The following is a 120337-nucleotide window of genomic DNA, read 5'->3' as shown; positions in this document are numbered from 1 at the left end:
TGAATTTTAGTATTAGAAAGAACTTAGGATTCATCTAGTTCAGTATAATATGCCAAATTGTAATATGAATTTTTTATTCAATGTTACTGATAGGTAGCTGTATGGCCTCTGAAAATTTTCAGTGATGAAGCACTCTACCTAACAAGGCAGTCCATTTCTTTTTCTTTCTTTCATTCTCTCTCTCTCTCTCCTCTCTCTCTCTCTCTCTCTCTCTCTCTCTCTCTTCTTTCTTTCTTTCTTTCTTTCTTTCTGGTGCAGCTTTAATTACTAGAAAGTTCTTCTTTGTATTAAGCTCAAATACCTACATGTAACTTTCAACAATTGTTGCTAATTCTAACCTGTGGAATAAGTTTGCAAGTAGGCTAAACTAGTTAATTTCTAAAATTCTTTCAGACTTTGACATTCTATAACTTCTATGGTGGTTTTTAAAAAAATAATGAATTTATTTTTAGTTTTCAACATTCATTTCCACAAGATTTTGAGTTCCAAATTTTTTCTCCACCTCACCCTTCCCCCCATCCTGAGATGGCATGCATTCTGAATACCCTTTCCCCTAATCTGCCCTCCCTTCTATCACCCTCTCCCTTCTCTTATCCCCTTTCCCTTCTATTTTCCTGTAGGACAGGATAGATTTCTATACCCCATTGCCTGTATATGTTATTCCCCAGTTGCATGTAAAAACAATTTTTAACATTTGTTTTTAAAGCTTTGGGTTCCCAATTCTCTCCCTTCCTCCCTCATTGAGATGGCAAGCAATTTGATACAGGTTATAAGTATATTGTCATCCAAAACATTTCTATAGTAGTCATGTTGTGAAAAACTATATTTCCCTTCATCCTATTCTCCTCCCACCCTCACCTCCACCCTGTTTATTCTATTCTCCCTTTTGACCCCGTCCCTCTTTAGAAGTGTTTGCTTCTGATTACCCCTTCCCCCAATCTGTCCTCCCTTCTGTCATCCTCCTCTGTCTTATCCTCTTCCCCTCTATTTTCCTGTAGGGTAAGATAGATTTCTGTACCCAATTGAGTGTGTATGTTATGCTCTCCTTAAGCCAAATCCAATGAGAATAACATTCACTCATTCCCTCTCACCTTCCCCCACTTCACCTCCTTCTATGGTGTTTTCAAAAGAACACACTGGTAGCTATATGCAAGATGAAGCATTGTTAACTTGTAACTTAGATATATCTACTCTGTATTACATCTTTAATGAAAAATTAAGATGGCTTTAAAGGACAGAACAAAGGTAAAAACTGGACTCTTTTTCATTCTTTTCTTTTCTTGACTTTTGTACAATCTCCCTGCAGGTCTGCAGTATAATTCTTTTTAGCTGAGCATGTTGAATTGCTCCCTGCTATAGATATTTATATCTCCTGTATCTCATTCTCTTTAGGTCTTGATTTCTGAGGATGAATAATCTGTTGCACTGATTCATATTTAAGTGGTAATGAGTATTATTGATAATGATTTTTATAACCTATATCTCTATATTCTAGAGATATAATGCCTCAACTCAAAAGATAGATCCTAATGATGGTGTATCAAAATTATGTCAGTACAATAGGGCAACTTGTGATGACCTCAAACTATACTACTTTAAAAACCTCCCCACAAAAAGGGCTATTCTACATTCCACTAATTAGGCTTCTTCTCTTCTAGGGGTCTGGAAGAAGGGTGTATGTGTATGTATGTGTGTGTGTTAGGGAGGAGGACAGGTGAATCTAGGTTATAAGTAAAACCAAAAGGCCTGTACTGCTCTGGCCACATAATAATCAGGCTAGCAATCAAAATTTACACTCAGAACATACGCAATACTTTTCCTCCAAAAGTAGCCTTTAGAAAACTTTGAAGTTCAATATGAATGAAGAATTTTGTGAAAACAACCAAAATTATTTTCAGCTATAATAAGGAAAGAAAAGGAAGTAGTTATCAGATGATAATGTGTATTTTGAAAACAATGCATTATGTCATTTGGATTTTAAATAGCTAAAAAAGATCAACACACTTTCCATCTTTAAGGTTTTGCATTACTATCCACGTTAGTAGCTGTTATTTTGACTGTGTATAATGAAACTATGCTGACTCAAGGTGAAACTGCTGATCACTAAAATACTCAGATCTCTTAGACAGAACTTTTATCCAGCCATAAGTCCTTTGTCCTAAACTTGTAAGGCAATTTTTTCCAAGTATAAAACTTCACATTTCAGTTAAATGCCACCTTATTAGATTCAGTCTAGTAGTTCTAACTTATAAATATCTTTTTGGATCTGAACTCTTTTTATTCCTTTCGGCTATCCCTCCTGATATCCTATGCCCACAAAATCTCTATCTGTAAAAGTCTCACATACATTCATAGATTGTTACTATATGGACTAGAAAGATATAATACTAATCATTTCCCAATTGGTTGAAAAGAAATTTTTCCCCCTAAGTCACCTTTTAATATCAGATACTTAGAAATGAGAATTTATGTCTCCAATTATGTTTCGCTAAAAGACTTTGTTTTCCTCAAACAACAGTATTACCTGTCTTATTTTTCTCAGAAAAATACAAAGGACTAACTGTGAAAAACTTCATGTATAGCATGTATGTATCATGCTCTTGGCCAGGATTCTGGGCACTGGTTTAAAAGACATAATTTGTCCTGTACATGTTTGGGAAAGAAATATTCCCAAGGGAAGCCTTACTATTTTGAGTAGCCTTACTACATTGATAGGTTTTGTGGCTATCTTGCATAGTTATATTCTTTAAATATGTATAGTGTAAGATTTTTATGATTGAAAGTTAAAATCATGGACTTCTAGGTATTTTGGAATTTCTTTCAAAAGAAGAAGGTCTTTTCATATAGAGTGAAATCAATGTTACTTGGCCTCAGTTTTTACCTAGTCTCCTTTACTCTGAAACACACACACACACACACACACACACACACACACACACACACACACACACAAACTATGATGTAGTAGAAAAACACTGATTTTAAAGTTAGAAGGCCTGGGTTCAAATGCCAATTCTGCTACTCCTCATCTGTGTGACCTTAGACAAGTTATTTATTCTCTCCAAAACCGTTACCTTATAGGCTAAAAAAAATTTTTTCAGGCAACTGAACAAGATAATTTTTAAAGTTCTATCTAGCTCAAAAGTCTATGACCTATTGGGCCATGATAGCATGACCTCCTATTTGTGGCCCCCTCACTAAGTAGCTAGATGGTTCAAGAAAGTTCTCACTTGGCTCTGGACAAACAATGGCACAGAATGCACATGCAAGGCATTTATGACAGCCACTGGGAAGGAGCTATCTCTGGTCCTGAATTTGCTTTTTTTTTTTTCAGTCGAAGCAGTTAATTAATTGAGAGCTCCATGAATCAAAGAGAATTTGTAAACAGCTGTCTTCATATGGCAACTGGAGGCACTTTAGGAAAAGCATAGCTCCTCTCATCCAACAGCAGACTCTCATAGGCATACATGTAAAGGTCAGTAGGAAGCCAATCAAATCCAACAAGCATTTATTATATGCAAGGCATTGTTAGGTGCTAGAGATAAGTAGACAAAACACAGTTCCTGCCCACAAGGATTTTAATTTCTATTGGGGAACTTGGGGGTGGGGTGCTGGTGGCAAGATATATAAATAGGGAAGAAAGAGAGAGAGAGAGAGAGAGAAGAAGAGAGAGAGAGAGAGAGAGAGAGAGAGAGAGAGAGAGAGAGAGTGAGAGAGAGAGAGAGAGTAATTTGAGGAGGAGGAAGAGAGAATACTAAGTACTGAAGGGATCAATGAATCAGGAAAGGCTTCCTGTAAGAAATCATGCCTGAGTGGAGCTTTGAAGGAAGGTTGTGATTCTGAGAAGTGGAGGCAATGAGATAGTGCATTCTATGGAGGCAGAGCAGCCTATGATGACTCACAGAGGCAGATGGTGCATTCTAGGGTTGGCAGTAGCCTGTGCAGACCCACAGAAGCAGGAGATAGAATATCAAGTAGACCACTTTGGCTTTAAGGTAGAGTATATGCTAAGGGGAATAGAATGCAATAAGCCTAGGCAGGTAGGCTGGAGTCATATTGTGGAATGCTTTAAATAACAAGTGGAAGAGTTTGTATGTTACCCTAGAGGTACTAGAAAACTATAAAAGGTTCTCAGGCATAGAAGTGATGTAATCAGTCTTGTTCTTTAGGAAGATTACTTTGACATACTTTTTTTGGAGGATGGATTGGAAAAGGGGAAAACTAGAAGCTGGGAATCCAATTAGGAAGCTCTTGCAATAGTCCAGGTGAGAGGTAACAAGAGTCAGAACTAGGATGGTGAAAAGTGGATAGAAGGTGACAAATGTGAGAAATTTCATGCAAGTAGAATCAACAGTACTTGGCAACCTATTGAATATGGGGAGTATGAGAGAGAGTGAAAAACTAAGGTTGATTTTGAAGGTACAAGGCTGAGAAACTAGAAGGATGGTAGTACCTTCAACATAGTTTGAAGGAGAGAAGACAAATTCAACTTGCTGGTCATTCCTTAAGCCAGCTAAGTAGTTTCTTTTAGAATTGTGAATGGAATGTGACCAAGGTTCTGGCCACTTTTTCAGGAGACATATCTCATCCTGTGTATACTTAGCAAATAATAATTTCCATATGAGGTTCCACTAATTACAGAGAATCTATATGAGATTAGTGAGATTTGTAGTTTAGTTCTAAACTAGCCAATATATTTAGGTCAAAATTTAATGATGAGAGTTGGTCACAGTGTATCTTTTCTTTAGGCTAGAGCCTGAGTATCATGTTTTGGAGGACCCACCTATGTTGAAAGATATAGCCCAGAGGCAGAACCTTTTTAAAAAGATGAAAAACACCCCCCCTCCCCATCCAAGGCAGGCTATGTTAAGACTGGACTCTCCCGGGAAGCTGAGTGGACAGAGGGAGTCATGAGGAACCCTGTGAGCAGCCAATATAGCTCTTTCCTTTTCTGGAGGATGCCCATTCCTGAACTGGACCTGTCCAAGTTGGAGGGCCTGGGACTGCTGGACATGTCCACTTATAAGACCCGAGGCAACAACAGCAGAAAAATGTCTGAAGAGGAGCCAAGTGAAGCTGGGCAGAAGAACTGTCCTGAAGGTGATGCCCTACTTGAGTACAGCACCTTCAACTTCTGGAGAGCCCCTATTGCAGGCATCCACTCCTTTGAGTTGGACTTGATTTAAGGCTAAAACCTCTCTCCCTATCACCATTTCTGTACTTTCTTTTTCTTTGGCCCCTTCCTCCCTACACTTCTTTTTAGACCTGCTTTTCCCCTTCATTGTGTTGAGGTGGTGCTAAAAGAATCTGCCATGGAATGGCTATTTATTTATTGTTATTTATTTTCCTCTATTTTGTACCCCCACAGGCACTTCTCCTTCCCTACCAAGTCCTTCAAATCACTTCAGAAGAGGTATGGTTCTTCAAACAAAAGGTCCTAGTACCCAAATTCCTTTCTCTCCTGAGACTAGCTTTAGAAAACATGTCTGACTGGGGGGCAGGCACAAACCAACCGACCTCAGAGTCAAAGAGGAGCAATACAGTAGTGAGAGCTGTGGTAAATTGGTTCTTGACCCCATTGTTACCAGCTTTATAGACAGTTTACCAGCCTTTCCATCTCTACCCCTAGGTCAGTTAGCATGGGTGGCTTTCTCATGAATCATTGAAAATTCTGGGATTTCTTTTTGGGATTGTCTGCTATAAAAAGGTAAAGCCTGTTCCAAACAATAAAGTAGCCAAGTGTCTTTCCGGACCAAGAAGTAAGGGATGAAGACTTAAGCCCTGAGGCAACAGATGTTGAAAAATGGAGCTAAGTGAAAATACTTAAGCAAATTCTGAAATAATTGAAGCCCTTCCCTCCCTTCTATGGAGCTATGTTCTTTCCTCCTCAAGACTTCTCTCTTCCTCAGCTTTGTTCTTAACTGAAGAACATGGGTAGGGATACAGAAAGTTTACTAAGAAAAAAACACAAATCTCAAACTTTTAACATGTTATTTTGCTGTTTATGACAGTCCCATGGTGTTGGGAGCAGGTCCTTACAGCCTGTTTTGTTCTTAGCTCCATCCTGTAACCTACAATCTCAAAGGACCTCAGCTTCAACCCCTTTAGAAATTACCAGCCCAGCCATCTCTAATGGTTCAGGTACCTTGAGGGCATAAAATGAGATGATCAATACCTTCTTCACATCCTGAGACTCTTTACTACACTATCTTTGAGAGTTCTCCACTCTTTCCCCGTTATTTGTGCTGACAATTCCTCACACTCATCTAATAAAGCTGTTTAATCCCCCCCCAAAAAAAGATGAAAAACAGGAATCTTTCAATTTAGTCTGTGAATTTCTGAAATGTCTTATGAAAAATTTCCAGGTAAACAAGACCAATTACTTATATGTAGACATTCACAGCTTTCTCCAGGATGCCACATAGCTTATTGAGTGCCCACAAATGTCAAATCCTGTTACCATTCATTAGGAGGAAAGGGTCAATCAACATTCACTGTTGCCTGGGCTGAATAAGAGCCAGTATGTAGATAGCTTGTTACCTCTCACCAGGATGCTAAAGCAAGGGAGCAGTCAGAAGCTGATATCAAGAAATAAAGTTTGTCAGAGGAAGAGAATCAGAGCAGCAAAAGGCAGAGATAGGATGACATAGAGGAATCAGGATAGAAGCCTCTCTCATACATGATGGGAGTAAGGGGACAGTAAATGTAGGAGTTTTCAGGAATGAAGACAGATTGCTATAACTGACATGTACTTTTCTGTGGTTTCTTTTTTGACTGAGATTTTTGACTGGACATGGTAGTCATACCCATCCTTGTATTCTTACATCCCTGATGGGATTCAGGGATTGGATAATCACTATAACTTTTTGTTCATTTAAAGAAAAGTAAAATGTGACAAAACAAGGCACACCAGGGATGGTCACAGGGTCATTGATCATAAATTTTAAGCTGGAAAGGAACTCAGAGTCCATCTAATTCAACCTCCTCATTTTAGGGATAAGGAAACTGAGGCCTACGATAGTTAATTGGCTTGCTCAACGTCATGCAGCTGGTAAACATCAGTGGCAATATTGGCAGCCACTTCCTCTGACTCCAGAACCAGTTCTCATTTGAGTATACTACAGTCTTCCTTTAAATAGACTACCACATGAAAGAACCATTTACCTGGCATCCTCTGGGAAATATTTCAGTGAGTGATTTTTCCATATAATTGGTTTGCTCCTTTAAGATTCTAAACTTTTTTACTATATTATTTTAATGGAAATGTTTCTATATCACATGCATAATTGCTTCTTAAAAATAAGATATTCAATATAATTTAACCTTTCCTTGATGACTCAAGGTCATCATTATAAATATTAATTATCCTACCATACTATAATTCACTGTTTTCTTCAAGGATGCTGGATTTCGTAGGCATTCTTTCCCTATAGTAAGTGATCTTGGGTTGCTGTGACTTTATAGTTTTGTCCTTATCTAAGCTCTGCTATCAGTTGTCACTTCTCCTATAGTAATCTTTCTACCTCTAAATTGTAAATTTAGTTACCCACAGTTGTTTGTGAGGCTGGAACTAGATGGCCTTTGGGGTAATTTCCAACTATGAAATTCCATGGTTCAAGAGATCAATAGAATGAGAGTAATAGGCTGAAATCTTCTTAGTTGAGAATGGGGAAAATCTGGAAATGGGTTATTTCCATCTACATAGCCTATTCTTAGGCTTGGTCTATTCTTTAAACTAATTGATTAATTAATTTTACAAGCATTTATTATCTCTACTTTCCTCTGCCTTCCTACTGAACAACAATAAAAGAAAAAGAAATTCCTCAAAATAAATGTGCATAGTTTAGCGAAACAAATTTCTGCATTGGTCATGACCAAAAATGTATATTTTATTCTCCATGTTAAGTTCATTAGCTTTCTGGCAGGAGGTGAATGATGTGTTTTTATCTTTAGTTTTCTGGATTTATGATTATTCTTTGCACTGATTAGAGTTCTAAGTATTTTAAAGTTGTGTTTACTTATAATATTGTCATGGAATAAATTGTTCTAATTCTTCTCAATTCACTCTGCATTAGTTCTCAGGGGTCTTCCTAGTTTTTTCAGAAATTGTTCATTTTATTATTTCTTATGACACAAAGATATTCTATCATATTCATAAATATTATCCAATAGATGGGCACCCTCCACCTTGTTTAAAATTTTTTACTGTGAAAAGAGCTGCTAAGGGGCAGCTAGGTGGCACAGTGGATACAGCACCAGCCCTGGATTCAAGAGGACCTGAGTTCAAATCCGGCCTCAGACACATAATAACACTTACTAGCTGTGTGACCCTTCGCAAGTCACTTAACCCCATTGCCTAACCAAAAAAAAAAAAAGAGCTACTAAAATGTTTTAGAACATATGGGTCCTTTTCTTCTTTCTTCGATCTATTTAGTGTATAAAACTTGGTCTGTTTTTGAGAACCCTTCTTCCAACTTTGTTGGAAACATAGAATTTACAGTTATGCTGATATGTAACTCAGGTAAGGAAAGGAGAAAGCTCATAGTAAGAAGCCTTAAAATCCAGGATTAAGATGAAGATAGGAACAAGTAAACTCCCTGTAGTAGCTTTTCCCAAACTGTGTTTTGTAGAAACCTAGTATTCTGGAGGATGTAGGTATGAATGGAGGTTCTGTGAGAAAATTTTTATGGTAGTGCTTACCCCCTCTAAAATTTTGACTGCTAAATAACCCATCAAAAATGCTTGTGTGACAATTTTTTGGCATGAAAACAATTTCCTTTAATTCATTCCAAATTTTCCTCAGTTCTCCCTTTCCTCTCCGTTATTTTATGCCTCCAGGGTCCCCAGATCAGAAATAATTGGTTCTGTCAATGTATTTAAATACTAAAAGTACTCCATGACCAAATCGGTTTGGAAAATGCTAACATAGATTCACTACATAATTCTGAGAAGTTATATGAATGAAAAATAGATGGTAGAGCATAAGCTTCCTGAGAGCAGAGAACTTTTTTTTCTTTGCCTCTCCAGTGACTTGCACATTGCACATATACAACAATTGGCATATGGCAATTCTCAATAAGTATTTATTTTATTGATCTGAATCCTTGAGGAAGGTGATTCTTATTGCTACTATGAAAGTAATGAACTGCTTGCTGAGTGGGGAGGCCACAGTTAAGGGAGCCTTTTCAATCTCATTTTCAACTCCCTTTTGTGCATTGTCTTCCCCCATGTAAGCTTCTTGTGGGAAGAGACTTTTTCTTTTTGCTTGGGGATTTGCATCCCTAGCACTTACTTAGCACAGAGCCTGGAAGTATTCTTCCTCCCATCCTTTTTTCCTTTCTTCCTTCATTCCTTCCTTCTTTCCTTCCTCTTTTTGGAATATACACTTAGCAATGGAATCTCTAGGTTAAAGTATTTGAATATTTTAGTTACTCTGCATAATTCTAAATTGCTTTCTGGAATGGTTTTACCAATTCATAGCACCACTCAAAATGCATTAGTGTGCTCATGTTTCTACAACTTCATTAACTATTTCTTAAAGTCTCACTCTAATTTCTTATGCAAATGATCCTGGGTTCTTAAAAGTTATTCTGCTGGAGCAGAAGCTCTGGCTGTACTTTCTGTGCTGGAAAGAACTGACATTTCAGTGGCCAACTGTATGCCTATGGTCTGAGAGGCAAGGTGATGAATTTTCTGCCACAACTGTCATTTACTAAGGTTATGGTCTGCATTACATACTGAAAATATAGGAAATCCAGATGATGCTTTTTCATAGACAATTAGAAAAAAATTACTTCTGGAAGCCTAAAATCACTTTTCTGGCTTATTTTTCTAGAGTGCCAAAGGGAATTCATTAGCTTTAGTAAGCTTTCGTTCTCATTTGAAAAATTCACCCTTTAGGCACAAAAGATGTTAAGTCAATCCAAAGTGTTAATATTTAAAAACTCTTGTATTGGGTATGTGTATAAACATTCTAAGTCAATGAAATAGTAAGCATTTCATTCCACAAATACCCTTTTCCCTGCCTATGCACAGTCACTGGATGTATGCTATTCTTTTTGGAGTTAGTTTGCTTGGTTAGGCGATAATGAGAACTTTTCCCAGTCTGAAATGGATCATAGCCAAGGTACCAAGTGCAAATCTCCTAATATGATATCTTAGTAGCTGCATACTCTGCTGACATAGCCCTTCATAGAAAGCCACTTTATAGCATATTTTGTAATAGGTTTTTCCTGTCCTAGGGAGAATTAATAAGTAGTACAAACACATTCTTTGCCATTCTAATTTTGTGGCTCAGTTTTTACAAGGGAGCTGGGTAGGTTACTGCATACAATAATGTTTGTGTTGAAACTGAGACTTCTTGCTTCAGAGGGTGAGCTATTAGGATCAAGATAGAAATTTTCTACCCACAAATAACTCTTCTCACATAACTAGGTTTCATTTCAAGATCTTTCAGGTTGTGGTAAATCCTATAGCAATACCCAATTGCATAATATCAGAGGGGACATCTAGGATTTCTTTACATGGTAAGCCAATATTTTTTAAACTCAACATAAGTTTATACATAATTTTCTATTCACTTCGATTGACATAGTTTAAAACAGAACACAGGACAAAACAATGGTTTCTAAAGCAATGAAAAGCCTTTTATGTTGTCTGCCCAACCTCAATTCTTAGTCCAGCTTGTCCCTCTCAAAGCCCCAGAAAAATGAGAACTTCATCTCATGGTGAAGAATCTCAAGTGCCTGCTTCAGCTAGATAATGATTCAAATAATTCCTTCAGTTGTTAAATATCAGAAAGGAGTAGTTCATTTATGATGTTCCATTAGGAGGTAAATAAAAATCAATCTTTCAACCACATCAGCCTTGTTTTTATGACTGTAAATAAACATAGGCCTAAATATTTTAAAGACTATTGGAGTAATTGCTCCACAAAAATGTAAACATGATAGGAAAATTTCTTCTTGTTCAACCTTCCTTTTATAAAATGGATCAGTACCTCCCCCATAAACAACCAGCAGTACTTTGAAGGAAGAAGGGAGACAACAAAATGAGGTCATGCTTGCTTTTTTTGTATCTATTCTATATTGACAAGGCAAGGCTTCCTACTTTTCCCTATTTTCTCTCTTTTTAAATAATGTTTTTGCCTCGGACCAAAAAAGACACTCTAAGAGAATTTTGTTTTATTTGTAGTTTTGGTACCTGCAATCAGGCATTAAGCAAATGGCCCAGGACCTAACAGACTCAGCCAGAGAATCTTTTTTGTTTCGTGATTATTTTCACACAAAGAAACTGGCTCTAAAGTGACCAATGCTAGAGGAGGATCTAGCATTTTAGGGAGCTTCCCCTCAAGAAGGGAAGACTCTGTTAGAAAGAAATAGTCATAGATGGGAAAATATTTCCCTGACAGCTGCCTGGAATACAGACTTCAGCATATGTCAAAACCATCAGTTTGCATATGGGAAGCCTATTTTCTTGGCATTGTTCCCAGAAGTGCCCAAGTCTAGTCCGGCTTAAAGCCTAACTTCGAGCATGTTTCCTCTGCCTGGCCTTCAAACTCCCTGTTGAATCTTTTCCCTAAAATTAAACCATTTAAAAGCCAGCTGCACATTCTGCTCTAAAAGATGTCTCTGTGATAGAATATATGCATAGGTGTGTTTCCCTGTTTTGTTTTCAAGGAGAATATAATTCTATAAAAATCGTCTTGAAATAAGAGGAGGAAGGGTTCTTTTGCCGTTCAAAATCAGCTTCTAGTTTCCATGGTGACCAAACCTCAGACTCTTGATAACTGATTAACCAAGGAGCTAAGCAAGCTTTCTATTTCTCCTTTCATTCTATTTTAATAGAGAATCAGTTGTAGACAGAATACAAGTAATTGGCATGCTATGATTTGTAGTGAGATCCTAGGACAAATTATGGCCAACAGTCTTATTCCTAGTCAGTGCCTATTGGTCATGGAAACAAAAATGTGTTTTCTACATTTTACTATTATTTTTTGAAATTTACATAGAATTGATAGTTTGCTTGGTTTAAAAAATATATCTTTTAGATTAATTTCACAAAGATACTGATTGAATCCTAGTAAAGTTGCCCCCAGCCCCGATATTCTAACTTATGGGCCTCACTGAATAGCAGGCACATCCTGATTTGAACACACAATCTGGCTTTAACCACACCACAGACCCCCAACCCCAATCTAGCCGCTGCCCCCCTCCCCCAGACCCAATGTCCTCATATTCTAGCAGATGTGGCGATGTACTCAACCACAACCACATTCATCTAGTCTCAGATAGGACCACAATAGCCAGCCAATCAGAAAGGAGGACCACCAGGATGCCTGAGCAGGATATGGACCCCAAAACAATAGAAGGGACCCTAAGTAGGTGCCTATGCAGTAATACCAAAAGCTGTTCTTTAGCTGAACTTATGACATAGAGAGGTTTATTATGTTATTATCATACATACACTACCCCCCCAGTGGATTTTTCTATATGCATTATGGGAAATTGTATGCGCAGTTATACCAAGGCTGGGACTCCACCCCATTGCCTAATTCCTTGACAAACCCCTCCTGCCTTTTTAATATTCATATTTTCTGTTGTATAATCAACATCATATATACTCTATAAAATTGCCTTACTGAAATTGCTAGTTCCTTCTTGGAACTGAGCCCACTTCCTGATAGATGTAGTTCTTAATAAATGCCTTTGCTTGGATTGGAGAAAAGGTCTGAGTCTGTGAATTCTTTCCCACAACACACTATGAAACTGCAACATTTTTGTTGTCCCTTCTCTAGTATATGATCAAAAGAATAAAGTAAGGGTTAGCATTTAGTAGTGTTTTAAGATTTGAAAAGTGATTAGTTTGTATCCCATCTGTGTCTGGTACCAAGAAAATTCTTAATAAAATGTTTGTTGAATCAGTACTAGATGTCCAGTGACCATTTATGCAGTATCAATCATACAGCTCTTGGGTGCAGTGGTTTTAACCTGGGGTCCATAGGTAGTTTTTAGGGGGTCTGTGTACTTGGATAGGAAAGAATTACATCTTTATTTTTGCTAACCTCTAAATGAAAAATTTAGAATTTTCTTCAAATATTTTAAAACATTTTCCTGACAAAGGGTCCACAAGACTTCACCAGACTATCAGAGGGAGCCAGGACACAAAAAAAAGGTTAAGAAGCTCTGAGCTAGGGTGATGGCTTCAGTTGTGCATTTGAAGGTTCTGAAACTGCAGGCAAATTTTAGAAAATATGGATTCTTTGTCAAAACCACCACAACAAAATAAAATGTCTTCTTTGCCTGAAATTTTGAGAATGCCAACATCCTATCTAGCATTTGGTGACAATAGTAACTCATTCCCCTTTTGATCAAGTTTTAAGATCCTCATTTTCATTTGATCTCACATTTAGTCTCTACCAATGAGGCCTATTAAGAACACTTACTTGAATGTAGCATTCTCCAGAGGCCACATGGTAGAGTGGAAAGAAAACTGAAATTAGATTTATAGATCCTGGGTTCAAATCCCAGCTTTTCTGCATACCATTTCCATGACCTTAGGGAATTCACTTCACCTATCTGACCAGTTTCTTCATTGTAAAATGAGGGTGTTGCCCTAGATTTCTTTGGAAATGTGCAGCCTATAGAAAAAAGACTTAGCAGGAACGTGATAGCTGTCTGTATTTGAAATGCTTCCAGGTGGAAAAAAGAATTAGACTTGGCCCCCTTAGATCCAAGGATAGGGATAAAGACAATGGGTGGATGTTACAAGGCTTGCTGCCTTCAAAGATAATGGGTTTCCCCTCACTGGCAGACTTTACAGAAAAGCAGGATGATTAAGTTTCAGAGGGGACTCATGGGGCACAGGTTAGACTAGGTAGCCTTTGCAGTCCCCTCCAACTCTGAGAATCTGTGATCCTTTCCTTTCTAGTTCTAAATCTTTTCTAAAACCCATGCTGGGTATCTTAAATGTCTTCCCTCACCCAGCCAGCTCTCTCCTATCACTTAGTCAGCTCCTCAAAGTCTGCTTCCTCTACAGAGCCTTCCTGAATGAATCAGAGGTGCTATTTATTCTCTTTCCCTGACTGGTTTGGACCTGGATTTCCTACATTCTCTGATTACCACAATTATGTGCTAACACTTGCCTTCAGCCACTAAAAAACACTTGATCAGTATGTTATATAAATATCTTGCTATCTTTTTATGTACAGTATTAATTTAATGCTTCTATTCTGCTTTGACCTTCACATGGATTTTCATCTATGTCTCCGGCTTAGATGGTATACTCTTAGAGGGTCCAAACTAATGCATTTCTTTTTAAATGGTGCTTAGCAACATGCCATGCATAATTAGGTGTTTAATAAAATTTTAATAACATATTTAAAAATACTAATATATTCCCCTAAGGAAGAGTATAAAAGAGTTGCATGGGCCTGGCAGGATACCCCACATTTATTACAACATTGCCCTCATTCAAACCCTACTTTCTTGCTAGAAATCCATTAGACGCTTACATTGAAAAAAAAAGAAGGGTGAGAAAGGATAGGAAACAGAGTATCAATAAAACCTGAAAGGCAGCATATATTGAGGAATACACAAGAAGACTCTCAATAAAATTTATTTATAAGATATCAAAGACCTCATCCGCTTCACCCCCTTTTGTCTCATAATCCTTTTCCAGTGTCCAACCTATTTTGGATCAATAAACAATATTCATCCTGTCGATTTTTCCTTAGAAATATCTTAGATGTTTATTCCTTTCTATTCTCACAGACATCATCTTGTTTTAGGCCCTCTTGATGTCATGCCTTAGCTATTGAAATAGCTTCCTATCTGGTCTCCTGGTCTCCATTCTCTTTTTCCAATTTATCTTATACACTACTGCCGAATCAATATTCTTTTTTTTTTTAATTTTTAGGCAATTGGGGTTAAGTGACTTGCCCAGGGTCACACAGCTAGTAAGTGTCAAGTGTTTGGTCTGAGGCTGGCTTTGAATCCAAATCAATATTCTTGAAACAAAATCTTGATGTTTATTTCTCCTGTTCAAAAGCCTCCATTGCCACCCTATTGTCCCTATTAGTGTTACAGAAACCTTTTCAATCTGGGAGCTTACTACCACATGACAATTTTTCATATTGGAAGTATCCTCCACCCTGCAGCTTCTCCTTCTGATTGGCTGGTTTCTCTCAGAACCTCCATTTTAAGGAAGATGCTCAGGTCTACAATGTGTTCCTTCCTCTCCAGGCTGCATACCTTACTCTCCAGACTTCCTCTACCACACCCCAAAGCTGGGTACCTTCCTTTCTCCCCTGCCACCCCATTTTCAGCTTCCTTTCATTTGTTGTCTTCTCCAACTAGAATGTATGCTACCTGAGAACAAGACGGACTTTATGTTGGAATTTTTATTCCAGTGCTTAGCACAATGCCTAGAACATAGTAAACAATTACTATATTCTGAATCCAGGGCTGGTGCTGTATCCACTGTGCCACCTAGTTGCCCCCTAGACCTGACACTTTGAATCAGCACTAGACACAGGTAGTAAAAAGAAGAGACAATCTTGGCCTGGAGACTGGCTGGCTGGCTACCTGCCCTTAGTTGGGTATAAGGGCCTCAGATATGGATGAAAAGAACTTAGGCTTCCCTTGTCAAGGACAGACTTCCCAGTTAGCACATCTTAGATAGGAAGAGAAAGACAGATGACGACTCCAAAGACCTGAAGCCTAAAAGAGGGTGTCAGAGAGGTCAGTGTTAGGACCTATTGAGACACCCAGAAAACAATTTATAAAGATCAAATAGTTAATACAGAGCAGAGAAATGGTGCTTATAGAAAGGACATACATCAACAGAGGATGTTGGCAGCCCTGCAGCATTATGTACGTCCTGCCCACACGTATGTCCTGGTGAAATGTCTCCTCCACATGGCAATGTAGGTTTCTGATATGTACTCCTTTATCTTTTACATAAAATATGGCACATATCTGCCATTCATATCTGTTTCTTGGCCACATGTTTTCCATGTACAAGTCTTTCCTCCACCTGTAGGAGAGATGCACCAGTGTGTGCATGAAGATCTTTTTTTTTTCTCTTTACTTTCTTGTTGGATTAAATGTACTGTTCTGAATTTTGTCCATTAGTAAAAGAGTATACATCAGTGGAGTTATGGCTCTGAGTAGATGCTGACCCACACTCAAACTGAGGGTAGCTTTTCTAGGGGTTCACACACAAAAGGGGGAGTCCCAGGAGCTACACTGCTTTGAAATTGTAATTTAAAGAATCTTAAATATTTACTTTAAGGAGCATTCTGGTGCTGTTAAGTTGTATTCCATATTTAATTCTTTCATATGAACCCCATAAGAAGATAATTAAATGAACAATTACTGCACATTGTCTGTACCAAAGTTAATTTCTAAGTCATTAAGAATTCTTACAAACTTTCTACAACTCAATATTTAAAGCAGGTAGACAAGGTGGACCATTTTTCTTAAGGAAATAATCGTTTAGGTATTTATAAGTGTGAGAAGGTCTGATTTATACTGAGGTGTTATTTTTCCTTTAAATAAAATTCTAGCCCTTCCTCTGCTATCAGTAAGTCCTAAAATAACCCTCCTTTGACTGTGCTACCCTATGGCATTACTATTCTTTCTTTCTCTTTCCCTTTGCTGACTTAACTTTACTATCTACCATTTTTTGGATCAGAACTCTGATTTCATTGGTATAGGGAAGATTGTTTATGGCACTAGAGGTTAAATATAAGTGGGGCTTCAACTTATGTCATTTTGACTCCAAAGGTCACTCTATTCCATTTACTCCTTAATATTAAGCCCTTGAAGGCTAGTTTCTACCCTATCATTTTAAACTACTCATGAACGTTAGTAATCACCAAATCAAAGAATCTCAGTATCAGCAGGTAATTTGGTCCAAATCCTATGCCAAAAATGAATTTTCTCCACAATACTCCCAACAATGGTCATCAGCACCCTGCTTAAACACCTCTAATAGTGGCCTAAATAATTTAACACTGTAATAATTTAGCCCTTCTCAAAGCAGCCTATTTTGCTTTTAGATAGTTGTAGAAGAAGATTTTCCCTTCAATAGCTCAAATTTCCCAAACTCTTACCCATTGATCCTAGTCTTAACCTCTAAGGACAAGTAGCCTAACTCTAATCATTCTTTCTCATGACAGCCTTTTAAGTATTTCAAGATAGCATGCATCTTCTTTGCCCTCCTCTGGATATGTTCAGCTTACCAATGTTTCTTCTAAGATGTAGTGCCTGGAACCGCAAGCGATATTCCAGACATGGTCTGACAAAGGTAGAAGTACAGCAGGTCCATCATCTCTCTCCTTCTGGACACTACACTTCCCTGATTTGGGTCTAATAAATGATCAAGAACTGGAAGAAAACTTAGTGATTATTCCAGTCAAACTTGCTCATCTGAGAGGTGAAGAAATTAAGGCAAATGGAAGTTAACTTGCTTATCCAAGATTGCATAGGTTGAAAGTAGCAGAATTTTTATCAAACCAGGCACTTTGACCTTTAATCAAGTATTCCCCCCCCACACACACATCTTAACATTAGATGATTTTTGGAAGCCACACTTGACTCTACTTATTTTATCTCCCCTAATGGACTGTTAAGTTTCTGGAGAAAAGGAATTGTGTTTTACTCATTTACTCATTTGTAACATCTAATTAATAAATGTTTATTTAATGTAGAGTTAATCCTGATGACTAATGGATAACCACCTTTATGCTGCTCCAATGAACATCCATCACCCTCCTATTTCTCTACCATACTACTCCCCACTGCCTGACCAAGACTACTGAAAAACTGCTAAAAAGTCAAATGCCAAGCATACAAATTGGATTACTTCCTTTGCTTTTTAAGATTCCTAAAGTCATGTACATGGGGAATATCCTTACAGCATCCTTTTAAAAAGCATGCTTTTAAAAAATAATCTAACTACAAAGACATGCTGGTAAATACAAGTCAGTGTACTGAATACTTTTCTCAGTACTTATTTATATACTTCTCGTTCCTCATAATAATAATAATTTAAAAAAATAATGTATTATTAAACTTTTATTCCAATACTGTAATGCAGTAGGTGGTATTATAATTAACATCATGCAAATGGCACAGCTCAAAACTGATGCCTGGAAGAAAAAGACCAGGAAGTATTCTGGTCAAAAGGAGTTTCATGAGTTGTAAAGAATAAAAATGATATAACCTGGTTCCATTGCATAGACATATATTAGTCACTATGTCAGACAGAGATCTGATAAGTTACAGGAAAGCTAAACGCAGACTGAATAGGTACCGTTTCTTTTTTGTACCAGATACCCTGATCCAAGTCTAGTGTCTTGTCAGTGAGATGAAGCAATAGTTACAAACAGAAAAAAATATTAGACCCTAAAGACTACAGCTCTACTTTCTTTTATTAGAAAGATCATCACACATTTTTCATTGTTTAAAGAAAATTATTGTTTAATAACAACTTTTCATTTTATACAAAAACATTGCCATTCTTCTCATGGCTAGAGGCTTACAGGCCTATTTGCTGGGATGACATTTTTAACTTGAAGCAGTAGAATTCATTACACTGAAATCCCATTATGACAAAATAATGTGTACCCACCATTAAAGCTCACAGTAATGACACTGGCTTGTTGAATTAGAGTTGAAATAATGAATGGGTATAAATTTTCTCCATTAAGAGCAGCTGTAGAGAAACATGGGGACAAGAAAGCAGGAGACATTTTGGGAGTTCATAGAAGTCACATTTTGGCCATATTTTTCCTGTTCATAGACGTCAACCTTAGATTGTTCACCTTGCTTCACTCTGAAGAGAACTGAAACTCCCTAACAAATGTTTTAATAGCAAGAAGTGTCACATGCAATCCTATGTTACATGGCAGGAACCAGGAGCTAGGAGTAGGATATCCCAACAAAGCTTCCCTGAAAAGCCTACAATACTTCATTCTGAAAGCTGATGGCTTTCAGGACTGAATGTATATTGCAAAACTATTTTTGTACTCATCAATAAATTTCACATGCTAGGAGGAAAGTCTCTTTTCTCCGTAAGCATACATCATTTGCAGATGTTTGTTGATTCCGTAATTTTAAGTTTTCTCCAAAAAAAGTTAGATAACATAAGTATTAAAATTAGGTTATTTTTAAAATCTTTTTTTAAATTTCTCAAATGAAAAGCTAGTAAAATAAATTTACTCTATAGTGCTTCATAATGAAGGGATTCTTATTCACTAGAGGTGCTAGGTTATTTTAGTATGAAGCTCAAACTGAATATTTTCTTTAGCAATAACAAATATACTACATACCAGGAACAGAAATACTTTAGTAAAATTAAAAGAAAACTCCTTTCAATTTCTTCATTTCAACATTTGGATTTAGGGGAAAGAGACAAAAACAAGAAAATCAAAGCAGCACTGAGCTTTGGCATAAGAACGAGCAAGAGGCATTTGCCACCTGGCTAATCATTTCACATAAGGTATAATGAAATACAAAAATGAACACATTTGAAATTACAAATATAATAATCAAAGGCGAAAGAAACACATTTCTCAGTTAATGTCTTATTTTAGGCTAGAGAGAGTCTCTGAATTGCTAAATCTAGAAAAACCAGTACCTCAGGATTTCACATAGGCATGAATTGTACTGATTTTCAACAAGGTATGAAGGTATGTTACTCCCAAGATGGTCACAGGTTTTTTATATTACTTAGGGTCCAGGGGTGGGGAACCCCTGACCTAGGCTAATTGAACCCTTCTGCTACACTAATTATATAGGAATGTTAGAAGTGGAAGGAATCTTCTAGGAGCAAACATAAGGCATCTTATATTGTCTATGGATAAGGAATAGTGATGCATGACGCAATTTAAGCAGTTACAATGTTTATGTTCAATAATCCTAGGTCTGCCAATGCTCCAGCTATCTATGTTACTATTCTTAGCACCTCATCAATAGTCTCAAGTCTACATGGCTTTTGAATTTGTATAACTCCTCCTCCAATCAGTTAAATCTACCCCCCTCCCCTATTTTTTTTTTTAAAGAACCATGGCTTAGCTTGTACAGGCCACCATTTTTAAAATTTGTCTTGGAGTTATCTGGAAGAAGCATATCATACTGAGAAGTAGAAGTGGCTGAAGATGAGTGTGGAAAAGATGCAGCAAGCACACCTCTGTGATTGCCTTCTGGTACGTGAAGCACTAGGGTCTTTCCAAGAGTAATACAATCCAAATCTCTCAGAATCCAGTTCTTAGGTGCTGATTTCAGGAGTGCTGTTTGGGTTGTTCCTCATCAATTTTTGAAACATGACTGTTATTAAATTACTCCATGCTTACCAAAGAGCCTGGAGTTCAAGAAGGCTCCCTTAACATGCCCAAGATTGGTGCTACAGAGAGGAAAAACAAAATCATTTAATCCTTGTTATGCCAGTCGTCTATCACACACACACACACACACACACACACACACACACACACCCCTTGAAATTCACAGAAAGCAAAGTATATATCATTTAAAAAATGTATTATTTAGGGACATTAAAGATAAATACTAAAATACAATTCAGGAGAAACAATTATTTTGATGCATTCTTAGAAAAATGCCTATGAAAACAAAGAATTTACAGTTTACCAATGAAAGGAGAAATAATAAATGGTTCATACTGCAAAAACTAAGGTATGCTTAGTGTGTTTTTCCCCAGAATTATATTTAACTACTTTTTTTTCACAGCTTAATTTTTTAAACTACATTTCATAAGATTATTCAAGAAGTATATCTCACTTCTCATTTTACAAATGGGGAGACTGAAGCTAAGAAAGGCAAAAGGATTTTCTGAAGGTCACAGGTTTGGGAAACAACAGGGCTATTTTTTGAGCCAAGTCCTCTGACTACAATCCCAGTAATTTTTCTACTCTAATACGTTGTCTTCTATACTGATATTCACTAATCATAGTTTATTTATTAGCAATTCTTTGCATTCTAAACACCATTTAGCAACATCATTGATCCAATATGTTATTGCCTATTTTGCAAGGACTTCCCAATTGTTTTCTTAAGCTTTTTCTCTTATTCTCTTGCGAAAAAAATCAGCATTTTCTCAATTCTACATACATTTAAATTAAGCAATATCTTGGTTAAATTAGAGTGATGAGATTTCTTTATTTGTGTAGGATAGCCAGGTTTGAGTCTACTTCAAACACTAGAGCAGTTACCCTGAGAAATGTTCTCCTTCTATCAGATAACGGGTTAGTAATTTGATGACTGTGTAGAGTCTGTGCAGCCCCTAGAGGATTAGAAATCATTGTGATATGCTGGAAAGGAAACTGAAGTAGAGTCAGAAGATCTAAGTTTGTATCAAGTCCTGCCAGTTTTAATTGTATAAATGTGAGTGAGTTAATTAACCTCTCTGAGCCTCAGTTTTCTACTTTGATGAGACTGGAAAAAAATAATCTGTAAGGTCCCTTTTTCAGCCCTAGAATTTGATTGGTCCTGTTCAGAGAATGGAAACCCAAATTTAGCTAAAATGTGGTGGAAGTGCTACTGGTAGATAAATGAAAAGAGCAGCATTAGACAAGTCTGCCAATGAAAGGGAAATGTAGCACCATTGTATACATGTGGTGATGAAACAGGGGTCCTCTGGAGAGAATATAGAGGTGACTCAAGAAAAAACTTATTCTAGATTGGGTCTCTTCTCATCCAATCACAAAAACCAAATGGCAAGTTCAAGCTCATATGGCACAGCCATATTTAGATTCACTACTCTTGAATTTCAAAAGTCCATTGCTTAATTAGTCCATGTTGCCTATTTATTTTAATATGAAGACCATGTCCCTTGATTTCATATCATCTGACAGATTCTAGTCTAGAAGGAACAAGAGAAGTCATGTAGCATAATCCCCCCATTTTACAGAACTGAGGCTGGGTATTAAGTAAATTTAGAAGGCAGCCCATCCATTGTTCCACAGTGCATCTTTTGAGATAATTGAAAACGTAAAGCAAAATCATGATGTAGTGGAAAGAGCATCAAACTTATAACAAAACCATTTAGTTTTGAGTTCTGGCTCTGAAACAAGCTATGTGACCAAAAGCCAGTCTCAACTTCTCTGAACCTGTTTCTTCACATTTACTTCAAGATTTCCATCATGTAACTGTTTTAAGTCAGGCTCCACATCATACAGTTCAATCAAGGTAAGCATGTTATGAGACATAAAGTACTATATATGTAATCTTTCATTATGTCAAATCTACTGGCAAGCTAGGGAGAATCAGGTCTGGTTTATTTCTCTAATTAATAATGAAGTCACAACCAAAAAACTTACCAGGCATTTGTGATGTTGTGAATGGTTCTGACCCAAAGCAGAGCTGTAGTAGTGAGAAGGAAATCTTGAGACTTTTGGCAAAACAGATGAAAAATTAATTGAAAAACTCTGATTTGTTAAGGCAGCGGCTTCATAAGAAGGAACAACTTTGGCATAATATCTGACAGACTGATCAGGATGTAAAGAATTAAGAGAAAGCATTTCAGTGGGAATAATCTTATACATATCACCAGCAGCATTTTGTGAGGTGGAGCTAGAATGACCTTTAATAGAAAAGAAAAAAAATAACTCGTTAATGTAAACAACTAAAACTCTAACCTTTTCTATTAAAAAAAATTATGGTTCATTTTCTTTATATTATGCCTCACATTTTTCCCATTGGTACATTTAAATACCAATGCTACTCAAAAGGAATAAAGGGCATTAGAGAGATCTCTCTGCCTCTCTAGAAATCTTATGAACCTTAGGAGGGAAGCCTTCATTGGAATAAAGATTAAAGAAAGGAAAAAAATGCTATGGTAGGGGGAGTATACTACAGACATCCATGTGAGCAATGGGAAGTAGATGATAAGCTCATGACACAGTTCACAGAACTGCCATGGAGGCAGGATATAGTTGTGATGGGAGGCTTTGACTCTCTGGACATCTTCTTAAAAATTCTTTAACTTGTTTTGCTGATGGGTTCATATTTCAGAAATTAGAGGAAGTCATTCTATTATTGCTATTGTATAACTTGATTCTAATCAGTTAAATGGGGCTTCAGAATGAAGGGCAAATGATCAGAACCTTGGGAAGCAATGACTATACAATACTCAACTTTGACAGATAAGAAGGGAAATGCTGGTAGAGTCAGAAGTTGTACCTTTGACTTTAGAAGAGGAGATTTTTTTCAGATTTCAGTGACATAATAGGTAGGGTAAAAGTTACCTCAAGAATGGTGGGAGGCTCTCAAGAATGAAATTATTGCAACACCATTACAATTTACTTTGATGATGGTGAAAAAGTGGGGGTGTTTAAAAAGATGTAAAGGAATGGACCTTCACCTGAAGAGGTTTCTAATGGAATAACTAAAAGCTCTGTTGTATTAACATTTTTAATCAATGATTTTTACAAAGGAATAAATGGTATAGAGGGGAGGCACAATGGTGTAGTGGAAAGAGCACTAGCTCTAGAGTCAGAATACCTGGATTTGAATCCTACATCTGACACTTATTATATGTTTGACTTCGGACAAGCCATTTAACCCTCTCTAGGCTTTAGCTTGCTTGTTTATAAAAACAGGGAGTTGTGCTAGATGGTTTATATATCCCCTAAATCTATCATTTAACTGTAAGCTTTGCTGAAGCTGGGGGCAGCTAACATTGTATAATAGAGTCAGAACACAAAAAGATCTGGAGCTGTTCCAACAAAGTCTAATGGGTAAACATTATAAGGCATCAGGAAAAGCTTCCAATTAGTGTTATACAAAAATGGAATGGGCTGCATCAATGGAATAGTGAATTTTCTCTAATTTTAGGTATTCAGAGACCAGAAGACCATTTATTTTTAATAACTGAGCAAGCATTTATGAAGCATTTCACTATGTGCTAGACACTTAAGTAAAAAGAATCAAAAGGTCCCTCAAAGTTCTTCAAGGAGCTTACATTTTAATGGGCAAGACAACACATAAAAGACACAGGCAAAAACAATATAAAGTATTACAAGGGCTAGCTTTACATGGAATGTGGTGCTTGCACTGAGTTTTGAAGAAAAAAAGGGATTTTGAGTAATAGAAGTGAGGAAGAAGTACATTCTAGATATAAGATATGGTAATAGGAAATGGAATGTCATGAGGAACAGCAAGAGGTCCAGATTGACTGGCCTATAAAATACTGGAAGGGAAGTAGAAGCTGTATAGTTAGTTAGTTAGTTAGTTTTGTCCTTCTTTTTCGAAGAGGACCGAAATGACATCACTATGCTAGAGCCAAGTCTTAGTGTGTCTGACTGTGGCTGATCAGACCAATACAAGCTCAGAATGCTCTGCCACAGGTCAGAAACAAATAGTCTGTGTAAACCTTTGGGGGATTCTCTAAGTTTGTGTATCTTGTGTGTCTCTTGAGCTACTTCAATTCTGCTTTGCTCATAGAGCACAGCACCTTCTCTGATGTGGGCATGCCATGCTGTGTGGTCCTGTGCCAGTGTCTCCCATGTCACACAATCAATTCCAAAGTTCTTGAGACCTCGAGAGTGTCCTTGTATGGCTTCTTCTGACCACCATGTGAACGCTTGCCCTGTGTGAGTTCTTCATAAAATAGCCTTTCTGGCAAGCATATGTTTTGCATTTGAACAACATGGCCAGCCCATTAGAGTTGAGCTCTCTGAAGCAGAGTTTCAATGCTTGGCAGTTTAGTTCGAGAAAGGACTTCAGTGTCTAGTATCTTATCCTGCCAGGTGATCTTCAGAATCTTCCTAAGACAATTCAAATGGAAGTGATTAAATTTCCTCGCATGGCGCTGGTAATCCTGTCCAGGTTTCACAGGCATACAACAATGAGATATAGGTTTCAGAGAGGTAGTGAAGGGCTTCAAGAGCCAAAGAGTTCATATTCAATTTTAGTGAGCAAGAATTGTTTCATTTTTTGTATTTGTGTTGCTAGTGTCTAGCATAGTGCCTAACACATAGCCGCTGGATAATAAATGCTTGTTGACTGAATCTAAAGGCAAAAGGAAGCCCACTTAAGTTTATTGACTAGAGGAATGACATGCTCATGCATAAGCTGCTGGAAAATAATTTTGGCAATTATTATGGAGGCTGAATTGTAGTGGGGAGAGATTTCAGGTAGGGAGACGAATGAGGTTATTGCAATAGCCTAAATAAGAAGTGCTAAGGGCCAGAACTAGGATGGTAGCCAAGGGAGTAGAGAGAAAGAAACAGAAGGGGGAAAAGATGTGGAGGTAGAAATGCCAAGATTTAGCAACTAGTTGGATTTGTGGAGGGAGAGATGATAAAGGGTTGTGGATAATACCATGGTTACAGTCCTTAGTGACTAGAAGAATGGTTTGTCCTCAGCAGAAACAGGGAAGTTCAGAAGATGATGAGTTCTATTTCAGACATAGTACATTTGCATTGTATATTAAATATTCAATTAGAAGTATCTAATAGGAAGGTGGAAATGCATAATAGCAGCTCTGGCAAGAGACTGGAGCTAGATATATAGACTTGAGAATTATTTGCAGAGAGGTCATAATTAAAAACATACAAGCTGATGAAATCACTAAGTGTATATATGTGTGTGTGTGTGTGTGTGTGTGTGTGTGTGTGTGTGTGTGTGGAGAGACAGAGAGAGAGAAGAGACTTGGAGTACATCTACAATTAGGAGGTATATGAATGATGAACCGGAAAAGGAAACAAAGAAGGAAGGATCAGGGAAGTAGGAGGAGAAAAAAATCAAAAATAGTGTTTATGCAAATCCAGAGAAGAAAGCATATACAGGATGAGAGGTAGTCAATGTATCCAGTGCTACAGAGTAGTTGAGAAAGATAAGAATGGAGAAAAGGTCATCAGATTTGCAATTAATAAACCATTAGGAACCCTGGCAGAGAGCAGTTTCGAAGAACATTGAAGTCTGAAGGGACCACAGAGATCATCTAAATCCAGCTCTTTATTTTATAACTGATCAAACTGAAGCTTCAAGAGGAGAAGTGACTTGGCTAGAGTTTTACCTGATATTATAAGATCAAGATTGTAGAGAGATCATCTTGTTCGATACCCTCATTTTTCAGATAATGAATAAAAGGCCGAGCAATGATGAGTCACATAATAGTAATAAAGTTAAATTTAGAACCCAAGTCTTTTGACTTCAAATCCAATACTCTTTTCACTATCAATCTTTCAGGGATACTATGGTTTGACTTCATATTTGGAGCATTGATTTGACTAGAAAGCCTTTGAGGCTCTATCAAACTCAATGATTCTGAGCAAAATATACACCATTAAGGAACTCCACTTACTAGCTATGCGATCTAAGTGAAAGCACTTGACCTCTTGGAATACCATTTTTAGCTCTGTAAAAACAGGGCAGATATTTACACTGACTTTTGTAGGGCTTCTATAAGGATCAAGTGACAATGAATCTGTGTTTATTTAACATCAATGTGCCTGAAAGTTAAACCTGAGATGACATTAATAGGAGAAATGAAGAGAAGGGATTGATCCTCTGCATCTTTGGACCTTTATACATTCTCAAAAGTAGAGAAAATAAAGGCTGGGGATAATCTAGAATCTCAGGCATCATCTACTTAAACATGTACCTGAGTAGGAATTCCCTCTACAAGATCCCTGGCAAGTGGTCACAGTCTCTGATAAAAAAACTTCCAGTAATGAGTAAACCACCACCTGTTGAAGCAGACCTTGCCACTTTTGGCCAGGTCAGATTGTGTGGAAGTTTTCCTTTACATCAAGCCTTAATCTGCCTTTTTGCAAATTCCAGCCATTGCCTATAGTCCTGCTCCCTTGGGTCATGTAGGACAAGTTCAATTATTCTTCCTCATGACACCCCTGTAAACAGTTCAAGACAGTTATCATTTCTCCCCGAAGCCTTCTCTATACTAAATCTGTTCCTTCAACTTAATTCTCCTTTCACATAGTTTTCAGTTCCTACACCACCCTAGTTACCCTCCTCTAAATGAGTGCTGGCTTGATAATGTCCTTCACAAAATGTGGCACCTAAAACTGAACATGCTATTCCCCATGTCATCTGACCAAGATAAAGTCTAGCTGGACTATCACCCCTTTTACACTGGAAACTATTCTTATCAGTACAGCCTAAGATGGAATTTACTCTTTTAGAATCTACTGATTGATAACATTTGTATCAAATCTTTCAGATCTTTTTTCCATCTTGATTGCTGTCTGGCTGTGTAAGTCCATCCTGGACTTTCACAGTGGACTCTCTGAACTCAACTATAGGACTTTTGTGCTTATCTCCGTAACATTTCATTTGATTAGATTTGACTCGTTTTAGCCTGTCAAAGTCTTTTTTGTGTCATTATCTCACCTGAGTCATTGATAAAAAATGTTGAAAACTGAGCCCTGGTCAGATTCTTTGGGACATTCTACAAGAGTTTTCCCTCCATTGCCAAGCTGACACCAGCACTACCCCTTGGCTCAAGTCTTTGAACACCAATTTCAAAACTACACTCATTGCTCTATCTTTTCCAAAAAGATAGGAAAAATTTTGTGAAATGTTTTGCTAAAATATGTGTATGATAAATCTATGGAATTATCAGTCAAAATGGAAATTCACTTGGTTTGACTTAGCGTATTTTTAATGAAATCATAGCAGCTCTGATTGTAACCTATATAGCTTTCTAAATAATCACAAACCATTCCCTTAATGATAAGTTCTAGAATTTTTCTAGAATTTAGTCAAAGTTAAGCTCATTGATCTATAATTTGAAGAGTATAAATGACCTCCCTCTTTTGAAGAAGTCTCCATTTTGAAATAGGGACAATATTTGTACTTCCTTAGTCTTGTGACATCTCTCTAACTCTCCACAATTTTTTGGAAGATTACTAACAGAACTTCAACAATTATACCCATTGAAACACCCCATGTTATTTGTCTGGAAGTGGGGCTTGGACTCAGAAAAAGCATAGTTAGGTGGTCTCTTGCCATCTTCTTATTTATTTTGGAATTCACTTTCCTGTTAACCATTTTTTTGTGTTATCCTTTGTGTCCAAAAATCATTCTCTTTGGCAAAGAAAAGAGAAGCAAAATAAAAATTGGGTAGTTCTGTTCTCTTACTGTCATCATCATCATCATCATCATCACTGACCCATCTATATCAATAAACAGTTCCATTCTTCTTTGAGTCTCCTCTTGGTCCTAATATAGCTAAAACATTTTTTGCTATTATTGTCCTTGGCATTTATCGCTAGCTTTGAAAGTTTTGAGTCTAGAACTCCTGATATTTTTTATTTATATTTAAAACAATGATCCATTTTGTTTTGACAATGAATACTTCTAGTACCCAAATAACCCCCCTTTAAAAGTATATTCCTTTGTCCCTCAATTATTATTAACAGAAAGACTTTCCTTCAACTTTGACAGTGAAGGTATCAATATTGACCATTGCATTTGACCAGGATCTGTTTTCTTTTCATGTTAACTTTATTTACATAGTTGAAGTCATTGTGTGTATCATGCTTTTGGTTTAGTTCTCTTCATTCATCATCACTTCAAACAAATCTTTCCATTTTTCTTTCAATTCTTCATATTTGTCATTCCTTACCATGAAGTAATATTATATTATATTCATATATCCTACTTTGTCCATCTATTCCCCAACAGTAGGGTACATATTTTGCTTCTTTTTGAAAAAGAAATAATGCTGCTGTGAATATACATGGGTCTTTTTCTTGCTCATTATATAGTCCAAGTAGTGGGATCTCTGAGTCAAACTTTATGAAAAATTTAGCAATGTTTCTTGCACAATTCCAAATGCTTTCCAGAACATTTAATCCACCTCACAACTCCACTTGAAGTTAATGAGTATATTATCTTCCCACAGCCCTTCCAACAATGAGTTTTGCCATATTTTAATATCTTCATTAGCTTATGGTATTCAGCAATAATTCTGGATTCCTTAAATTTCCATTTTCTCTGATTATTAGTGATTTTAAACAATTTTAAGGAGGTGATAAAATGTCTTCTTTTGAAAAATTTGTTCATATCTTTTGACCACTTATCTACTGGGAATGGATCTGAATCCTAACATATTTGTTTCCTGAAACTATTCTTAACAGATGTTATGACACTCATATTCATTATCAGTTACCTGCCCTTCTTCCATTTATGCCTTTTAAAAATGATGGCTTCCTTTTGCAGCTACATCATTCTCTTTAGACGGTACCTTTTTTTCTTCCACACGGAACCGATATAGTTAGAATTTTATTCTTGGGAGCTTCCTATCCCTGGTGGACCAACTTTGGCTATTGAATTTTACATCATGAGATATTACCTGTTCTTTATCTGAACTCTGAAGGCTACTCTCCCCTAACCTAAGGTGTATGTCAGACTATGGCTATATTTCCTCTCATTTTCTATCACTAATTCTAAGATGAAATGGTTACTTGCCTACTAGGTTTTCATCATTTCTGCTTCAGCTACCAGTTTCTTCTTGTGGGTTAGAATTAGGTCTTGAACAGCAGCTTTACTCATTGCTTCAACTACCTTATAAAGATTTTCTTTGTCCTAGACCTGTAATTTTATCAGTACAGGGGACTCCTGGCATCTTTGCCAACTCTCTACCTTTATTCACCTGTGTATCCAATCACTTGTCAAATCTTGTTATTTCCACCTTCAAACATCTTTTATATCCAACCTTGTCTTCTAATTTGTATGGTCACAACCCTAATTCAGACCCTTATTTTTTCTTGCGTGGTCCTTCTCTTCCTATCTCAAGTCTGTGCCACTTTAATCTGTCTTCCACATAGCTGCCAAAGTGCTTTTCCTAAAGCATGGTTCTGATCCCATATAATTCCTCTATTCAATAAAATCCAGGGGCTACATGTTACTCCTAGGGTTAACAACTCCTGTTTGACATTTAAAGCCCTTTATAACTTAGCCCCAACCTACATTTCCAGCTTTATTACTTTTCATCCTTTTGTGCACTCTATGATCCAGTCAAACTGTCCTTACTGGTCCTCATACACACTTTACTTTCAATCTCCATGCCTTTGTAATGTCTGTCCTCCAGACTTGAAATGCAGTCCACTCTCACTTCTACCTCTTCAAATGCTTAATTTTCTTCAACTCAATTCACCTTCTACATGAAGACTTTCCTAATCTCCTACCTACTACCTCCTATCTCCTAATACCCTCTCACCTCCTGCTTTCCACCCCCAAAATTAAAATCTCCTTGTATCTATTTTGTATGTTTGTGTGTATATATATTTGTATGTACATACATACTTACATATTAAGCCCTACTCTACTATATAAGCTCCTTGAAGGCAGAGACTATTTCATTTTTTTTATTCCCAGTGCCTAGCATAATGCTTGACACAAAGTAAGTACTTAATAACTGCTTATGGTTTGATGAAAATTTGTCTGTACCAATACTGGTCAGCAATTCATTTGTAAGTTAGTCTTACTGAATTGCCTGTGTCCCTGGAAAGGTAAATGACTTGCCCATCATACGGCTAGGACTTCTCAGAGGCATGACTTGAACCCAGGGCTCCTTGACTCCAAGAACAGTCAGTCCTCTAGTATGTCAAGCTCTTTCTCTTTAAATAAATCATTATCATTAAGGCAAATGAAGAATTCATCAGTGTCTCTGCTTTTGGTAGAGTTCCAACAGCTGAAATCAATAAACCATCATACCTACATACCATGTTTATGATTTGTTTCATGAACTTCTCATCTATTTCCTCCTTTTGTCCAGCTAGTCTATAGCATATTCCTGTAACAATACTACTGCTTCTGGGTTTCCCCCTCCCTAATTGACCTTCACTTAAATGCAATTTACTATATTATGTTCCTTTCTGATTTGTGAATATTCTCACATATCTTTTAAATATATGCTATTCAACTGTCCTCTCATCTTTTAAAAATCTCTTCTCAGACTCATAATCACAGAATTTGAGATTGGAAGGGATCTCATGGTTTCTAGTCCAATTCATACTCAGAAGGTATATGTACACGATAAAACACTTAAATGATTTTATTCCTCTTCTAGTCTTTCCTTTCCTTTCCTAGTATATATTTAGCCATAAGTCCTATACGAGGTCCAGTCTGCCTTCTTGCTTTAGGATCTCTAGTTCACATCTTTCATTACCCCAAGTTATACATTTGTTTACACATGTATGAGACAAGTTTAATATTTCTATTGCGCTTGTTAGTCATTCTCACGGCAATATGCCTCTCTGCCTTGTTAAGGGTTTAGTCATCAGGCACTGTTGAATGAAACTTGATTTATTTATAGTGGGTGTCCTGCCTTTTCTGGTCACATGGTGCTAACTTGCCCAAAAGCCCCTGCTTGGCAATAAGAAGATTCCTATCAAAGCCCCAGTACAAACAGAAGTTGCCACTGCTATTACCTTGCAGAGAATAGTTACCAGACATTTTGCATGTCCTTTCTACCACTTCTGTCATCTTTGGATGAAAACCTCACATATGGTGAATAAGAAGCAAACCTGAAGGAAATTTATTTAGCCATGACCTGAGAAGGGTCAATTTTGCATCAGTAGTGAACAAATTATTATACTTTTAAAAAATAGAATCTCAGAGCTCTAGAAGGGCAGAGTCTAAAAATAATCTATTTCAACCCCAAATTAAAGCACAAATCTCCATTTATATAACAACATAACAAATAGACATCCAGCCTCCTTTGAAGGCTCATTGTGACAGAGACCTCACTACCTCTAGGGGTAATTATTTCTACTTTTAGGCAACAATGTTGAGCTCAAGGTTGCCTCAATGTAGTTTCCTACTCTTTGATCCATGGCCTGCAGTCTAGAGCTAAAGAGAATAAATTTAACCTCTTTTCCATGACAGCCCTTCCAAAATTAAAAGACTGCTATCATTTTCTCCCTATTTTCTCCAGGTTACACACCATTAGCTTCTGTAACTGTCATTGTTTGACAAAGTTTTGAGATTCCTCCCCATTCTGGTTGTTCTCTTCTAAATATACTCCACTTAATGCCCTACCATGTCATTATTTGACATGGTTTTGAATCTGCTCTCCATTTTGATTGTTCTGTTCCAAATATGCTACAGTTTAAAATCTTCTTTAAAACATGGCACCCAAAACCTAGTACAGCAATCTAAATATATTTTAATCAGGGCAGAATATAGTGTGCAAATAATCTTCTTTATATTGGAAAACATACTTCTATTAATGAAGCCTAAGTTCATATTCAATCAGTTCTACATGCCAATTATATTATTATCCTACTCACAGGTCTCCATCTTGACCAGAAGGATATTATGAGACACTTTTAGAAATGACTTGTCGAAATCCAGATACACTACATCTATCTGTGGCAATTCTACCAATCCAGAAAAGAGAAGGAAAGAAAGACAGGAAGGAAGAAGGAAAGGAAGGAAGGATGAAAGGAAGAAAGGAAGGGAAGAAGGAAGGAAGGAAGGAAGAAATTAAGGAAGGAAGTCTGACATGGCTTTTTATTAATCAATCCATGCTGGGTCACTAGTGATCTATAAACTCCATGCTAACTAGTAAATAAAATACACAAAAAATCATGCTAACAATTTAACGCCATTATTTTATATCACATAAATCTGTCTAGTGCCCTCTGGCCATTACTAATTAGGAAAGAAGAGTGATGCTTTCCATTTATTTCTCACTTGAAACACAAATATTGACAATTTGTACAAGAAAATTATTTTTAAAAATTGTCTCACATGTATTTGCACAAAGTTAATTCTGAAACACCTCCTTGAACGTGATCAATTTGAATGTTTGAGGCTTTCAAGCAATAGTCCTTTATATGATTCAAGAGTAATATATATACGACAAAACACAAAATAAAACTATTATGGGTAGAAATGTTTCAAAATCTATGTACAATAAAAGAAAATGTAGATGTAGAATTAGGTAACAGGTATAAGAAACAACATTGAACTTAAATTTGTGGGGTACTAATGTTTATCTGATTTAACTATTTTAGCAAAAAAACAAAAAACAAACAACCCACCATTATCAGAGTCGGACACTGTATCAAGTAGATAAACCATGATTTTTCAATTCTTCAATCATTTAAAAAAGTCTCTTAAGAATGTAAATAATTTAGGGGTCAGCTAGGTGGCACAGTGGATAAAGCACTGGCCCTGGATTCAGGAGGACCTGAGTTCAAATCCAGTCTCAGACACATAACACTTACTAGCTCTGTGACCCTGGGCAAATCACTTAACCCCACTGCCTAGCCCCCCCCCCAAAAAAAAAGAATGTAAATGATTTTAATTAAAAGAAAAATAGGGTCTTTTTGTCCATTATGACAGATGTAGACAAATGTAGGAGAATACATATTACAGGAAATAAATAGGGAAAATAAGAAATCTTGGAATATGATATTCTAAAAGGCAAAATGAAAGAGATTACAACCAAGACTAACTTGTTCTCTAAATTATAACTGAGTATAATTTTACGGAGGAAAAGTAGATTGTAAATAGAGAACTTTCAAGCATTCCAGATAAAAGAAGAACAATTGAGTACAGTCTTTGAAAAACAAACACAGGCAGATGGTTGACATAGTGTGTAGAATGCCTGGCCTAAAGTCAGAAAGACCTAAATTCAAGCCTGGCCTCAGACACTTAGTAGCTGTGTGTCCCTGGGCAAGTCACTTAACCTCTGTTTGCTTCAGTTTCCTCATCTGTAAAATGGGAGTGACAATAATAGTGCCTACCTCTCAGGATTGTGGTGAGGATCATAATATTGGTAAAGTGCATAGCCAATGTCTGGCACATAGTAAATATCATATAAATGTTGGCTATTATTATTATTACATGAAGCAGGACATGGTGTAGTGGTGATGGAGGATTTCAATTATCAAAGCATCTCTTGTAACTCCCTTTCTGATAAGAGCAATGAATAACTTCTTGACTTGCCTTAGTGGTAATCTTCAAAAGGTGGAGGAACCAACAAAAGGAAATTCCATTTCTAGACCTGATTCTCATTAACAGGAAGGAATTGGTTGCTTACGTATAAATAATGGGAATCCTGCGGAGAAGTGACTTCCCTTAGAATTCATGATGGAAATGGAAAGGAAATCTGGGCATTGTTGGAAATGTACCCCAGATTTTGGAAAAGTATAAGGTTCAGAAGAAAGACAGGCAAGATCCTATGATGTAAGTTAGCCCAGGAGGGATGGGAGATGCTTAAGAATGAAATTCTGAAGACACAAAAGGAAATAATTCCAATGAGAAGGAAAGATGGCTGTTGTTTGAAAAGACTTATGTGGATACATAGAGAACTAACTACCCCACTCAAATCTTAAAAAGAAATGGAGGTAACTAAAGATGAATATGAGTAAGTTATGTTCCTATTAAAATAGCAACAGTAATGCTAATAAAACTAAGGACAACAAAAGGGTTTTTTTTTAAAAAAGATAAAGAGATAGAAAAAAGAAGATCAAAGAACAAATAAGAGAGTGGAAAAAATAATTGACAGCACAGAGCTGCTTAATTTATATTTTGTTTCTGTTTTCTCTGTCAAGAATAATAATTTCTATACTAGAGATGATAGAACAAACATACGAGTAGAGAATTGGCATCCAAGATAAGGGGGCAGTAAAGGAGCACCCAGCTTCTCCTCATGAACTACCTGGCCCAGATGAACTACGTCGTACTAAAAGAACCAGCAGATGTGATTACTGAGTGACTATCAATGACATTTGAGAGATCACTGAAAAAAGCGAGGTATCAGAAGGTAAATGTTTTTCTGATTTTCAAAAAAGGGAAGACAAATAAGTCCGTAAACTGTAGGTCAGTGTAAATGACTTCCACACCTGGGAAAAATCTAGAATGGATCATTAAATACTGGTGAACACATAGAAAAGGAAGTTATGATTTCAAAGAACCAATGTAGTTTCATCAACAATAGATCATACACACTAACTTCGTTTCCTTTTTTGTAAAAAAATTACTGAACTAGTAAATGAGAGAAATGTTGTGGACATAGTTTATCTTGATTTTAGCAAAGGCATGTTTAAATATCTCATGCTAATCTTGGGGAGAAGATACAGAGATATTAATTAAAGGAGAATAAAACGAGATTGCTTCAGAACTTATTGGATAGCTGATATCAAAGAGTAGTTGTTGATGGTTCAAAGTCAGCATGGCAGAAAATCTCTGGTGGAATACCCTCAGGGATTTGTTCTTGGCCCTGAGCTGTTTAACATTTTTATCAATGATGTGGATAAAGGCCTGCATGAATAGCATGCTCATCAAATTTACATATGACATGAATATGGGAGATTTAGCTAACACACTGGATAAAAGAGTTAGAATCTAAAAGCGTTTTGACAAGCTAGACTCTGGCCACTAGAGTATTGGAATTAACTTAATAAGATGAAATTCATTTTGTAAAAACATGAAGTCTTATTCTTGGGCACAAGAAAATCAACTTTCCAAGTACAAGGTTGGTGAAGCAGGATTAGATGGCAGTTATTCTGAAAAAGATCTAGGGGGTTGCACAATAGACAGCAAGCTCAATATAAGTCAGCAACATGATGTAGTAGCAAAAAAAAAATAATCTAATGAAATTTGGGCTACATTAAGAGCCTCTAGGAATAGGGAGATAACAGTACGACTGTACTCTGCCCTTATCACATCCCACTTGCAGTATGGTGTTCAATTCTGGGCAGAGGGATTTAAGAAGGCTACTGATAAGCTACAAAGTATCCAGAGGATGTCAACCATGCTGATAAAGGGCCTTGGGTCCATTTCACATGAGTTTTGGTTGGCAAACCTGGGCATGCTTGGCCTGAAGAACAGAAGACTCAAGAAGAACGAAATATCCGTCTTCAAGTAAGTGGAAGTTGTGATGAAGCCAAATTAGGCTTGATGTTAGTAAAAATCTTTCTAACAACTGAAGCTATCCAAAAGTGTAATTAGTACCTTGAGGACAAATGTAGTGGGTGATGAGTTCCTCCTCCTTAGAGGTCTTCAAGCAGAAGCTGGATCATCATATATTATAGTGGAGATTCCTCTGTTGTATGAGTTGGATTAGTAGGCTGTTGGAATGTCATCCAACTCACAAATTCTGTACAATTCTTTTGCAATTCAGAACAACCTGGAAATATTTTTTGGACTAAAACAGAATGAAGTAAATAAAATCAAAAGAACATTTTATATGATACAATACTGTAAAAGAGAATAACTTTCAAAGACTGAAGAATGGAACAATGCAGTGACAAATCACTACTCTAGAAAACTCAAGATGAATGATACTTTCTACCTCTTGAGAGAAGTAACAGACCAGTCATAAGAATGAGAGACATGTTTTCAGACACAGCCAATGGATGGATTTCTTTTGCTTGACTATACTTATTTATTATAAGAGAGGATTTTTATGGGGAGGAGGGAGAGTTGGAGGAGAAACGAGAGGAAAGAAAAAAAATTTTAAAGAGCCTCAATGAAATATTTTTAAATACATAGAACTTTACAGAAGGAAGTTCAGAAGAAGACACAGAGAAGTGGGTCAGTGTTGATTCTCTGAAATATTCCAATAGATCTATGTTTGCACTAATTATGGAGTTTCCTCCAAAGATGCAGATTGTAACTTATCCATGCTAGCCCATACTATGTAGCTCTTGTTGATGTCCTCCTGAAAGTTTGCCATCCAGCAGGGGTTCTTAACCTTTTTGTGTGTGTCATGGACTCCTTTGGAAGTCTGACGAAACCTACAAATCGTTTCTCAGAAAAAGATGTTTTTAAATACACAAAGTAAAATACATAGGGTTTTTTTTCTTCCTTTCCCACCTTTTTCTCCTCTTTTCTTTTTCTACATAAGTTTATAGAGGAAAACAATTACTCTGAAATAGTTTTCAAAATTTTTTTTCAAAAGTTCAGGGAACCCAGGTTAAAAGCATTTGTTTTAAAGAGTGCCACCCAGTATGCTAGAAGTCTTCACTTTCTCCCAACATCATGAGGGTACGAATAGGGCACTCTAGCTGTCTACCTGTTATCCCTAGTTCTTGTCAAACAACTAGCCCATTTCTCCTTGTCATAAAATTCCTTGACAGCATGCTTTACCCGAGTTCTTCAGGGTTTCTCTTTGGTTATATGTTGCAGCCTGTTCATACCCACCATGCACCTCTCCATTTCCCTCTGGTTGATGATCATCAGGAGTACTGAATATTTCAGAGCCATGGCAATGCCAGGAAAATATGAGTACTGAAAAGATGAACCATTGCTGGTCCATGTTGGTCCTGCTGCATTAAATTTCATGTATATTTTAAAGAACAGCTGTATGTAATAGAAATATTCAGTTTCATATGTAATCCCCCTTTCTAGTTTTTGTTTTGTGTTCAGAAATATTTATGTTTTTAAACTTCATAATAAAAAATAAAATTTAAGAAAAAGTTTAGCTGTGAAGAGGAAGAGAGGAATGAAAGACCTAGATGATGAAAAAAGGAAAAGGCAATGTTTCTTAAGCATTTGAAGGATAAGTATGTTTATAGATAGATGGCAAGGAGCCCAAAAAACACCATGTTAACTCTTACCATAGGCCCAAATTTTACTTATGTGCTTCCATTTAAAATGTTTTAGAGATGGAAGATACCTTTGAGGTTATCTAGTCCAATACCCTCATTTTACAGAATGAGAAATGACTGAAAGTGACAGAGCCAGGATTAGAACCCAGATCACCAGATCCCTAGACCATGGCTCTTTCTATAAATCAACAACTCTTTGGCATCTCCATAATAACCAATGTTATAACAGATGATGAAAAGAAATGAGATAAATTTTTATTTGTTGGAATAATTTAATAGAGCCAGAAGGCAAAGAATATACAAGAGAACCCTTCAAGGATCTTCTAATTATTTCCCAAATTATAATTCATTATTATCATTTTTATATATTGGTCATAGATAACAAAATTAGAGCATGAAAACCTAAAGCTAAAGGGTTGGCAGCAGAACCTTGTAACCTGAGTATCTATTACAAATGAAAATAAAGCAATTGGGGTCTGCAGGCTTAGATTCAAATCACGCCTCTGACATGGACCTTCTGTATGACCTTGGGCAAGTCCCTTTGTTGTCTGGGCCTCAGTTTCCTCATCTTTCATGTGTAGGGTTGGACTGCATGGCTTTTGAGGTCTCTTCCAGTTCTAGATCTATGATCTTATAATCCCTTGATCAAAGGAAAGAGGGCCTCATGGGTGATCCTCCTAACACCTCTCATTTGAACAAAGGGCCATCCATAATTTGCCATTCATGCCAAACTTTTCAACCTTATCTTCAACTACTCCACCATTTCTCAACACAACTTCTGCAAACACTGCTACAGCTAGTCTTAATTCCTCTTTTTTCCTTCCCTGCAACACATTTCTAGTCAAGGTGAATGCTACCATCCTTTCTTTTTTTCCTCTATCTCTTGAAATCATGACAATTCTTCAAGCCCTGTTTTGTTGACTCTAAGTATCATTTCCTTCATGAAACATTTTAGGACAATTCCTACCTACACTGGGCTGTTTCGTCTGTACTCATTATTATAATTACTGTCACATAACTTTGAATCTTAATATGTACTATCTTGTATTGCTCTCCATTTATCTAAGGTATTTTCCCTTACAGCCAGCTAACCTCCCTGATTTAAGGTGGAGGTGACTTCTGTATCCCCCATAGAAGGATGCTGGGTACTTAGCAGATGCTCAGGAAGAAATTAAATTGCTTTCTCATATATGATATGGGAACAATTTTTTTCTAAGTTCTTCCTTTTACTAATAATTTGACTTTATTTTAATTGTTTAAGGAAGAAAAAGAATATAACTGAGATCTGTAAGGGTTTTGTCTGGTCTGTTCTAACATTTCCTTTGGGAGATTATGTTGGAACATTATAATCAGTACTGAGTATGGTAACTCTCTGAATACCTCAGGCTTAAAGCATTATCTATGGAAAGCAATTTTAAAGAACTGATGTTACTTTAGATTTTGTGCAGGAACAGATATCCATTTATAATGGGGGGTAACTGGCCAGCGAGGCCTCATTACTAAGAGCATTTGCAATACTAGCCTGCTATCAAAAAACTGGCAGGGGCAGCTAGGTGGTACAGTGGATAGAGCTCTGGCCTTGAAGTCAGGAGGGCGTGAGTTCAGATCTGGTCTCAGACACACGACACTTACTAGTTGTGTGACCCTGGGCAAGTCACTTAACCCCAATTGCCTCACCTAAAAAAAAAAAAAAAAGGAAAAAATGGTAGTTTTTTTCTTTCTCTTGTTTTAGGTTATATTTGCAAGTCAGTTTTCTCACATGCCTCCTTACAAGTCAGACCAGTCTCTTTGCTATAACTTTTGTTTATTTGAATGTTTTATGTACCAATATGTGTTGTATTACTGTCTAGTATTAGTATTGCATATAACATAAGAAGAATGGATTTTATATCACTAAAATGCTGGTGCACAGCTTGTAAATGCTTGCCTTCTTAAGAGATACTTGTGAACTGCAAGTTCAAAGGCTGTGATTTCACTTCTGGCCTAGAAATCCTGAATAACCAGATCTGAGTACTTAGTCCCTTTTGGGGTTCCTATACATGTTTGGTGCTTACCTAACCCTACTTATCCTGTCATTCGATAAGTTTGGAATTGTATTTGGATATCCCATAAAGTGGAAGGAATCCACTGGGGAAATTTCAAGTGCCCTCTGTCTCTGGGGTAAATTTATCTGAATCTCTCTTGACCTCAAGATGGATTCTCTATGTATTTCAAGTTTCTCTGGAAAATTTTTTGGGGAGTACCCTATGTTGAAGAAACCAAGAAGAATTTTGCAGAATTAAACTCAGTTTGTGAGTGTGGGTCCAGAGGAGGGGTAAGGTGAGGGCTTGATGAGAGAAGAAGAGTGTCCCAATTCCTCCTGGACCAGTGCCAATTTGCTTAGACCTTAGTCTCTGACTAAGCATCAAGCCAAATTGGTTTGGTTTATTACCTGAGTGTAAAATCCAGTCAGCCCTACATCCCTAATCCCTATAGGTGGAATATCACATATTCTAGCAATCTCTATAGGATACAAGTTTGGTTTTTTTTTTCCTGAGTTAATCAACTAGGGTTTTTTTGCCTTTTTTTGTTTTTATTGTCTTTGGGTTATGGAAGGCCATTTCTAGTTTCAAGACAAGCTTTCATTCTGTACTAAGTAAGCTACTGATAAACACTGTAAAATACTCTTTATTGAATCTGTACAACTCTGTATTTATGGCTCATTATGATTGTTACCTATACATACTGGCTGTTTTGAAAGTCTTTCTTATATGGCACAGGGGAAGTAAGTGAGGAAAAAAAATGCTTATGCCTCCATGGGACACCAGAGAATTAATCTGGATTTAGCATATGGACAACGTGTTTAAAATATATCCAGGGTGATTTAAGAAAAATGGTAAATTTTTAAATGGAGCAAAGAACTGGCCCATGAGGGCACAGTCCTTCAAGCAAATGCGATATCTGCCCACTGTCAACCTTCATGGAGGTACGGTAAGCCTATTTCCAAAAATGCATGATGGATGGAACTTTTCCTAGATTCAGAGTAAGTGCATACATACTCTGCTTCCTGGTGGCTATTGTGTGGTTACAGAAAACCTTTTGATTAGCTGCTGGGACAGAACTGATTGTGCACACAAAAGGTATCTCTTTCTCTTTTCCTTGGAGGCTTTCCAGTGAGGAGGAAGAAAAAATATTGGAAGTCTTTGGGTTGGAGAGAGGTAGTAGTAATAATGGCAACGGCTACTGCAGTCAACTGCCTCTTCCCCCTACCTAGCCACATAAACATAGCTATGTATTGCCAACCCTAATTCTCTCCCTGCAGTTTTTATTCTTTCCTCACCCCAGGCAAATGAGCAGTGAAGATGAAATGTTATGACCTTGTGAGCTTCAAAAGATCAGAAGAGCCACCACTGGTTTAGCAACCAGAGTCCACTGCAGAGTATGCTATTAGTTACAGCAGCCAAATCTAGTGAGGAGACAGTTCTGAGAAATTACCTGCTTAGCTCAGCAGTGAATTGATCCAGCAGCTGAGAAGCCAGTAATATAATAAGGGGCTGAAGTCTTTATCAGCCATGCCACATCCTGAACTAAAGTTGGTGGGGAGAATGTCTGGTAGTCACCACTTTGAGTCCACTCTTCCTAGAGGCCCAGGTGGTACAGGAAGAGGAAGGGCTCCCACTTACAGAGGGTTGGTACTTTGGTTCTTGTTCTATCTTCTCAGTAAATATTCCTTTGGAAAAACTAATTGCTATTAACTAGTTAAGTGACATTGAGGAGCTATGGAATGGTGACTGATCCTGAGGGAACATGCTAGATGGGGAGTCATGAGCAACAGTATTAGAGAAAGTTTAATACTTCATGATTACTTTAGACTCTGGAGGGAAATGTAGTGAGTGATGTTCTGAAGACCCAGCATACTGGTACAAGTATGGATTGTGAGAATGAACCTCAGAGCACATATCACATGTGTATTACCGTCTAACAAATGTTTATGAAGCATTTACATGAAACAACATAAAAATTCATGGACTTGGTATCAGAAGGCTTGGGTTTGAATTCTGCTTCTGTTACTTACTAGCTGTAGGACCTTGTTAGTATGCAAATAAGTGTGATATTTAGAATATAATCAAGAATCAACATATGTGGTACAGAAAAGGAAAACTATAGGAAGAAGATGAATCAGGGTGGCAGACACATTAGGGAAGGTTTCGTGAAAAAGGTGGAGCTTGAAATGGGCCTTGAAGCCTTGGTGGAATTTAGAAAATTAGAGAAACGGAGGCATTCCATGTGGGAAAACGATATGAGCAAAAGCAAAAAGGCAACAATATGTGGTTTATATAAGAACAGTGAAGATAAAAATTACTTGACTAGAGAGGAAGGTATGTGTTGCGGAGTGGTAGGAAATAAGATTTTTTACATTAGGTAGCAAGTAGACTTAGGAAAGTAGGTAGAAGCAGAGCTGGTTCATAAATGTATTCAGTGTCATGGAATGCTTTAGAAGGCTACTGACAGTTATTTCTCTTTAAAGAAACTTTTTCTGGGGCAGAGCCAAGATGATGGAGTAAAAGCAGTGACTTGCTTGAGCTCTCCCCCAAATCCCTCCAAATATGTGTAAAGAAATGGCTATAAACAAATTCTAGAGCAGTAGAACCCACAAAAAGACAGAGTAAAACAAATTTCCAGCCCAAGACAACCTGGATGGCTGATTAGAAAGATCTATTGTGCCATGCTGGGAGAGGAGTTCAGTTCAGCATGGGCATTCAGGCAAAACAGACCTCAGCAAACCTGGAGCAGGCCTCAGAGGACTGAATCATGGGCAGCTGTGGCAGTTTCAAGACTTCTCAACCTACAAACGCCAAAAACAACTTAGAAGGTCAGTAGGGAAGGTCTGTGACTGTGGTGAGAGAGAAGCTTGGTCCCAGTCCCTATCCTGTCTGCAGTCCCAGGGCAGCGGCTGCTTCCAGAGCTCTGAGCCCATAGACAGAGGGGGGAATTGGGTTGTTGATCACAGTGGGATTGCAGGGATCTTTTTGCTGGTGCTGAGGCAGGATCCTCTTGCTTTGCCTGCGCTTGGATCTGGGTCACATTTCTAGGTGAGGAGGAGTGCTGACATGGTAGAGCTTGTGGTGGCAGTGCAGAGGGACTCCTCACAGTTCCAAGGCAGAAAAGAGTGCTTGTGGTCACTCATAGAACAGAGCACAGGCCAAGAGAAGAGTAAACACCTAGCCCTTGATCATACCACCTTGGAAGAACTGAAAGTTTACAGGTCCCTAGAAGTATCTCTGAAAACAGTTGCACAAAACCCCTGAAGCTTGGGACAGTACATCCTCCACACTGGAAGCAGACCCCTACCTTAACAAAGAGTTTAAAACTCAAGTAAATGGCTGAGAACACGAGCAAAATGCACAAAAAAGTCACTCCATAGAATCTTTCTTTGGTGACAAAGAAGATCAAAACATACAACCAGAAGAAGACAACAAAGTCAAAGTTCCTACATCCAAAGACTCCATGAAAAACCTGAACCAGTCCCAGGCCATGAAAGAGCTCAGAAAATGATTTTGAGAAGCAAGTAAGAGAAGCAGAGGAAAAACTGGGGAGAGAAATGAGAGTGATGCAAGAAAATCATGAAAAACTAGTCAATAGCTTGCTAAAGGAGACCCAAAAAATACGGAAGAAAATAACACCTTAAAAAATAGCCTAATATAAATGGCAAAAGAGGTCCAAAAAGTCAATGAGGTGAAGAATCCCTTATAAAGCAGAATTGACCAAATGGAAAAGGAAGTCCAAAAGCTCACTGAAGAAAATACTTCCTTAAAAATTAGAATGGAGCAATTGGAAGCTAGTGACTTTATGAGAAATCAAGACATTGTAAAACAAAACCAAAAGAATGAAAAAATGGAAGACAATGTAAAATATGTCAATGGAAAAACAACTAACCTGGAAAATAGATCCAGGAGAGATAATTTAAAAATTATTAGACTATCTGCAAGCCATGATCAAAAAAAGAGCCTAGACATCATCTTTCAAGAAATTATCAAGGAAAACTGATATTTTAGAACCATAGGGCAAAACAGAAATTGAAAGAATCCACTGATCACCTCCTGAAAGAGATCCCCAAAGGAAAACTCCTAGGAATATTGTAGCCAAATTCCAGAATTCCCAGGTCAAGGAGAAAATATTACAAGCAACCAGAAAGAAATGATTCAAGTATTGTGGGAACACAATCAGGATAACACAGGATTTAGCAGCTTCTACATTAAGGAACTGGAGGTCTTGGAATATGATATTCCAGAGGGCGAAGGAGATAGGATTACAACCAAGAATCACCTACCCAACAAAACTGAGTATAATCCTTCAGGGGGAAAAAATTGGACATTCAGTGAAATAGAAGACTTTCAAGTATTCTTGATGAAAAGACCAGAGCTGAATAGAAAATCTGACTTTCAAATACAAGACTCAAGAGAAGCATGAAGAGGTAAACAGGAAAGAGAAATCATAAGGACTTATTAAGGTTGAACTGTTTACATTCCTACATGGAAAGATGATATTTGTAACTCATGAGACTTTTGTCACCATTAGGGTAGTTGGAGGGAGAAAAAATTGTATGTATAGATAGATTGATAGATAGAGGCTACAGGGCGAGTTGAAGAAAAATGGATGATATTTGGAAAATGAAATTAAAGGGCGAGAGAGGATTATACTGGGAGAAGGAGAAAGGGAGAGGTAGAATGGGGTAAATTATCTCACATAAAACAGACAAGAAAAGACTTTTCAGTGGAGGGGAAGTGGGGGAAGGTGAGGGGGAATGAGTGAATCTTATTCTCACTGGATTTGGCTTAAGGATGGAATAACATACACACTCACTTGGGTATGGAAAGCTATCTTACCCTACAGGAAAATAGGGAGAAGGGGATAAGAGAGTGGGGATAGGGGAAGATAGAGAGGAGGGCAGATTGGGGAGGGGTAATCAGAAGCAAACACTTCTGAGGAGGGACAGGGTCAAAAGAGAGAATAGAATAAACAGGGGGCAGGTTAGGATGAAGGGAAATATAGTTAGTTTTCCACAGCATGACTACTATGGAAGTGTTCTGCATGACTACACAAGTATAACCTGAATCAAGTTGCTTGCCTTCTCAATGAGAGTGGGTAGGGAGGGAGGAAGGGAGAAAATATGGAACCCAAAGTTCTAAAAACGCATGTTAAAAAACTGTTTTCATAAGCAACTGGGAAATAAGATATACAGGCAATGAAGTATAGAAATCTATCCTGCCCTACAAGAAAATAGAAGAGGAAGGGTATAAGAGAATGGAGGGGAGATAGAAGGGAGGGCAGATTAGGGGAAAGGGTATTCAGAATGCACGCTGTGCTGGGGTTGGGGGAGGGATGAGATGGGGAGAAAATTTGGAACTCAGAATCTTGTGGATGTAAATACTGAAAACTAAAAATAAATTAACGAATCATAAAAAAATGCAGAAGAAGAATCTGAGTTTGAAGCAGAAGAAGGCTACTGAATTGTGAATGTGTTCAATAAAGCAAACAAGAGTTGCAGGAAAAAAAAACCTTTTTCCAGAAATTTAGCCAATATTGGCTTAGACTGGTAGACACTCAGGAAAATGTTTGGGAAACCTGGAGACGTACATAAAAGCATAAATTCTACCCCAAACAGAATAAGATAGGAAAAAACCATTTCCTTTAATTCCTTTTCTGAAACTGAATTTTGTTATCCTGCAATAGATCTTACTAATGTATTTCCCAGTTTCTGGTTTCTCCTTTTTCTAGTTAATTTTTCATATTTGTGCCAGGCTGTTATTGAAACATTGCTTCTCTTAATGTTAGTGCCTTCCCTTTATTGATTATCTTCAATTTATCCTGCATAGATCTTGTTTCTACATAGTTGTTTGTGTGTTGTCCTCTCCATTAGACCATGAACCTCTTGAAAGTAGCAACTGTTGAGTTTTTGTTTTTGTTTTATCTTTCTTTGTTATCTCCAGCACTTAGCACAGGACCTAGAACATGGCAGGTGTTCAAGAAATGCTATTGATGGCCTGACTAATTTTTGTCCTATCATTCTTCTCCTCAAAGTTTCAATTCCTGCCTATTTTCTATTGTGTCAAATATAAATCCTTCTGCCTGGTTCTCCAGGCTCTCGATAACTTGAACTTTCCTTCCAAATCCTCAGATACTTTACAAATAATAAACAGTCATTTTCTTCCATCAAAATAAGCACTCTGGGCTTCATGACTAGCTTAACCATTGTTTCTTAAAACAGACCATTTAAATGCCAGAGGACTCTGACCTCCAGCTCCCACCCCAGGGTTATATTGTTCTAATAGGTAAAAGTATACCATATCTAGCCATCCACAGTCACCTGATTATGTTCTACAGTCATATCCTATGCAGATACCCCCCTCCTCCTACTCCTCCCCATCTCCTGCAAACACATATACTTTCTACCTCTTGCTCTGGAAAACAGTAGTTAAAGACTATCATTATTTTTCAAAAGGGTATGTCAATTAATTTCTGTATGGCACCACTCATCCTTCCCATATTTCTTAGATCACAGCACATCTTCTGTAGCCACTATTTCCTATACATGTGGTCTTTACCTCTCAGAATATAATCTGCAGGGAGGGCAAGTACTGTATCTCTTTTGTCTGTATTCTTAAGGGTCAACATAGTATATGACACATAAGTGCTTAATAAATACTTTTTTCATTAATTCCTTCAAACAAACTAAAAAAACAAACAAATCACAATTTTAAGATCAGTAATTCCCAGGAGATACATATAAAAACAAGTTAAATTAAATATCTATTTATATACACTCTAGTGCAAACTATTTGCAAGAAGTTGAGGAGACACCAACCATCACCTTTCAAGGCTTCATCCAATGGGTGTTCTGAAGCAGGAAGAGAGTATACATTCAAGCACTTATTAGCCAGCAATCTGATTTCTTTCATAGGTGACTGCATACTTGTCACCACATTACTTTCCCTTAAAAGTGAAAGGGGGAGGAAAAGGGAAGAAATCTTAAATATCTTTTTATTGAAGAAAAATATCTTTATTAAACTCTATAGTTAGTTTTATCATGAAAGCAGTAAAAATGAAATTTGCATTGTCACAAAGACTTGGACTGGACTCCCAGATTCTTCAGAATATTGTTCAATTTGACTTAAATCTCTGACTTCTTTTAAAATACAAGATAATTTTGTTTTATTTGTATATTGCAATAAATTTCTATAGTTCAAACTGCTTATAGGATCCCATTTTTAATGTCTTGGGTTACAATAAAAGGAATACTAAGGGACACGGTATTGATCTGAAATTGTTGCATGCCATTATCACTTCACATAAGTATACATTACAAGGACCAAAATAGTAAAAATTCCCCATCTATTAACAAAAGAAAAAAAAGTTTCTTTTTTAAAATAGATCATTAAATTGTGTGAAGGTTTAGTGGCTTAGTACTTTGCCTATGGCAAGAGTTGGAAATTACTGGCAAAAACTTGAATTTCATAGGAACTCAAGCTCATTTCCTACCTTTGTGTCTTGACAGCACTTGGAAGGAAGGGCTGGCTGGCTACCTGTTGCTTTTTACAAAACCTTCTGTTGCTTTGAAGCACCTTTGTAATCTAAAAAAAAAGAGTGGGGGTAAATACAAATTTCCAGGTAGTTAAACAGAATTTTTTGGTGATTTTATTTTTTAGCCTCTATAAATGGTGTTGCTTCCACTAAAGTCTTCTTTTGATTTCTCACTGTGATGCGGAAGTGACTTTTGGTTCTCTGGTAGGTCCAGTCACGCTGGGAAAGTTTTGAGTATGATTTGGGCTGCTCATCTTATGTACCTATTATCAGAGGACCAAGAGAGCTAAGTTTGGAAGTTCATCCCCACAAGGATCATTGCTAGGGAATTCAGTTTTCCATTTTGTTTAACTACAACAGCAACTCATGGAGACTGTACATTGTGGCACGGATAAGGCAATGATATCTAGTAATGGAAGGACTACAAATAAAATTACAGGTCCCTGAAGGTCCTGTATAAGCAGAACTTAAAGAATTTAGAAAGTACCTGAATCATGATAGTTGGAGGGATTCTCTCTCGGATACACTTCACATAATCAACTGTTGCCTCAAGAATTGAAGCAGCATCATTCTTCCTCCCCTTTATATATGGTAAGAGAGTTCGCAGCTGCTCACAGCAATCCTTGATTCGTTCTCTGCTCAAAAATACTGTACATTAGGAATGAACCTAACCCTCTACTCCATTCTACACACATAACCAACCTTCTGGACTCAGAGGAGTCAATATTCCTTCTAATACAGGTTCATCAGGATACAATTGGCGCTTCACTAGGCACTAAAAGCTTTCAATCACTTACAGTACATCTTTACTGTGTTACTTCAAAAGGAGCACAGGAAGCTAGCTGTTCCAAGGATTAAACACTGTGTTACAGTATAACCCAGTGCTACATTTGTTCTACCCCTGTCACCTCACAGGGTTAATCAGTAGAGACTGAATTTAAGGGAAAGGACTGCAATACAGCAGTACTATGTTCAGGTAGTCAGGGAGAAGACATTTCTCACTGTTACTATACAGAAGCTGGTAGAATTCTTCTCCTTCAAGGCGGATGAACAGACAGAAACGTGGATGGCAAATAATAATAGCAATATGAACATCTCATATTTATACAGGACTTTGCAGGTTAAAAGTGCTTTTCTCACAACAACTCTGTGAAACAAGTTATGTAGCTATTATAATCTCCATTTTATAGATAAGAAAACTGAGGTTCAGAGAGGTTAAGGGAACTGCACAAGGTCACACCATTATGCCTCAAAGCAGGACTAAAAACTTGGTTCTGATTCCAAGTCCAATGATCTTCCCATTACACCTGTCTTGACATAAATAAATTCCTGAGTGGATGGAGAAGACCCAAGAACTTACCAATTAGTCCTTTGTAATACATTTAATTTACACATAACTTTTTAATCTATGGAAAACAAGGAGACTGGGTCTTTTAGTTAGAACAAATCATGTAAACTATGAGAGCCTGCTGGCCTGATTTCAAACAGAAATTAGACTAAGTTGGTAAGAATTTGAGTAGAAGTTGTAAAGGAAATATATGAATCTTCAGAGGAGAAATTTTTATTCCTTCTACATGTCTCCCTAGCTTACAGCAAAGCAGCCAGTATACTGTGGGTGCTTGATTAAGTGCTTGCTGATCAATGAAATACGAGATTAAATTGAACAAAGAAAAAGTATTCACTGCAATCAGATCTTAGCAATAATGAGGAGGGTTACTGAAATTCTTTTGAAAACTGATGATGGTTGATCTTATAAGAAAGGTTAAAACAGGTCACCACTAATAAATATGCACCAACTTCTATCAGGAAAAAAAAAAGCCTCCCTTCTTGTGTTTAAAAAAATGGGGAACAAAAAATATAGTGCAACCAAAAAGCTTAAATAGATATCTATCTTTCATATCATACATGTCAGCCTGACTCTGACCAAATCAGACCAACACTGAAGAAGAGCGAGTCTGTTTGCAATTCATTTCCGACAGAGAAAAATCCTAGGAGGCTGTTTGGATTCAAATCAGTTGATTGGGCCCTTTTTGGGCAGATACAAACTTCCAAGAAATAAATAATATTTTGGACTTCAGATCACTTGGGATGGGCAGTTGGATTCCCATGATTCTTCTGGTTCCATCTTCTTTGAACGACTACAGCTTGGTCAAGCATAGGATTTACTTTCATGGGTGGGGAAGCAAGGATGCTAACCTCACTATGTTCACTCTGATATGAACGGAACTTTGAAAATATTACTTCGTTACTATATTTCAATCCTTCTATTCCTGCTTCATCTATCTTTGCCACAAAGCATGCAGACCCACTGACTCAAAAAAACAAACAATAAAATAGCTAGGAATGAATTAAACATTGACATTAATGTGAGATTTCAGCAATAAACACATTATGTATCTCATCTCTGACGGCTGGCTTCTCTGACTTCATGGCCCAGCTATGATCTCATTTTCTACCAGAAGCCTTTCTCCATCCCCCTTTAATCTTAGTGCCTTCCCAAAGCTATGATCTCCAATTTACTTTACATGTGTCTTTTTTGTAAATAATTATTTGTACACTGTGTCCCCCATTAGATTGTGAGCTCAAGAGCAGGTAGTAAAAGTAAAGCCTTTCTTTGTGTCCTTAGCACAATGCCTGTCATTTATCAAAGACTTAACAAATGCTCATTGCACTGACTTTACTTTTACTCATGTACAAGTGTACACGTGAACTTTTTTTTAACTAAGAATATTTTCAAGAGGTCAGAATTATTTTATCAGTCCATCAATGCCAATCAATTTCATCTTGCCACTTTGAGAATGGTCAGTTTTATTTTGTGGCAAGACAGGGTTAACTTCCTGCTTGCTTCCTCTGTAACTCCTTGTTGGGGGGAGGGGAGGAGCCCAGAAGAAGATGGAGAAGGCAGTTACAATTCCTTTACAACCTCACAACTCAGTAAACAGATTTTCTTGGAAACTCAGTATTTCTAGTCCTTAAATGATGCCATTGACAGAACACTCTTTAGTCCATTAGACATTAGGCCTCTATTCAGTAACCATAGTGACTAGTTTTTACATTGACTTTTAATTTTTTTACAGTACCATCAGTTGAATTATAAACACCATAAATTTAAGTTTTCACTACAAAGGGAACAGTGGCACAAATAACTACATATAAATTCACCTTCTCAGCTTTTCTTTGCTTGAATGAAGAAGAGAAATCTTTTTACTTTTCCTGGAATCAGACAATGAAGTCTTTTGTCCAACTCCGTGGTTGTCTCCTAATGCATTGGAACTAGAAACAAAAACAAAGCATACCATAAAGGGTCAAGGGCATAAGTAAATGGCCTAGCAAACCTATACAATACCTAAAGGACATGGTTCACAATCTTGTTCAGTATTGTACATTTCAAATCACACAGTACTTATTCCAACCAGAACTTTTCTGCTTAACTATTTCTAAAATATTTACTATCACAATATAGTAGTTGAAACTCAATAAATACTTGTTTAATTAACTGAGCACTCCATTTTCCAAATTATTGTTCATTTATTTCCTCGTTATTGCTTTTCATTGTTGTATAATAGTACATATTCTACCGGAAACATAAAGTCATTATGGGCAGGTGGGAAGGAGGGAACGATAGCACATCATGTATTAATAAGAAAAATAAACAGACAGAAATTAAGCATTTTATTCCCTGGTTTATTGCTAATAATTTGAAAATTCAATACATTTTAGACTTCATTCACTCAACATTTACTGACCATCTACTGTTTGTACTACACTCTTAAGTACTTGGTTTAGTACAAAAGAAACAGAAAACATGGTCTTCCCTCAAGAAGTTTACAATCTAATTTTAATGGCTTTGGCTCAAGTCATATAAGTTATTGTTTGAATGAACAATTTACTACTAATTTTCATATTAGTGTGAAACTTTCAGTAGAGATAATCTGCCATGTGAAAAAAAAAAGATAAACTTGCTCCTTAAACCCTATCATTTACTTAAAGAGGTCTTACAGACTAGCCACTTGATAAAAAAAAAAAAGCAGCAGCAGATGATGGCGTACTAGTAAGATATTCTATGCTTTCCAAGCTTTTTCTCCAATCTCTGATCATAAATAGTACTAGAGAGCTTACTTTTTTAATTCAGAAATTAAAACCTTGAAACGTGCCCATGAATGGGAAAGCCTTTGTAATATAAAGGCTGTCAGTCCCCCTTTAAACTATCCTCACTGGCTTAGGATAAAAGTAGTCAACTCTAAAATCACTCATTAGTTGTCTCCCAATAAATGTGAAGGCACTATTATCAATATTATCAAAAATATTAGAAGTATGACCAACAAGTACAAACTGTGACTCACCTATTACTTTATTCAGTTAGAATATGTGTAGTTGTGTAGCCATTCTTTAAAGGGTCTGTGGTTGGCTGTGATTCCATTTCAGATATTCTTATGTTATATTTAAAGAAATCCTTGGAAATTTAATCAGAACAAAAATATGAATCTATTAAACATTGTATAGAAGGTTATTCATGAGGGGTGTGGGGTGTGTGTGTGTGTGTGTGTGTGTCTGTGAAGTATCTTCTTTCTTTCAAGACTCTACTTGAGTTCTACTTCCTTTATGACCATTCTCTATGACCTTGACAGGCTATATACCCTGTCAGATTCTGTGCATACAGTCAGTAAAGACAGAGGATGCCCTAGAGAAAGCTACAGGAAAGTTAAGAACAAAACAAAACAAACAAACAAAAAAAACCAAAATGGGGACTTAAGATGTCTTGAGGAATGGCAATGATGAGAGTAGTGTAACACCATTTAGACTGCAACATCCCAGGGGTCCAGAGGCTTTAAGGACCCAAACATTTTGAATTCATGTGCCATAGAGAGCCCTAAAGATCTAGTTTTCTGAACCACAAAGATCTAGGGGTAAATCCTCAGAACTAGAAGTCAGTGAAGAGACTCTGGTGACTCAGGGTAAGACAAAGCAGGACTAACTATTTCACCTAAAAAACAAAGCAAGAACAAAGCCTGGCCATGGAACAAAATCTCAATTCAGGAATAAAATCTGAAAAGATAAATAAACCAAAGGAAATAGCAAAGAACATGAGAAAATACTGTTGATGTGGAGATCCATCTTCCTTAAAGAAGAAGAGAGTAACTATATACAAATTGAAAGCAGTGACTTAAAGAGAAAAATGGATTTTCCACAAGGTTTACATGATATCTAAAGGCAATGAAGCAAGACATTAAAAATAGAACAAAAGTTCTTGAAGAAAGAATTAGAGAAGATGGCAGAGAGAAGCCAGGAAGTTGTCTGAGCTCTCCCCAGTTTCCCTTGGAAACAACATTAAATGAAGCCTGTAAATGGATTCTAGAACAACAGAACCCACAGACAGAGTGAAAAAATTTTCCAGATTAAGATAACTTAGAAGGACTTCAGGAAAGATTCTTCTTACTTGGGTGAAAGGAGACCACAGCCCAACACAGACAGTGTCTGGGCAAGCCAGCAGGAGGCTCTTAGCTACAGCACAGATCAGCAACCAAGGCCCCTCGGTCCTGGCTCAGCAGGCTAGTAGCACAGCAGGCCAGCTGTGATGCCTCCAGCCCCAGTGAAGAAAGCAAACTGACAGCCCTGGAAGCCCAGCACAACAGGTGCAACTAGGCTGGGCCACCCCAGTGCAGTAGGCAAGCTGCGAACCCCAGAGGCCCCAGCAGCACGTCCTTAGCAAAAGAAGCTTAGGACTGTGCCCCAGGAGCAGAGCCCAACTTTAAAAGTCACAAAATAAGCTTAAAATGAGCAAAATACAGAAAAGACCTGACCATAGAAAGCTACCATGGTGATAGGGAAGAACAAGACACAACCTTAAAAGAAGACAGCAATGTCAAAATGCTTACATACAAAGGCTCAAAGGGGAATATGAATTGGTCTCAAGGCCAAAGCCTTCTTGGAAGAGCTCAAAAAGGATTTTTAAAAATTAAATAAGTAGAAGAAAAATTGGGAAAAGAAATGAGAGGTATGTAAAAGAGAGTCGATAGCTTGAAATAGGAAGAACAAAAATTGATTGAAGAAAACAATTCCTTAAAAAGTAGAATTGAACAAATGGAAAAGGAGGTACAAAAGCTAACTGAAGAAAATAATTCCTTAAAATTAGAAGTGGGCAAGTGTAAACTAATGACTCTATGGGACATCAGTTATCAGTCCAACAAAATCAAAAGAACGGAAAAAAACCCCAAAAGAATACATAAAATACATCATTGGGAAAACAAGTGACCTGGAAAATAGATCCAGGAGAGATTATTTAAGAATTATTGGACCACCTGAAAGCCATGATAAAAAAAAAAAAAAGAGTCTGGACAGCATCTTTAAGAATGATCAAGGAAAACTCCCCTGATATTCTAGAACCAGAGGGTAAAGTATTAATTAAAAGAATCCACTGATTACCTCCTGAAAGAGATCCCAAAATGAAAACTCCAAGGAATACTATAGCCAAATTCTACAATTATCAGGTCAAAGAGAAAATACTGCAAGCAGCCAGAATGAAACAATTAAAATATCATGGAGCCACAGTCAGGATTACGCAGGACTTAGCAGCTTCTACATTAAAGGATCAGAGATCTTTGAATATGATATTCCAGAAGGCAAGAGAGCTTGGATTACAATCAAGTACCAACTACCCAGCAAAACTGAGCATAAGCTTTCAGGGGAAAAAGATGAACATTCAATGAAATAAGGGACTTTCAAGCTTTCCTGATGAAAAGACCAGAGCTGAACAGAAAATGTGATCTTCAAATACAAGATTCAAGAGAAGCATAAAAAGGGAAACGGGAAGGCAAGAATCATGTTATTCAATAAGGTTAAACTGTTTACACCCCTACGCAAGAAGATGATACTTACAACTCTTGAGAACTATATCTCTGTCAGGGCAATTAGGAGGAGTATGTATAGATAGAGGCTATTGGCATATTTTGATGTGATGATATATGAAAAAATTAAGGGGTAAAAAAAGGATTGTACTGGGAGAAGAGGAAAGGGGGAAGCAGAATAGGGTAAAGTACATCACATGAAGAGGCACCAAAGACCTATTACAGTAGAGGGAAATAAGGGAGGGAGTGAGCATTGTTTGAACCTTACTCTCATCAGATTTGGCTTAAAGAGGGAATAATATACATACTCAGTTGAGTATTACCCTATATGGAAGAAGAAGGGGAAAGGGAAGAGAAAAAAGGGGGGGGGCAATAGAAGGGAAAGCAGAATTAGGAGGGAAAAGGGGAAAGAAAGGGGAAGGAGGCTGACAGAAGGGAGGTGGTGGTAGGGGGACTAATACAAGGGAGGCACTGGTCAGAAGCAAAACACTGGTGAGGAGGGACAGGGTGAATGGAAAGAGAAAAGGATAAACAGGAGGGAGGAAATAGGAAGGAGGAAAATACACAGTAATCATAACTATGAATGTGAATAGGATCAACTCTCCCACAAAATGGAAGCACATAGCAGAGTGGTTTAAAAACCAGAATCTTATAATATGTTGTTTACAAGAAACATATTTCAGACAGAGAGATATCCACAGAGTAAAGATAAAAAGCTGGAGTAAAATATATTATGCTTCAGATGAAGTACAAAAAAAAAAGCAGGGGTACAATCATGATTTCAGACAAAGCAAAAGCAAAAATAGATCTAATTAAAAGAGACAAAGAAGGAAATTACATCTTGCTAAAAGGTACCATAGACAATGAAGTAATATCAATACTAAACGTATATGTACCAAGTGGTATAGTATCCAAATTCTTAGAGAAGTTAAATGAGTTATAGGAAGAAATAGACAGCAATACCATATTAGTGGGAGATCTCAAACTCCCCCTCTCCAAACCAGATAAATCTAGCCACAAAATAAATAAGAAAGAAGCTAAGGAGGTGAATAAAATTTTAGAAAAATTAGATATGATAGACCTCTGGAGAAAATTGAATGGGGATAGAAAGAAATACACCCTTTTTTATCAGTGGTAAATGGCACCTACGCAAAAACTTACCATGTATTAAGGCATAAAAACCTTACAATCACACACAGACAGGTAGAAACAGTAAATGCATCCTTTTTAGACCATGATGCAATAAAAAATTACATGTAATAAAGGGCCATGTTATAAAGACAGGCTACAAATTAATTGGAAACTAAATAATATAATCCTAAAGAATGAGTGGGTCAAACAACAAATCATAGAAACAATCAATAATTTCATCAGAGAACAACAATGAGACAACATACCAAAAATTTTTTTGATTCAACCAAAGCAGTTCAGAGGGGAAATTTTATATCTCTAAATGCATACACGAACAAAGTAGGGAAAGAGGAGATCAATGAATTGGGCATGCAACTAAAAAAGTTAGGAAAAAACACAATTAAAATTATACAATTAAATTAAGAACACAATTAAAAATCCCCAATTAAATACCAAATTATCTGAAAATTAAAGGAGAGATTAATGGAAATGAAAGAAAGAATGGGACACAGAATAACTAGCTTGGAACAGAAAATGGCAAATCTTAGACAAGTAATAGACTTTCTGAAAAATAGAATAAACCAAACATACTTCAACAACTCAATGAAACAGAAATAAATGTTAGGTCAAAATGAAAAAATTGAAGAAAAAAACAGAAGAAAATAATATATCTAGTATCATAAATAGCTAACTTGGAAAATGACTCAAAGAGAGATAATTTAAGAATCACTGGACTCCCTGGAAACCAAGAAAAGCCTGGATACTATATTTCATCATAAATGAAAACTGCCCAGATCTTTTAGAACTGGAGGGTAAAATGAAGATGGGAAAAATTCACTGATCCATTCCCCTAAGGGAAAAGGGGACAGAAAAGTCCCCAAAATACTACAGACATCCATAAAGAAGCAATTTAAGTACCAAGGAAACTCAGTCAGGATCATATAGACCTGGCAGCATCTACTATAAAACAGGAAAGCTTAAAATACAGTGTTCTAAAGGGCAAAACATATGGACTTACAACCAAAAATAACTTACTCTGCAAAGATGAATATAATCTTGCAAAGGGAAAAATGGATCTTTAATGGAAAAGAGACTTTCAAATACTGCTGATGAAAAGACCAGAAGTGAGAAATAGCTTTGAATTACAAACGTGAGTGAAAAGAAACTGAAAGCTAAATTCAGTTGAACAAACTGGAAGGAGCTTTATGATGATGCTGGGCTAACAATCTAATAGGAGGAGAAGAACCAAGGGTCCATTCAGAACCTGAATGTCTTCAAAGAGTACTGATCAAGTTAAATGAGAAATAGTGTTTCTAGGAAAGGAATTGTTCTGGGTTTTTTTTTTTTCTGGGGAGGAGGAAAGGTAACAAGAATATACTAATGGAGGGCATAGAAGGGGGCATTAAACACTTCTGCTGAGCTCTCCCAATCCAACCCTCTAAATAACTCTAAAAAATGTCTCAAATTCTGGGAGAAGTATTACAGTATCTCATTTTTCCAGCTTAGGAAGACCGAAAGATAGGTCTACTTGCAGATCCTGGTGTCTAGGCTGGCTGCTGAAGGAAGCAGCCCTCACAGTGGGGCCTGAAGGGGGAGGCAGCACCCCCAGTGGCAGCAGAATCAGCTATGGTTGTATCAAGAACTTTTAGTGCCTAAGGACAGTAAGGGGGCTAAATATCTGGTCAGAATGATATTACAGAGGACTCTTGTGCTAGCAATGGGTGCAGATTATCTGCCATTTGGTAGATCCTATGTCCATTACTCAGTTTTGGGTCACAGTTCCAGGGCAAAGGGGAGAGATTATGATCTATGATTGAGAGGGAGCAGAGGCCCTATCTAGGTAAAGACCAGAGTGCAGACCAGGAGAAATGTGACCAGAACTCTCCCTGGATCACAACACCTTGGACACTTTGAAAATCAAAGGCCCCCCAGATCTTGCCATAAAAGTATAGGCTAACCATCCTCGCCCCCTCCCCCAGATGAGCAGAGCCCAACTCAAATATAAATCCAAAGTCAAGAAATAGGCTAGAAAAATGAGCATACAACAACAACAAAAAAAAAAAAACCTGACCATAAAAGGCTTCTATGGAGACAGGGAAGCTCAAGACGCAAATTTCAGAAGACAATGACTTGAAAACATATACAAGCAAAGCTTCAAAGAAAAATGCATATTAGACACAAGCCCAAAAAGAATTCCTAGAAGAGCCAAAGAAAGAGCTAAAAAACAAGCCAAAAAATTTTAAAAAAAAAATCAAATGAGTGGTAGAGGAAAAATTGGGAAAGGAAATGAAAGCAAAGCAAGAAAAATATTAAATGAGAATTAACAACTTGATAAAAGAGGTATAAAATCCCATTGAAGAAAATTACTCTTTAAAAATAAAAATTGGTCAAGTAAAAGCTAATGACTCCATGAGACATCAAGAAACAATTTAAAAAGTAAAATGAATGGAAAAATTGAAGAAAATGTGAAATATATCATTGGAAAATCAACTGCCTTAAAAAACACAGATTGAGGAAAGACAATTTAAGAATTATTCAACTACCTGAAACCCATAATCAAAAAAAGGAGACTACACATCATATTTCAAGAAACTGTAAAGCAAAACTTCCAAGATATCACAGAACCAGAGATCAAAGTAGAAACTGAAAGAATTCATTAATCGCTCTCTGAAGGAAATCCCAACATGAAAACTCCAAGGAATATTATAGCCAAATTCCAGAGTTCTCAGGTTAAAGAGAAAATACAACAATCATCCAGAAAGAAATAATGCAAATGCACACAGCCACAGTTAGGATCCACAAGAATATACAAATATTCTTTACAATATAAATATTTATATTTTTATAACATACATTTATAATAAAAATATTCAAATAAACAATATACAAAAAGGAAGAAGGAGGGAGTGGGAGCTTGCTATTTCTCATAGAGTATGTAAGAATAAAAAGTATACAACACTGGAAAAGGGGATGGCAGAAGTAAGCATTTCTCTTATCTGAACCTCATTCTTATCTGAAACACATAAAGGGGGGCAGCTAGGTGGTGCAGTGGATAAAGCACCACCCCTGAAATCAGGAGGACCTGAGTTCAAATATGGCCTCAGACCAAACACTTGACACTTACTAGCTGTGTGACCCTGGGCAAGTCACTTAACCTCAATTGCCTAAAAAAAAAAGAGAGAGAGAGAGAAAAACCAGATAAAGGAGGGTTGAACACACAGACACAGACAGACAGACAGACACACATACCATTCATCCCTCATTCTTCCTACACAGCCATCTTTACTCTAGTTAAGGCCCTTATCACCTCTTGCCTAGATGATTGCAACAGCTCATTTGGTCTTCTTGCCTGAAGTCTTCACCCACTCTAAACCATCCTGCATATAGCTGCTAAAGTAATTTTCCTAAAGTACAGATGTGATCACGTCACCCTCCTACTGAGTGGAAACTCAATAAACTTCAGAGGTTTCCTGTTGCTTTTAGGCTCAAACATAAACTCCTCAGTTTGACATTTAAAGCTGTAGCCCCCTCCTACCTTTTCAGGTCTACTCATTGTTTTACCCACGTGATGCCCGTCTTCTGTATTGTGTCCAGGTCTTTGCACTAGCTGTCCCTCATGCCTGGAATGCACTCCTTCTTCACCTCCATCACTTGAAATCCCTGGTTGCCTTCAAGACTCTGCTCAAGCGACACATTTTTCACACAGTCTTTACTGGTCCCCCTGGATTCTTATGGACCTCTTCCCAAAACCATCTTATATTCATTCTGTTTATATTTAAACGGGTACGTATTGTATTCCCATTAAAATTCAAACCCCCTAAGAGCAGTGACTGTGCCTTTTTGCTTGTGTGTTCTCAGTGTGTTTAGCAAAGGGCCTGGTATACAATAAGTGCTTCTTTTTTTTGTAAATTTATTATTTATTTATTTATTTATTTATTTGCTTTTTGCAAGGCAATTGGGGTTAAGTGACTTGCCCAGGGTCACACAGCTAGTGAGTGTTACATGTCCAAGGCCAGATTTGAACTCAGGTCCTCCTGACTCCAGGGCTAGTTCTCTATTCATTGTGCCACCTAGGTGCCCCAAAACCTGTTTCTCTGATTCCTGCTGGCTTTTTGTTATTAGCTAGTTAAACCACCAAGAAAATTCACCTAATATCAGTATCCCCTAGCCAGTCAGAATCAAGGGTCAAATTTGAATTCAGGTCTCCTCAACTCTAGACCATTGCTCTAGCAACTGCACAATCTAGCTGCCTTAATAAGTGCTTCTTGATTGACTGAAATGAGATCATGCAGATAAGGATGTTCTGAAAACTATAAAGGACTAGAGAAATGTGAGGTATAATTAATGTTATTGCCACTACTCATCCTAGAAAAGTGGTCATCTAGTCTCTGAAGGGGCTTTCTCATAAAGCAGCCCATTTAACTTTTTTAACATCTCTGTGAGAAAGTTCTTCCTAAAATGGAAGTAAAATCTGCTTCCTGTATCTTCTCCCCATGGTATACCTCTGGTCTCATCCCTATTCCATATAATAGTATTTCTAACATTTGAAGACAGCTAGCATAGTCAACACTAGCAGGAGTCCTCTTTTCCCCAAGTTAAATGACTTTAGTTGCTTCAGTGGTTCCTCATATTACATTATTTTCTCACCATCCTAGTCACTAGCCTTGAGATGACTTATGGCTTCAAAAAAAATGTAGTCACAGTTCCCAGAACTCAACCCAATACTCCAGGTGCTACCTAACTCATTCAGAATATAGCAGTGATAAATTTCTAGTAATGCAGCCTCAAATTATGGTAAAAAAATTTTCAGCTGTGATATACTTTTGGCTTACACTAAGCATATGTGCAAGTTAAAATCACAGTCTCAACCCCTTTATTTTACTGATGAAGAAATAAGCTCAGAGAAATTGATTTACTCCAGGTTACGTAGGTAGTTAGTGGCAGAGTTAGGATTTTAACCTAGGTCGTCTGACTCCAGGCAGAGTATTATTGTGGCAAGTTTTCAGGAAAATTTTTGTTAAATAACTATTTAAGTTTTGTCAAAATCACATATAACTTTTTTTTAAGCACAAAAAAACTAACCTATGAGGGACTAGATCAGTGGAACCATCTCTTAGGATTTCATTAAAAGGTCTCTGTAGAGATGATCTGGAGTCTTCCTCTCTGATTTTATTTTCATTTTTAGCTGAAATTTAAAAGAGAACAATATAGGCTCTTTTTATTCAGAAAACACTGACAGAGTAGCTACTAATCAAATGCAGAAATTATAAGCTGAAATGTAGCTGTCACTTTTCATTCAATAGAGCTTAACAATATAATGCTTTTTAAATCAAAAGGAGCCTGCAAAATTTTTTTCTACAAGAACATTTAGATAAATCAGAATGAATAGAGCATGAAATAACACAAGGCATACGAAGAAAAACAAACAGGATACTACATGTTACAACTGCCTGTCTTCCAGCTAGGTTCTATCTAGAGTAACCCTATAACAGCTGAAGATGTGGCATACCCAAATGAGTAATGTATCCAGAGAAAAATCAAGCTCTGGTTTTCAGGTAAGTGTCTTGAGAGGCAAAAAATGTGCATGAGTGTGCAGTGGACAGCTGCACCATCAAAATATGACATTTAAAAGATTCGCTGCAGCTGCCTAGCCCTAGAGCAAGGATGAGATCAACTTGTAGTGTACAAGAATGAGTTGTAAATGTGAAAGGACATTGGACAGGTGCTAGAAAGCAGCTGTTCTATTTCCAGTATGAGAATGGTCTTGCAGAAGGGGCTTTTGGTCAGTGGTTAGCCATTTCTAGGAGCAGCTTGGAGACTGGGAAGTTTGCAAGACCCTGGAATGTTACTAAATCAGGTTCTATAATCACGTTCAAAAAAATTAAAGGACCAGGTAGCCAATTAAATGCCGTCCTCTCTGGAGATTAGAATTCAAATTGAATCCACTCAGTCTCTTTCAGCCCTATTTCTGTGGTTCTTCAAGCAGAGGTGCAATGTCACCTTTGTGAGGTTTTCCTAACTTAGGTACCACAGGGTTGGAAAGATCATCAATAGCCGTTGATGATCAATGATCCTAGTAGAGATAAAGTTTGGAAGCTGATTTTCACGCAAATCAGAATGGCAAATAAAACATTCAGTTAAACCGTTTAGATACCAGATATATTAAGAACAATGGAGTCAGATAATCTAAATTCTAATCATAATCTTCACTAACTGGTTAACTTTCATGAAGCTCAAATTTCTTTAAATGAAAAATGAGATATGAACATCTCTATGAAGTATACCTCAGCATCAAATATAATTGGATCAGGTCAGGTTATTGTAGATTTAAGTTGTACTCTAGAATGTAAGATACGTGAAGACAGAGACTTTTTGGGGTCTTTGTATGCCCCAAACCTAGCCTTGAACATGGTAGGTGTGAATCAGAAATGGGCTTATAAATGGAAGCAAAGCTGAAATTTGAGGAGAAATTCAGTGACAGCTAAGCATAAGCCACCAGAGAATCTAAAGTAGATCTTGATCCCTGATTTTTGGTGGAGAAGGATGAGGGAGAAAGCCTCCCTTTCCACATACCTTCACTCAACTCCAGTAAATGCATCACCACTTCAACCCCAGGGATGGTAGCATGGAGAGGCAGTGATAGAAACTCTTGGATGGAGAACTGGTAGGAGTAGTTAGAGCTTAGGAATTAAAGATCAAGTTGTCTAAACGGGAAGGGCAAAAAGGGATCGAATCATGAGGTTTCAAAAGAGCAAAACCTGGATTTTACCTTTTGCTTTTGCCATGTGTTATTGAAATGGTATAGGACATGTGGAAAAGGAATTGTTTTTCTAATAACCTAAGTTCATTTCCTTCCAAAGGGACTCTAAACCACTGAGGTTGGCACCATAAAGTTGTAGTCCTATATAGGTCCTCAGGACAGAAAATGAGAGTCCCTGGGGGAAGGAGAATGTTGTGGTTGTTATGAGCTCCTATAAGTCCTTTGTGATTTTTCTGCATTCTTTTTGTGGGGTGAAACAAAGGCTGTCTGCTAAGTCCTCTACCCAAATCTGTTGAGATCTAGAATCAAGGCATATGCTGACAATACATATGTCTGGGAAATGATTCAAAGAGAGATTTTGGGAGCAGCTCCACTCTACCCCGCAAAAATTGAAACTAGTTCATGTAAGCTTAGTGCCTGGACTTCAGAACCATAGAGTTACACCTATATGGCATACAACATTCACAACAGCATTGTATGTGGCACTATGAAATTTATTTTAAGCTACCCTATGAAGAAGTATCCTAATGTAGATACCTGGGTTCTCAGCTCTACCACTAATTTACTCTAGGACTTTAGAGAAGCCAGTTAACCTTTGGGGCAGGGGTTCTTGACTCTTGGCTAAGAAATATTTTTATAATTGTTTTTCAATATAACTTTTTAGTAATACTGGGTGTTTTATTTTATACATTTAAAAAAGTGATGCTGAAAAGGGGTGCATAAGCTTTGAACAGATTGCTATTTTGTCCATGATGCAAAACAGATACCTATTTCAGAACAGTAGATACCATTTTAAAGATACAATATAATATGTTATAAACCTCTGGAAATACATTTTTCACTTACCAGTTTTTGAGAAGAAGGTTTTCCAATAATTTAGTACAATACTCATTTTTTCCATTGTTAGTGGTTCTGTTAAAATAATATCTGCTCCATGGCCTGAAATACAATCTAAGAATATTTGAATTAAATATTGATCTAGCAGTTTTCATTTAACGAGAAAACAAAGAGTCTACCAGAGTGGCACATACCTTCAAAATTTTCAGGGATTATAAAAACAAACAGCAAGTGTATGTTTTTCTTTTTGCCAAATCTGGAGGGGAAAAACATCTAGTTAAAATGACAAAAAAAATCAATATTCTAAAATTCCAAGTTCAGAAGCTTAGTTTATCTAGAGTGGAAGAACAATGGCTTTCTTTGGGTGTCCTGCAGTTTAAAATTAGGACAATATGGCGAAACCTCATTGGTTCAAACTCCACTAATTCACAACCTATTACAAAACTGATATGGATTAGTCTGAGTTTGCTCTTCTATTTAGAAAAAGAAAAGACCTCTAACACTATGGCAAATAAGATTTTTGGGGAAATATTTTAAAACACCATATTTAAAGAACAAATTATTTTAAGCAGTAAGAAATGCTAGCTTGAATACATATATAATTTATATGCTCACTATAAAATATTTTAATCTCTTTAATAAAGTAACAGTAGCCTTGGGCCTCTAGAAGAAGGACCTTCTCTGCACCCTACTCCTGGTTGTTTCACCAACTGCTCTATGACCTTGGGTAAGTCACTTAATTTAGCCTCAGTTTATTGACCTGTAAGATTCTGCTGTGTTCAACTAAATCATCTCTCAGTCCTTTCAGTTAGACAAAAATATGATTCCATAATCATGATTCCATGATTCAAAACTTCCTTAAAAACCTCTGCCAGACAACACTGCCTTTGTCCTCAATGCCTAGCATAATGCTTGACACATACGTGCTAGGCCACGGGTGGGGAACCTGAGTTTGGTGCTTAATGTACTTATTAATTTATTTAATTATTTTATTTATTTGAAAAGTAACAAAATGGGGCAGCTAGGTGGTTCAGTGGATACAGCACCAGGCCTGGAGACAGGAAGACTTGGATTCAAATCTAGCCTCAGACACTTAACGGTGTAACCCTGGAGAAGTCATTTAACCCTTTTTGCTTCAGTTTCCTCATCTATAAAATAAGCTGGAGAAGGAAATGGCAAACCACTCCAGTGTCTTTGCTAAGAAAATCCCAAATGGGGTCACCAAGAGTCAGACACAACTGAAATGATGGAACAATAACAACAAAATGACATTTAAAAAATTACATAATTTGCTGACTTTTCACTAATTTAGACTGAACTTTCCCTTAAATTCTGTAACATATTTAACCCACAGGCATCAACTCAAATTGGATCCTGCTTTATGAGAGGAAAAGAGCTCTTAGGATTAAAGTATAGTTATCTATAAATAATGAGAAAGGAAGGCTCAAGAGAGAAGGTACATAAAACAGCTATTCTGAGGATGAGACAGGCAGTGTGGCATATAGCATAGCGGATACAACATTGGTCTTGGAGTCAGGAAGAATGGAGTTTGAACACTGCTCAAGACACTTACCAGCTGTGTAACCCTGGGCAACTCGCCTAATCTTTCTCAGCCTCAGTTTCCTCATGTGAAAAATGGGGATGATAATAACAGCTATCTCACAGGATTATTGCTAGGATTTTGCAGGTTTTAAAGTGGTGCAGAAATGTTAGCTGTTATTATTATAAAAGTTAGAGGAAAAAATGGGGGACTCCCACAGGACTCTTCAGCCCTCATGCTCTTTGACCTCTCTGAAAATTCCAACATTGTTGATTATACCATCCCTCCTAGATAGTCTTTCTCCTGTCTTGGCTTCCATGACACTATACTCTGCTGGTTCTTTTCCTTATTTGAAGGTTCTTTCTTAGTTTTCTTTGCTGACTCCTCATCAGTTTTCCACCTCCTAATCACAAGTCCCCCAAAGCTCTCTCCTGGGCCCTCTTGTTTTTTTTCTTCTACACTCCATCACTTGATCTCAACCACTCTCATCTATAAGAGGAGAGCTCTAAAATATTTATCCCTAACCTCTCTCCAGAAATCTAGACACACAATGGCAGCTACTTGCTGGTTAACTCTACCTAGATCATCAGTATCTCAAACTAAACATGTACAAAACGAAACATCTTCCCCCTCAAGTGACCCCTCACTCAAACTTGCCTATTTCTGTTGATAGTACCACCACCTTTCTAGTCACTGAAGCTGAAACATTGGTGTCATCAAAGACTCTTTCCTTTCATTACACTCCCATATCCCATTGGTTGCCAAGTCTTGTTGATTCTGCTTTCACAGTATCTCACACAGCCATCCTCTTTTTTTCATTAACATGACTCCAATCCTAGTCAAGCTCTCATCTCTCCTCCCCTGGACTGCTGAAATAATAAAGATCGTAACTGATCTTCTTCCAGTCTCTCCCCTCTCCAATCCTTCCTTCAGAGAGATGCCAAGTTAATCTTGTTTAGGTCCAGATCTGACTGCACACCACTCCTCTGCTCAAAAATCTTTAGCAACTACCTATTACTACTAAGATAAAATACAAATTCCTCAGTCTGTTATTTAAGGTCCTTAATAATCCTGGCCCTAATCTATGTGGCTAGAGGTTTCATATTACTTTCTTCATGTATATTCCAGTCAAATTAGCCTATAAAATTATTCCTCAAACTTGCCATTCTACTGCTATCTTCATGCATTTGAATAGGTAGTCTTTTTCCCATGCCCAGAATGCACTGCCTTCCTTATCCCTGCCTCCTACTATCCATATTGCACTTTAAAGTAAACTATCTCTTTTGCAAAATCTTTCCTGGGCTCCTGCCATTTAATGCTCTTTCTTTCCTTACATTTACATATTGTCTCCTAGCAGCATAAAGTAAGCAGAGAGCAGAGCCATTTCCTTTTGTTTTTATATTCCCCAGCATCTAACATGTAGTAGGCATTTAATAAACATTTGGTAAATTGAGTGGAGTACAGTTAATACTAATTGATTAAAAGGTTAATAAGAATAAGCATTTATTAATCACCTACTACATGCCAAGCATTGTGTAAAACATTTTACAGATATCTCACTTGATCCAAATATCAATATCTAAAAGGTATCGGCATGCTGTATTCCACTCCTAATGCCCTACTTCAATGATTCATCATTGCATGGAGGTGATTTTGGCTTTGTTAAGGCTCTTCCAGTTGAGAAATGACTGAAAGGTGCTACACCAAGATGCAAAATTTAAGTGTTAGCTTGGTGACTGGATTTATATCTTCTGTCATCTTTCTTTGATGTGTAGTAAGGACATAAGCTTCTTGAGAGCAGGGACTTTCTGCTTGTATTTATGTCCACTGCTCTAAGCTTAGTTTTTAGACTTGACCAGCCAAGCTATGTCTAGAAAGCCTTATCAATATAAGGCTGGCCTTTATGTGATGAGTTTCTTTGACTATAGAACTTTAAAATAATATTTATTAAGTCATGATGGAGTTGTATTGATAAAACCACAGGTCCATTAAAACAAAATAAGAGTTGTCATTTGCATTAGTGGAGGGAGTGTCCAAATGGATGAAACCAAAGATCCCTGAAATATTCAAGTGCAGTCAGTTCTGCTTTCATGCGTGTTTTGAACACGTGAATTTGTTCCAATGTGATAGATAAATTTGGGAATAATTGAAATATAATGCAAGTTTATTTGTGCACGATTTCCTCAGCAAGAAACAGAAAACCACACCCAGCTAAACTTTATCATCCCGACTAGACTAAAAGCTTTCTGAGGGCTGGACTCAAATCAAAACTTAATTTCCTTTGTCAAGTATAGTGACTTATACATATAGCAGATGCTTAATAAATGTTTTTGAAATAATTAGATGAAAGAATAAGTAGCAAAATAGAAGCAAATGCGAAGAGAGATGAGTTGCATACTTGGAGGGATAATAGTGGGGCATTTGGTTCAGCTTTTGAAATAAAAATTATTTTTCAGCTCAGAAAAATAATGCTAAGAAATTTCCTCAGAAATATTTTGCACATGAAATTTCAGTTTCAAAATATCATTATGGATGCAAATTAAAACAATTTTGGAAAAGGAAAGTAACAAATGGTGGATGGGATATGGGGAAAATGGGGCATTAATACACTGTTAGTGGAATTGTGACCTGATTCAACCATTCTGTAGAACAATTTGGAATTATGCCCAAAGGCTATAAAACCATGTATATAACCCCTTGACCTATCAATACCACTATTAAGTCTGTAACCCAAAAGAGATTAAAAAAAATAAAAAGGTAAAGGACCTCTATGTACAAAAATATTTATAACAGCTCTTTTCTAGGGGCAAAGAATTGGAAATTGAGGGGATGCCCATTAATTGAGCAATGGCTGACTGAGCATGTGATTATGATGGAATACCATTGTGCTATGGGAAATGATAAGTGGGATGTTCTGGGAAAAGCCTGAGCTGATACAAAATTAAAGGTACTGTGTACAAAGTAACAACAACATTATAAAATGATCAACTGTGAATGACTTAACTATTCTCAGCAATACAATGGTCCAAGACAACTCTGAAGAACTTAAGATGAAAAATGCTCTCCGTCCCCAGAGAAAGAACTGATGGTGTTTGAATACAGATTGAAGCATACTTTTTTTAACTTTATTTTTTTGAGGTTTTTTTTTGTCTATGTTTTCTTTCACAACATAACTACTATGGAAATGTTTTGCATGACTACACATGTATAACCTATATTGTATTGCTTGCCTTCTCAATGGGGTAAGGGGAGGGTGGAGAGGGAGGAAGGGAGAGAATTTGGAACTCAGAGTTTCAAAAATGAATGTTAAAAATTGTTTTTACATGTAACTGGGGGAAAATAAAATACTAAATAAAAAGAAAATTTTAAATACCATTACATATTTTTTTTCAAATAATTAGATGACTAAAGTAGCTTGAAGCACATACCAAAATGCGACAGACTTCTGCACATGGATTTATAGGCACCAGTTTTAGATTATGAGCTTAAAAGCAGAGTCAGCACTTTGGTCTTTGGGGCATTAGTACAGAATCAACTGCCAACCAAGACAGCTTGCCTCCTGTAGATTATAGATTGTAGATTTGTATACAGACACATTCAATAATCAGTAGAGTTCCCAGAATCCAATATTCTGCTCATAACTGCAACTATTCAATCATATTCTCTCCCAATAAATAAATTAAATTAGACACCTGGGTTTACAAGGCATCAAGATAAAACCTTTAAAGGTCCTGGTTCTTTTTTTTTCCTTTATCAAATGATGTATTTACTATTTTTCTTCTCAGACAAGGATCCTTAATGTGAGAGCATAAGTGTACATAAAAAAACTGAGGAACTGCATGGCACGGTGGAAAGCATGCTGGATTTGGAGTCAGAGAACATGGGTTCAAATCCTGACTACCAATCATGCATCATTAAGCCAAGTCACTTATCTTGTCTGGACCTCTTTCTTCATCTACCAAATGAAATGACCTGGTAAGATGACCTCTGAGGTCCCTTTTGGATAAAAATATATAACGCTATGATCGATTAACCTATAATTCATATTCTAAAAATCTGCCACCTTTTTCTTCATGATGGGAGTATATGCATCAAATTTAAATTCAAGGTGGTTTAAACATAAATACTTTAATGGGCAAAAAGCATTTGTTAAGATGAAAAGTTAGATATTCACCTTTTCAAATACAGCATGTATGTCCCAAACCTTATTCCCCATGCCTTCTTCCCAGTATTCCCTGGAGCTGGCTTTTGTTGCCAAAGTATTTTTCTTTCTATCAGTTTCCCTGAATTCAGTAAGTATGGAAGACTTTCTTTATTACTTGAAGATCAACATTAAAAAAACAAAAAGCATTAGGGACCTTAAGTGCCCAACTTGGATAATTAATTGTTGTATACTGGATTGACCAAGAGAACCATATTGGTAGTTTATGATTTCTAAGTTTATGGTTGAAAAAGATTATATAGCTCTCAAAGTCCCCGTGAATAAATGGGAATATGGTACCTCACCTTTCCTGGTTCTTAAAAGGACTTTATGAGATGTTAGTTTGTGTTCTGAATTAAATGGGACTTTTTGGATCTAACTATCTTGAACTGCTGAAGTGAAAAACTCATTGCTTCCTAAGAGGTATGTGTGGGAAGAGGATTGAGGCCTTGAGAAATTGCCATGCTCCCTTTTCCTGGGCACACCTGGAGTTTTAAGACATGAAAGCAAAATCTAGCTTTGTGATCTTTGACAAATCACTTCTTTTCTCTAGGACACATATAAAATGAGAGAATGGACAAGATGATCTCTTTCCACTTTTCCCTTCAAGCTCTAAGTAAATTTTACATTTACGATAATGCAGACAAAAAAGTCCAGAGAAGTTAAAATGATTTATAGCAGAGATCTCAAACTTAAATTGAATGCCAGTTAAGCAGCAGCGAGGTGGCACAGTAGATAGATAAAACACTGGACTCAGATTAACGAAATCTTGAGTTCTAATCCTGCTTCAGATACTTATGACTTGCCTCTAGGCAAGTCACTCAGTTTTCTGTAAAATAGAGATAATAATATCTCCAGCTGCTATGAGGATAAAATGAGTTAATACTTGTAAAATGCCTTGTAAGCCTTTAAATGCTATTACAGTATTCCATCAATTTGCACTATTGCTATCTACAATAATCTGATTACCTACTTCAGAGGACTAAATAGAGGCCACACATTTTTTCCTTCCCACCTCTCCACTACCATATAATCCATATTACTAAATAACATCTCTTTGAAAGAAGAAAAATTTAACACAGGGTATTGAAAATAATTAAAATTACCATATCTAAACATTTACTATTAAAAAGATTTCTGTACCTTTCCTGAAATTCAAATAAAGCTGTTTCAATTATTTTTATTATCAATGCTATTTGATTTTGTCCCTTCTTATTCTCTTAATTAGTATGTGATTACAGACCATACCCAGATTTTCTACAAACCATATTTGGGGGGGGAGGAAGTATAGCCTATATGTTAAGACAAAATTAATCTAAAGAAAGAGCCATAGGACTGACTACATTATATCAAAAGAGGGGCTTGGAAGCAGGTAAATCACATAGGAATTTGAAGGGATGAAAAGGCAAACTTCACACACTGGGACTCTTTAATCATATAAAACTTAAATTTTCATTAGGAATATGTGATCACTCTATCACAGAATTCATGATAAAGGACAGGAAAGCTACACATTGCCCAAAGAAAACAGATTTTGAAAAAATATATTTTAAAGGGCGCAGAGAAAGAATAGTATGCTTCTGATAAAGTGGAAGGAGGAAAGCTACTAAATGAAACCAGTATAGCAGTATGGGGCTCACAATCAACTCAGATTTTTTAAATGACATTGGAAACAAGGTCAGGTCATTGATGATGCAAAAGTGTGGCAAAACCCCATGAGAATGGCATTAGAAGCACTAAATCCCAGAAGGTGCTAAGGCTAGTGACCAATATCAAAACAAACAAACAAAAATCTATAAGGTTCAAAAGGAAGATAGAAAAAAAAATCAACCATGAAGTATCCAAAAAGTCCCATTTAATTCAGAACACAAACTAACATCTCATAAAGTCCTTTTAAGAACCAGGAAAGGTGAGGTACCATATTCCCATTTATTCACGGGGACTTTGAGAGCTATATAATCTTTTTCAACCATAAACTTAGAAATCATAAACTACCAATATGGTTCTCTTGGTCAATCCAGTATACAACAATTAATTATCCAAGTTGGGCACTTAAGGTCCCTAATGCTTTTTGTTTTTTTAATGTTGATCTTCAAGTAATAAAGAAAGTCTTCCATACTTACTGAATTCAGGGAAACTGATAGAAAGAAAAATACTTTGGCAACAAAAGCCAGCTCCAGGGAATACTGGGAAGAAGGCATGGGGAATAAGGTTTGGGACATACATGCTGTATTTGAAAAGGTGAATATCTAACTTTTCATCTTAACAAATGCTTTTTGCCCATTAAAGTATTTATGTTTAAACCACCTTGAATTTAAATTTGATGCATATACTCCCATCATGAAGAAAAAGGTGGCAGATTTTTAGAATATGAATTATAGGTTAATCGATCATAGCGTTATATATTTTTATCCAAAAGGGACCTCAGAGGTCATCTTACCAGGTCATTTCATTTGGTAGATGAAGAAAGGATAGGACTGGTCCTTGAAGTAGATGGGATCATAACAGACAACGGTGAGAACCTTGAACTCTTAGTCCCTGTCCACAAGGGTCTCACTTAGATTCAGGAAAAACATGCACAGAGACGGAAACACAAAATATATACATAAAATAAGAATTCAGGAAGACTAGATTAACATTAACAACTGTGAAAATCTGGAAAGGCCTTATGTAAAGAAACAAAACAAAACAAAAAACACCAACATATCACTTGAGCTAAAACTTGAAGGGAAGTAGACTTCCAGGGATGGCTGACTGCTTCTGCAAAGCATTGTGGCAGGAGATTGAATGCTATATATGGGAATCGTAGATTAAGAAATGGAAGGGGTCTTACAGGTAATCTGGTCTAATCTCTTCATTTTACAGATGAGAAAATTGAGTCTCAGGGAGGTTGTAACCATTCAAACTCAGTTCCTCAGAAGCCAAATTCAATTCTCTTTCTACTGTACCATACTACTAATAGACCAAGTTGGTCAACTAGAGATCTGAGGTAGAACAATGTGAAACAAGTCTAAGAAAGGTAGGCTAGTATCATATTGTAAAGGGTATTAAATACCAAACAAGTACAGTTTGAACACATCTACTATAAGACTTAGATAGTCTGTTGGTTAGTTTTGATGAACTATCCTTTTGTTTTGTTTTTGTTTGTTTGTTTTTTAGCAAGGGATGGTAGAGAGATATATTTGGAAATTAAGGTGGTATAAAATTTAAAAGAATTTAAAAATTTAGAGTTTGTAATTTTTTTCTAGTGACAACAGGGAATCACTGAGGCTTCTGCAGCAAGTAGTAGCATGGTCACAAGGTCTTCTGAAATGTTGATTTGTTTGATGCATGGAGGATGGATCGTAAACAAGAGGGACTGCAGGCAAGAAGACAAGGACATTATTGCAATAGTTCAGGCAAGTGGTGATGAGAGTTTGAACTAGGAAGATAGGGGGAGGAAAAGCTATATGAGTAGAAAGAACAGATGGAAGAGATGTTCTAGAGATATCAGCAAGACTTGGGAATTAGCTGAATGCTCAGGGGGAGGCAAATGAAGAGGGTAGGATGACTACAGGGCTGAGAACCTGGAAGAAAGGAAGGACAGGAAAGAAAAGCATTTATTAAGTACCTACTATGTTCCAGACACTGTACTAAGTGCTTTACAAATATTATCTCATTTGATCCTTATGATGACCACTGAAGGTGGGTGTTGTTATTATCTTCAATTTACAACTGAGGAAACTGAGGCAGATAAAAGTTAAATGACTTTTCCAGGGTCATACAACTAGTGAGAATCTGAGGCTGAATTTGAACTTGGGTCTCCTGACTCCAGGCTCAGGGCTCTGTCCCCTACATCATCTAGCTGCCCCTAACTTGGGTGACTGGAACGATGGTGTTAAATACTCACTGGAATGCCTGCTCAGTGCCAGGTACTGTAGGTAACGAAGATTCAGAAGCAAAAATTAAATAGCCCTTGCTCTCAAGGAGTTTACATTCTATAGGGAGTATACATACTTGTATGTATACACATACAAGACACAGAATGCCCAAAAGTCCAGGTCCAGTTTTCTGTTATTACAACTTAAAACTTAACTAAGATTTTTGGGTCATCATATGTAGAAGATGCTAGGTAACTTAGAGGGGAGGCACTAGCAGCTGAGGGAATCAGGAAAGACTTTATAAGGGGTGACAGTTTTTTTTGTTTGTTTGTTTTTGCTAGGAAATAGGGTTAAGTGACTTGCCCAGGGTCACCCAGCTAGTAAGTGTTATATGTCTGAGGCCGGATTTGAACTCAGGTCGGTCCTCCTGACTCCAGGGCTTGTGCTCTACCCACTGCACCACCTAGCTGCCCTGGGAGGTGACACTTTTGAAGGAAACTGGGAAGCCTAGGGATTCTCAATAGAAATAGGGAAATTAGGAAGGACAGTGGGCTTGGGGTAGAACAACTCCATCTTGAATATGTTACAAACCTGCCAATACCTGGGCTTCTCGTTCCTTACACGTAACATCCTATCTCCTATGGACGTGCTTTTGCCCAGGTTGTGCCCTAAGCCTGGAATGCATTCCCTTTTTCCCTCTTGTGGAACAGAGGTTAAACATGTTCTGCTTCCCATAAGACCAAGTGTAGACCAATAACTGGGAGCTGCAGAGAAGCAGAGTTAGGCTTGATGTAAAGAAAAATGTTTCTAACATTTAAAGGTATCCCAAAGTGAAGTGGGATGCCTTGGTAAGAAATGGATTTCCCCTCCTTGGGGATTGGATCTTCAAGGAGAAGCTAGACTTTTGGGCATGTGGTCTAGAGGGGATTCTTGACTGGTTGAAATGGACGTTTTCTGAGGTTAATTCCAACTTGGATTCCATGAAACTCAGAATTTCTGGTAGCTAAGTAGACCAAGAAGCCCAGTTCTAGTTTGCTATGGTCTCAAGTGATCTTGTCTCTACAGCTCCACATCAAAATCATTTTCCTACTCCCTTAGTTTTCTTTACATTTTAATAAAATTTTTATATTCATCCATAAGTTATTTTCTTTAGGTGACTTTCCTATCTATCCCTTGGCTTTAAAAACATTTGGTTCTCAGTAATGGCAATATTGTCACATGATCAACTAAGATAGACTTAGCTCTTCTCAGCAATACAATGATCCAAGACAATTCCAAAAGAATCATGATGCAAAATTCTAGCCACATCCAGAGAAAGAACTATGGAGTCTGAATGCAGATAGAAGCATACTATTTTCTCTTTTTTTCCCCCCTTTCTTGTGGTTTTTCCCTTTTGTTCTGATTCTTTTTTCACCACATGACTAATGTGGAAACATATTTAATATGATTGTACATGTATAGTCTATATCAGATTGCATGCCATCTTGGGGAGAGGGGAGGGGAGAGATGGGGAAAATTTAGAACTCACAATCTTATAAAAGTGAATGTTGAAAATTAAAAATTAATCAATTAAAATTTAAAAATTAAGGGAAAAAAGAACATTTGGTTCTCCTTTGAGAAGGAAATTAAATCTTATCTGTGTTCATGGTCTCCATGGGAAGCAGAAGTAAAATAGTCCTCAAAACACAATCTCTAGGTGTCTAAAAAACCTAAAAATTAATCACTGTTGAAGAGGGCAGTGATTTGAACAAAATCACACAATGACAGACATTTAGGGCTCAGATGGACAATAGGGTTCACTTGGTCCCAACCTCTCATTTTTATTTCCATCTCTTAAATTTCTATAACTTCATGCTTATTATGACAAAAACTTCTTTGTTTACAAAGCCTACGATGAAGTACTAAACAAATGAGCTTTCCTCTTCCTTTTAAGTGTAATGGTTAGTAAAAAGTGAGTGCTCCATTTTTTATGATAACAAATCCTAAATCTCTGTCAGCTTGGAACCTATTAGCATCAGGTTGTAAGAATATAAATAATCAGCCTGCCTACATCATAACCTTGTACCCTAAACCATATAAACTGATTCAAATTAGTTGAATGCCCTTGCACCTCTGAACCTTCTCTCAGCTTATTCCCTAGGCAAGAAAAGTCCTACTTTAGATGTCAAAGTTTTCTCTCTTTGTGACTTACCCATGTTCTTCGTGCCTCTCCAGACCATACTGCTGACTGTCAGGACTTTCTCTACCACCATGCTGCAGAAACCTCCTCATCCTGGAAGTTCAATATATCCCCTAAATTTTTCACACTGGACATACTTGCTACTATGGTGCCTTCCTCTGATTGCCTTAAAATAGAGGTTCTGGGAGGAACCAGCCAAACATCCAGGCTAGCCATGTCTACATTCCTCCTCAGGTCCCCCACTCCTGACTTATTGGACTTTCTCTACTATGTCCTTATATACTTTTCAGCTCAATTTTATATGTATGTTCCCCTATTAGAGTGAGCTCCTTAAGGGCAGGGATTGTCTTTCTCTCTGTTTGTATCTGTATTCCTAGCACTCAGCACAGTGCCTGGCACATAATAACTGCTTCTCAAATGCTTGTTGACTTGGCTTCACTTACCTTGTACAATGTTTACACAAGTGCCATTAGAAATGCTTGCTGATGACTTCCCTGTCAAAACCCTTCACAATAGAAGACATCTATTCATCTTGTTTACCAGAAAATACCTCTGATGCTCTAAGATTTTTTCCCCCATAACTTTCTTGCCTCATTCAGAAAGCAGTTTAGCTTGCTATGATAGCAAAAAGGTAGTATGAAGGTCTATCTTTTTTTGTTGTTTCTCAAGTGGTCTTACCCAAAGGATGAGAGAATATAGAATTAGGCAGAACCTAATCACATCCATCTTTTCAAATGATCATTGGAAATATCATATTGCTAAATTTCCAAAGGAGAAACAAGGGTTTCTATAACCTTCCTAATTGACCATGCTTTATTCTAGACTATCACTGGGAAACCATAAAGGGATGCCCAGTATATTGCTCTGACAAAAAGTTAAGTGGCCTAGAGTAATAGCAGCAGCCGTCTTTACATTTCCCGTACAGTACAAATCCCTATGACATCACAACATGGATCCTCTTACATAAGGGCCAGTAGGCTTTAGCCTGGACCAGTTCAATCTGGGGTTCCTCAGTTTGTGTATGTATTTTGTAGGAAGGGGTAAGTTTGCAGTATTTGTTTGGGTTGGCTTCATAGGAGCTCTCCAGTAGTTTCAAGGTACCACAACCATGCCTCAATAAAGCCAGCTTGGTCCAGATCTCCTAAAGGGACTTGGGCCCCATAGGAAATAGTCTTAAGACAGATCATTCTTCCTATCCTTGGTTCCTCAGTCCTCCGGAATTGGCCTGTGCCAGCCCAAGATGGAACAAGAATACTGAGACTGCCTTGATTTAGACCTAATAATATCAATAATAGCTAGCATTTAGAATTTATATAGTGCTTTAACCCCTCCAAAATAAAGAGAACACTTAACAACAGGATGATATCACCACCACCACCACCTCCTCCAAAAAAAGGCAAGTCCATTTCACGGCCAACCTGGCCTATAAACATAGACTCCATATGCTGGGATATTGGACATCCAATTGTTATATTCAGGGGGTAGTGACAACCAATAAGTCAATGCTAAGATGTGCCCTAGGACACTGACATGAAGATTTAATGTATGAATAATAATAATATAGTCGTATGTCATTATCTCATTTTATTTTTTATTATCTCCTTTTATTTTTTATTATTCTATTTATAGTTTATAAATGCTATCCTGGGGAAGCTATTGGATTTATGGAAGCACTTGCTATAAACAATTAATTCTTTTTCTCCCCCACCTAATTATTTTTCATTTTTTAAAGTAGAACATATCACTTATATAATAGCACAGGAAACAAAAATTTTTTATCAAGAGATATCCTGTTATACTTTTATTCATCTCTTTAAAATTTACCTAATTAATTTGATAGCTTCTAGTTCCTCTGTAGTTGGCAATGAATTCATCTTCAGGAAAATCATGTTGAATGTGAAATCATCCAAAAAGACCGAGGCACTCTTCACATCACTAATAGTGATTGTGATTTCAGCTGTATTTGAAAATAATCTCTGTACAATTTCAGCCAGGTTCCCAACAGCAACATCTCCAACTAATAAGAGGTCAATTTCTGCCTAAAGGAGATGGGGGATGGGATGGGGGAAAGTACAAGTACCACACAGTTAGTATGGAGTCTGAGAGAAGATTCATAGCTGTCAAAGAAGAGAAAAATAAATTTATGCAAATATCCAGACTTCATTACATTAGTTTAGTTTGTATTATTTCTAGTAATTTCCCAAAAAAAGACTGTGTGGTTGTTTTTGCAAGTGTCTACTTTTCACAGAATCACAAAGTTGGAAAGGATCTCAGTGGCTAATTTGTCCAACCCTTATCTGAAAAGAATTTCCTCTAGAATATACCTCACAAGTGGTCATCCTAGCTGTGAGAAGAGATCTTCAATGAGGGGCAATTCCCTATCTCCTAAGGTAGACCAGTCCACCGTCGGATAGCGCTAATCATTAGAAAGGTTCTCCTTATAGCTAGCCTAAATTTGCCTCTTTGCAATGAAATTCTGTTCTCTAGGCACTCTGCCGACAAGCAGAATGTATCTAATCCCTCTCCCCTAACAAATGTATGTATGATGATGTTGTTTGTCCTTCCTTCTTGAAGAGGACCATGACATTGGAAAGGTGATGTCATGACTTGCAAGTGAATCGGATTTAAGTGAAGCAGGGCTATGCACAGTCACCAGGCTCACTCTCTCCTCCTAAGCCATCTGGGTCCAGCAGTGGCAAGATATAGATCAGGATGACTGAAGATGGCCCCAGATGCAGGGGGGGACCTTGGCCTTTTGAAGCTAAGGTCTTTCCCAGGTCTCAGTTTGTCTGAGGCAATGCTCATTCAGTGATTAAGACTAGGTAAGAAATGAGGCAAAAAATGGCCTCTTTTATCTAGAAAAAAAAATCTAAGGGAAGACCCTCAGAGTTTCTGACCAAACAGAAACAACTGCTATTTACATCTACCCTGAGCCATCAGAACCCAAACAATGACCAAGGTAGGCATGGGCTGGGACCTGTTGTTGGCCAATCAGTTAGAGTCAGTGTGTAATGTGCCTAACTGCCAGACAGGCTAATCCGAGGATCTCAGAAGATTCTTTGTGGCTCTGTGATTAAAAGAGCTCAAAGAGTGAGGATGTGGATACAACCCTGCACTTGGAATCAGGAATACTAATCTTCATAAATTCATATCTGGCCTCAGACACTTTACTAGCTATGTGACCCTGGGCAAGTCACTTAACCCTGTTTGCCTCAGTTTCCTCATTTGTAAAATGAGCTAGAGAAGGAAATGACAAACTACTCCAGTACCTTTGCCAAGAAAACCTCAAATGGGGTCATGATGAGTTGGGCCAGACTGAACAACAAATCATAACCCCAAATTTTCTCTTCTCCAGGCTAAACATCCTCAGTTTCTTCAAACAGTTCCGAGACTAGGTGAACTTGAGGTCTTTCACATTCTAGTTATACTTCCTCAGATGTCATCCAGCCTATCAACCACCTTCCTAAAATGTGGCACCTAGAACAGGATAATCTACATAGAGTTTGCCTAGGGCAGAAAGCAGCAAGATAATTATATACTATTCAATACTGGTTATTTTACCAGTTAAATTTGGAGGAGTAAAGTAGGGGAAAAGGAAGTAATAGATGATACCATAAGTAGAAATAAGGAAGACTGAATGTGCTAAAAATATACATTCATAAGCAATTGTCTACTGCTTGAGAGTAATACAATTAATTTAGATTCCCATCCAGAGTTCAAATACTGCCACTGATGCCTGCCATCATGTTAGCTTGGGCAAAAGGCTTCAGACCACTCCATGATACTCAGACTTCAGTTACCTCTGTAAAATGAGGAGGTTGGGCTAATTGGCCTGAGATCCCTTCCAACTCTAGATCTTGATCTAAGTAAGGGTGAACTTTCCCAGCCAAAAAAAAAAAAAGCACATAAAATCTCCTATGTTGATCAATACCAGAACTGGATTGGTGAATAGCCCCTGCACTTCCAGCCCAGGCAAGACAGGGAGACCCAGTCTCAGAAACAACCTCCACTCTCAAATAACAAAACAAGACTGAAAGAACCTAGCACAATGCCTTACTTGTAAAATTTGCTTCAGAAAAACTTATTGAATGAAATTATAGTGTAATGGGGACTTTCATGTGCTAAGATCACATAAGATAGAGGCACCCATACGGGAGATAGCAGGGATCTGATTCTGGGAGAAGACATTCTGTGTTGCCCTACCACATGGTCAAGAATAGCCCCTTCCCCTTGGCTTTGTAGCAGGAATAGGTTGCATCTTTTAAAACACCAGATTAAAAACAGCCCGTCAATTGGGGAATAGCTGAACAAGTTGTGGTATATGATTGTGATGGAATACTACTGTGCTATAAGAAATGATGAGCTTGAATGATGTTTCTTCTCCTGGTAACAAAAAACCTAGAAAATCAATAGCCTATTCTTCATGAAGTACTTATGTTTTCATTGAGTCAGAGTAATGACGTTCTGTAATGCAATGTTATAGGTGTTCTAGTCTCCTGGAAACAGCGATTATTGTGTAGATTTTGATAAATATCTTTGGGATGTTTGTCATATGTTAAGTAGTGGTTACTTTTTATACTTCAAAAGGTGAAAAGCCCTCCAATTTTACTGATGTATTTAGATAAATTTAGAGGAAACAAATTTACAGCAAAATTTTTAGACCCTTCCTTTTCAGTATAGAGTTTTCTGGTGCTAAATGGTACTACTCAGAAACCCTAAACATTAGTACTTCTCGGGTAAACAAGATCCCATGCCATTTATCTGCATAAGATTTTTAGGAAGCTCATAATCTGGAAGCAGAGTTATTTTCCTACAGTGAAGTAAAAATGAAAATAATTCAAATGGCTTCCTTCTATCACAAAAAAGTAAAGGCATGACTACTATGCTACTGGCCTTTTATCAAAATATCTTTCTGTAGAGCTGTCTTAATGCTATCCTATGTCTGGATGGGAAATAGTTTAGCTAAGATCAGGAAGTCACACCCTTCAAGGAGTGATGAGCAGTCCAGCTATTTCTAAGGACTCAGCTGCGTGAATCTGTATGCTAATGCATTTTTCTTTGTTAGAAAGAATGACCAGCTTTCAGTTCATAGGAACTTTAGTTAGATTCTATTCTTAGATCTAATGAGTCACTATGCCTCTTGAGTCTTAATTGCTATGATTTTAATGTTAAATGAAGAAAACTGAACCTGTAAAGTAGAAAGATCTCAGAGTACACCAAGGAACAATCTTCTTGAGGTCTCTTAAGAAGAAGTATAGAAGTTCCCCTCTACACATAATAATGAAAACAATTCTTTACCCAGTTACTTTATGTAGGCTAGGGGTTTTTAACCTAGAGTCTAAAATTTTTTTTAATTAGTAACTATATTTCAGTATAATAGGTTTAATTTTACAATTCTATATTTTATTTTATGGCTTTAAAAACAATTTTCTGAGCAGAGGTACATAGGCTTTTCTAGATCGCCAGAGGGGTCCCTGGCAACAACAAAAAAGGTTAAGATCCTGGCTTTAAGCATTCCTTGAGCCATTTACAGAGGAAGACTTCTCTGGAAGGTTAATCCTAAATAAAGATTATTAAAATTAGATTACTTGCCTACAGATTAGCCACAGTGCAAAACAAAGCTAGGAAAGCAGTTTAGAGGAGCACAAACTTGCAGCTTGTTAGCAATGGGGCAGGCCTAGGGAAAGCAGTGTTAAAGTGCCCGGAGTCTGAAGGAGGCAAAAGAGAAGGCAAGGGTAGGTAGGAAGAAAACTGCTTTACAACTTTGCCTGGGGCCTAACTAGAGGAACATTCAGAGGAGGAAAAAATTGGCAGACCATTGTCTTCCAGTAATGTTAAATAATTTTCAATCAACTTTTATTTAAAATTTTTATTCAGTTTAAAATTACCTTGCAGGAGTTTTAAGATTCAAGAGCTAGAATAAATGTCACCCACTTTACACATGAGTAAAGTGAGGCCCAGAGAAGTAAAATGGCCAAGAATTTAGATGTGGTAAGCAGCAAAGCCTGGGTTTTTACTCACTCTAAAGCTAATTTTTCCACTAACCATACTGCCTCCCAAAGGGTCAGTTTCATTATCTCCATGACTATCTTTAAGGGATTTGAGTGGGGAGGGGCAGAAAGAGTAAGCAAAAGGAACTTCTAGTGAACCTCAGTTTCCTCATCCATAAAATGGGACATTACCTACTGAACCCATCCTTCTAGTCTGTTGTGGGACAACCAATGGATAATGCTGGGGCTTCAAGTGCTAAGTAAAGGTCAGTTCTTTTGAAAAACTGTCAGACTTCTTTGAAAAGATACTTTACTGAATGCGTTAAGTCTGCGCTTGTGATCAATAGTAACATTTTTGACTTATATAAACACAACTCAACTAAATCTGGTGCAGGGATGCTAATACTTTTTTTCTTTCATTTAAGCACAAGTACTTTTTTCTTATTTTAACACTTCTTTTATCAAATAAAAATTATGAATGCTTTTTAAAAAATAATAATCAAGCAATACTCCAATACTTTATTTGAATTCTGAGCTCAATGTAACAAGCAGAGAGTACCCTAGCCACTAACATTTTTAAAACATTGGATTGTCATTTGCAATCTGGAGCATACTAAGCCCTTAATTAGTAACAGCAGGTGCTGAAGTGCTTAAAGCAAACTACTGCATTTCACCGAGTTGTTATTTATGTCGTTGTTATCACAACAAACAGCACTGACTCAATCAGTGGCAGCTGCACCACAATAACCCCTATTCTAAGAGCAAATGCTGGACTCCTGTTTCCTCAGGAGTGAGGGGATTTAAACTGCCACGCCCGGAGAAACATGCAGCACTTAGCCCAAATACAACAAGAAGCACTATTAGGGCTTCAATTTTCTTGAAGACAGAGACTAGTTCTATCCTTTTGTACCTACTGCCTAGGTACATTACTTAGGTATACAGTAGACAAAGTTCAGTTTTGTGTAGGTATTAAAGATATATTCTTGTACAGTAGTAATACTTTTGAATTTAAATGAATCCACCTCGACCTTCAATTAAGACAGACGTGTTAAGTATTCTGCTCAGGCCCACCCCTCCCAGTGCTACCACTTTACTTTCAGGAAGCTCATTTTGGTTGACTTAAAATTTAATAGATTAAGAAAATAAAGATAAGCTTTAGGAAGCAATTCCCGTCCAAACTTAGAGATCTGACAAAGGGAGAATGTGTAAGCTACCATAACTATAACAAAGGAACAGAAATACTCTTTCTTTCTAGTAATATTTTGGATTTTCCATTATTCTAATTGTTAAACACATCATTGGTCATAAATTTGGATTAAGATACAAGAGATTTCAGGACTCTACCTCAGGCTCTATTTCAACTAATGATTAAATAATAGAAAGGAGGTCAACTTCTGTTTCAGAATGAAATGCTAGAAAATAAAATTTTCAAGTTTTAAAACTAAGGGATCGATTGAAATAAATGGCTTCGAAATTTTTCACTTGGTCTCTCTTTTTAAAAACTGCACCTTAATCTAGGGAAATGAAATGGCAGGCCACGTGGGCTAAAGAGTCCACCTGTTTTTCCTCTTTTGAAAAGCCAAGCTTTCCCTTATCCGTCTCTATCATCTGGCTCTTTTTGAAGATCAGCAGACCACACCCCACAGCTTGGGGAAAACGTGGGGAAGCAGATAACTGAAAGAGCTTTCCCTTCTCTCAGTCCCACAGGGTGCAGGGTTCTTAAACCCCACTGGGGTTGCCCCCCTGGCACCCTGGGTGTTTACTACACAGGGTGGAAATGGGGCAGGCCTGCGAGTGGCAGCCAGCCCAGCTGAAGGAAGCCTCTTGTGGCACTGTCAACTGCTTTTTTTTTTTTTAACCAACCCTAGCCTTCCAGCTCTATGCCCCTGTTCAGTGTACTCGATGCCCACATATGTAGAGAGCGAGTTCTGGCAATACAGAACGAACGAATAATTCGGCGCAGGCCTGTCCTGGCCTGGAGGGCGAAGCTCTCAGCCTGGCTACGCCTTCTTAACCCTCCAGTTTCTCGACCCCTTACCTTGGAAAAGACGTGGTATCGATCAGCGCTCGTAATTGAACCCGCCATGACCCTACTCCCCACGTGCTGCGGGGAGCCCTGAAAGCGCTGCACCCCGAGGGAACTCAGACAGAAGGCAGTCTCTGCCTCTACCTGGCCAGCCCTGGGCGGCGGCCGCTGCTGCTACAGCTGCAAGCAAATGGCTCGTGCCTTTGCAGCTGAGGGCCCTCCCCGTGCGTCCGGCGCAGCCTTAAAGTGGCCCAGACTGACCTAGCCTGGAGCCCCTTCAGGCCTGGCCGCCCAGCTTGAGCACCACCATACGCAAGGTTTGCTTGTGTGTGTATGTGTTTAAACGACTAAAACGCTGGGCTAAAACGTTGGGACAGGTGGGTTTGCTCACTAGGGTCACCCCTGAAGCTTGTTGTATACGGTTGAGTTGGAAGCTTTCCTTCAACTCAGTGAGAACTTTTAGAGTTCCCAGAAATTGCATGACAATTGCCACTGAGGGTAATCATGAGCCTTAACAAGTCCTAAATGATTATTAAAGGAGGTTCTTCATGGGTCTCTTTGGAACCTGTTTCAGTAAATTCCATTGCATGCCGTTGCCTATTTTTTTTTTTTAGAAACTGATACACAGGAGAAAGCTTACAGTGGATACATAGTTATAGTTAATACATCCGCATTTGGATCTTTTCCCCTTATACCTATTTTATTTATTATGATTTCTCCACTGATGGGTGGGGTGAGGGGATGTAGATAAAGAGAGGGAGTTAGTACTTGTCATTTCATATTTTCGAGGAATCTTGAGATCTCACTTGTATTTCCAATACCAAAATGTTTTACTTGAACAGCTGTGACAGGTGGGCTCTGGGCAAGCTTGCCATCATTGGTTCATGAACTGCACCATATGTAGCCTGCTGATGGTATGTCATACAGGCCTAATTTATATCATGAGGGCATGACAATGCCATTATGGTATATTATAATATGGTAGGAGGAAGGGAAGAGAGCTCTTCCCTATTCTTACACCACGTTGCTCTACATAACTCCTACAGATTGCCTACCCAAATAAAGTTTAAACTTTCTTCACCTGACCCTTCATGTTCTTGTGCCACCCTATATGTCCAGCTATATGTCACATTCTCCCATGGACCATTTACTAACCTACTACTGCATATATGTTCGACACTATTCCAACCTCCATGCCTGCCTAAGTAGTTCCCTATGCCTGGAATGCCCAGCACTCTTCCTCTACCCACTGTAGAATACCCATTCTTTTTTTTTATATAAATTTATTTATTTTTAGTTTCCAACATTCACTTCCACAAGTTTTTGAGTTCCAAATTTTCACCCCATCTCCCCCCTTCCCCCACCCCAAAATGGCAGGCATTCTGAATATGCCTTCCCCTAGTCTGTCCTCTCTTCTATCTCTCTCCCCTTCCCCTTCTATTTTCCTGTAGGGCAGGATAGACTCCTGTACCCCATTTCCTGTATTTCTTATTTCCCAGTAGCATGTGAAAACATTTTTATTAAACATACATTTTTAAAACTTTAGGTTTCAAATTTTCTCTCTTCCTCCCTCCCCACCCACCCTCATTGAAAAGGTAAGCAACTCAATATAGGTTGTACATGTGTAGTTATGCAAAACACGTCCATAGTAGACATGTTGTGAAAAACTAACTCTATTTCCCTTAATCCTATCCTGCCTTCCTGTTTATTCTATTCTTTCTTTTGACCTCAGAAGTATTTACTTCTGATTACCCCCTTTCCCAATCTGCCCTCCTCTCTATCATCCCCCTGCTCTCTTGTCCCCTTCTTCCCCTATAGAATACCCATTCTTTAAAACCCAGCCTGAATGTCACTTTCTCAACAAGGCCTTCCCTCAGCTCCCCATCTCCACCAATTACTAATGACCTTACCCCTCCTTAACCTCTGACTTTGCTAGAACCTTTCATCTATGATTCTATTTATTAGTTTGTACATATTTGTACATATTTTATATTAGAATTATTTCACTGTGTATTAATATTTCACCTTCCAAGGCAAGAGGTCAGGAACAGGATCTTACTTAAATTCTGTTTTTCCTCCAGAATCTTAACATTTTTTTGTCATTCATCCTTCGTTTTCAAAGAGACTGATGACATCACAATTGATGTCTTGTGTGTGATTTGGTTTAAGTGAGTCAGAGTTGCACAAAGTTATCAGCCTCACTCTTTCTTCCAGAGTCATCAAAGTCCAGTGGCAGGAAAAAAGTCAAGATGACTGGTGATGGCCCAAGATGCAGTGGATGACCTTGGCATCTTCAATGACTGACCAAGCTCTAAGTGCTCCACAGTGCCTCCTTTAGCTGCTTTCAGGGCCATTGGAACAAATTGTTCTTGTCAATCCATTCTACCACGAAGTCTTCACATGCTTGGGGTAGATATCCTCCTAACTCAAAAAACTCAGTTGCCTTCAACCTGGTTTAGCCTGTCTGCTGAGATGGTTTACTGGAGTGTGGCTGCTCCACATGCTACAGCTTCTTAGAGCCACTGGTGAGAGTTGGGTGAATCATGTATACACCTTAAGTGGATGAATTTCCCTGAAAAGGGCTCAATAAGCCCTCATGCCAGAAGTACTAGTCCTCCCTGAACACCCCATAGAGGAAGTGCTTAATAAACGTTAAGTTTGCACTTGACAAATAGATGCGTTAATAGGAGAAAATAAATAGAAATGTGTTTCCTATTTCTTGTTGCTTTTCTACTTTTAAAAATTCCAGTTCCTGGAAAATAAAAATGCATTCAACCTTTAAAATTCTGGAAAGCAGAACTAGTAACAGTTTTCCTTTTGACCCAAATTTGGTGAACTTTTTCTGTACCACTGTCATATTACTGGGTCTGTATAATCTTTAGGTGGGATTATTTTAAAGCACACATCCTTTTGTGTTTTTTTCATCATCCAGGCTTTTTTTCAGGGTGGCATTTTAGCGTATTTTCTTCTATGACGTGGTTTATGGAGAGTACACATAGCATCTTTTTGATGCAATCAGAAAAGCAGAGTACATAATGTTCTTTACTTTCCTTATTCTCATGGTATGGTTTACTGCTTGAGCAGTCATCTCTCTTATGATTTGGTTTTAGTACGAGGATATAACAATACTAGGACATTTGGAGGCATTGCTCTGTTTGGGGAAGCCCAGGTCCCAGATGAAGATACCCTCTGCCCGAGTTATTTACATTTCATATACACAAGACTACTGGTAATAAATTATCATTAGTACAGGTTCTTATCCCTGGAACATAATCTTTCTTTTCTGTAGGTCCTGCTGCTTAGAAGAAATTCCCTCTGTTTCTCAACTTCTAAAACCAGCCATCATATCAGACCTCCTTTAATAATTATTTAGCACTTATGTAGTACCATCAGTCCTTATACTACTTTAATAGGAACAGTGCTAATTGTTACAATATCTCTGAAAACTTGGGAAGTTTTATTTTTGGAATCTCTGATTTCCAGTGCTGTGCTTAGAATATTGTGGTATACTGCACCCATAAACATAACTTTCTTCTTGGGTATATTTAAGTCATTCAATAAACATTTATTTAACACCTGCCAAGCATTGTTCTAAGTATTGGGGATAAAAATATGAAAAAGAAAGACAGTCCCTGCCTTCAAGGAGCTTATAATCTAATGAGGGGAAACTGCACAAAAGGAAGCTGAAAAGAGCTTGGGAGTAGGGGAAGAAGGTATTGGGGTATGGTAGGGTCCTGTCCAAGGAGTGCAGATTGTGGGAAATAAAAAGATGACTGGAGGCTTTTGGAAGAGTTCTTTGCTCTGCACTCTAGCTTTCCTCAAGAGGACGGAAAGTCCTGAAAGTTATAATGAGATGTGAGCACCAGAGCTAATACAACTCAAGGATGATGAGTTTTTTGGTGATAACTTTCCTGGGAATGTAATAATGATGGAGTCCAGTCCAAGAAATGGGGCACATTGGAAGTCACCCCAGTGGTCACTGATTTCTATTATCTGGTTACATATATTTTTATTCTGTTCCTTAATTTTCCCTGTTCCTGATTCTATTTATTTTTATGTTCCAAAGGTTATTTCTTTTATTCACTTTAAAGAACACTTTTGATGTACTAAGGTTCCTCAATGAGGAAAGTTAAAGAAACTAACAATGAGGGGGGAGGAAGGGAAAGGCTATCCCAGGTGCATGGCACTTTGGAACGTATGTTAGATCTAGAGTCAGGAGACTAGAGCAGCAACTCTATTTGTAAGACTGACATAAACTAGTTGTATGACTATAGTCATTCAACTTCTCTTGATCTCAACACAGAAGCTTTCTGCCCAACAGCTGCTGATGCGGAACATCAGGAGCAATAATATTTGAATATTCCCAACATTGGGTCTTTTGCTGCCCAGGCAATCTGTCCATTTCAGGGATGACTTTGTTGAAATGTCTTTGCAGGAGATCTGTTTGTTTTGCAAGAGATAAAACATTAAGAGGTTTGTTTCTAACATTCTAGCTAGGATATACTAGCCCTAGGTCGTAAATTTGTAGGGATCAAAATGGAATCTGTTTACCTTGTTGTTGTTTTTTTTTAAGAACCTCGTATAGGCTCACCAGACTGTAGTGTAATGCATAAAATAATGCCTTTCATTATGAAATGTCTCATCTTCTATTTATTAATTTTTTTCACAGTATTTATGTTAATTCTAACATAAGGTGATCTATTATGTTTAGCCAAGAAAATCTGTTAGAAGTATAGCTGGTTGAAACTCTAGCTATAGAAAATCAATGCTTGTATTATCAAATTTCTTCAATGTTTGCCTGCTCTGCAACTTATCACAAGAGTAGGAGACAAGTCCTGCATTTATGGTATTTTCCACCTCAGTGAAGAAACAAGACATGCACAAAGAAAGCAACTGAAGATCACTCATTGATCTATAAATATTCAATTTGCAAAAAATATATATATATTCATTTATTACATATATCCATACATAGGAAAAAAATTGTTGTACACTTTCTCGTTCTTATACTACCTGGTGATCAACTTAATTGTGTTTATTAAATACATATTATATATGTAAGGATGGTGGGGTGACCCCCAAGAAACTTTGATTAGGTCAATAAATCAATCAAAAAATAAATAAGGTGTGAATAAATCCTTAATTATTTTCAAAGCTCACAGGGGCTTTGGATCATTTGGTGAAAGCAGATGATACTACACAGGAAATTTTTTGGGATATTTGAAGAGACTCAAGCTTGCCACCCTGCAGGCAGGGGTGTGCTGGAGCCCCTCTGACCTACAGATTGTTAAATTTTCAGTGTGAGCATTTATACCTTTTATTATAAATGTGAGCATTTAGACTTTTTATTATAAATGTAAGCATTTATACCTTGGAAGTCAGTAATTACAAATTAGGGCTTGCTATACTGTATTGTTGATTTCTGGGGTTAAGAAAATGTTAATAATGCAGATTAAATTCAAAAGTGTGTGTGGGTACATTTTCTGTACCCTGGATACCTGGCTGTTAAACATTTACCAGCACACTCCTGAATTGCTCTATAAACATTGCTTGAACTCAGCAGGAATGTTGTAGGAAGCTCAGGGAATGAAGTCATCCCTAGATGGAAAGCCAGGTAACTCTAGGCTGATAGTGATGATAATAACTGGCATTTACATAACACTTTAAGGTGACACAAGCATACATACACATATATATGTATGTATGTGTGTATATCTGTGTCTATATCTCAGCCTTACAATAATTCTGCTCATGGGCTATGTATAGCTAGCCAGATAGGTGGATAGATATCAATCTTATATATGATATATATATTATATATGCATATATGTGTATGTGTTATATTTGCATATATACTACTATATTGAGATATATATATCAATACAAGGTACACACACATATGTATGTGTGTCTATATATACATATATATAAAATATAACACTATATATATACATATATAGACACACGCACTATATTGAGCTCTCTCTATATACGTATCTATATCTATCTATCTATATATGTAAATATAGGGTATTCCAAAAGTCTTAGTTCTGTTTTGATCTATTAAAGAGAGATAAATAGCTTATTAAATATCACATACATATATATTTTTGCATGTATATGTCTATTATGTATTTATGTTGTCACATATATATATATATATATATATATATATATATATATATATATATTTCAAGTCCCTAATATTTTTGGGATTAAATGGTGGGTTTTCTTGTTACTTTTGATACCAGAGACCTCAACAAGAATATAGACACTTCCACAGCAATGTATTTAGGACTAGACTTATGATTTCATTGTAGTGAATTCCCAGTGAGGAAACTCCTGAGACCAGTGCCAATCAGAAACTTGCAGCTGCTAGTTTTAGAGAATTGCCTATCTCATGATAAGATTGGTCTTCCTGCCTAGGAAACCAACTTTCTATCTACCATACAATACTGCCTCTAGAGTTACACTACAAGCGCCATTATCTGCATTTTAAAGATAAGGAAACTGAGATACAAAGAGGTTAAAATGATTTTCCTAGGCCCAGGGCCATATTACTACTAAGTTACAATTGGAATTTGAGTGTCTTGAATACAAGAGTAGTAACTACTACACCACATGTTCCCTTTACTAAGAGGAAATAACCAGTATAGTACCTGTCTTCTAATATTTGTGATGCTGTGGTTCAGTTGTTTCACTTGTGTCTGACTCTTTGTGATCCGTTTGGGGTTTTCTTAGCAAAGACACTGGAGTGGTTTGCCAACTCCTTTTCCAGTTTGTTTTACAGATGAGGAAACTGAGGCAAACAGGGTTCAATGACTGACTGGCCCAGGGTCACACAACTAGTAAGTGTCTGAGGCCGGATTTGAACTTGGGAAGCTGACTCTTCCTGACTCCAGGCCCAATACTCTATCCACTTGCGCCACCTAGTGTCCAATTTTATAGTGCATGCTACCCAGCTACCATGTCACCTAGATTCCTTAGTTCCTACTAACATAAAAGAAAGGAAAACAAAGTTTGCTATGTGAATTAATATAAAACAAAGCATCAAACTCTGAATTACAACATAGGTAGATAATAAATATAAACTAATTTCAATGTCATCTTTAATTAACCTTCATGAGCCATATATTTATTTTCATTATGAATGTTTACCAGACGTAAGAGGGCAGATAGATACTCTCTGTGGTTCCTAAGAATTTCAATATGTTGGTTATATTCATTGGAAATGTAATGCTATGAATCATAAAATATGGAAATATAAAGATGAATTTCCATTTGGTTTTACTTCTTTCTACAAAGCATATCAAAATAAGGGAAATACAGCATATTGAATGTTTTCAGGGTTAAATTTTCTACTTGAGAAAATTGTTTTGCATAGGTAATTCCTTTTTTTTTTTTAAAGTATTCCAAGTGGAGAGCTCATGAATATCATTCATTGTTCATGCATACCGAATATTGCAAAATTTCTAAGCAACTTAACATTTTAAGTCTAATAACAACTTGAAAACAAGACTATATATTTAAAGTCTTTGGAAATTTTGGATGGAAAGATTTATTTTTTCCCATCATCCAACAATGTTTCATACAGCAAATTTCAAGTATGAATAAGTGATTTATCTAGTTTTGTGTGTCCTTAGCAATATAATTGTATTTGTGAGACTATTCAGTAATCTAATTCAAATAGATTTCATCAATAACCAATTTTATGTTTATTTCCTGCCTTTGTATCCAAAAGGAACATGCCCTCCTGGGCATCAAGTGAACATCATTTATCCATTCATTCTCATAGGAACTAAAACAGAGCTAGAAATGATGTTCTGGACCAGTACTGGTTTAGTCCAGTCCCCTCGTAGTTTAGGAATGGAAGAAAATATGACACTAGTCTTAAGAGTTGAGATTCACTACACGAGTTCCCTTTAACTGCAAGTCCTTATTTCTGTTCCCTATAGTAGGCTGACTCTCCTGTGATAACTAGATTTATTTACTGCAGGGGTGGGGAACCTGTGGCCCAGAGTGGCCTGGAGGCCACAGATTCTGCACCCCTGATGTAGTGTTTTCAAGTTTCCAAAGTGTTTTACATACATCTCATTCAAGCCTAATAACAAAGCTGCGGAGTAAAATTTGCACATATCTTTATCATTTGACACATGAGCAAACTAAAGCACTGAGAGGGTAAGAAATCTGTTAATTTATTTTAAAACATATTACCAAAATCATATTATATTTGTTGAATTGGCACGTTGAAAAAAATAAGCCTTGTTAGGCTTAATCCCCCAAATTCTGTGATGGACAAGGATTCCTATAACTGGTCTTGTTTATACTAAAACTAGGAGTCTGATTAATTCCTCAAGAAATAGAATGGGAGCAGAATTCTGTGGTGGGGTTCCTATGGCCTCAAGGTGGCAGGTTCCTCACCTGGAATAGATCAAACAGTTTTCAAAATTTAGCCTCTCAGTCCATTCACAATAACCTCTTAAGAGTGGCAAGGGATTGTAGCCATCTGAGCCAACATATAAGCAAAAAGAACCCTCACTATACTGTCCCTCAGAGATGGTCAGAGTTGGGAATGTTGGGGCAAATGGGTTGCACAGTGGGTAGAGCGCTGGGCCTGTCTTCCTGGGTTCAAATCTAGCCTCAGACACTTGCTAGCTGTGTGACCCTAGGCAAGTCACTTAACCCTGTTTACCTCAGTTTCTCATCTTTAAAAGGCAGACCACTCCAGTATCCTTGCCATGAAAACCCCAAATGAGGTCACAAAGAGTTGGACATGAGTGAAAACAACCAAATAACACATTGTCCGGAAGCTTTTCTAGAGACCAAGCCTGTGAAAAATAATTTCCAAACTCAGAACACCACCCAGCCAGCCCTTTTCTGAAAAGTTCTTCAGAAGGACATTACTGTTAATAAGATTGAATTGAGTCTTGTCCTGGTCAAACTCCAACCCAGTCCTGAATTGATTTAATCTGCTCAGGTTTGGGTGGATATAGACTCTTCTGCCTAGATAGCCCAAGGCTGAGAGTGGGTTGGGAGGTGGTCTGATAGAACAGGTATTTCCTCTGTCCTAGGTAGAATGATGGTTGGATGATATCAGCCCCTGTTGAAAAGGTATTGTACCAGGATTAAGTTACCTAAGACACATTCTCAAGAGCTCATTTTAATATAGTCTGCCTCCCAGTGACCAATCAGAGTTGATTGGTACCACTTGGGAACACCCACTCTTCGAAGGGCATATAACCCTGTACCCTCAAATCCCAAATCGAGCCAGTCCTGGACTGGCCCCTTAGGAGTTCCCAGTTCTGGACTGTAACTCCCATGCAACACATGTCAAGCCAGTTTGAGAGAAATAAAAACATGGACACACCCCCTAACCTGTTTATCTCTTTCTTAGAACAAACTCTGTTTCTGGGGACAACATGCCTAAATATTCTGCATTACAATTTTCACCTTTTGCTATTGGCTCTATCCTCTGGACCTAAATAAAACAAGCTTAATCCATCCTGCACATAATAAATACTTGAAACTCTGAGGGATTCTAGCCCACCCTGAGTTTTCTCTTCTCCAAGTCAAATATCACAAGTTCTTTCAACTTCTGCTTCTCTTGGGATGTGGACTCGTGACCTTTCAGGATCCTGATTGCCATTCTCTGGATGCTACAAATTTACCAAGATCCTTCTTAAATTGTGTCACAATATTGAAAACAGTATTGCAGATGAGGTAGAGTAGAGTTGGGCCTGTCCTCCCCAACCTTCCCAGAATTCTTTTACTCTAGACCCTTCCTAGGACATTGACCTCCTTGCTCTTCCTCTGACACTCCATCTTCTGCCTCGCGTTTTCACTGATTGGTCTTCCGTGCCTGAAGTGCTTTCCTGCTAGTCTCCAACTCTTGGCTTCTCTGACTTCTTTCAAGACCCAGCTAAAATCTCACCTTCTATAGGAAGCCTTTCCCAATCCTTTTTAATTCTAGTGCCTTACTTTTATTGATTATTTCTAATGAATCCTGTATGTAGCTACTTTGTACACAGTTTTTTGCATGTTTTATCCCCATTAGACTGTAAGCTCATTTGTTTGTATCCCTGGTGCTTAGCAGTGCCTCAGTAGCCATTTAAAAAATGTTTATTGACTGACTAACACCAACTCAGTGCTAAAATGCCATCAGACTGCAGACATAGGCCAAATATCCTCATTCTCCCCACCTTTCACTTCTTTCTTTCCCATGCATGTCTTCTGTAGATCCCTATGTTGTAGGGGAAGGGTGGAGAGGCATCATCTCTGTGCCTTTATAATATGTTTGCTAGCTGTGTGATTTAATTGTTTACTTGTTTCTTAAGCTGGCTAATGTGATTGAGTGGATAATTAGTGAAATGTTAAACTATGGGTGCTATCACTGGAGTGCTGTAGTTGAATAGACTGGAAGAAAAGAGAAAGATTTAATCCAACAGTGTTTTACCAGAAATGAAAGTTAACAATCCATTTTTATAACCATTCCCCCATTTTTCTTTGAGAAAATGAATTAACAGCAGTGCCAGGTAACTGAGTTGGCACTGAAGCAATCATTTACCTGATTTAAAAGGAAAATCCCTCCTTCAGAGGGGGAGGGAGGCCAAGGGATTGGCTATCAGGGGTGGGGAACTTGCAGCCTTGAGGCCAATATGGTGGTTTTAGGCCCTTGGGCGTGGCCTTTTGACTTGAGTCCAAGTTTTACAAAACTTGTAAAAAAAACTTATAGAGAAGCCCCCAGGTAGAGCAGAGCAAAAAATATTAAAACTTTGGGCAATTATGTATTGACATTTGAGGCCATAAGTTTTACAGCTGACTTCCTTCTTGGATTTTATCTCATGCAAACTGTTTCTCATTTTTCTTTCTTCACTGTTTTTTTGTTGTTGTTTAGAGGTTCAGTCGTGGCTGACTCTTTGTGACCCCATTTTGGGTGGGGGGGGAAGAAGGAGGAGGGTGAAAATTTAAAACTCAAAATCTTATGGAAGTGAATGTGGAAAACTAAAATAAACTAAAAACAAATAAATAATTAAAAAAAAAAAGACATAGAGCCAAGGAACTGCTTGGTACTTTTTAGCATTTGGAAACTGTGCCAAATGAACTTCATTGTGACTCTGTGGTGCAGGGCTCTGGGGAGGCAGTTGAGAGGAGAGTGGTTGACAGTACAGTCATAGTATAGGGAGGCAGTACCTACCTGGCTCCCAGCAGAGGAGGACATTCCTAGCCCCTGGAATAAGGGCTATTTCTGGGAAGACAGAGCTTAGGCCCCACTGGTATCAGCGCCTGTTACTACCTCTGGCCTGGCACATGGGAGCAGCAGCAGTGCCCTCGGCAACACTTAGGCCCTGGTATGAGGAGGTAACACAGCCTTAGGACAGGGGGCAAAGTTAGGCCTCAACAGAGACAGAATGTCTTGTGGGGATCGAGGGAAAGAGTAGTAATGCCTGAAGTAGCATTCCTACCCTAGAACAGGGGGGCAGTGGAAGCATTCAGGTCCAGCACAGGGAACATTGCCAGTACCCAGTATAGGGAAGCGGGGCTTGGCCTCAGAAGATCAAGCTGCAGGGCCACCTCATTGGTAGTAAGCAACAGTGCTGGTTTCAACATAAGTAAAGTGGTCAATAGGGGAGTGGCAAAGACAGGCCCAACCAGAATAGCCTTTTGCTTACTATATTTTAGAACTATTGGGATCCCTCTACGTGGCTGCTAGGACCCAGTGGTCATTGGAGTACTCTTTCCAGAAAATTCTGGATGAATTACTGGTGGTTTGAAGAGATTATCTTGTTTTTTCAGTCATAGTGTGGAGGTGAAACTGTTTCCCCAGACCTCGAAGAGGGGGCAGTCCATTAGAGGTCTCTTAAAGGACAAAAATCTGATATTCCTTCTATTTCCCCCCCCATGGGGTTTTGAGGGAGGAGTAGGAGCCCCTCTGGTGGGCCATTTCTCAATATCCATCCTGGCATTGGGACAGGCTGCATACAAGAAGAGGATAATGACTTCATAGGTGCTTTAATACAGATAACCCTGATCTGTGATAAGGATGGATGACTATGTGGGAAGTAGGATCATCTTTAGTTCCTGGTACTGCTTCTGCTCATTGTTACTTCATCTAGGAAGATCTACTGTGAATTGAAAAAAATTGTTATCACCCACTGGGCGGGGCTAGGACTCAGTCCTTCTGGAGGTGGAGGTACAGCCACAACTGCGTGAGATTCCCATGTCTGGTTGCTCCCAGGAGCTGTTGTGTTGTCTTATGGTGTTCTCTCTTTTTCTCTGTCTCATATATACATACATATATAAATAATATATAATATATATAATATATGAATATATAAATATATGTGTGTATATATACATATATGTGTATATATACACATATATACATATACATATATACATACACACATATATATATATATATATATATATAAGCATTCTTTCTGTTTAGGTTTTCTTTTTCTTCTCTATTGCTACCTATGCTAGGCTTCTCAAATCTCCAAGGTCAGTTTTGTTCAGTAATAGCCCCAAAGCAATTTAGGTGGTGGAAGGATCTTTAAAACATTGCCACTAAGGAGTAGGGTATGGTAGAAGTTCTACCAGAACCCACCCCCTTCCTGGCCATGTGAACTTTCCAGGACAGTAGGGCTTGAAATGTTGATATGGCTTCCTGGCTGCCTAAATAAAATAACAAAAACTACACTGCCACTCCCACCAAGAGGATCTGGCAGCTCCTGAGGCCTGACTAGCCACCACCACAGGTACCATAGAAGCAGGGAAGCTGTGCTCAATGGAATCGATGCTGTATCCATGGATGAATATCTTTTCCTTTCTCTAAATGCTCTTCCCTTGTAATGGCTAAGCAAACCTTCTTTTGTTAGCTGTTAGAATGTTATGTGTCTCATTTTGTTCCCATCACAAACTTCAGCTAGCACCTGACATGGCCTACTATCACAAGCAGGCAAACTTTTGTAACTTGATAGAAATAAGCAATCAGTGTTTATGTTTAAAAATAATATTAGCTAATAATAGTAGTTAATATTTATATAGTATCTACTATATGCCAGGTACTAAGCTAATTATTTAGTATTTCATTTATATTAATTTATTATATTTTTTATTATTTCATTTACTCCTTATAACAATGCTGGGAGGTAGGTGAGATTATTATCTGAGGCAAACAAGAAGTAAATGACTTGCCCAGGTTCACACAGCTAGTTAGTGTCTGAGGCTGTATTTGAACTCAGACTCTCCTGACTCCAGGCCCAGCACTTTTAACCACTGTACCATCTAGTTGAGAAGCAAAAAAAATCATCGACAAGTATTTATTGCATGCCAAGCACTGTGTTTACCACTGGGGATATTAAGACAAGCAAAAACATAGAAAGTGCTAAATAATAGCCAAATTTATTGATTTAAAGGCATATAAAATGGATGAGAAACAATAACAAAGAGAATAAGGGGAAAACATAAGATTTTAAAGACAGTACTTTCTATAATAAAATGGAGGACTGACCTAAAGAAATCATAAGAATGAATGGTTAAAAAAAGAACTTAATTTATTAAAATAGTGGTGATATAGAACATTTTACTTCATTTGCTCTGCTCTTTGATGTCTTTTGTTTGAATTCATGTCTTGTCTGGTTGGTAAAAGTATACACACTAAGGGGCTTTTGAGCTATAATTTTGAATGGCTATCAATCCACACTGTGCCTCCAATGTGGGGTAACTTTTGGGGGAGGCCTTGTGAGAGGACATGCCAATGTACTGCACTTCAATAGGTCAAAGATCTGAGATTCCATTAGCAAATTAGAACATCTGTAAAGCTTAGCAGATGAGTTTTGTGAGTTGCTGTTGAAGAAATTTATCTCCCAGTAGCCAACCTTCTCATAATATTTCTCTGAACTTAGCTAGTCTGGTCTTTGGACAACAGTTACACATCATAAGGACCATAGTCTATCTAAGTCTTTCTAGTCTGGTAGTATTATCCAGAGCTTACGCCCTTGGAGAATCCAATACCACCGCCCTAGTATTATAAGGAACAGGAAGCAGTCACTGAATTTTAAATACTCTTTAATTCATTTTCCATATTTTTTTAAATTCTGAAAAAAAAAATCATGACTTTTTACATGATTCCACAATTTGACAATCATAATAAGACTTTACTGACATTACAAAATAACTTGGCACAGGACATTTTCAAATATCAATTCACACTGACACTATGTAGGATGGAAATAATTGATTTGGTGAATGATCCATGTCATTGTACCTTTAAGAAAATGTTACCTAGTGTAAACCTAATGTCAAGTACTAGGAAAAGTCTACTTCAAACTTTAGTAGAACTTCTCAGAATAAATATTTCTCTGAATAATGTGTGAGATTATACTTCTGTTATTTCCCCAAGTTTGTAGTGTTCACAAGAATCTAGAGATAGATGAAATATAATATTTTGCTAATTTTTGTTTGTTTGGTTTTTTTGGCTTAGGCAATCGTGGTTAAGTGACTTGCCCAGGGTCACACAGCTAGTAAGTGTCAAGTGTCTGAGGCTGGATTTGAACCCAGGTTCTTCTGACTCTAAGACCAGAGCTCTATCCTTGCCCTACCTAGCTGCCCCAAAATATAATATTTTAATATAAAAGTTATTTCACTATTTCCAATGGTATACTTGTATGACTCAATCAATCAACAAGCAGTTATTGGGCATTTTTATTGGGCATTAGGCACAAAGTAAAAGGAAATTTACTTTGTGTCAGGCACTGTGCTAAGCACTGGGAATAGAAAGGCAAAACCACAAAAGCAATCCCTACCCTCAAGGAGCTTATATTCTAAGAAAGGAGACAACATTTGCACCCAGTAACAGCTATGGTGTGTGATGACTAACTTTGATAGACTTAGCCCTTCTCAGCAATGCAAGGATCTAAGATATCTCCAAAAGTCTCATGATGGAAAATGCTATCCACATCCAAAGAAAGAACTATGGAGTTTGAATACAGATTGAAGCATACTATTTGCTCTTTTTTTTCCTTCTGTTTTGTTTTGTTTCCTCTTTCTTATGGTTCCTTCTATTTGTTCTAATTCTTCCTCACAACATCACTAATGTGAAAATATGTTTAATACGAATGTATATGTATAGCCTATGTCAGATTACGTGCCGTCTTGGGGAGGCAGGTATGGAAGGAGGAGGAGAAAAATCTAAAACTCAAAAGCTTATGGAAGTGATTGTTGATAAATCAAAATAAATTAATAAAAAAAGAAAAAGAAAAAAAGAAGACAACATATAAATAAATGGGAATATACACCATCTATACAATACATAGTCACATAAAAAGGATAAATATTTGACATGAACACAAAAAGCATAATTAAAGATACTTTCATTGAAGATAATGAGTGAAAGTTTAAAGAAATACTTCCAAGAGAAAGACTTGATGTTCATTACTAGATCTGCTGAATAAGATTTTGACCGAGGTACCACATATGACCTTAACACTATAACACTATATATCTGAAACTAGTAGTGTATACTACTCAGTAGCTTTAGAAAATCTGAAGCTCTGACAGTAAGTGATGCATGTCAGGCCTAGAAAACAATTCTAGAAAGTCAAGAAATTTCATAAAAGAGAATATATTATAACCCCACAAGCAAATAGCTGAGTCAATGGCTTATTATTTTAGCTTATCCAACTCAAAGCTAAGTGACTGGATTTATTTCCAAAATAAGACCAAAGTAAATTAATTCACAGAAACAAGTAATATCTATTGCTTCAGTCAGGTTAGGGGGTAAATGGGGAAAAAAAAGCATACAACTAATCCTTTTCTCCACATTTTATATAGATGTCTCTCAAAATCCTGACAGTGCTATAAAGCATTTTATGATCACTTGAGAAAGTTACCTCTGTGCTGTCAAAGATCTTTTTGGCATAGGAGCCAAAGCTTTGTAGTCTGGTAGTCAGTACTTTCTTATCTATTTCATTCCCTCAATGAAAGTACTGAGTACTAAATGTAAAGCCTGAACATCTTGGGTGAAAAAACAAGGTCAATGAATGTCTGGAATCAAGGATTTAGTTTTGGAAGATGGCTTGTTCTTGCAGTCTTTTTAAATGGTCCTTTCTTGATATCTGATGTCCTCCAGTTTGCTGGAATCCATCTTCCCCTATAAAAAAGCAAATGCTAATAATTTAATGTCATTCACCATTTTAAGCTATAGAAACATTACCTGGGAGAGAGAGCTATATGTTGCTTTTTTTTTTTCACAGTTTATGTAACCAACACATTTTAAGAACAGTAGGATCTTCCTAGAAGGTAAAGTGTTACCCAATCAATTAATTATGTCATATTTAATGTAATCTTCAGCTAATGATACGTAGATGTTGATTATTATGTCTCCCATGTGCCAGTCAGCACTAGACTTTCGTAGAACTGGGTTTATTGTGAGGTGGGAGATGGGAAAGGGACAGAATAATTTTCTGGTAAGTGTTCCCTATGGGTCTCAAGTTCCCATCCCCATATGAAATAGGAAAATGAAGTCATTTTGAGTCTAAATATTGAGCTATTACAATAGCATGAAATCAGTTATAATGCATTTAATTGGAACAGAAAAGGAAATGTACGGAAATGTACACCTCAACAATTAGAAACATTCTCAGCATCCATTCTTCAAATTAATAGAACCTGCAATAGATTCACAGGCTGTGAAGATTGGTTTGATTCTGCTTTGAGTTGGCATTTGCAAACTACCTTTTTAAGAGTGATCAAGGCTCCACCTCTGCTCCTGATAACCCAGGGTATGATGAGGACTCCCTGGTTCAGAAATGTCTCTCAGCTTGCTCTACGGAGGCATCAATTCCTTTGGGATTACTGAGTTTGGGGAATGGACTACAATCCCATTTAAGAAGCCATACCTAACCATACACACCAGCTTCTATTTCTCCCACCCTTCAGAAGACTCTTATTCCAGTCATTTGGTTTAGGTATCAAGCCCATATTTCTATCATAGAATATATTCGGTAGGACTCTTTATTTATTTTTAAAAAAAATTAGCTTATCTAACACTGGAATTGATTTTTCTTTGAATGTTGTATTGAATTTGCCTGTAAATGTCTGGTCATAGATTTTTTTTTCCTTTGGGAACTAATTTATGGCTTGTTTAATAAGACACTGGGTTATTTAATTCTCTACTTTTCTGTTTATACGAACAGTTATTTTTTTTTGTAAATATTAATCCATTTCATTTATGCCATTGGTTTTCTTTGACATAATTGGACAAAATGTTTCTAATATTTTTCTTTATTTTTTGTGAATTTTCCTTTTTCATTTTTAATACTGGTAATTTGGTTTATTTTTTTCTTTTTCTTTCTTTTTCTAGTGCGGTGAATTCTTAATGCTTTTTGCCCTGCTTCAAACTCTCCCACTCCAAACCATCCTCACATGAGTTGCCAAGTTGATTTTTTTTCAAGTGTGTATATCTGATTGTGCAAAGTTAGCTATTCATGAAAGTCTGAGTGACCCTTATGTTTGAAACCTTGCTTAAATATTGGCTATGTGAGCAACTAGCCTGTGGGAGATGGCAGTTCAAAAATACCCTTAGGCATGTGCACTTAGACATGGAGAAAAAAGCTAAAGTGGCACAAAACCCATCTCCTCGTGATACATGTGCCAATCAATGTAGTTTTGCCCTTATATGGAAATTGTTTACTCCTGTCTATAAAAGCTACATGGTGTTTTGAAATCTGCACCTCCACATTCCAACTGCTTACTGCTTTGGTGTGCTAATAAAATACTTTGCCTTTCTTTTCCTGAGTTTGCCTCATTGACTAGGGTTAGGTCTAAACCAAGATTTTTTTTTTAAAGCAATTTTGGTGGCCACAGCAGGAACCTTTGCCTGCACAGCTGTCACTAGGTGAAACTACTGCAACTCTACTACCAGTACTCAGACCTTTGTCTGATTACAATTTGGCATGGACTCTCTCAGAGGTCAGTCAGCTGTGAAGTAGTCAGAGAATTAAACTCTCCAGACTCAAGAAGGATAAGAAGAGAAATAGGACTCAAGCCCCAAATTTGTGCACGAAGATACGGGAGTGGTGCTGTGTGAAGGAAAAGGCAGTGGTAAATAACAGTCTTGACCCAACATTATGTCTCCAACGGACAGAATGGTCAAAGGAATACAGGTATCATTATAGGATTGGGACAGAGTAAACCTCCTTACTGGTTCCCTCTTAAGCAAGCTGTTAAAAGGTCGGGATAAGGGAAAACTGCCATTTCAACCGGGAATGTCCACAACTTTAGTGGTAAAACTCAGTTTGGACTGGACTCAGTATTTAGATAATTGTGGGAAGCAAATTTGGCCAGATAAATATGGGCCCTTTGATCATAGTCAGCTGTGTATGCTGAAAATCAGACTTGAAGAACTAGAGCCTAGGCAAATAGATTATTGGTACTGTTGGGCAGAACTTTCAGACCGAGACTGCCCCTCATTGCCATATCCTTTAGAGGTGCCAGTCCTCACCATTAAACCATAACCATATAATCCAGATTTCTCAGAATCAAAGACCATGGCACTCTTAAGAGCCACTTTTATAGGGAATAATCAGAGGAAAGTGCATCTCTCCTTTTCACCAGGAGACATTGTATTATGGCAATAATTTACTCCACCCTTTTGGATGGACACAGTCACCATCATTAAGAAAACTAGGACCACTATAAGGAGCCATAACCCCATTTGGGAGGATGCCGCACTACTAGATGCCCTCCTCATAAAGGATGAAAAGGCAAAGGTCCTGTCCTGTACTGTGCTGTAAAGTTAGAGGATGAACATAATAGGACCACATGGCCCAGAATGGCTTCTGATTGGAGTTATAGTAATCAGAGGGACTGGGAAATGTTCAGTGATGCAAAAATGACCCTCTAGAGCAGACTGCACAACTGGTAGATTGGGAAAAATTCCATGACACTATATAAAATTTAGATGAATATCCCAGTGCTTTCCATATTTGTGTGCTACTGTCCAAAAATGTGCTCAGATACAGAATGTGAGCATGTTCTAAATTGTCTTAGCTTATGTTAATCACTCAGCAGCAGATATTTCTGATTATTGTCATAAATTCTGCCCCAGCTGGAGTGGGAAACCACTAGTGAATTCAGCAGAACTGTGTTGTGTTTGATGGGCAGAAGGAGAAGGGACTTAGAGAAAGAAAGTAAGTTTAAGGAAGTGAAGATTTTGGTGGTCTCTACGAAGGGGGTGATGCAGGAGGATAAAGAAGTAGGAACAAAGGACCAGAAAGGGAGGTTTAGAATACAGGGGAGGGGGACCAGTGTGCTTTCACAAGAAAAAGGAGGGGCAATTTAAGTGAGATTTCAGGAAATGAGCAGGACAAGGCCTCCAGCAGAGGGTCACATCCTCCATGTTATCCGAAGGGGACCCCATGAAGAGCCAGCTACCATGTAGACCCCACTCACTGTAGTGTTAGTGCCCTCAATCACAATCCCCATGGACACCAAATAGTCTGTACGGTATTTTGAATAGTAGGGATTAATATTCACAATGACAGGAGGAGACAGGTGGTTAGGAACCACCCAACCACTAGGGTGTTTCTTAGGAATGTTGCAGAGGACTCAGGTATAGTTAAGGAGCCCTTACTTGAGATTGCTGTTAATGGAACTTTGTTTGCTAAATGGATACAAGGGTAATTTTCTCAATGCTTAAGTGCCCTCCTGAGGGCTTCCTGTTATTAAATATTGAAAGAATAATAGGGGAGATGTGTCCCTTAACCACTCTGCTTAAAGCAGTTATTGGACCTTCAACATATTTTCATTCCTTTTTGTTAATGTCGAATTCCCCTATGTCATTGTGTGGAAGGGACGTGTTATATAAACTTGAGGCCATTATTCACTGTGATCGGGGAGGGGTTAGACTAGAATACAAAGGAATTGATTTGGCTCATTGGGCAATTTTAAAGGACCTTAAAAGTTTATGGGACCCCTAGCATCTGATTTGTCTGCCACAACAACCCCTCTTCATTCATGTACAGTCCTAGATTTGTTGGGATGGCCATCACCTGTTTCACTCGACTAATGCTTCCTTCAAGGCTTCTGAAGGTTGTGAAGGATTCAGGCCTCTTTAGGCATATAAGCAACTACTTCCTTGGTGAGTTCCCCTAGTGCTGAAATCCAAGGGCAGCGGTATCCCACAGCCCCCAACAGGGCACATACCTGGAGTTTTGTTTTTGGTATTAGCATTGAAGGATACCCAGGATCCTACCATTTGTCAAGGCCCTAGAGTTGGGGCTCACCTCACATCCCAGGTACTGCACTGTGGGAGAGGCAAACTAACTTTAAAGAAGAGATCTGGTGGTCTTTTTAATAAAGAAAACATAGGAGAAAAATAGCATCTTCCTCACAGGCTCCCTGAGAAGGAGGGGTAAGCAGTAAGTCATCAACATATTGAAATAAGGTGGGCCTCAGGGCAGGTGTACATCTTGTTAGGAATTTTCAGCATGTGAACAGAGTGGGAGATTCACAGTAACTCTGGAGGCAGCCTGATCCAAGTGTATTGGTGGCCCTTTCAAGTTAAATGTAAAGAGGTACTATGAGTCCAGGTCTACTGGAACACAAAAAAAGGCAGTACACAAATCAATAACGGAATATACTTTCATATTGTAAGGAAAGTTGGTGATAATGGAAATAGGATTTGAGACCACTGAGGCTCTCAGGATAACAAAATTATTGATAGCTCATACCCTGGACAAAATGATATACAGATAGGCCTTCATCTTTCAACTTATTTTTCCTCACTGGCAGTACAGGGATGACTGGCATGGTACTATCACCCCCAGATAGATGTAAGCATCGATGACTTTCTGAATAGGTTCAACAGCCTCTAAATTAATATTTATTAATATTAATATTAATATTGTTGTACACCAGGGGGCGGTCCATCCTTAGTATGGATTTGCACAGACTGATGATATTATGACTATATAAATGCCTAGACCTCATACTGTTGCTGTCGTTTTATTCCAGTCTAAGACTCACGCCTTCTTCTACCAATAGGTAGATGCTTATGAGATAAGCATTTGGTCAGGCCCTAATCTCTCCATTCAGCACTATTACTATCTTTAATCCAACCACTCTCCTTCCTGAATCCCTGAAAGATGATTAGGTGTTGGTCAATTGAGGTAATTGAGTGAGACTTGGGGTACAGGAAGTCAATTTGGTAGCACTGACCAGGGCATGCCAGCTGGCTGAGGGACTCTGAGTGAACATTTAACAGATTCCAAATATGCCTTTGGTAGTCCATCATGCCCCTGGCACGTTGTGGAAGTATCGAGGCAGCATCATCACAAATGGTAAGCCAGCACCTTATGCTTTACTTATTGACCAACTTCTTTAAGCTATTTTGCTTCTTGGGGCCATCTTCATGATGCATTGCCTGGCCCAGACCAGAGGGCAGTCATCTTTGTAAAATGGCAACCAGTTTGCAGATGAGTTGGCAAAACGGACTGTCCATCAGGGTCCTCGAGAGCCACCAAACAGAGAGCTTATGCTCTCTGCTAGCCCACCCACTGATTATATTCTTCCTTAGTCACAGATGCTGAAATTGACATCTGGGTGACCAGACATGAAGCCATTCTGTGCCAGATGTGCCCCTATTACACCTAAATGACTGTGTGCCTCTGTGCCAGGAACTCCATGCCTGAGGATATAGTGGAACCAAAGCACTCATACTGTAAGTTCTGCAGTCATGGTTTGCTTTTGGTGTTTATGCAGAGGACCACAATATGGTCTCTAGATGCTTCTTTTGTCAGCAGTTCAACTTTTCACAGAAGAAAACTGTGACAAAAGGGGGGAGAAAGTGGGTAACCCTACCATTTGAACACCTGTAGACTGACTTTATTGAATTGCCAAAGTCTATGGGCAACAAATGTTTTGGTGTACACAGACCAATTGAGCCACTGGGTAGAGGCCCTTCTGGTGACACACACCACAGCAAACATAGTAGCAAGGTACATAAGGCATAATACCAGGATTTGGCCTGCCATGTACCAATGGCCACACTTGACCATAGAAAAAACTAAGCTACTCTCCAAGTTTTTTGGGATAACCCTGGGCTTGCACACATTTTATCCCCCTCAACCATCAGGGAGAATTGAGTGGCTAAATGGGGAAGTTAAGACCCTTTGGGGAAAATTATGCTAGGGAACATGCTTAAAATGGCCTCAGGCTCTTCCTCTTGTGTTGTTCCAACTAAGAAATTGCTGGCAGGATTGTGGATTTTCACTTTTTGGAATCTTGTTTGGTAATTGCTACTCAGGGGCTGGACGCTGAGAGCCTGAGCCTGGCCACAGGGAATGGAAACCTGATAAGATATGTGATCTCTCTGTCTAGTACTCTTTCACAGGCCTACGAGGATGTAGCCTTGATGCAAACTCTGTCTTTGGAAGAGGTGGTGCATCCCTTTAAGCCAGAATGGATCCACAGCTTCAGAAAGACATCTAGTCTCCAGCCCTTCTGAAACGGACCTTTCCAGCCTAGCAGAGGAAGCAACCTCTGATCAGTCATTGGACCCAGGTAAGCTGAGAGAGGACTTCCAACACCAGTCAGTGGTCCTTGGATGCTTTTTATTTGACCTTGGTAATTAGAATCTAATCCCTTACCTACTATCTACTGTGCATTTGTTTTTTGTGTTTTATGCCCTTGGGATTGGGGGAACAGAAAAGCCCAACACTTCTGTGCATCGGATCTAACATTCTAGCCTGGCCTTTAACTGGACCAACTGCTGGACATGTGCACATGCCCCTTTGTCCTTAGGGGAAGGGATACCTCTGGTGGGTATGGGGTCAGACATCCAGGACTTGTGGATTATTATTATTATTATTATTATTATTGCAGCAATAAGACAAACTTAAATACAACACCTAATTGTACTGACATAGGCTAGAATAATGAGTCTTCCTGCTTATTCACTTTTAATTGAGAAAAGATCACTAACCTTTCACAATTCTCAACCCCCTTGAGCTTGTACCATATTGTCAGGCCTCCAGTTCTGTGTTATGAAAAAAATGGAACACAAAATCAGGAAATGGGATGGCAAATGGGATGTAATTATACCCTATCCCTGAAATGAAATGTGTCTATTCAGGAGGGGAATGGCCTTCTGAGAATTTTTCTTAAGCTGAGGGCCAGGCACAAATGAGCAGATTTTTTTGGATAGCACCACAGGGATTTTATTCTCTGTGTAACAAAAACACATGTTCCTGATTCCCCTCAAATTGGACTGGCAGGTGTGGGTTGTGGTGGGTGTTCTTTGGCCTTTGGCCCACATCTACCCACCTTCTAGCACACACTTGCAAAGCAAGCATGCAGCCATCCAAGTTTCTGCTACCTCAGTTACTCATATATTTTATTTTATTTTATTTATTTATTTTAGGCAATTGGGGTTAAGTGACTTGCCCAGGGTCACACAGCTAGTAAGTGTCAAGTGTTTGGTCTGAAACCGGATTTGAACTCAGGTACTCCTGACTTCAGGGCCAGTGCTCTATCCACTGCGCTACCTAGCTGCCCCCACTCATATATTTTAGAAATGACACTTTTATCAAAGAATTTGCTGCAAAGATTTTCACCCAATTTCTTGCTCCCCCCCCATTTTAGCTGCATTAGTTTATTTATGCAAAACATTTTAATTTTATATGATCAAAATTGTACATTTTTATTTCCTGTGATCTTTTCTGTTTCTTGTTTGGTTATGAATTTTTCCATTCTCCACTAATTTGCTTTTATCACCCTTTCTAGCTAAATCATGAACCTACTTTGAGCTTATCTTGGTATATACTGTGTGAGATGTTGGTCTATGTCTCATTTCTGCTTTATTGCTTTCCAGTTTTCCCAACAGATTTTCTCAGATAATGAGTTCTTGCTGCAATAGCAAAAATCTTTGGGTTTATCAAACTCTAGGTCATTTAACTTATTTGCTTATGTATATTGATTATCTAATTTATTCTACTAATCAACCTTTCTATTTTTTCTACAGTACCAATTGTTTTGATGATTACAGCATTGCAATATAGTTTGAGATCTGTTACTGTTAAACTCTTTTAATTACCCCCCCTTTTAAAAATGTATTCCCTTGATGTTCATGACCTTTTTAGTTTAGCCCGCTGAATTTTTTGACTTATTTTTTTTAACATTCATTTTTAAAATTTTGAGTTCCAAATTCTCTCCCGTCCACAAACCATTCCACACCCATTCCAAAAGCAAACAATATGATAACCATTATACATGTGAAGTCATGCAAAACATTGCTATGTCACAAAAAAAAGCAAGAAAAATAAAGTGAAAAAAAATAAGCTTCAGTCTGTACTCAGAGTTCATCAGTTCTCACTTTGGAGATGAATAGCTTTTTCATTATGAGCCCTTTGGCATGGTCATGGATAATTGTATTGATCAGAGTAGCTAAGTCTTTCATAGTTGGTCATTGTTACAATACTGATATTACTGTGTACAATGTTCTCTTGGTTCTACTCACTTTACTTTGCATCAGTTCATATACATCTTCCTGGGTTTTTTCTGAAGCCATCCTGCTCATCATTTCTTATAGCACAATAGCATTTCATCACAATCATATACCACAACTTGCTCAGCCATTCCCTCAGTTCCTATATATTTGAGAAATCAAGCTTTTATCAGAGAAATCCCTCCTCCACCTCCTCCACTCCATTTGCTGCTTTCCTTCTAATTTTGGCTGCTTTAGTTTTGTTTTTGCAAAAACTTTCAAATTTCATGTAATCAGAATTATTCATTGTATTTTTCCTGTGATCCTCTCTGTCATTGTTTAGTCATAAATTTTTATGAGAAAACCCTTTACATCCTTCAACTTTGCTAAAGTTATTGTTTCAACTAGTTTTTTAGTTGGTTCTCTAAGTATACTGTAATATCATCTGCAAAGAGTTGTGGTTTTGTTTCCTCATTGTCTATTCTTATTCCTTCAATTTCTTTTTCTTGTATTATTGTTGAAGCTAGCATTTCTAATGCAATATTAAATAATGATGATGATAACAATCATCTTTGCATCAGTCCTGATTTTAATGAAAAGGGTTCTAACTGAATACCATTATAAATGATTGTTCTTGGATTTAGATATATACTACCTAACATTTTAATAAAAGCTCTATTTATTCCTGTGTTTTCTAGTGTTTTTAAGAGGAGTGTTGTATTTTGTAAAAAAAAAAATTCTGCATCTATTGATATAATTGTATGGTTTTTGTTCTTTTTGTTATTGATATGGTCAGTTATGCTTATAGTTTCCCTAATATTGAACCAGTCCTACCTTCCTGGGATAAATCCCAACTAACCATAGTGTATAATCTTTGTGATATACAGACATATCTTGGATATATTGTAGGTCTGGTTTCAGACCACCACAATAAAGCGAATATTGCATCAAAGTGAGTCACACAAGTTTTTTGGTTTCCCAGTGAATATAAAAATTGTTTTATGTCTAAAACCCCCCAAATGTACATACTTTAATTGAAATACTTTATTGCTAAAAAAGAAATGCTAACCATCATCTGAGCCTTCGGTGAGTTATAATCTTTTTGCTTGTCGAGGGTGTTGCCATGCATTGCTGAGAAAAAGGCACACTCCTTTTTATTCCCATTCATTTTTCTCCAGAGAGCTATTATATCCAACTTCTCTAAAATTCTATTCATCTCTTTATTTTCTTTCTCATTAATCTTACAGTTAGATTATCTAACTCTGAGAGGAGAAAGTTGAGGTCTCCCACTAATGTTAATTTCCTCCTGTAACTCATTTAAGTTTTCCTTTAAGAATCTGGATGCTCTGCCATTTGGTGCATATATGTTTCATATTGATATTACTTCATTGTCTATGGCACCTTCTTTCCCTGCTTATTTCTTTTAATTAGGTCTATTTTTGCATTTGCTTTTTCTGAGATTATGATTGCCACCCCTGTTTTTTTTACATCAGTTGAAGCATAATAGAAGCTGTTCTAGCCCCTTATTTTATTTTATTTTTATTAACTTATTTTTTCAACAATTACTTCCATAAGCTTTTCAGTTTTTAACTTTTCTCCCCTTCCCTTCCCACCTCCCTCCCCAAGATGGCATGCAATCTGATATAGGCTGTATATATACATTCCTATTAAACATATATTCACATTAGTCATGTTGTAAGGAAGAATTAGAATCAATAGGAGGAACCACTAGAAAGAGGAAACAAAACAAAACTGAAGGAAAAAAAAGAGCAAATACTATGCCTCAATCTGCATCCAAACTCCATAGTTCTTTCTCTGGGTGTGGATAGCATTTTCTATCATGAGACTTTTGGAGATGTTTTATCTTTGTACAAGAAAGTCTAGTCAAAGTTAGTCATCGCACAACATGGCTGTTACTGTATTCAACGTTCTCCTGGTTCTGCTCACTTCACTCAGCATCAGTCCATACGAGTCTTTTCAGGTTTTTCTGAAGTCTGCTTGCTCATCATTTCTTATAGCACAATAGTATTCCATTACATTCATATACCACAACTTATTCAGTCATTCCCCAATTGATGGGCATCCCCTCAATTTCCAATTCTTTGCCACCACAGAAAGAGCTGCTATAAATACTTTTGTACATGTGTATCCTTTTCCCATTTCTATGATCTCTCTTTGGGACAGAGACCTAGAAATGGTATTGCTGCATCAAAGGGTATGCACAGTTTTATAGCCCATTGGGCATAGTTCCAAATTGCTCTCCAAAATGGTTGGATCAATTCACAACTCTACAAACAATGCATTAGTGTTCCAATTTTCCCACATCTTCTCCATCATTTGTTATTTTCCTGTTTTATCATGTTGGCCAATATGATAGGTGTGACGTAGTATCTCAGAGATGTTTTGGTTTGCATTTCTCTAATCAATAGTGATTTAGAGCATCTTTTCATATGACTATAGATAGCTTTAATTTCTTCATCTGAAAACTGTCTGTTCATATCCTTTGACCATTTATCAATTGGGGAATGACTTGTATTCTTATAAATTTGACTTAGTTATATATTTTAGAAATAAGGCCCTTATCAGAGGCACTGGTTATAAAAATTCTTTCCCCATTTTCTACCCAGCCCCTTATTTTAACCCTGTTTGTGTCTTTCTGTTTCAAGTGTATTTTTCATAAATAACATATTGCTGGATTCTGGTTTCTAATCCTTTCTGCTATCTTCTTCTGTTTTATGGGTGAATTCATCCCATTAACATTCACAATTACGATTACTGTGATTCCATCATATTTTCTTCTTTTGTTCTTTTTTCACCCTGTCACTCCTCAAAAGTTTATTTTGCTTCTCACCACATATATAGAGAGAGGGCATAGAGTGAGAGAGAGGATTGTACTGGGAGAAGGAAAAAGGAAAAGGTAGAATGGGGTAATTATCACACATAAAAGAGGCAAGAAAGAGTTTTTACAGTGAAGGCGAAGAGTGGGGAGGTGAGAGGGAATGATTAAATCTTACTCTTATCAGACTTAGCTTAAGGAGGGAATAATATACACACTCAATTGGTAATGGAAATCTGTCTTACCCTACAGGAAAATAGGTGGAAGAGGAATGGGGGGGGGAGATAGAAGAGAGGGCAGATTGGGAGAGGGGGTAATCAGAAGCAAACACTTTTGAGGAGGGACAGGGTCAAAGGAAAGAATAGAATAAATGGGGGGTAGGATAGGATGGAGGGAAATATAGTTAGTCTTTCACAACATGACTATTATGGAAGTGTTTTATATGACTACACATGTATAACCTGTATCAAATTGCTTGCCTTCTCAATAAGGGGGCCTCCTCAATAAGGGAGGGAGGAAGGGAGAGAATTTGGAACTCAAAGTTTTAAAAACAAATGTTAAAAATTGTTTTTACATGTAACTGGGAAATAAGATATACAGGCAATAGAAATCTATCCTGCCCTATGGGAAAATACAAGGGGAAGGAGATAAGAGAAGGGGTGTGTATGATAAAGGGGAGGGCAGATTGGGGTAAGGGGTATTCAGAATGCATGCTCTTCTGGGGTGGGGGGAGGGGAGAGATGCAGAGAAAATTTGGAACTCAAAATCTTGTGGAAGTGAATGTTGAAAACTAAAAATTAATTTTAAAAAAGGAAAAAATATTTTGCAAAAAAATCACATAACAAAAAAAAAGAAAAACAACTGATCTGGAGAGCAGATTGAGAAAGGAAAACATAAGGATGATTGGACTACCTGAAAGCTATGATGAAAAAAAGAATCTTGATACAATAATTAAAGAAGTAATTAAAGAAAGTTGTTCTGAAGCATTAGAACAAGAGGGGTAATTAGAAATAGAAAAAATTCACCAAACATCACCTGAAAGAGATCCTTTGAAGAAAACCCACAGGAATATTATAGTCAAATTCTAAAGCCTCTAGTTTAAGGGTAAAATATTAAGAGCAACAAGAAAAAAAAACAATTTATGTATGGCAGTGCCACAATTAGAAATCACATGAGAACTAGCAGTGGCAACACTAAAAGACTATAGGTCTTGGAACACTTTATATCGAAGAGCAAAAGAACTGGGCTTCCAGCCGAAAATATCATACCCAGCAAAGCTAAACATAAACCTGAATGAAAAATAAAATGGACATTTAATGAATTGTGAGACTTTCTCAAGACTTTAAAAAACCCCAGTAACAACAACAACTTGAACTTAATAGAAGATTCGACATACGAGAGCCAAGAGAAACCTAAGAAACATACCAAAGACCAATTATTGATTCAATAAGAACAGACTGTTTACATTTTATGTATGTAAAATATAAAATGTATGTCTAAGATTGTTATTAGTGATTGGGTAGTTCATATGAAAGATTGGGGTAGACCTAAGCATGATATAACTTCAAAAAGTAAAACTGTTCAGGAACAGCTAAAAAAAGTAATTGTCTTATACAAATGAGGTGCAAGAGGAAGAACTGATATAGAGGAATTAGATGGGGGAGGAGGGCTATTAGTTCTGGAGACCTACTTTCATTGGGAATGGGCTTAAGAGAACAATCCATATACATCTAGAAGAGTATAAAAGTCTTCTAAATTTAGAAAGAAATAAAACTCTGAAGGGGATAGGGAGGGGGGAGAGGATTAGGGAAGGATCTTTAGAAGGGAGGGTGAGGGAATAGGTTAAAGGGGAATATAGAAGGGTGTTTAGCTTAATGGAAATGGGAGGATAAGGGAAGGATCCTTGGGAGGATAAGGGAGGGATCTTTAGAGGCGAGATTAAGGGATTAGGTCAAAGGGGTGTACAAAAGGGCATTTAGATTTAGGGGAATGGGAGTGAGGGAATCCTAACAGAGCTGCCTCCAGCCCCAATATTCTAACTTCCTTATGGGCCCCACTGAACAGCAGGCTTTTCCTGATTTGACCACATAATCTTGTTTTAACCATATCACAGGCCCCTAAACTCTAAACCACTGCCCCCAGACTCAATATAGCTACTGCCTCTAACTAGCCACTGTCCCTAGTTAGCCATTGTCCCCAGACTCAATCCTCTAGCTAGCCCCTGCTCCCAGATCCAATTCACATATTTCCCACACAAACAAGTGTGTCCATGTACTCAACCACAACCACATCATCCATTTTGACCAGACAGGACCATAATAGCTAGCCAATAAGAAGGCAGCACCACCAGGATGTAGAACAGGATGCTCGACCACCAAACCATAGAAGGGGCCTACCCTAAGATAGCGTCTGTACAGTAATAGTAAAGAACTGACCTAGAGTGAACTCATGATATAGAGAGGCTTATTTTTATATCATTAGCATACATACATACCCTCCCACCCCCCACCATGGGTTATTCTGTATGCATTGTGGGGTAACTGCATGCACAGTTCCACTGAGGCTGGGACTCCTCCCCTATTACCTCATCCCTTAATAAACCCCTCCTGCCTTTTGAATATTAATCATATTCCTATATTCTATGTAAATTTTGATTGTGTAATCAGCATCATATACTCTGGAAAATTGCCTGTCTTGCCTTACTGAAGTTGCTAATTCATCTAAAGAACTTAGCCACTCACCAAAGTGTGAAACCTTAAAACCATAATAAATCTTTCTAACTGGCTTGGAGTTGGCCTGAGTCTTTGAAATTCTTTAGCGACATCCTGCCAAAACTCAACCTGTACCTCATTAGGAGGATAAGGGAGGGATTGCTGGAAGGGAAGTAGGTTAAGTAATAGGAGGGCAAGGTAGTGGGTAGAAGTAAAGTAGAGGAATCAGGAGGGATAGGAAATAAAGAGATACACACAAACATAAAAACAAAGATTAGGAGTAGAATCTCTTAGGGAAAGTATATGTTTATGTACGCATATATGGATATATGTGTATGTGTATATACATATCAATAACTATATATAAATATATCCATGTTTAATTGTAGCCTGGGGGGGAGGTGGGAGGAATGGGGGGAAAAAACAAAGAAAAAAAGTGTACAGCAGAGAAGAAAAGAAAACCTAGAAAGAAGCAAAGAAAAGATGGACAGCTTTCAACACAACCCATAGGATTTAATATACAGGCCTTCTTGAAATGGAAATTTATTGCTATATATTTTGAATCCTCTCTTACATTCTGCTATGCACATGATATTTTTTCTTTTCTTATTTTATGTTTAAGTTTATAATATGTTTCTTTTCCTTTTCTTATTATGTATTTAAGTTTTAGTATTCATGTCTAGAATAAAAGATTTTTTTAAAAAAAGAATGAATGACAGGCAGCTTGAGTAATGGATAAAAAGTTGGCCTCTAAGAGACTTTTGGGTTCTCCTCTGGAAAAAAAAAAGAATTTAGATACTATGTGGTTTGGTGCATATGTATTGAGTATTGAAAAGTTTAATTCTGAAGGTCAAATAAGTAGATATAACAAAAAAATTAATGGCTAAAATTTCAAATGGATATTTTAATTTTTCTGATCCTTAATGATCATTAAGGTCCATCTTTTTAATACAGACATGTTGCCATACAGTAACACTGAAAAACTGTCTTATTAAAAAGATGGACCTTTGCTGTTTTGTGAAGTTTGAGATGATCGTTAAACAATGACATAGTCAGATACTCAAATGTATTTGTGATCTCATTGATTTGGTATTCCCTCCAATAATGCACATCACAATCCATCTGATGCTCATATTTGATCTTGTCATGTGACTAGCCCATCTTCTCTTTACATCATGCAATTATTTGATGATATCTTTTACTAATATTTATTTTTGGAGTTTTTCAATAATAATATGTCACAGTATAGTCAAATTCACCATGGAACTTTCTATTCCTTCTATCTCTTTACACCTAAGTTTGAGATCAGTAAATGTACTTTGGCATTTTCCTGAAGCACTCCGTCCCACTTTCCTTTTCAATCCTTGGCCTCTTTGTTGTTCATCTATATTTATGATAGCATGTCTTCCCACCCATATATCAAGAGCAGTCAAGATTCCTTGAAAGATATAACAAGAAATAACCTTCAAGTTCCAGCCAAAATGTTATTTGGTACAAGAAACCTTTCTTGATCTCCTTTAATTCTAGAGCCTTCCCTCCGTGGACTATTTCATATAAATATATAAATATATATACACATATATGTATGTAGATACATGCATACATATATAAACACATGTATATACATACACATATACATATATACACAGACATACACATATATACACACATATTTGAACATAGTTGCTTGCATTTTATCTTGCCCGTTAAACTGTAAGCCCCTTGAGAGTAAGGACGACTTTTGCCTTTTTTTGTTCTGCAGTGCTTTGTGTAGTGCCAGGGACTTAGTAGGTGCTTACTTGGCCTGAGTGCCTGGTATATATACAAGGTGCTATACTAGGTACTATGGGGGTTATAAGGAAGAATAAAACTTGCACTTTTGTAGCACAAAAAGTACTGAAGAAGAAATTAAATGTGCATAAACAATTATAAAGTTGAAAGTGCAATATGAGAGGCAGAGTTGTTTAAAGGGGAGGGAGATGATTTCTAGTTATTGTGGAGGGAAAAGCCTCAGGGAAGACTTCAGAGATGAGATGGCATTTGTGCTGGGCTAGTGACATAAATGGCTTTGCTGACTACCAAGTTTTCTAGTGAAGTTGTCCTAAAGAATCCTCATGTCTTGGTTTAAAGTTTTATTTAATTGTCTTTATTAGTATTAAATATCTACATTGTTTCCTGGAAATTACTAAAGCTACATAGCTATATGGAATTATATATACATATACACATATATACAAAATATTTCAGGGAAAAGAGTTTGGAATACATGAAAATACTTATTTAAATTTGATATTTTGACTTAGAAATACCTCAATTTTGTGTCGTTAAAATCTTTTCAGTATTTGTCCTTTCGATAGCTAATACTTTGGCATAAAGTAGTAAATGAACATGCTGTAACCTTATATGGCTCTTCACACAGAAGAATTACATTAACAAACTTAAAGCGTAGCTCTTAACTTGAATGAAAACATAAATGGCAATATTCTTCAAAGTTTTAGGTGACAAACAGCTAGGATTGCACTGAAAAGGAGAATCAAAATCCCCAAAGACCTCTTCAGGCCAGACTCATAGGATCAAATTTAATAAGATAAAATTAAGTGGAGATAAAAAATCAATAAGATAAATACAAAAAAAGAGATGTGACTAAATATAGTTCATGTTAAAAAGAAAAAAGACTTGAGTGTTTTAGTGGACTTCAAGCTCAATATCAGTTTAGAAGCAGTATTACTTGTAGTTAAAAAAACAACAAACTAATGTAGTTTAAGGCTGGATTGATAGAAATATAGCGACTAAAACGGGGGAAATTCAATACTAATGAAACGATAATCCGACTGTACTGTCACCTGGTCAGACCTCAACTGTATTTAACCCTGAGTTCCACATTTTTGCTTCACATTTTCGGAAAGAGATGAACAAAGTGCAAGACATTCAGAGGAGGGTAAACCAGAATGCTTAAATGATATGAAACCATGTCATGAAAGAAATGGCTGAAGGAACTAAGGATGCTTTAGCTTGAAGAAAATATCATGGGGATGTGGAGATTTTCTACAAGTATTTGAAGGATCATCATGTGGAAGAATGGTTAGATTCTAGGGGCAATGGGTAAAATTTACAGATGAAAGTTCAGTTCAATATGAGAAAAAACTTCATCATAATTAAAGCTGTCCAAGAAATGGAATGGGCTACCTTAAGAGGTAACAAGTAGTGCCTCATCATTGGAAGCCCTCAATAAAGATGTCTGGTCACTTGATAGATATGTTGTAGAGGGAATTCTTGCTCATTTATTGGGTTGACTGGATGATTGTTGAGATCTTGTTTAGCACTGAGATTCTAAGATAACAAAATTTATGATGTGTACAAGAAGTGCAAAAATTGGGGGGGGAGCCAAGATGGTGGAGTAAAAGCAGTGACGTGCTTGAGCTCTCCCTCAAACCCCTCCAAATACCTGTAAAAAATGGCTCTAAACAAATTCCAAAGCAGCAGAACCCACAAAAAGGTAGAGTGAAACAAATTTCCAGCCATAGACAACCTGGATGGTTGATTGGAAAGATATATCGCGCCGGGTTGGGAGAAGAAGGCAGTTTGGCGTGGGTGCGCAGGCCGCAGGGAAACTGGAGGAGGCCTCAGAGGACAGAATCGCGGTCAGCTGTGGTGGTTTCCAGACTTCTCAACCCATGAGCACCAAAGACAACTTAGAAGGTCAGTGGGAAAAGTCTGTGAGAGAGAAGGGGGGGGGTTCCCATCCCCATTCCCTGAGCTTGGCCCTGGGGCAGTGTCTGCCTCCTGAGCACCTTCCCCACAAACTGAGGGGGAATCAAGTGGCTGATCAGAGGGATTGCAGGGATCCCTCTGCTGGTGATCTCTGAAAACAGCTGCACAAACCCCTGAAGCTTGGGACAGTACATTCTCCACAATAGAAACAGACCCCTACCTTAACAAAAAGTTTATAACTCAAATAATTGGCCAGGATCACGAGCAAGCAGCACAAAAAGAGTCAGACTATACTATCTTACTTTGGTGACAAAGAAGATCAAAACATACAATCAGAAGAAGGCAACAAAGCCAAAGTTCCTACATCCAAAGCCTCCAAGAAAAATATGAATTGGTCCCAGGCCATGGAAGAGCTCAAAAAGGATTTTGAGAAGCAAGTAAGAGAAGTAGAGGAAAAACTGAGAGTGATGCTAAAGGAGACCCAAAAAAATACTGAAGAAAATAACACCTTAAAAAACAGCCTAACCCAAATGGCAAAGGAGGTCCAAAAAGCCAAGGAGAAGAAGAATGCTCTAAAAAGCAAAACTGGTCAAATGGAAAAGGAAGTCCAAAAGCTTACTGAAGAAAATATTTCCTTAAAAATTAGAATAGAGCAATTGGAAGCTAGTGACTATTTGAGAAATTAAGCCACTGTAAAACTAATCCAAAAGAATGCAATAATAGAAGACAGTGTGAAATATCTCATTGGAAAAACAACTTAAAAATTATTGGACTACCAGAAAGCCATAATCAAAAAAAGAGCCTAGACATCATCTTTCAAGAAATTATCAAGGAAAACTGCCCTGATATTTTAGAACCAGAGGGCAAAATAGAAATGGAAAGAATCCACCGATCACCTCCTGAAAGAGATCCCAAAAGGAAAACTCCTAGGAATATTGTAGCCAAATTCCAGAGTTCCCAGGTCAACAAGAAAATATTGCAAGCAACCAAAAAGAACCAGTTCAAATATCAGGGAGCCACAGTCAGGATAACACAAGATTTAAAAGATTGCAGGTTGGAATATGACATTCTTGAGGGCAAAGAAGGTAGGATTAGAACCAAGAATCACCTACCCAGCAAAACTGAGTATAATACTTCAGGGGGAAAAATGGACATCAATGAGATAGAGGACTTTCAAGCATTCCTGATGAAAAAACCAGAGCTGAATAGAAAAATATGAGTTTCAAATACAAAACTCAACAGAAACATAAAAAGAATAACAGGAAAGAGAAATCATAAGGGATTCAATGAGGCCAAACTATTTACATTCCTACGTGGGAAAATGATACTTGTAACTCCTTAAAAACTTTCTCATTAAGGTAGTTAGGAGTATAGATAGAAGGCAGGTATAAATTGAATACAATGAGATGATATCTAAAAAAATAAAATTAAGGGGTGAGAAAAAGGAATGTACTGGGAGAAGGGAAAAGTGAGAGGCAGAATGGGGTAAACTGTCTCACATAAAAGAAGCACTGTTACAGTGGAGAGGAAATGAGGAAGGCAGAGGGGAGCATGTGGACCTTATTCTCAGAAGAACTGGCTCAAAGAGAGAGTAATATATACACTCAGTTTGGTATAGAAATTTATCTTACCATACAGGAAAGTAGGAGAGGAAGGGAATAAGAGAAAGGAGTGGGTTGATAGAAGGAAGGGTAGATTGGGGGAGGCAGTACTTAGAAGCAAAACAGAAGGATGTACAGGGTGAAAGGAGGAAGTAGTAGGATACATAGGGGGAAAATAAGATGGAGTGAAATATAGTTAGTAACAACAACTGTGAAAAAAATTTTACAGCAAGTTTCTCTTATAAAGGCCTCATTTCGCAAATATATAGAGAACTGAATCAAATTTATGAAAATAAGAGCTATTCTCCAGTTGGTAAATGGCCAAGGGATATGTACATGCCATTTTTGGACAAGGTAATTTATCTATGGTCAGATGAAAAGATGCTTGGGATCACTATTGACTGAATAAATTCAAGTTGGAACACCTTGGAGGTGCCACCATACCTATTGGATTGGTGAATATGACAGAAAAGGAAGTTGGCAAATGTTGGAAGGGATATGGGAAAAATGAGACACTAGTGCACTGCTGGTGGATCTGTGAACTGATCTAATCATTCTGTGGAACAGTTTAGAACTATGCCCAAAACGCTATGGAACTATGCATACCTTTTGACCTATTAGTGTCACTATTAGATCTGCATCCCAAAGAAATGAGAAGAAATGGAGAGGGAGACCTATATGTACACAAAATATTTGTAGCAGCTCTTTTTATGGTGGCAATTGGGGAATGGCTGAACAAGTTATGGTATATGATTGTGATGGATTACTATTGTGCTATAAGAAATGACAAACAGGATGCTCTGAGAAAAACCGGTTAAGATTTACATGAACTTTGCAAAGTGAAGGGAGCAGAAGCAGAACATTATACACAGTAACAGCAATATTATACAATGATCAACTGTGAATGACTTAGCTGTTCTCAGCAATACAATGATCCAAGACAACTCTGAAAGATTTATGATGAAAAATTTTATGCATCTCCAGGGAAAAAACTGATAGGGAAAAAACTGATAGAGTCTGAATGCAGATCAAACATACTTTTTTTTTTAACTTTATTTTTGGTCTGTGTTTTCTTTTACAACATGCATAATATGGAAATAAGTTTTGCATGACTACACATATATAACCTATATCAAATTTCTTGCCTTCTCAAGGAGGAACGGGAGTGAGGAAGAGAATTTGGAACTCAACATTTAAAAAAAGAACGTTAAAAATTGTTTTTACATGTAATTGAAAAAATATACATAGCAAAGAAAAAATGTTAAAACTGAATAATTACATACTTTTGTGATATAATTTGAAAATATCACCTTGAACATTATGCAGTTTTAGATTATGATGGTGGATTAATTTTATCTGAGGTTTGAATACTAAAATGCTTGTAGCATAACAAAAATGTGTAAGTATTCTGAATAATGGGAATCCATCTTATTCAAGTTCTCTTTTTAATAAATGATAACATGTCAAAATCTAGAAATTCAATTCTTGAAATAAAATGGATACCAATATTTGTTGGTAGTATTTTCCTGTAGAGATAATTATTAGAGGTGGGTATAAGTCATTTGCCCGGCAGATGACTAGCCTTTCCATTCACCCTGCTGATGTGCCTTCTGGACTCTGCCTCCCTCCCCATGCTCAAACATTGCAATTCCTTCTCCTGCTTTGGTCTCTAGCTCACCAGGTCTTGCCCCATTTGCCTCATCCTCCAGACTATTAGTTCTTGCACTGTGCCCTGAAGGTGTGCTCTTTAGACTACCAAGCTTTGCCATCTGTCCTGCTGTTGCAACTTCCTCTATGTGCAGTTTCTTTCTATTAAAATGTAAACTTCTCAAGGAAAAAGACTATATCACTTTTATATTTACATCCCTTGCACTAAGCACAGTGCTCAAGTACACTGCTTAAATACTTTTTCATTCACATTCATTCATTGATTCATTCATTGATTCAACCACAAAATTCAAACTAGATCATGAACTGAGATTAGAGGCATTACTTACCTTTTAAGGAGATTTTCTTTCATCTTGGCCAAAGAATCCATAGGTTGTTTCTTAGAGGCTTGTGAAATTGTTAACTGAAAGAAAATTTGAAAGTAATTTATTCTTTACTTTCATGAGTAAATTAAAAAAATGATGACTCAACTAGCTTTGTAGCCAAAGTACGGTCCTAAAGTCACTAGGAGACTATTAATTCATGAGTTATATTTGGCTTTCTATGTATTGGAAAGGTTCTAAACCCTTCCAATACATAGGGGAAACTGCAGCCCTATCCACAAGTTAGAAAATCTCGTAGTAGGAAGGGACTTTAGAGATTATTTAATTCAATCCATAAATTTACTGAGAATGTCTCCTCATGTCCTTAAAGACTGTCAGTAATGGAGGAAGTCAATATATCACCAGGTAGCCCATTCCATTTTTGGACAACTCTAATTGTTAAGAGTTTTGGTTTTTTTTATAGACCTGAAATCTGCTTTAAAAAAATCTTCCCTTTGGGGCCAAGCATTAAC

The 120337-nt window shown here is 37.4% G+C and overlaps 2 protein-coding genes and 1 long non-coding RNA gene across 3 annotated transcripts; 1 reads left to right on the top strand and 2 right to left on the bottom strand.

Annotated features, from left to right (window-relative positions):
- Positions 1-4910: 4910 nt before the first annotated feature.
- Positions 4911-5186, top strand: LOC110202510 (protein AF1q-like). Its single transcript, XM_020978709.1, has one exon. The coding sequence runs from the start codon at positions 4911-4913 to the stop codon at positions 5184-5186; it is 276 nt and encodes a 91-aa protein (XP_020834368.1).
- A 13271-nt stretch (positions 5187-18457) lies between these two features.
- SOHLH2 (spermatogenesis and oogenesis specific basic helix-loop-helix 2) lies at positions 18458-82689 on the bottom strand. The gene is made up of 11 exons (XM_020978723.2): positions 82501-82689; positions 76297-76511; positions 62887-62948; positions 62702-62806; positions 60178-60280; positions 50282-50392; positions 47607-47754; positions 47078-47169; positions 46410-46531; positions 22343-22605; positions 18458-20409 (listed from the first exon to the last, which is right to left on the bottom strand). Exons 1-11 carry the CDS (start codon positions 82546-82548, stop codon positions 20389-20391), a joined length of 1290 nt encoding a protein of 429 aa, XP_020834382.1. The 5' UTR covers positions 82549-82689; the 3' UTR covers positions 18458-20388.
- A 15522-nt stretch (positions 82690-98211) lies between these two features.
- On the bottom strand, positions 98212-119909 carry LOC144454560 (uncharacterized). Its single transcript, XR_013483064.1, has 3 exons — positions 119832-119909; positions 105476-105529; positions 98212-98641 (listed from the first exon to the last, which is right to left on the bottom strand). It is a non-coding gene; the product is annotated as an uncharacterized LOC144454560 (long non-coding RNA).
- Between the last annotated feature and the right edge of the window lie 428 nt (positions 119910-120337).

The sequence above is a fragment of the Phascolarctos cinereus genome, unplaced genomic scaffold (assembly GCF_003287225.1).
Source record: "Phascolarctos cinereus isolate Bilbo 61053 unplaced genomic scaffold, phaCin_HiC Scaffold_726;HRSCAF=1367, whole genome shotgun sequence".
Taxonomy (NCBI): domain Eukaryota; kingdom Metazoa; phylum Chordata; class Mammalia; order Diprotodontia; family Phascolarctidae; genus Phascolarctos; species Phascolarctos cinereus.
This window is presented reverse-complemented; position numbering and strand designations above follow the sequence as displayed.

Bases quoted from the DNA above. Each gene is read 5' to 3' on its own strand.
- LOC110202510 (XM_020978709.1), top strand. From the start codon at position 4,911: ATGAGGAACCCTGTGAGCAGCCAATATAGCTCTTTCCTTTTCTGGAGG.
- SOHLH2 (XM_020978723.2), bottom strand. From the start codon at position 82,548: ATGGCGGGTTCAATTACGAGCGCTGATCGATACCACGTCTTTTCCAAG. The intron at 47,170-47,606 runs GTACTTTCTAAA...CTTTTTTTTTAG, and splicing joins CTCCAACTATCATGATTCAG to ATTACAAAGGTGCTTCAAAG. The intron at 22,606-46,409 runs GTGATGGTTGGT...TTTCTATTAAAG, and splicing joins ATTGGATGAAGCCTTGAAAG to GTCATTCTAGCTCCACCTCA.